The sequence below is a fragment of the Equus przewalskii genome, chromosome 12 (genome assembly GCF_037783145.1).
Source record: "Equus przewalskii isolate Varuska chromosome 12, EquPr2, whole genome shotgun sequence".
NCBI lineage: Eukaryota > Metazoa > Chordata > Mammalia > Perissodactyla > Equidae > Equus > Equus przewalskii.
In genome coordinates, this window is record NC_091842.1 from 23,239,097 (window position 1) to 23,383,275 (window position 144,179).

Below are 144,179 nucleotides of genomic sequence, written 5' to 3' on the forward strand. Positions count from 1 at the left end.
ATGCAGATGAAGGAGATGCTGCAAGGATGGAAGGAGCCTGGGGTACCAGCCCCGGACTCCTTTCAGCAGGACAGCTCAGTGACAGAGCAGCCACAGCAACGCAGTTCTCTGTTGTTGAAGCCACTGCTCTTCGGGGGTCTCTAGCCCAGCTGGTGAACAACACCTTCAACATGCGGTCCTCCAGCTGAAGCATCTGCATCACCTGGGGCACACCCCAGACCTCGGGAATCCGACTCTGCATTTTCATAAAATCCCCAGGCGAATCTACGCACATTAAAGTTTGAGAAGAACTGCTCTGATACATTTAATGAAGGATGTCTCAGTTGTTTGCTGTTTTCTATTAGAGTGAGGTGGTAGTGAATATTGTGGTCAATGCACTCTCGTGGACCAGAATCTCGGATCCTAGACATGGGATTGCTGTCCATGGAAGATGGACAGTTACTAAAGTTTTTGATGGTGGTTTGTTTGGCTGTTTCGATTTTGTTATTTTAAGATTTAAGTAGGATCCTCCAGGAAAGCCTGCTAATGTCTCTCCTAGGTAACCTTGCTTCTCAAAGCCTCTTCCAGGAAAAGGGAATCACCGTGCGCCCTCTGGTGGCTGCTTTCTCCACTTACAGGCAAGTGGGTCCAGGGTTAAAAGACCTTTGCAGCCCTAAGCCCTCCAACGGCTAGTAAACTAGGGCTACGCAGTTATGCTCTCACCAGGGCTGGCTGGGTGGCTTCAAGGCCACTCTCCCCCGGAACCACTGCAACAGGGTTGTTTGCAAGAGTACTTTAACACTATAATGCAAGATTGACCAAAGGGAGACTTTAAAAAATATGGTGATAGGGGCCGGCCCGGTGGCCCAGCGGTTAAGCGCGCACTTTCCGCTTCTCGGTGGCCCAGGGTTCACCAGTTTGGATCCCGGGTGTGGACATGGCACTGCTTGGCAAAAGCCATGCTGTGGTAGGCGTCCTACATATAAACTGGAGGAAGATGGGCATGGATGTTAGCTCAGGGCCAGTCTTCCTTGGCAAAAAGAGGAGGATTGGCAGCAGATGTTAGCTCAGGGCTAATCTTCCTCAAAAATAAATAAATAAAACAAAACAAAACAAAAATGTCCAATGGATGAGTCTTGATATATGCAGGCACCTATGAAACCATCACCACAAGAAAATATTCATCATCCCTGGTTTCCTAACACCCCGCCCCCATCCACAGACAACCACTGATCTCTTTTCTGACCCTATAGACTAGTTTGCATCTTCTAGAATTTTTTAGCAATGGCATTATATAGTATGCACTCTTTTTTTGTCTGGCTTTTTTTGCTTGGCATAGTTATTTTGAGATTCACCCATGTCACGGTGTTTATCAGTAGTTTCGTTGTGGGGATACCACAATTTGTTGATCTGTTCATCTGTTGACAGGTATTTGAGTTGTTTTCAGTTTGGGGCGACTGTCAATAGAGAATAAAGTGCTTTCTAGTGTTCACCGAACAGCACAAGTCTTTGAGTAGACATAGCCCTTCCTTTCTCTCGGGTAAACACCTAGGTGGGAAATGGTTCAGTCACGCGGTCAGTGTATAGTTAACTATTTAAGAAACTGCCCAACTGTTTTCCCAAGTGGTTGCACCATTTTACATTCCCGCCAGCAGGATACGAGAGCTCCCCTTGCTCAACGGGGTTCTCTGACCTTCTTCCCAAGGCCACCACTCTGAAGTCAGGCAGATGTGGGTTTGGACCCCCTGACTCCACTGCTCACCAGCCGTGTGACTTTGGACCAGGCACTTAAACTCCAGTGGGGTCTGGAGCAATTCTCCGTAATCAAACCCATTGGTATTTCTGCCATGAGACATAGAACTTTTCAAGCTATAAATAAGACCTGGAGATAAACTTCAAGTCAGTTTTGCACCAAATGAGTTTGCCACAAACTTATCAAAAACCCTTTGGTTTTCAGAGCTTTGTGGGCTTTCGAATTGCAAAGAACTCAGGTGGACTCAGATTGTGTCCCTGTCTCACAGCTGAGGAAGCGGACTCTGAACCACTGAATATCCTTTATGACACCCCCCAGCCACGCGTTCCTTCAGTACTTCGTTCCTGTCAGCCTGGCACGAGCCACACACTCTTCCAGGTACTGGGGAGCTGAGAGTGAGAGAAACAGTCACCACCTTCTCTCAGGAAGCTAATGTCCTCACCCAAAAGCTGTACGCGAATGAATGTTCATAGTAGCGTTATTTATAATAGCCAAAGAGTGGAAAGAACCCAAATGTCCATCAGCTGACGAATGGATAAACAAAATGTGGTCTATCCATCCGATGGAATATTATTTAGCAATAAAAAGGAATGAAGTATCAACACACGCTACAACATGGATGACCGTTGAAAACATTATGCTAAGTGAAACTTATGCTAAGCCAGACACAGACGGCCACATATTGTAAGATATAGACGGTTTATATGAAATGTCCAGAATAGGCAAATCTATCGAGACAGAAAGTAGATTAGTGGTTTCCCGGGGCTGGGAGATTGGAGAGGAAATGGATAGCGACTGCTAATGGGTACAGAATGATGAAAATATTCTAAACTTGACTCTGGTGATGAATGCACAACTCTGAGTATGCTAAAAGCCACTGGCTTATACACTTTAAATGGATGAACTGTATGACATGTGAATTATATCTCAAGAAAGCTGTTATGAAAAAAAAAGAAACAAATGCTCTTGGGGGCAGACCTATAAAGACAAAAATGCAACTGATTTTTTCCAGAAGTCCCAACCTGCTGGAGGTGTACCCTTGAAACAGCTCTAGCTTTCCTATCACTGTTCCTAACTACTCTACGTCCAGGAACCCAGCAGTGGTTCCTGCCCAGCTGCCACACGCTCAGCCACTTTCTGTTAAGAGAACGATCTCACTCTGGGATCCAGGATTCTGTATTAGTCAGGGTTCTCTAGAAAAACGGAAACAATGGGATGTGTATATATATAAAGAGATTTATTTCAAGGAGTTGGGTCGTGCAATTATAGAGGCTGGTAAGTCCAAACCCTGCAGGGTAGTCCAGCAGGCTGAAGACCCAAGGAGAGCTGATGGTACGTTCAAGTTTGGAGGCCATCTGCTGCAGAATTCCACTTGTTCTGGAGAGGTCAGCCTTTTTGTTCTAGTCAAGCCTTCAACTGATTGGATGAAGCCCACCCACATTATGGAGGACAACCTGCTTTACTCAAAGTCTACTGATTTAAATGTTAATCTCATGCCAAAAGACCCTCACAGAAACATCTAGAACAATATTTGACCATAGCCCAGCTGAGCTAACATATAAAATCAAGCATCCCAGATTCCATCTTGTTTATTTTGAAACTCCACTTTCAATCTGGATCGAAAACTTTTTGCCTACCACGACCCCCCAATCTGGTTTTCAGAAACCCTGTTCCATGCCTCTTCCCACCTGGCTCCTCCAGCGAGGTCACAACCCTCTTCCCTGTGCGTGCTCCCTGGTCTGGCTGGTTCTCTCCTGGGGCCCGCAGGGCATCTGCTGCACAGCCCCCTCTGGCTCAATCTCTTTCCCTGCCACCCCCTCCCCCCAACAGCCTAGCCAGCTGCCATCCTAAGTGAGCAAGATGGAGCAGACTCAGCTCCATCTTCAGGTTCCCTGATGCTCCTGAAACTCCATCTGCTGAAGCTCAAGGACAGAAGCACGGGCCGTCCCTTGCATCTCCTGGCCCGGCCTCCCGTCTCCCTTGCAATTCTCTTTCCCCGCTTGCTCAGGGTGCAGAGGGACAGGTCACTGCAGACCAAGACATCCAGCTCCCTTTCTTAAGGGTGCTTCTCTTGGTGGGGTGACCTGGTGGTCCAGCGGTTAAGTCCGCACGTTCCTCTTTGGCAACCCGGGTTCTCTGATCTGGGTTTTGATAGGAAAAAATATTGAAATAGAAAGCGAAATAAAACAGTGACTCTAGGAAATGTAAACGAATGGCAGAGGGCATGGGGTCTGGTACCACACCAGGGGTGGCTTCTCAGCAAGGGGGAGAAGAAGCCCCATGGGCAGCCTGGGGTCCCTGCTGAGTGCTGGGGTCTGAGGCTTGGCCCAGCACACTCACCACAGCCAGGGGCTCCTAGGAGGGCCTTAGGGGTCACTTATTGAGTTGACACATTTTTTTACTTTTTGTTAATTTATTATTTATCCCTTTGCCAATATTCAACTAAGCAGGCATTCATAAAACAGTATATAGTAAAAAAATTCTCTAAATCAGCCAAAGAATCTGTTTTACCTCAGTTACTTTCCAGAAGCCCAGAAATCAGGAGACCTTGCTGTTATCCAATAGCAGTTTTTAAAATATCCGCTGTATCAAAAATAGTGTCCAACGATCACTACTTAGTAAGAGCTTAGTTTACATTTTTTAACAGAAATTTTGCTTGGGCTAATTGTAGGTTCACATGCAGTTATAAGAAACAATACAGGGCATGGCCCCATGGCCCAATGGTTAAGTTCGTGTACTCTGCTTTGGCAGCCCAGGGTTTCGCCAGTTAGGAACCTGGGCGTGGACCTAGCACCGCTCACCAAGCCACGCCAGGGTGGTGTCCCACACAGCAGAACTAGAGGACTTTCAACTAGAACACACAGCTAGGGACTGGGGGGCTCTGGGGAGAAGAAGAAGAAGAAGAAAAAAGGAAATAATACAGAGAGATCGCATGTACTCTTGACCCGTTTCCCAGTAGTAATGTCTCACGACATCATAGCACAACATCCCAGCCAGGATATTACATTCGTTCAACCCAGTGATCTGACTTGTGTGTGTGCACTTAGTTCTACGTGACTTTATCACATGTGTGGGTTTGCATGTCCACTACCGCAGTGGAGACACCGAACAGTTACTTCACCGACATAGTCCTTCGTGGAACCTACCAGGATGGAGGGCCCACTGTGTGCTAGGTACTCTGAGGTGCTGGGGAGATCACCGTGAATAAGACTCACCTGGGTTTGGCTCTCTTGGCGTTTATGCTCTAATGACGGATGAAAAGCAGGAAGACAAAGGGATGTCAGATTGTAACACATGCTATAAAAAAATAAAGGTTTTTGGGGCCAGGCCCGTGGCCGAGTGGTTAAGTTCGCGCACTCTGCTTCGGGCAGCCAAGGGTTTCACCAGATCAAATCCTGGGTGTGGACACAGCACTGCTCGTCAAGCCATGCTGAGGTAGTGTCCCACATGCCACAACCAGAAGGACCCACAACTAAAAATACACAACTATGTACTGGGGGGCTTTGGGAGGAAAAGGAAAAACAAAAATCTTAAAAAAAATAAAGGTTTTAAAACATGCTGGTGCCTATTAAATTAGACTTTCTGTGGTAGGGCCTGAGTATGGGAATTTTTTTTTTGGAAGATTAGCCCTGAGTTAACTATTGCCAATCCTCCGTTTTTTTTTTTTGCTGAGGAAGACAGGCCCTGAGCTAACATCCATACCCATCTTCCTCCACTTTATATGTGGGATGCCTACCACAGCATGGCTTTTGCCAAGCGGTGCCATGTCCGCACCTGGGATCCAAACCAGCAAACCCAGGGCCACCGAGAAGCGGAACATGGACACTTAATCACTGTGCCACCGGGCCGGCCCCTGGGAACTTTTTTTAAAAATTGAGATATAATTGATATATAACATTATATTCATTTCAGGTGTACAACATGTTGACACAAATAACCAATAACCAATCTACAGTAAAGAAGAGAAGGGAATTTTATTCGAGCCAAGCTGAGGACTAGCCCGGGAGGGCAGCCTTCACAAAGGAAGAAAGTGCTCCAGAGAAATGTGGCTTTCAGCAGTTATATACCATTTCAGAACAAAGAACATACATCATGCATGACACGGGTACATTCTTTCAAGGTTTCCAGGAGGTATTTTGTTACAGACTAGCACATGCACAGAGGGTCAGCATGACCCTGGAGTCATGGGAAGGGAAATTTACCTGTCAAAGGAGTATGGGAATTGGCGTCAGAGAGAGAGGGAGGCATTCCTCCCTCACGTCAGAGGCCTTTCTTGACTGTCGGGTGATGATTAGGTGCATTGAGGGTGAGGGTTGAAGCCGGGGTACATGTGTGTCTGACAGGCCACAGGTCAGGCTTCTCTGGTTCACATAAAGTTCAGGCCAGGGGCTGGCCCCGTGGCCGAGTGGTTAAGTTCGCGCGCTCCGCTGCAGGCGGCCCAGTGTTTCGTTGGTTCGAATCCTGGGCGCGGACATGGCACTGCTCATCAAACCACGCTGAGGCAGGGTCCCACATGCCACAACTAGAAGGACCCACAACGAAGAATATACAACTATGTACCAGGGGAGCTTTGGGGAGAAAAAGGAAAAAATAAAATCTTTAAAAAAAAAAAAAACTTCAGGCCAAATCAGGTTTCAATCAAAATGGCTTCCCCATACGCCTCAATACAGAAAATAATTTCTCATATCAAACGTACTGATTCAGTGTTTGTACATATTGTGAAATGGTCACCACAATAATTCTAGTTAACATCGTCAGCATATATAGTTCCAAAAATTTTTTTTCTGGTGATGAGACCTTTTAAGATCCACTCTCAGCAACTTGCAAACTTTATTAACGAGTCCCATGCTGTATGTGATGTCCCCAGGACTTACACATTTTCTAACTGGAACTTTGTACCTTTTGAGCGCGGGGACTTTCTTAAAGCTCCCAGGTGATGCTAGCGGGCAGCCGGGACCGAGAAGCAGGGCCTTGGAGCACGCTCCCTGCCTCCCTCTCTGGCTGGTCTCCTGTACTGTCCCTCTGGCTCGCCCTGTCCCAGACACCCCGAGGCCCTCTCAGCCTGTGGGAATGCTTTTCTCCAAGCTTGGCTGCGGCTTCACCCCACTTAGGGGTCTGCTCAAACGCTCCCTCCTCAGAAAGGAGTATGGGTCTTGTTCCAATTGCTCAGGGTCGTCTGGGGGGGTAGTCAGTTGTCATCACACTTCTCTGTGGAGACAGCAGCAGCTGTCAGAGGGCAGCTTCCCATGAATGCCAGCCAAGGCCTTAGGGCAGGAGCGAGCGGGACACATTTGGGAGGTGACCTCGACCCCTGCGCACACCGCGGGTCTCCCAGAGGGCAGATTTCTAAAGTGCAGGTCCTGTACCCCCGGGGGTGGGGGTGACCTGACAGGGCTTCTTCAGGTAGAGGAGGTAACAGTGAATTACAAATGGATAAAGCTTTCCCCTTGCCGTCTGCCTGGCCATGTCGGCGGGATGTCCCCACAGTGGAGTGCCTTTAAGCCCTCTCCAGCACTCTCGGACCCCTCCCTGGAACTTGGACAGAGAAGTCTCCACCCAGAGTTGAAAACACCCTTTGGTTTGTTTTGTGTTTCTTTTACAGCTCCCCCCCTTTTTTTTTTTAAAGAATTTCTTTTACTTTTGAGGAAGATCAGCCCTGAGCCAAGTGCTGCCAATCCTTCTCTTCTTGCTGAGGAAGACTGGCCCTGAGCTCACATCCGTGCCCATCTTCTTCTACTTTATATGTGGGACGCCTACCACAGCGTGGCTTGCCAAGGGGTGCCATGTCCGCACTTGGGATCCAAACCTGTGAACCCCAGGCCGCCAAAGCAGAACGTGCGAACTTAACCACTGAGCCACTGGGCTGGCCCCATACAGCTCCCTTTTATTTACAGCAAACAGTACTGATTTTCTGTCCATGGTGATGACATCACTAACCTTTGTCCAGAAATTCATTTAATAAGTTGATTTTAAAAACCACGGAATCAATGAAAACTAGGCGGTTCCAGGATATGGTAATATTGTAATGGAAGTCCATGAATTGGATTCAGGCCTGCAGGCTGCTTAGGCCTGCTGATATTTTTCAGTTTGTCCCCTTCTGGAAGTTTGCTGGACTGTGGACACAAGTTAGCTCACTGCCTGAAGCTGAGTCCTCCTCTACCGGTAGACTGCGGGGCTTCCCTACCCAGTGGGTCAACAGCCAGCCAGGACAGGGGCATCTTGGTCCCTGAGGGCTTAGACAGGGCCCACAGACTCAGGGCTGGGTCGGCGAATGGGTCACTCTTCTTGTCCCTTCACTGGAGCTGTCTCTGCCACTCAAGTCACCCAGAGCGGTGGCTCTCCAGCCCTGCTTCTTCAAGTGGGGGACGCGGGCCTTATCACGGCTCATCTTTCTGAAGCATCAGACTTTTGAAAAACAACCTCACTGGCTACTTAAAACACTATTTTTAGATGAAAACAGGTATGATGGGGGCAGAATGCAACATTCATATGCAATTTTAACCTAAAATGCAGAGGTTAAAACTCTGCCTCCAGATCCCAGGGGGATCCGCAGCCTCCATCCCCTGCTTAACTTTGGGGGCGTGTTGGCAGAGAATTTGAGAAACACTGCAGTTTCCTGTTCTAGGGCCAGGCTGGGGTGCTGTGAAAGTTAAGTGAGAAAGCACGTACAAAGCACTTGGCACATAGAGAAGCCTTAACATACTCTTACTCCCTCTTCCCTATGACCTTGCAAATGCCTGCTCAGAGGAAGTGCCACGAGGCCTGGTCTTTCTGAGGGGCTCTCAAGGTTCATTTGAATTCCGATTCTGGCTCCTGTTCAGAGACCCCGCCACTCACTTCTGAAATCAAAGGATCGTCAGGAAGAGATCTTAAACTTTGAAGAGGGAAACTAGTGAAGTCCCAAAGCACAGAAATGATCTTAGCTAATTATTACGCCAGCTTGCTCAATGCAACCTCAATTTGTTGTTCCTGCCTTGATCCAAATACACCCCCTCTTACCTCAACCTCTATCTTCACAATATTTAGCCTGAATTTGACCCCACCTGTCAAGAACTTTACCTCAACCTTCCCTGGTTCATCCACCCTCATAATTTAAGAGTGGCACTACCGCTATCTTCAGTCCTCAAATGTCAACAGGTAACAGCTGTTATTCCTTCCAGTAGGTGTCTGATCTCATGAATCACAAAGATGAGCAAGAGTTTATTCATCAGCTGGTGGCCTGGTACAGTAGCTTGAGATACTGATTGGAGAGGGGATCACATTTTTGTAGCATCAGCAATGAGGGAAGGTGCCTACTCTCGATGGAAAGAGAGAGCACAGGGAAGCTGGCCTCAGTGATACCATGTCGAGTCACTGAGGGTTAGGCAGTGCTGGACCGGCCCGCTGGGAGGAGAGCAGAGCCAGAGCAGCAGGGCAGACCTCAGAAGTCCAGAGCCCAGAAGACACAGGGAGCAGGAGCCGTGTGGCACTGTGAGCAGCATTTGGAAATGCATGACTGGACATGTTAAAACATTTAGACCGACTCTTGCAGGCTGTCAGTGACTCGAGGCCATTAAGCCAGAGAAATGGCGCCAAGAGACTAATGGCCTGGACTAGGGCACGGACGGTTGACAGAGATCAAGGAAAACTTAGGAGTAACACAGTCATTTTGGGAAGAGAGCCGTGTTATTCAAGGACTAGGCAAAAATCAAAACCACTTTTTAATTTTTTAGATCAAACACTTTATTTCCACATAACAAGCGCAAAAAACTCCCAAACACTTTAACAATACAATTAACGCAGTTACGAAGTCAATTATATACTACTCAAAGCCCCAAAAGGTCAATCAGCTTAACGTTGCAAACATTTCCAGACATGGTTTTTCAAAGCTACCTTTGGTTTTTGGAAAAACCAGTATGGAAGTCAATATACATTGAATGCATTGAACAACATTTGCTTATATTAAGGTGTCCGACAACATCAGCTTACACCTGGCAAGTTGGAGCATGATTTGAAGTCATACACTGAAAGACATACACAGGTTTTGCCCCAGAGCTCCTGCAGTGAGGAGTCAGGGCCATGAAGGGGGAAGAAAAAGGCCAGTCCAGGTTGTGGCATTTCTCATTTTGTAACAGAGGTATGAGAGTTTAACACGAGAACACTGTCAAGTCATTAAGCTTCATGTTCCAAATGGTCTCTTGCTGAGGCTTGAGATGGGCACAAATGGTGGGGAAGATGAAGTCACAGAAGAGTTTTGAGCAACAAGATCCCAAAGATGCTCAAAGAGGGTAGGAAGGAGCAAGCTACAGTTTCCCATTGTTCTCACATTATCTCAGGGTGAAATTGTGGATAAGTTCAGATAAAATGTTCAAATATTTGCTTAGATTTCTAATCAGTTGCTCTATGAGAACCCTCATACATAGCAACTTTGAAAGTTTCATCATAAAAAAGAGCGTACAAATAAATTCACAAAAAAGAGACAATTAATGTTGAGCAGCCAAAAAGTCATGGTTTATTATATCTGAAGAAATTTCATAATTCAAACACAACCAAACTGTACATTTTACAATCACATTCTATTTGTAAACAGTTAAAAGCCACTGACTTCTTTTGCATCTTAGGACACAAACAGTTAGAATCAAGGCAATGAAATGATGGCAAATTCTGTATTGTTAAAATTTTTTACCCTTGTTTAGTCTCTCTTCTTTGACTAAGCAAGCATTATAATACCATTTGTGGGCAAAAAAAGGGGGGAGGAGAGAAAGAAATTTTAAAAATGGTGTAACTCGTTAGTTTGCAACAACATTTAAAATTTTCTTTATACAACGAACAATTCTGTAAGCCCAATACCTTGGTTACAGTATGCATAGTTACTGATTTCGGCTTTAAGGTACAACAGTTAAACATTAACACAGTCACAAGAGAGCAGAAACATATAGAGCCACTTGATGGGATTACAAAAAATTATTACCTACTGATTATTAGCAAACCATCATCACTCACTAATAAAAAGACAGCATCTGAAAGCAGAATGTCAAACTCCAGCTTTAAGCGTTTTTTTGTTTTTTCTTTTTTTTGGCAGAGAAAATTTTTTAACAGAGCAATACGTAGTATCAGTGCTAAAAGTTGGGGTTTTTCTTTTTTCCTATAAGAAACTACAAGGAGTTTTTTTACTGGGGAACTGGTTTTCCTGAGAACCATGCTCTTTGATTTAGGACAGGAATAGAAAAACAAAAGAACATGGCCAAATGCTGCTCCTTTTTCCCAGAGATAGAAAGCATCTTTTAAATCATCCTCCATTTTTTTTTTTGTCTTTTAAATTTTTTTTAAATGATGGAAGAGTAAACATTTCTTTTTCTCAAAAAACAAACAAAAAAATCTGTAAACAAGAAGGTTCAACGTGGGAACCTTCAAACAAAATGGAAAGCCTGTTCAAAGTGCAGGGCCCGTCCTGGTGGCAGGGGGGCTGCAAGTCACAGCTGTGGCCACAGTTTCTCAAACTGCAGAGCGAAAATTCTTTAGTTTTATAACATGAAAAAACTGGTGCAATACTTTCATTTATAGTCCTAAGTCAGTATCATAACTTGATCTTTTAATCGCCACGATACCACAATAAGGTAGGCAAACATCAAGGCATAGTAGAGAGCGCACACCTTTTAAGAACATCCTTGAGTAAACATTTACACTGGAACAGCTGCCCCCCCATATTGCCGATTAGACGGAGAGAACATCATTCAGTGCAAAGTTAAAAGCTCATACATTATCAGCCCAAAAAAACGGTTTTGCAAAAAAAAAAAAAAAAAAAAGAAGAGACTAAAGGGGGGAGGGAAGGATAAGAGGGAGGAAAAAAAGGAACCCAAAGGCTAAACATGATGAATATACACAAGTGAGCTCATTCTATATGGTTTAGCATGTATGGCGCTACTTGGGAGTGTAAATCGATAGATACCTTTTCACATTATAATATTGGCCTGCATGATTCAAGTATTCAAACTGATATGTTTCAGGGAAAACAAAGTGGAAAATGTGCAGAGAATAGCTGTTCCCACAGGTGGCCCCTGGCTGCAGGCGGCGAGCCCAACTTAGTGCTCCTATCTTTTGCATCTTGAGGTCACAGTTCGTGAGTCGACGTCTACACTGTTACATGGACTCTCCACCCCCACCCAGGTGGTCAACAGAAAGAAAAGCATTAATGGGGGATGGGCTGCTGATTCCCCGGGGGTCGCTGCTGCTTGGGGGGCCCCACAGGCTTGCGGAATAATGTGGGGTCCCCCAGAGTGAAGTGCCGTGAAGGTCTCCACAGTTAGTTCCCGACAGCCCAGCACCATTCCAGTGATTGAGATCGGTCCGGCTGGAGAACGGGTGGGAACAGTCGAGAGCGCCCAGCCGGCTCTGGCTGGACCCGAGAGACTGCCAGCCAGGAGAAGGGGTCAGAGACTGACTTTGTGCAAAGAAACGACTGATCTCCTCTTCACTGGCAAACTCAGCAAGAATAGTAGTGTTCCCCAATACACACCTAGAGAGAGAGACAAGTAGGCACAGTGGAGACTCAGGAGATCTGAATTCAGGGTTTTTTTGTTTTTTAAAGATCGGCACCTGAGCTAACATCTGTTGCCAATCTTCTTTTTTTTTCTTCTTCTTCTCCCCAAAGCTCCCCAGTACACAGTTGTATATTCTAGTTGTGAGTGCCTCTGGTTGTGCTATGTGGGACGCCACCTCAGTATGACCTGATGGGCGGTGCCACGTCCACGCCCAGGATCTGAACCAGTGAAACCTGGGGCCAGCGAAGCGGAGTGTGCAAACTTAACCATTCGGCCACGGAGGTGGGCCCCTGAAGGGTTTTACTGATTCAAAACTGAGGGTGAAACTTAGAGAATCTCTGCTAAAAAAGCAATGAAGTGGGGAGAGGGCGAGGGGAGAACACACGAGGCACCCAGCATGCCCTCCCTTCAATGAGCAGTACCCCAGGCAGCAGAGGGTGGGGCACGGCGCCCAGGGCTCTCGAGGGCCAGAGCGAAGCTCCCCTGGGAATGCAGCTGTGGTGGCAAGATCATGTCTTTTTGCCTCCTACAGGCAGTTCAAGGGACTTTCTAGGGCCCTACTGACCAGGGATGATGCTTCCCCTTAGACTGTCAACCTGGGAACCCAAGATAGAGTGAGGCTGCCGCTGGCCTGGAGATGGTGCACAGCGTCATCAGCTGTCCTCACACACAAGGGAACCCCAAATGAGGGAACCCCAAACTCTTACAATTGTGAGGGCTTTTCCCAGGTGTCACACAGAACGGCCAACTTACATGTGCAGAGACTTTTGTGCCTTCACTACCTCTTCTTTTGAACTGTAACGGACCAAAGCATTTCCATGTGGGAGGTTCAGGTGGAATGTTATCAGTGGGCCATGCTGCATGCACAGAGTACGCAGAGTTGAGCCATCAATCTAGGAAACAGAGTGTGAGGAACCACCAATTAGATGCACTGTCTCGAGGACCACCCAGGGAGGTTGTCCCAACTGGGACTCTGGTCCATTCTCTCTCACCCACAGTTCTTACTCCTGGTGTCACTCTTCACTGGGACTCACTGCTGTGATGGGGTACAGCGCCCCCCTCCCCACCTCCACTGGTCCCAGAGCCATACCTCTGTGGCCTCTAGACTCCTGGACATTCCCCAGATCCCCAATTCCTTAGTTAGCCAGTGCCCCTGCTGTGGCTTCATGTCTTCTCTCTTCCCTGCCCTGAGGACAGGATTCATCAAGGCACTGCTCCCTGGGGGAGGAGGGGGGTGGGCTCTTAACATCCAGCCTCCAGAGGATGGAGTGGTCCAGGGACTAAGAAAATGTCCTAATCTAAAAGGGCAGACTGGGGTTTCTCAAAGTGCAACACAAGGATGACCTGCATCAAATCCACGAGAATGCCCTTATAAAAATGCAGATCCCTGATCCAGCCCAGATCACTAAATCAGTCCTTGGGGTGAAACCTGGGATCTGTATTTTTGGTCTGTATTTTCATGTACATTTCACAGTGTGAAAACCACTGAATCAGACCACAGCCTGCCTGAGCCATCTAAAGACTGTCCTCTGCCCAGCCTTGACATCTGCTTAGTACCACTTGGTAGGCCTGGGTAGCACCATCTTAAACTTAACACTGGAAACCTTTGCTCCCATGCTACCTGGCACATCCACACAAAACAGAATACCTGGTGTTCTTACCTGAGGTGTAAGGTTTTTTAGAACAAGCCAATTTGTTATTCTCCCTGAGCTGCTCTCACCCCAGCTGGAACCTAATAAGGAATGAGAAAGACAAGTCAGTTTCCAAGACTGTGGCCTGAATGACTGTTCAGGACAAACACATCCCAGTCAAATTACAGGTATTCAGGGGGATCATCTGGGCTCTTGGCGTCCTTCCCTGCCTTCTTACTTGTCTGCACTTCTACCTGGGGTACTTTCTCCCTAGGCCCAGGCGGCTCCCAGCTCATCACATGGCAGGCTAGTGAGCCAAAAAAGGCCATACCCCTTTGGGATCTTTTCATTTATAAAGCCAAAACTATCTCAAAATGGTACCCTTTGGGGAAAGGCCTGTCTGTGATTATCTCAGGCATCAATGACCTTGCATGCATGTCCCACAGGGTGTGAAGCTCTAAGGGGATTTAAGAGCTTGCAATCATCCAGACATTCCTCATTTTTATCTGGGGTACCACAGCAGCTCCCTAATTGGCCTTCCTGCTCTGCCCCACAGCATCTGCTCTCTCCCAGCGGCAGAGCTTTAAAACACGATCAAGTCACTACCGTATCTACAACTATTTAAAGGTGTCTCACAAACACTTCAGTGTGGCTTAGGAAGATGGCTCCATGACACAGCTAGCTCATGCCTACTCATTTCTCCCTGACCCCTGGCCCCGATCCCTGCCCACCGATCTCTAATAACTCCACAGGGAAGCTTTGTGCTTTCCCAGGTCTCTGAGCCCTGGCATATGCTGTTCCCTCTGTTTTGCTTGGCTTACTCTTACAGGCTTCCTGATCCCACTTAACTCCACCAACCCTCCTTGGGGTGGGGGCTCCTAGGCCACTTTTATTATCTCCCTTCACTGTGTACTACCGGTCACTTAGCTGGCTCCCAGAAGATGTTTGTGGTCTGAAAGAACCACTTGCACATGACGCCAATTACATAAATTTGCATTTAGTAGCTTGGAACAGTGTTCTTTTCGTGTAATTAAAACTTTCCTCTAAAGGAAACACTATAAAATTTATTTCAGTCAATCTCCTATCTAAAGACTAGAAATTACTAATGAGGTTTTACTATCATTTTCAGCCTGAAGATGAGAAAGTTTGGTATGGTTTTGGGGCCAAGGAGAATGAAGGAGACGACCACATTTACTGTTAGAACTGGCAGACAATTCTGAGTTAAATTTGTGGCTCTGTGTGTGTGTGTGTGTGTGTGTGTGTGTGTGTGTGTGTTGGGGGGAGGTGGGCGGGGACACGATGCCAGTACAAATCCAGGGCTAGTCACTTACAGAAGGAGAGAGGCAGGGAAGCCACTCGTCCCAGTTCTCCAGGGACAGTCTGGTTTATGCCCATGGGCCCTGTATGATTAATGAGCAGCATCCCCTTTCACTCTCAAATGTCCCGCTTAACATCACATTTTACAATGAGCCTGAGCACAGCCCCAGCTTTCCCCCAGACACGCTCCATTCTTCAAGGCCTAGATGGGCTGCTCCCACCTTCCCCAGCCTCATCAAATAATAGCTTCTGTTCCATGTGACATGGTGTTATTCTGCATGCCTGCCACGAGCAGGAAGTTAGCACACATTTTAGGATGAGCTTTTGATAAACTTTTGAAAGAAAGGAGAGCCCCATTCCATTAACTTTAGAACTGACTGTTATGTGTCTTTGGGCAAACGTTCTTAAGTAAACTGGGCAAAACTTGAAATAAAATTTAAGACTCTCAAACACACGGAAATTACAGATGCCAATGCACTAGGAAGTGTACGTTTCTTTAGGTTAGAATCCTCTTTTACAGAGAGGAATGTGACAGTCACCATTTAGGTCTCTATTAAACTAGACTGTTGGTACCAGTCAGTGTTCAGCAAATACAGCACATGAAACCATCCTGTGCTCTTCATCTTACCTGGGGTATACCTGGTGTCAGAATTTCCCCATCCTCCACCTACACGAAGGGGAGAATTATCCCACGTAGACAAGGGTGGCTTCTGACCAGTCAGTCCCGGAGGTGGGCGGGACGGAGCAGTGATGTTTTTAGGTGGCAAAGGGACCTTCCACAGCTCATGAGCCAGAGAGGTGTTTGTAACTGAACCAGGAGACCATGTCAATTTGGAATCACTATTTCTGGCTACTCAAAGGAAGAAAACAAAGTGGGGGGAGACAGAGTGCTTTCAGAAAAGAGAAAATTTAAGGAGTTAACACCCATTCTCCCACTAAAAGCAAATCAAACAAAAAGAAACTCCATTAAAAACCCCCAAATCAAACTAAACTGCCAAATAAAAACAAAAAGCCAAAAGGAAACTGCTCTTTGTTGCCTCAAAATGCTCAGATCATTTGTGTTATTAATAGTTTTAAGACCTATGAAATTCTTATTCCAGTGTACAAAACTACACTTAAAAAAAAAAAAAAAAAGATTTCATTTTTTTCCTTTTTCTCCCCAAAGCCCCCCAGTACATAGTTGTATATTCTTCGCTGCGGGTCTTTCCAGTTGTGGCATGTGGGACGCTGCCTCAGCGTGGTTTGATGAGCAGTGCCATGTCCGCGCCCAGGATTCGAACCAACGAAACACTGGGCCGCCTGCAGCGGAGAGCGCACACTTAACCACTCAGCCACGCGGCCAGCCCCTCAAAACTACACTTTAATTGAAATCAAAACAAAAAAACCCCCACTGCTTTGAATTGCTCTAAAACAGCAACTGGGAACTCCTTATCTTAATAACCATAACTGAGTCACTCGCAATTGTCACATAGGCCATTAAAGAGATTCTAGAACTATACTGTTTACTCATAGAAAAAAGGACTACAAAAGCAGCCCCCACTCAGGGGGTCATCACAGCAGACATTCACTCTGCGTGCCTCTCTGTGCTGAGCGCTGGGCTGCTGACACTTGGCATATGCCATCCCTAACCCTGACACACATTCTACTGAGGATAGAGAGGTTAAGCAACTTGCCTATGGGTCCAGTGCACAGCCAGGAACCTAGGCCTGTCTAGCTTTCAAAAACAAAAAAGAAGAAAGTGAGCAAGCTCATTCCCTGACGTGCGCTGCCTCACAGCGACAGGGCTGTGCAGGGATCAGGCACAAAGGAAAGCACGTCAAAATAACGCTAAAAACATAAGGGGGCAGACGGGGATGGAAAATTTTATAATTTCTGTCACTGTCAACTATTCTTCTACTTGATTCATAAAGCGCATGTCCTTTAATCAGCGCGACTTGAAGTGTGGTCGAAGACTGGTCACAACAGTTAATTACTGGCCCGTGACAGAATGCATACAGAAATTCAGAGGAGCGTTTGTAAACGTTGACAGCAACTTGACATCGCCATAACTCCCAAGTGTGTAATCATTTTCCTAGCAATTCCAAGTTCAGGTTTACTGTATTTTACAAAAGTATGAGTTTACAAAGGATTGGAAATTTTAAAAGTAACATATCCTTCACTGCAGATAGTTTAAATTAAATGTAATTAAATTACATTTAATTACAAAGCTGAGATGGCTCTCAGATGACAGTGAGAACTATTCTGTGAAAGCTCATTACTTTAGTAAATGATTGCTAGATACAGTATATTATAAAAAGGGACAAACTGGTGTTAAAAATATTTTCCCAGGCTTAGAAATATATTCTCCTACCTCTATGAAAATATGACTTCAGATAAAAGGAAGAGGGACTGAAAAGCCCAGCCCAGCCCCAGGTGATGACCTCCCCCCCACCCCCCCAGACCCTGTCCCCCCAAGGCCCACCTGAAGTGCTTTGTGCTGTACTGCTGAGGGGAACGTTGTAGTTGGAGGCACGAATGGATGACCAGGCACTAGTTGAAGGCAGCGTGGTGTTCAAGGATGAGGATGACCCTATGTGGGGGGAAGAGCCCAATGAGTCATCCCCAGAGCAAGGGACATGGTGTTTGAGAAAAAGCAAAAGCATCCCGTGAAACTGCAACAGTAGCCACTGAAAGGAAACAGGTAGGCTCAGGGTCACAGATGGTACCCAAGATCTCATCTGCCTTCTCGCCTTCAAAACAGCAGGCTGAGAGCTTGCTCACTGTTTTTACTGTGGCTCAGATGAAGTATTTCCCTCCCAGCCCTGTCTGTGAGAATACATTCTAACAATGGCACAGGATAAGGAGATACATCCCCAAGACAACACCTGGCTTTACTTCCCAGTATGGGGTTCCAAAAGGAGGGATAATTCTTATGCTCCCAACTCCTATCTCTGAACTCCAGTGACTTCTTATCAGGCAGTTCACCAAGGCACCCTGGCACTGACACTGCCAGTTAACCAGGCCTTCATCTTTCTCCACCATGCCCCATCTTCATTCTCCAAAACCTAGCCTTTCTCCCCATTTAAAAAAAATCCCCTTGACCACTATTCTAATTTAGTTCTAGACTCAACCATGATCTGGAACACTCCAACAGCTCCTAACTGGTCTCCCACTCCAATCCATTCTGCTTACCGTCAGATTACCCCACCTTAAACGATGATTCTCCCACCCAAAACCTTCAAAGGTTTATTTCTTTTAATATCAAATCTAAACTCCTCTCCTGACTTTCAGAATCTTCTAGAAACAAGCAGCAGCCCTTGTTTCTGCAAGCTGCCAGACTCTCTCACTAACTCCCAGGCGTGCGGGCTCGGGCTTGGCTCTGGCCCCTTCCTCCCGGGAAAGTAGTGCCTTCACTTCTACATGGCTGTCCGTTAAACTCAGTTACTTCAGAACAATGAGGATTCTCTTCTCACCACTGTGATATGGCAAACATCTGTTCACAAATTACATATTTAATGTAAAATGCTGACTGTTTGCCATTTTATTATAAACTGTTTAAAGGGGTAGATGGGAGGATATACATTACAGAAATAGAGAAAATATTTTCATTCACCTTTCTCCTAGTGTATACATGCAATACTTGTAAATGCCTGGTGTGAAAAATAATCATGTGGTAGGTAGTATAATGATTTTATTTGATAACCCATTATAAAGTGCATCAGGACTGCAGAGACCCTTAAATTGGTCTTATTTTCACTCTGGGAGACAAAGCCAAATTGCTTCTCCAGATGAAAGCCCTTTAACATCCAGTGTGTATAAACAAATAATATAAAATCTTTTACAAGAAACATCCATTTCTTAAACAGCCACTATTGAAATGAGTTATAAAGTACACAGCAACCTTGAGTTGCTAATACAATTACTGGAAAGCAAATGTTTGTGTTAACTTACTAAGTTAATATACGTGTTTACCATATCAAGCGATAAATCCTCATATTAAAAATGGCTAAAGAGCCACCTATAGGAAAATTGAGAATTAAAGTGTTTTCATTGCCATGATGCCCTTGGATGTCAGGTGCTGTGATGTGCCAGAGTGACTTTTGCTGTTCAGAGTTTCACGTCCACTTTGAGCCATTCTTAAACCATGCTGTCCACCATCATTCAGAAATTCTGACTTGTACCGCCTACATACCACTGTTCCTGTCCCTGAGGTGGTCAACTTCCCGTACAGTATTAATTGAAAGATTGTTTATGACACTGCCAGGAGTGACGTAAGGGTCAGTTTCAGGGTCAATGTTTGGATAACCTTTCCATGGTTCACCAGGGCGAAATTCTGGAAATAAAAATTCAGAATTAGTTCAGACTCAATTATTTAAAAACCCATTATTAAACATCCAAAACTTTTATTCCTAAAGTCTATGTAATTCTCAAATATTTTCCAATTAACACTAGCACCCTAAGAGGCTGATTCAGCAATACAATTATTATAAGCTGTTATTTATGAATAACTTGCAAGTTTTTGCAGCCGAAACCATTTCCCTGGATTTATATATTTTTAAACAGTGATATTTTAAAGTGCTTTAATTACAAATCACAAAGCAAGTCCAACAGGACAAGGCAGGCCACAGGTGCCTTTCCAGTGACTCCTCAGCATAAATAAAATACTGTCGAGTTAGTCCCCTGACACGACTTAAGAAAAAAAAAGGACTCAAGATCTTTATATAATTCTGCATGCCGCCAGTGGGACTAATCCCACCTTCACTGCTTGGAGCACAAAGGCACTGGTAACAGGCCAGACGCATTCATCTGCATAAGACTTGATGTTCAACTTTTCATCTGTCATTTTTGCATTCTTTCTTATCGTTAGCACAGTTCAGTCCAATCAGGCAGAATTAATACATATAGAGGTCACAAAATCTTAACAGAAACAAACCCTCATGAAAGAAGCTGTTGCCATTTTACCTGGTGGCCAATTAACACTGCTAGAGCCGTTAGGCGATTTGGCACGTGGCCAGCCGTCTCCTATTGAACCCGGAGGGCTGGCTGGAGAAGTACTGCTATTCATGAAGTCATAGGGAACAAACGGGGGCTCTTCCAGCCTGAAACCACTTGAAATAGCACCTACAAAGAGAAAAAGGAGAGTGAAATGGGAGCGAAATATACTACTCAACTTATTTCTTGTAGTTTCTCAAATATAACAAAAAAATTCCTACTAGATCTGTGGGTTTCAAACTGTATTCTACAGATTAGGTGAAAATGCAAGGAGAAAAGACAACTCTGTGCTCTCCTTCAGACTTCAATTACTTTTAACTCTCATATATTGAGATATGAAAATGATCACAGTGGATTTTATTTCAAGAAGGATATAAGGAACATAACCATCAATAAGTGATCAGAATATGAGTACAAAACCATTTCCAAGTCATTAAAACACTTGTATTTTGGCCTAAAGTGAGAACAAGCACAGTGAACTCTACAGGGGAGGTTCATGGTTGGGGGTGGGGGGGAGTGAGGAGCACTGGAAGGAAGAAACAACTGCAGTAAAGAAAAAACTGTGGTAAAGGACATCGTGAGCGGCAAAGAGGTATACCTGAGACTCCAGGAAATGGCTATGCCCACAACACACATGTAATGAAAACAAATTAATATCCTTTTCTATCAGGATACTTATATTTCTACCCTATACTATGCCCCCTTGTGATTATACAGCATTGGTAAAGATATTTGTTAACAAAATGAGTATGAAATTCCATAAAACTACAACTTACTCTCACTTAGCAACGTTGTTTTCTGGTATTATTCTCCATACCTATCTTTGAATGCGTCTTAAACTGACCAATGCTTTACACAATAGGCAAAACACATCATTCTCCTATCAGAACAGTGCCAGCTGCTGTGCTAAACGCTGGACATAGAAAGGTGAGGATGAATGGGGTTCTTGCCCTCAGTGATAGTATATTCTAATAAAAAGCCAAGTAAACGGACAGAGAATGGAAGGAGAGTGTGTGTGGCAAGGAGCAGGCAGGGCTGTCAAATAAAGGGTTGGGGGAGGGAATTTGAGGCAGTGGGTGCAGCCTGAACAAACACCTGAGGAGAAAGACAGATTCGCACATTTGAGGAACCAAAAGACCATTCTGTCTGAAAAATAGGAAGTGGAAGAGTGAATAACATGAGGGAGTGAGGGAATTCAAAGGCCCTCAGGTGGGGTGTGCACTCTGGCTGCCCCAGGCCCTACCCCTCCAGATTGGTCTACACCCTGCCTGTTCCCTGAAGTCATCAGAATTTGCAACACCCTCATGTGAGGCTTTTGTAGGACACAGAAAGGAGTTCTTTATGTTGAAGGGTTTTAAGAAGAGAAGTGATACAACCTGATGTGTTTTGAGACCACTTTTGCTGCAGTGTGGAAAACGGAAGGCAGGCAGGGATGGAAGCAGGGAGATGACCAGGAGGCTGTTAAGATGGTGAGACACAGGGATGCATAAACTACATATTAGGAAGTAGAATGGGCACTGTTTGGATGGACTGGATGTGGAGGTTGGAGAAAGGAAAAAAATCAAGAATATCTCTTGGACCCAAATATCTACCCAGTGATAAATGGATAAACAAAATGTGGTTATTATACAGCATGACTATAAAGAGGAATGAAATACTTATGCATGCTACAACACAGATGAACCTTGAAAACATATGTTAAGCCAAAAACGCCAGTCACAAAGGCCCAGATATTACATGCTTCCACTTATATGAAATGTCAAATATAGACAAATTTATAGAAAACAGAAAGATTAGGTTTTTTTTTTTTAAGATTTTATTTTTCCTTTTTCTCCCCAAAGCCCCCCGGTTCACAGTTGTATATTTTTAGTTGTGGGTCCTTCTAGTTATGGCACGTGGGACATCGCCTCAGCATGGCTCAATGAGCGGTGCCATGTCCGTGCCCAGCATCTGAACTGGTGAAACCCTGGGCTGCAGAAGCAGAGCGTGAATTTAACCGCTGAGCCATGGGGCCGGCCCTGGAAGATTAGTTTTTACTTATGGTTGGGAGAGAAAGGAAAATGGAGGAGTGACACCTCAGGGGTTCTCCTAGGGTAAGGCAAATGTTCCAAATTGACTGTGGTGACGGATACATAACTATGAGAATATACTAAAAGCCACTGAATTGTGTACTTTAAAGGAGGAATTGTACTATATGTAAATTATCTTAATGAACTTAAAAAAAAAGAATTTCTCAAGTTTCTAGCTTCACTAACTTCCTAGAAGGAGGTACAATTTACTGGAATGAGGAGCAAGAGTGAAGAAAGGAAAATCAAGTGTCTTGTCCTCTCATGTTGAGTTTCAAATAGATGCAAAGAAAAGCCCTTGTTCATGGATTCAAGGCTGCTCTAGCTACGAGCTTCTGGTAACGCAAAGTGGAGCCCAAACGTCGCTTCAGTCTCCTTCATTCCGTGACAAACGTTCCCCTGGCTGCAGGAAACATTCAAGTTTCTCTCAGCTACTGAGAGACAGCAGAGCTGAAGCCCAAAAGGACCTCCGCTCAGCAGCGGGCACTAACCTATCCTGGACTGGATTTGGTCATCCCACCAATCCCATTTCCCCTCTTCTCTGGCTTCCTCATCTAGTGACTTTTATCTGAGTGACCTACGTATTTTTTTTTTTTTTGGAGGAAGACTGCCCCTGAGCTAACATCCATGCCCATCTTCCTCTACTCTATACGTGGGACGCCTACCACAGCATGGCTTTTGCCAAGCGGTGCCAGGACCCAAACCGGCGAACCCCGGGCGGCCAAGAAGTGGAACGTGTGAACTTAACTGCTGCGCCACTGGGCCGGCCCCTGAACTGCATATCTTCTCTGCAAGCTGAATTTAAACCACTTGGGAATGAAGTGGGATATAAATAAAGTAGTAGTTGCAGGTGATACAGTTAAGTAAGCAGAGTTGCCAAATTTCAAGTGATTAAATCCTATGTAAGAAGCTGAAGTGATAAAAGCATTCCCTTTTTTTTTTAGTAAGAAACAATTATTAAAAAGAAAAATAGATGACATAAAAGGCAGCTACGGTCCAATCATATTCTATTAATCACATCAAAAAAATGAAATGTAAAATTTATGCAGCAGATTTAGTCCAAGCAAACTAAGCTGGATTTACACTGGAGAAACGGTGCCGTCTTAGAGGTAGGGCATCTCAGGAGATAACTATGACGGCAGTAACAATAATGAAGGCTGAGAACTAACGACCACTTACATGTCTAACCCTGTTCTGGTGCTTAAGTGCTTCAGAGGTATTGTCTTATTCATCCTCAAAAGATCGTAAGAAGTACTATTATTATTCCCATTTAGCTGATGAGGGAGCCGAAGTTCAGAAAGGTTGGGTTACTTGCCAGTAGCCAATAAGTAGCAGAGCTAATCAGCAGCAGAACTAGGTTTCAAATCCAGGGTCCATATTTATTTTGCCACCGCCTCAACTCCCATTCCCGCTCTTAAGAAAAATTCCAAATGAAATATACCCTTGAGTGGCAAATTCAACTTAGAATTCAGGTCTGTATGATTTATGGTCCAACGTTCCTTCTATTACATGACAATTTCACCTTCAATTTCTGATCATCAGTTCAATGAGTACAAACTAGCAAACTGACTTTTAAGCCAAGTTTAGTCACATAAAGTTTTAAGATAAAATCCAAAAGAAAGGAAAGAAATGAATGTCATAAAAATGTGCTTCTAATACTAATCAGAGGAACACAGATTGGATGTTGCTGAAGTTAGAAAACAGTGTCTCTTCTGGCTTCTCCCTCTCCATTATCCTAAAATCAGTAAGTCCTGTCAATTCTGCTTCCTACATAGCTCTTTTTTTTTCCTTTTTGCAATTGCAAAGATTTCTGAATTATTTTGTTTGGGTCCCTTGTATACAGCATGGAGTTGGATTTTGCTTTATGATTCAATCATAATTTCTTTTATTTTAACAAATTAGTTTGGCCCATTTATATTTATCAAATTGAAATATATTTGGTCTTAGTTCTCTCATATTATTTTACGTGATGCCTTCTATTTCTTTATAGATTCTTTAAAAACTCTCTGAAAATGTGGAAGGCTTATATTTTTGTTTTAGTGGGTGTCTTTATAATTTATATTATACATTTACTCTTCATTTCTTTTTTTTTTTTTGAGGAAGATTAGCCCTGAGCTAACTATTGCCAATCCTCCTCTTTTTGCTGAGGAAGACTGGCCCTGAGCTAACATCCGTGCTCATCTTCCTCTACTTTATATGTGGGACGCCTGCCACAGCATGGCTTGATGAGCAGTGCCATGTCCACACCCGGGATCCGAACCAGCAAACCCTGGGCCACCGAAGCAGAACGTGCGCACTTAACTGCTGCACCACCAGGCTGGCCCCTACTCTTCATTTCTTTACAAAATTTTTTTATTGAGATATAATTGACATTAGTTTTAACTGTACAACGTAATGATTCTGTATTTGAACATACTGTGAAACGATCACACAGCTCTTGAATAATGACTACACTAGGTCAAGCTACTGTCATCTCTTGTTTGGCTAAGCTTTGGGTTAGGCAGAGAAGGTTCCCAACTGATCCCTCTGTCCACCTCTACTCCCCAGTTCTCCACACTGCAGCCAGAAAATGCAACCTGATCATGTCACTTCCCAGCTTAAAACCGTTCTCCTTCACGGAGGGAGTAACATTCAAACTCTTCAACAGTTTCTAAGTCTCTTAAAATTCTAGCCTCCGCCCACCTCTCATGGTTTTCCCTCCCTTCCCCTCTGCCTGGCTAACTCCTGTTTATCTTTCATATCTCAGCTTAAGAGACCACAGGGCCTCTTGGAAGCCTTTCCCAACTGCCTTCAACCTCAAGACGAAAATAAACATCCTTCTGTCTATGTGCCCCTCCCCAGAACACTGTAATTTTCTCTGGGAGGTGAGGGCTAGAAAGGGATTTTATAAACTAGCTTGAAGTCACAGAATCTTAGGACCATAAACTACCAGAGACATCCCAGTCCAACCCTTCCTCGATGCACAATTTCCTAGTCAAGTGTCCTCGCCTCCACTCCACTCTACTTCCCTCAACAAATCTGGTTTTTCTCACTCTAGAAGGTGAGCAGTAAAGGGTTCGCACAGCAGGCCCAGACTGCACACTGCAAAGAGCTTCAGGACTGGCACTTGATTGGTTCATGGGCCCCTCTAAGCCCAGAGAATAACCTACCAGATAAGAAGAGCTTTGCATACCCTGGGCCACTCCATACCACATAGTTTATAAGAAAAATATGATTTATGGTGAATACTTGCTTTTGTTTGTGAGGGGCCTTGGTCATGTTATATTTGTCTGACCTCTGAGAAGTCTGCAGGGGGTTGGAGACTGAGTAGCTAAGATCAGACATGCAGGTGGCTCCATGCCTATATGACTGATCCCTGATAAAAAACCTTGGACACCAAGGCTTTAGTGAGCTTCTCTGTTTGGCAATACTTTGTACATGATTTCACACATCACTGCTGGGAGAATCAAGTCTGTGGGACTCCAGTGGAATAGGACAGCAGGAAGCTTCTCCTGGACTCTGCCCTATGCGCCTTTTTCCTTTGCTGATTTTAACCTGTATTCTTCTGCTGTAATAAACCATACGCATGAGTATTACAGCTTTTTTGAGTTCTTTGAGATCTTCTAGCAGACCCGCAAACTTGAGCATGGTCTTGGGGACCCGTGACACAGAAGGTCTCCTGGATTTTCTCCTTCTTCTCTGTTCTACAACTGACTTACTGGTTCTCTAAGCTTCACTAAAAATGGAGGTAACAATAGAGCCCACCTAAGACTGTGCTGCAAACTGCCAGTGCCAGCCACGGCCTTCCCCACAGGCCTCTCTCCTCCCCTGGCTCAGCCTATCTCTGACGTGATCCTGAATATTGCTATCAGATCACTCTCCCTCAAAAAATTCTCTCTACACTACTCTACTACTACGGAACAGCAGCTACTATTTTCTACAAGAGGGAAACGCAAATGCCAACGGGGCCAATCCCGTTTCATAAACAAGTGAAGCAGGTGGGCTATAGGAAAAGTCCCATGGTCCTTCCTCAGACAGAAAGATGACAGCAGGGAAATATTTCTTGGGTTACAGAGCAGAGGAAAACATTTATCCACCAATGAGGGGAGGACATAGGTATGAGGGAATTGTGAAGAAAAACAAAACATAAAAACACTCCTGAGTAAGCACAAAGATAAATGGCAAATGATGCTACCATCCAGCAGAGGGACACCGAGAGTGGCAGTGGGCCAGCGCACACATGGGCAGCAGCCACTCAGTTTTGGGTGGTTACTGCTTTGGAGCTCAGTGCTGCCAGATCTTCACATTTCTAAAGAGATGCCAGAAATCTGAATTTTGACATGAAACTTCCTGAATGTTTAAACAGAAGTTGGCTCAAAAAAGTTATTTTCAAAATAGTGAGAATTTAACAAAACATAATACGTGAGCTGGAATTTTCAGGATCTCTCCTGAACACAGTCAGATGGCAATTTATTTTATTTTATTTTAATTTTCTTATTTATTTATTTTTTTTAAAGATTGGCACCTTGGCTAACAACTGCTGTCAATCTGTTTTTTTTTTCTGCTTTATCTCCCCGTACATAGTTGTATATCTTAGTTGCAGGTCCTTCTAGTTGTGGGATGTGGGACGCCACCTCAACGTGGCCTGATGAGCAGTGCCATGTCTGCACCCAGGATCCGAACCCTGGGCCACCGCAGCGGAGCTTGCGAACTTAACCACTTGGCCACGGAGCCAGCCCATATTTTATTTTTTATAAGGGAAAAAGAAGAAACTACACCAAAATATTAACAATGGAAACAGGATGATTAACATTTTCCTAATTTTTAATATAAGGAAAAGGGGGAAAAAAGCAAACAAAAAGAATACGCCTGGGGCTGGCCCTGTGGCGGAGTGGTTAAGTTTGCAAGTTTCACTTCAGCGGCCCAGGGTTTCGCCAGTTCATATCCTGGGCGCAGACACGGCACGACTCATGAAGTCATGCTAAGGCAGCGTCCCATGTGCCACAACTAGAAGGACCCACAACTAAATATACACAACTATGTACTGGGAGGCTTTGGGAGAAAAAGGAAAAATAAAATCATTAAAAAAAAAAAAAAGAATATGTCTGAGAAGAAGATTCTAAGTCTCCAATGCTAGAGAGAGAGAGATACTAAGAGAAGGAAAAGAGACACCAAGCAAAAAGTAGTAGTTCTGGGAGAAAACAATACTATAAACAATTGGAGGGTTATGATGATAAGAAAAAGCACTTTCTTTAAACAGATTAAAAGGCTTAAAAATAAAGTCAGCATTTTAAGACTTGAAATTTAAAGGGCTCTCATATACAGATATAAAACTAACCTGCCTTTCTTTTGAGAGATGAAGACTAAAACCATGACCAGACCAAGGTATATTTTTGAAATCACTTTCACAAGGAAGAAAAAAATACAACGAAGAAATAATAAAAGCAAACAAACAGAAGAAACCTCATCAAACATTCTTGATTTTTTTGTGGAATAAAATAAAAGCCGGGAGAGGGGCCAGCCCAGTGGCGCAGCAGTTAAGTGCGCATGTTCCGCTTCGGCAGCCTGGGGTTCACAGGTTCGAATCTCGGGTGCGGACATGGCACCACTTCACAAGCCATGCTGTGGTAGGCGTCCCACATATAAAGTAGAGGAGGACGGGCACGGATGTTAGCTCAGGGCCAGTCTTCCTCAGAAAAAGAGGAGGATTGACAGCAGTTAGCTCAGGGCTAATCTTCTTCAAAAAATAAAAATAAATAAATAAGTAAATAAATTTAAAAAAATAAAAGCTGGGAGATATCAAATAACATCCATGAAAGGAAGACTACCGGTCTTGGGTTGATTAAGATTAGTCACACCGCCTGCTAATGTAAAGAAAATGAGAACATTTTAGGGATGGGGAAGCAGACGAAAATTAAGTAATTCGTATTACTAATAGAAAAATAATTAAAAAAAAAAGAGAGGGGCCAGGCTGGTGGCGCTGCGGTTTAAGTTTGCGTGCTTTGCTTTGGCAGCCCGGGGTTCACCAGCTCAGATTCAAGGCACGGACCTAGCACCGCTTATCACGTCATGCTATGGTAGGCGTCCCACACATAAAAGAGAGGAAGATGGGCACAGACGTTAGCTCAGGGCCAACCTTCCTCAGTAAAAAGAGGAGGATTAGCAGCAGATGTTAGCTCACGGCTTATCTTCCTCAAAAATAAAATAAAAATTTTACAAACAGAGAAAGAATGACAAAGGCTCAAGACGTCAAATTAAGGAAATAAGCGGGAATCTAGACTGAAGTACAGAAAAAGCATCGACCTTATTATTCTGAAGAGAATGTTACTAGAATATGTGCATTAGATTGCTATAGATACAGAAATAAAATATTTGTTGTTTAAGCTAATTACTAAAAAACTTAAAAATCCACTGTTCACATTCCAGATTTATGTAGAAGAAAACAGTCTGGGGGCCAGCCTGGTGGCATAGTGGTTAAGTTTGTGCACTCTGCTTCGGTGCCCTGGGGTTCGCAGGTTCATATCCCAGGTATGGACCTACATACAGCTCATCAATTCACGCTGTGGTGGAATCCCACATACAAAACAGGGAGACTGGCACAGATGTTAGCTCAGTGACAATCTTCCTCAAGCAAAAAGAGGAAGGTTGGCAACAGATGTTAGGGCCAATCTTCCTCACTAAAAAAAAACCCCAAACCAAAAAAAGAAAACAGTTTATGCAATAAAATGCACAGTGAAAAAAATGATAAAAACCAGATGTTAAGTTTAAAAAAACAGAAGATAAATACAAATACAAAATTAAAAACAAAAAATAAAACACAAAATTACTTTCATTAATTGAATAAAAAACAAACTTATGATAATAGGCTGCTTATAAGAAGACCCCACCCCCACCCCCACCGCCTGCATTTTAGTTGCCAAGCAATGAGATAAGAGCTTAATAGCTATCTCATTTAACTCTCTCAAAAAATCTACGATTTTGGGGCCGGCCCCGTGGCCAAGTGGTTAAGTTTGTGTGCTCTACTTCAGTGGCCCGGGGTTTCGCCAGTTCATATCCTGGGCGCAGACATGGCACTGCTCATCGAGCCATGCTGAGGCGGCGTCCCACATGCCACAACTAGAAGGACCCACAACTAAAAATGCATAACTACATACTGGGAGGATTTGGGAGAAAAAAGGAAAAATAAAATCTTTAAAAAACAAACAAGCAAGCAAAACCGAATTCTATGATTTCTATTTTCCAAATGTAAACACTATAGCTAAAAGACTTTAAGAACTGAGACTGAATCTCAAGTACATTTGACTTTAAAACCTATGCTGCATGATGACACCCCACTTATATAGCGCACACTGGATACCAACCAGTATGCCCTATGTAAGTATACTGAGCACTTGAGATTATATGTTACACCCACAACAGCAGTGAAAGGCAGGGAATATTTCACTTTTACAGAGAAACTGAGGCACAGATATGGAAAACAGACTTGGAAAAATTTATTTTAACTGAGAAGACAGAAAACCTGTACGTAGAAACATTTTTGTGGGTCTCCACAGTCTATCCCTCCAGTCATTCTTTTCCAGTTTGCGTCACTACTAGTGGCTCCAGGATTCCGTCCTTGTTCTTTTCTCTCTATGCTCTGTCCCTCTGGGCAATCTGATTCACGTCCATGACCTCAACATTCTGATGAACACCAAATCTTACTCTAGCCCAGAATTCTTCTTCTGAGTGCTAGGACTCTATTTCTAATTTCTTACTGGGTTCCTCCACATTGAGCTATCCCCAAAACACCACACTCAAGAAGTCAAAATCAATTCATTGTCTGTCCCACCAAGCCTGCTTTGATTCCTGCATTTACTCTCAACCATTAATCGCATTATCACCCACTCACTCTTTCATCTAGCCAAGTGTTTCCCGAGGGCTTCAACGCGCTCAATGGGGCTACAAAGTAAGCAAAGTGTGGGCACTCTCCTCCAGGAGTTTATGTCCTGTGATGGAGACAGGCCTAAATGGATACTTACACAAGACACAGATCCATAAAGACATGCTAGGGGAACATAAAGCCTGGAGGAAACTCCTTGGAAACGACTTTTGAGCCAAGTGTTAAAGATCAAGGGGTTAGATCGAAGGGGGCTAGAGGTACAGGAGATTATAGCCAACTGTATACTTGCAGAATTAGTTAAGTTAGTTACCAAGCCCTTTTGGCCTTAATTCTAACACTCTCTTCAGTGCACTCCCTCTCATGTCCATTGCCCTCTTTCGCTCACTTAGACCACTTTAAGTCCTACATGCCTCTAGATAGCTGCCGTTTTTATGTTTAAAATGATTTACAGCATAAAAGTTATCTATGATTTGCTCCATACCTACTATTCCAGTTTCACCTTCCTCCTTTCTCTCATTTGCACCTTCACCTCAAGACACGCCCACACAAGAGAACTCACCAGGCTGTCCTGTCTTTTAACTTTTCGCATGCTATACTCTCATTCTTTCTCTAGTTGTTGGTAACCTTGAAGACTCAGTTCAGATGACTCTCTATAAAGTGTTTCCAGACCTACCACATCCAGTTCGCTATTCCTGACTCAATCCTCCCATGGATTTCACATTATTATATTATTTGTACTATTATACATATTAACTTTTATAGTACCTACCACAGTGTTCTAAAGCTGTTTACATGCTTATTTTTGCTACCAAACAAGGAGCACCTTCAGGGCAAGTATTTTTACTTGTTTACATACACTCAATTGTGTACACGTGTGTGTGTGTGTATGTATATATATATATATATATATATATATATATATATATATATATATGTATTGCAGGTGGCCTGGTACAGTGGTTGGAAAGCAGAAGATATCCCACTAACATTTTCTAGATGAATGGATAATATTAAATAAGATGAAGATGATACTTCTAAAATAAAAATTAATTGATGAGAAGATAATAATATTGAATCTTAGGATTTATGGATAGCAATAAAGAAAATGTGTCAACATACAAGAAACTGACAGAAATCAAATTATTATGGAAGTTTTTAACACCCTACATAGATTAAACTAAGTAAATGTTAAGTAGAACGTTAGAACAATAAAATCAATTGCAAAAACCTAAATGACCATCAAAAGGGGAATAATTAAAAAATTAAGTGTATAATGTGATCTCTATTTTGTACAATAGCATAATAAAATAAGTTAATTTTGTTTTTTTGTTTTAACTAAGATTTAATAACTAATAAAGCATTTTTTAATAATGAGGAAAGGTTCTATGAGAATTTGGCTTTGAAAATACACATTTAAAATAAAAGCCTAAATTGAGTATTCTACAGATTTTTAAAAAATGGCAAAATGTAAGAATGTATTTTATACCATGTTTGCTGGAGTTTTGATCCAAAGATGTGTTTGCAGAAATGCTGTCCACTGTAGTCCACTTCCTTAGTCTTGACTGTGGCTCTTTAATACTGTTCATATCCATATTTACATTCAAGTTTGAGTTCAAGCCTAAAAATAAAATACTAATTTTAAAAAACACTTCATAAAACATACCACGTTTTCCTTCTGGTACTACAACTTCAATTTTCTAGGTTTTAAATATGTAATTAACATTTTCAATCCTGCCCAATGTCCCTTAATAAATATCACCCTGCAGATGTGGCATAGCCAAATGATTACAGACAAAGGCAAGGCAGGCAGAACAAACATTCTGGGCTCCTGTCCAACGTCATGCAGAAGCAAGGTTGGCAGAAAAAGCCAGGACTAGGTTAGCAGAGAGAGCAATACGCAGAAATCTCAAATAGCTATTCTAACACTCAATAAATAATACAACTTTTTCAAACCATAAAACTGGTAATACTATAATTGCATTAACTGTAGAAAAATATTTCTCCATATAATTTTGGTTATTTTTAAATTCCCTGGAAAAATAAGAAAATTTTAAGAAAGCCAGATATTCAAGTTTATCTCTAATAAACTACATCTCTCTAGCTATTTCCTAAGACTACCATGCATGAAGAATCACATATAATCACTTTCAGTTACTATCCTTTGCTTGTAAACAACAATTTTTAACTGGCTGACCAGCCAAAGCATATTGTCATTTAAAAGTAAAAATGTCCTGCTCTAATTATACTTAAACGTGAGACTTCAATATCCCAAGGCACAATTTCCTTGAATTTTGCCCATGGCACACATCAGACTTAGATATTCTCTTTGAAGACGGATGGAAATTTCTATCTTAGATACTACAGTAAAAAAAATTGACCATTAAGCCAATGTTTCTTAAAGTGTGATCCAGGACAACCATCAACATCAGAATCATGTGAGATACTTGTTAAAAATGAGGACTTTTCAGCGGGAACCAGAACTTTAACACACATCCTGGTGGTTCTTATTCTAAAGTTTCAAAACAAATGGTTCTAAATACTTGGGTCTGATGAGAGTCCATGTGATATTAGGTCAGTCAAACTTAAAAACTTTAATAATATGAAATCTCTAATATCATCCCTATTTTTGGAGTGAGCAGTTAAATTTGTTGCTCTCTGGACTCATCAATTAGACCCAAGAGTTGGCAATTTTTTTCTGTAACTATTCAGATAGTAAATATCTTGGGCTCTGTGAGCCATACGGTCTCAGTGTCTCTATGCAACTCTACTGCTATGGCACAAAAGCAGCCACAGAAAATATATTAACAAAAGAGCACGTCTGTGTTCCAATAAAACTTTATTTATAAAGTTAGGCAGCCGGCCAAATCTGGCCAATAGGCTGTAGTTTGCCAATGTATGATTTAGACACCCATACTGGTGTTTGCATGGGTCAAGCAGACTTTCTTAATCAGGAAAAAGTATCTCTTGCTATAAAGCCAGCCCGGATAGGAAACCCCATATTTAAAAATTTATCTCCTCACTGGCCCAATTTATATGTCCAGTATGTAGTCAAACAATGTGAGTCACTTCCCTTCACTGGTGAGACCAAAACCTCTCAATGTACTTGGGTATTCTTTTACCACTATACTCTATACTGCTGTCTTTGGGATCAGCTGGTCACCACCAAAAGGCTTCTATGCTATCTATCCACAGTTGTAACTGATAAAGGAACTGCTTCTGGGAATGTAAAGAGATTGCTAACAATCCCAGGAACTCAAAGTGCAATCTATATCATAGCTGAGAGCCCATGGCAATACCAGGGAGAGCCAAACCATGTATCAGTGCAGCCACAGAGAGAAGCAGGGGCAGGGGCAACAGCAGGCCCCATCCCTGCCTGCAGCCCACAACATGCTAGGTAACTAACCACCTTCAACACAGTTGGGCTAGCAACCAACAAAGCTGGTTTACAAGAAACCATTGTAAAGAAAAAGAGAAAAAGGAAAAGCAAAATGAACAGGGTGTGAACAACCAAGGATCAAAATATAATCAAAGGCACAAGAAGAACAGGGACCTAAGGAAGGAGAAAACACAGAAGCCTGACATTTCTGGAGGGAATAAAAGCCTGGAGACATAATGAAAAAGGGGAAGGGGGAAAGTTATTGCAAATGTGATAAGGGCAATCCTTTCTCTCACTCCCATTGTCTACATTTATACCACTAATCATTTACAAATATTTAGACAAATTAAAATTTCAGGTTCTGAAAACTACAAATGTGAGTATTCACAGTTGTTTCCCCAAAGCAGCACTGCTCAAAATTTCTCTGGTGCACTGTTTCTAGTAATTATTTCAGTCCTCTTCCCTTAATATCCTACAATTAAGATATCCAGTTCTTAAAAAAGAAGTATCTTTATTCTAACCCTCTTTCTTTTTTTCTTTTTCTCCCCAAAGCCCCCCAGTACCTAGCTGTGTATTCTAGTTGTAGGTCCTTTTGGTTCTGTTATGTGGGATGCCACCTCAGCATGGCCTGATAATGGTGCTAGGTCCACGCCCAGGATCTGAACTGGCAAAACCCCAGGCTGCCGAAGCGGAGTGCACGAACTCAACCACTCGGCCACTAACCCGCTTTAAATGAATGCAGAATTTTTGATGGTGTGATTTTCTTGAATGAAGAGAGGCCTTTACTGAACCATGAAGATAGTCTAATTAAACCTAGAAGAGGTATGGCAACTCTCATAGAGGAAACAGCTGAAGTACCAGCATGGCTCTCATGAGGGAATAGACTGTAAAGGTAAGAGAGAAGGATGTAAGCTTGTGATTACCGAGCATTAGCTGAATGTTTTGGCCAAGGAGAAACCCACCTATAGGGAAGTTGCTGAAAGCATTTATTGGTGATGGCCCTTTTTGCAGCTCGGGTGTAGTGTGGGGCATGACGTTTTCGAGGAAAGACTTCATGGCTGGCTGATGGAGTGACTGCTGCTGAGATGGCGGAGTCTGTTGCTTCACCAACAGGTTTGGATCAAGTTGACGGGATTGTTGCATCATTTGCTGCTGCACACTAAGAGGTCGACCCTTCAAACAACAAAATGGGAAGAATTGTGGAGAAAAAGTCTTTACAGACATATTCCTTTTCATTTCTGAATTCACTTCCTTCTCAGCAGGAAGGTAAACAATCACTGAATATCAGTTAACATGACTTCTGGGCAAACAGAAGACGTAATAAACAATGTTTCATTATATTTTAAATAAAAGCATTTCAAATCTCGTTACAATGAAATTGATATATAAGTTGAGTTTAAGCGTAGCAGGGGACGGATCTGATCTACCTGCTGGTCTTGCTGCTGCCGGTTCCCAGAAGGCACGCTTCTCTGACTCTGCGCCGCCCTTTGCTGCTGCGCTAACAATCGCTAGAAGGAAACATTGCAAAAAGGTCTTCAGTATCACATCATCAGAGAGTAGCATGCTTGAGAGTGACTGTGGCAGATGGACCTACAAGAGCATGACTTCACTGACTCAATGCCATGTCCTGACTCATCTAGTATAATCTCTTCCTTGAACTCTCTGGCCTTCGGCCATTCTGTTGAATTCAGCCTTTTGTTCAATCTAAATTTCCACTTCATCAGGGAAATTTTTCCTGATCATCCTACCCCCCTACCACCCTAGACTTGGCTGGGCTTGCACACATAGCACCTTGCCCTTTGAGTTCACTGTCTGTCTTCACTGATGGACTGTAAGCTCCCTAAGGGCCATGACCATGCCTGTTTTGTCTACTGTAACACTTCCTGCACAGAGTCTAGTGTTTAGCACACACTAGACATTCAAATGTATACTGAGTAGGGCTCTTATCCTACTTACCTGTAACTGGGAGATCTGAGAAAGCTGGTTTAGTTGGGATAGCTGGTTCAGCATGGCTACCTGTTGAGGGCCAAAGAGCGGATTCAGGCCACCGTTGTTTGGTGCATACTTCAGCAATGAAACTGGAACCTTAGGATCACAATGGAAGGTTAATAATGTTTATAAAATAACTCAAACTACTAAATGTACTGTGTATTTCAAATTATCAATTAAACTGTGGACTATTATTTTGGGGGGGAATCATGTTCTTTCTTTGCTTTACTAATTTATTGTTCACATATACTTTCATGGGTTAAGTAAAAGGTGACAGAGATGAATCTTAAATCAGCCAATTTACTTTGCTTTTGTCCTCCTCCTCTCAAGATGTTTTATGGTAGATAACGGTAAATTTTAGATTTAAATTATCTTTGACTCATTTTCTCCACCCTACCTACAGCCTTTTGTAATAATAGCTAATTCAGAATTAGCTGCATCTCAAAGATGCCAATGAATATTACGATGATCAACAAGTCTTCTCATCCAAATATAAAATTATTCAAGGTTCTTTTCCAGGTAAACAGAAGAGAATATAGTCGGAGTTTATTTACCTGAGGGGAGAGTAATGGAGGAGGCACTTGAGCACGGAGATTAGGCTGAGATGAACTAAGAGGTTGTGCTGGAGGCTGCTGCATGCCCCGGGGTTGTGCTGCTGTGTTTCCAACACCAAACATACTGGGATTGCCATTCTACAAAAAGCAAACAACAACAGAATAACAGTGGGATCCTTTAGGGACAAACATTTCATTACTACTCTGTAATACTGACTTAAATACAGTAACTACACATAAGAGAGATTTTATTACTTATACAAATCATTCAACAGAGAGCCTAAAATACACACGCAGACTTACCTGTCTAACAGAATTCAAGTTTTGCATACCCAGCCCTGCTATGGAGCCAAGGGCCTGGTTAGGTAGTGCACTATTTGAAGGGGGAAGCTTCATGCTTTGACTGGACATAAACTGCATGTTTTGGGATTCATCTGCTACAATGCCATCCTGATTGGACAGACAGAAAGATGTGCAACACCAGCCAAGCAAACAAGTGGAAGGGAGAAATCATTGCAGGAACAGAAGAGAGGTCACATGACATTCCAGCATCAACAGGAAACAGGCAGAAAACAGAAGAGATCAGATTAGTGTTAATTCTAGAGCACATAAAAAGAACCAAACATATTTCATGGGATTAAGAAGAAAATATACATACAATTCCTATGCTAAATCGAGACATGGGACAATGAACTACGAATTCAGTAATAGGATTTGGCACTGGATTATAACACTTTATATTAAATGTTCTAAAATATTAACGAGAAAATTATGCTACTAAGTGTATTGGTTTATTAGCCACAGGGGTAAAACAAACAAACACAGACACCTACCTTATCAAAATAAGGACTGCGCTCCATGGAAGACTCTTTGGAAATCTGAGGCCGAGAACCAGGACCTTTCCCGACTGTTCGATTGTAATCACCAATATTTAGGCTATGTTTATCTATCTCCATTCGTTTGTCTTGCAATATTCCTAATAAATTCAGGAGACCATGTTACCAAGTAGGAAGATAATTAACCTAGTTGGTTTCAGATAAATTTACAGCAGAAAGCGAAATACTCACTTCCCAAACTGAAATGACTTCTGCCTTGACAAGGACATGTGAAAAATGCACTTGCATTTAATAAATCTTGCGTTCCTCACAAGTAAAGTTGGGTTTAGCAGATACTGTTATTTTATTGAACCAATTAAATTGAAAATAGGCTAGCAGACAAAAGGTAAGACATCTTTGGTCATCTCTAATCCATTTAATTTTACAATAAAAACATGGTTTCCAGTAACAACAAAAACAGCACCACAACAAACTACCACCACTGTCTAATAGATGCTTACCATGTGCCAAGCACTGTTCTAAATGTGTGTTCTAATTTAATGCTTGTAATTCTACTATTATCAATTCCATTTAGCAGCTGGGGAAACTGGAGAGCAGACAGGCTAACATTTTCCCCTCTCTCACGTCTTGCTCTATCCATTACTCTCCTCATTCTGACTTCTCTGCAAAAAATATGACCTCCTTTCATGGAAACGCCCTATCCTGCAGAATCTTCTTTGCTTGAAACAGTCAGCCCCCAAGCTGCCATCCTACTTCAACAAATCTTTCAAAAGAGGACAATGCTCTCTGTTCCCATATCTTTACCATATGCCCACCTGGCTTTTCTCCTCTCTCCACACCTGAGCCCACTTCTTTCTCTTTCTTCAATGTTGGGATATACGAAGACTTACTCAGTACACTCAAGGTGTCTGTCTTTTGACTCTCTCTCTAAAAACTTATTTCCCTTAGACTTATTCGCTACCAAGGTATCAAGAGTCATTGCCATTGAAGTGACTCAAATACAAACGTCTAGTTTACTTTCACTTCTGAGCAAAGTCCCACATCTTTAATTGCCTGCAAAGCATAGCCACTTGAGTGCCCCACTGTCACTTCTAACAGGTGAAACCAAGCACAGGGTCTTTCCCTCTAGATCTTCCTTCATGGGACTTGAAAGTGGCATCTTTATTCTCGCAGTCACAAATCCCTGAAACCTTGGTTTTCAATTTGAAAAAATACCTTTTTTCCCCAGCTCCTTGTTCCTCATTCTCCACATTTTCTCAAATATCTTTGCAATTTCTGTCATTGTTTGAGATGTCTGCTGCTGCTGCCACCACCATAACACTCACATTCACTACCCCCATACCAGGCAAATAGAAAGGAAAAATTTTTAAGGAAAGGATTCTTAAAAGAGGTACCATTTTAAAATGCTGTTGGTTTCTTGAAGTACTTTTGCAGCTATGGGTCAGATATCTGGATAATCCACCTTTTAGTACTTGTAAGAGCTCTCTTTTGAATGTCAATAATCCTTTGCAACTTCTCTTCTGTTCTTTCTCCCTGTTAATGGCACCATTATTCACTGATGCACCCAATCCCGCTATCTTGAACTCTTTTCCTCACTCTCCACATCTAATCCTATAACCAAATCCAGCCAACTCTTCTTCCTAAGTCTCTCTCCAAGCCGTTTTTTCTTGATAATCCACATTATTTATGCCTCTCCAAAAAATATCTTTTAAAAGAGTAGCATGTTACATCTTCTCCACAAACCATTCCTCCAAAACTGCAACCCTTTATAAATGGTCTGAGTGCCAAATGCTGCAGCCTCTCTTAGCCTATCGATCCTCTAAGAAGGTCCTGGCCTAAAGTTACCAATGACTCATCCTAACACCCAGTGTCAAATCCACTCCCTGACAACCATGCTCCTTGCTTCAAATCTCTTTTCTTACTTGGCTTCTGAAAAATTATTCTACTCTAACTTGTCCCACTTCTCCTCAAGATCTTTCCTTAAATGTCATTGTTCCCCCGGGATTTTGTCTTTGGTCCTTTACGACTCTGTGGTCAATGTATTTTTGAGCCTTTACTACCTTCAGTGTCTAATTAGTTACACTTATATCCAATCCTCTCTCTTCTGAGCTCCACACCCAGATTTTCTACTGCTTACTGGACATCACTACATGGTTGTCACAGCAACTTTAAATTCAATATCTTGTCTATCAAACCTGTTACTCCTATTCTATTTCCCATCTCAAATAATGGCCAGTTACTGATTTATTCTCTCTCACATCCAAATTCACCCTTTTTGACTGCTCTGTGAAAACATCTGGGCTATACATTTTTTTCCTTGCCCCGCTGGCACTAGGCTTTGTCAGTAGAGGGTGCTGGAGAGACACTGAAGGAGGACATTGCTTCCTGGTCTAATATGCACACGTGGCTTTGGCAGTGCTCAGTTTCTCCAGTGCCCTACCCTCGAAGTACAGGGTGGTCAGCAACACTCAGTAGCCAGCTTCTCCCAGCATTCCCACATACCTCCAAACAGATTTGTAGCAGAGTGTCTGGTGGTATCTTTCTCTATGAACAGCTTTTCCCAGCACCCTACAGGGTAGATTTCCAGCAAGTTCCACAAGCACAGTATCACAGCAACTTCTCTGCCATTCAGTGAGCCATGGAGGAGGCAGAGCCTTGTCCTCACAGGAATAGACACATATTCTGGATACAGATTTGTTTTTCCTGCCTGTAAAGCTTCTGCCATCCATGGTCTCACAGAAGCTTTATCCACTGTCATGGCACTCCTCACAGCATTCGTCTGAAGAAGGAACTCAATTGATAGCAAAGGAAGTATAGGAATGGGCTCATGCCCATGGGATTAATTGGTTTTACCACATACACCATCACCCAAAAGCAGCCAGCCAAACTGATAGGTAGAACTGGTTACTGAAGACTCAGTTACTCAGTTACAAATTAAGTTGGGAGACAACATCCAAAAAGGATGAGCTTCTGTCTTACAGGACACAGTAAGTATCTCCCACATTACCAGAATACAGAGGTCTGGGGATCAAAAGGTCAAAGTAGGAGTAGCTTCTCTCACTATTACACCTAATAAGCCACTTGGAGAATTCTTGCTTCCTGTTCCTGCAACTCTGCACGTTTAGAGATCTTAGTCCTCAAAAGAGAAAATGCTTCCACCAGGAGACACAATAGCTCTGATGAATTAGAAGATGAAAACTGCCAGGTGGACATTTTCCACTTCTTATGCCACTCAACCAACAGGCAAAAACAGGGCTCGTCCACTAGCTGGAGAGACTGGTTCTGATTACCAAGGGGTAATTGGTTTCCCGATACAAAATGAAGGCAGTGAGGACTTTGGAAACCAGAGGATTCTCTGGGGACCTCAGAGTAGGTCCATGCCCAGTAGTAAAGGCTAATAAAAAACTACAGCAACCAAAAAAGGCAGGGTGACTGAGGGCTCAAACCCTTCAAGAATGAAAGTTTGGGTCACTCTCCCAGCAAAAGAACCCAGAGGAGCTTAGGTGCTGGCTGAGAGTGGGGCACATATGTATGGGTAGTGAAAGAAGGAAGCCACAGATACCAACGATAGCTTGTGACTAATTACAGAAATGAGGCCAGTGGTAATTTTGCAAGTTTTCTTTTGCTTGTTACACGTATGTGTTTATTTGTACAAACCAACCACTTTCTTCTTTCTCATTTTTATTTTATTCACAAGCTGTTGAAAGTTAACTTTACAATTTAGTCTATAAGTAATAAAACTGTAACTGGATTTTAGGGGAAATAATATAGCAGTGATAAATACGATGACTCAGGACAGCGCACCTCCTCATTCTGGTGAGAGGGCAAAAGCTTCCCCACTTGTAAGGAAGAAAGCTGTATCTTGTCAAACAGAAAGATAAAAGAGTTGTTTTGCCATTGAAGTGGAATTGAAATGTGTGTAGAAGGGTACATATGGAAGCTGAGTAGTCAAAGGGGCAGGGTGAACCGCACCAATTACTGACTTACTATCTCTCAGCTCCAAATCCACCCTTGACTGCTCTGTAAAAAAACGGATCTGGACCTTTCACATATTCTTTTCCTTTGCCAGCTGACTGAAGCTTTGTCAGCAGAGGGTGCAGGAGAGACACTATGAGAAGGCTGCGATTCCTGGTTCCAGTGTGCTCTCTCCTGCAGCAGAGGCAGCTTTTCCAGCAGCAGGCTCCTGCAGTGCTCACCTCACCCTGGTGATCAGCCCCTCTGACAGTTTTGTAGCAGAGTGCCTCCAGTGAGGCGCCTCCCCTAGAAGGTGGATTTCCTGCAATTCCATGGGGTGGCACCCCAGTGACTTCTCTGCTTCGCAGCGAGCAGAGGCCATGCCCAAGAGGCTGGATCTCAGCCCTGGAGTCACACTGGGTGGGACAGGGGGACTCTTCCTCCGGCATGAGTCTCAGTCCTGAGATTAGTGTCTTCTCCCTATACTTGTATTCATATATTCTTTAGAGTTTTCTTTAGCTCTTACTAGCCAATCCCTCACTACTCTAATAATTCTTTATATTTATATTAAACTTTCCTTGTTCAAATTACTGTGTAACAGTTTCTCTCTCCTGCCTGGACTCAGACTAATAGAATAATACCACCACCTACTAAAGTGTCCAGGCAAGAAAGCTGGAATCATCTTTATCACACCCACCCCCTTATCTTCCATAACAAACTAGTTCAAACTGGTTATCAACTTTCGTTGATTCTAAATTTCTGTATCGGCTCTGAATTAGATTCTTCCCACCTACTGTCTTAGTTTAGAGCTTTGAAAATTCTTATGGGCTACTGCAACAAATCTCTAACTGGTTTTGCTGTTTAGTAACTTTTTGTCTGTCCTCTGCTGCCAATGTTTCTGTCCTAAAATATCTTCAATCTATAGCCATAATTTTTCTAAAACATAAATCCAAATCATGACATTCTCCTGCTTAAAATCCTTTAATCTCATACTTTCACAATGAAGTTCAAAACCCCAGCTCCTCAACGATTTAGCACCTACCTAGTTTTGTTGTTTTTGTTTTTTGGGTGTTTTTTGCTTTATCTCCCCAAACCCCCCTAGTACATAGTTGCACCTCCTAGTTGTGGGTCCTCCTAGTTGTGGCATGTGGGATGCCACCTCAGCATGGCCTGATGAGCAGTGCCATGTCCGTGCCCAGGATCCGAACCAGCAAAACCCCAGGCTGCTGAAGCGGAGCGCACAAACTCAACCACTAGGCCACAGGGCCGGCCCCAGCACCTACCTAGTTTTCTAACATCTTTGCCTAGGTGAAGTTTTTACCATCACCGCAACCAATTTATATTTCTTCTTCCATTACATGGGACTACTTGACATTTCTCCAATATGGTTTAAGATGGCTCTGTCGTATATCAGGGCCTTTTGTATATACTGGTTCCCTAAATTAAGAAGACTGTAATACCAAGCCCGGATAACACATTCTTGTTAGGACTAGATTTGAGGTAATCACAGACTAATATCACCACTGCCTTAGATTTGCACAGTGATTTGCATTGCAAGGGCATATCAACCCAGATAATTGCCACATTCTAGTATATGCTGGAGAGCACAGGAATACTGCAACAGGAACCCACGGCTCCCCTCTCCTGGACATGTCAGTGCTCCTTTAGTAGGATCATGTCACAGATATGTTTGGCCTTCAATGACGAATATGAACTCAAACCGATTTAATTTCTTACCTCCAGAAAGGTCCATCTTATTGCTCTGTACATTTTCTTCTGGTGAGTCTCTCTGAGGTAAGAAAAAGCAGCATGTTAGCAGACCTTAATTAATAAAAATAAATTAAAAATGAAGAATTTTACTTTATTTCATTTGTGAAATTAAGGTGGATCATGAAACTTGATTTTTCACTGCCTTATATAATAAAAAAACTATATGAGATAAATGGTTTTTGTTGTTGTTTTTTGCTTTTTTGTTTTGCTGAGAAACACTGGCCCTGAGCTAACATCTGTGCCCATCTTCCTCTACTTTATATATGGGATGCCACCACAGAAAGGCTTGATGAGCAGTGTGCAGGTCCGTGCCCAAGATCCAAACCTGTGAACCCTAGTCCGCTGAAGAGCACGAGAACTTAACTGCTACACCACTGGGCTGGCCCCATGATCAATGTTTTTAGCTAAAACTATAAAAATATAAAAGGCTTCACAGCCAATTTTACTCTAACCTCAGCATATTCATAAGAACTCAAAGATAAAGAATAATTTGTTAAGAAAACAAAAAATTGAAATTAGGATAAATTTACAGACCACCATTAAAAGGAGAAGGGGCTGCTAGGAAAACGCACTTACCGAAAAACTGATATTTGAAAACTGTTTAACAAACGGATTTATCCATGCTTCTTCTTGTTTGTTTCCACCTTTCATCATTCCCTTTGTAAAATAAAAGAGCAGAAAGATGCCATGGCCATCTCTATTTATCTGGGCATAGTGATGGATTAATAAAACTTCAAGACAATTCCCAACTCTCATTTTTAGCCAATAATTTCCCCTCCAACCAATTCTTATCAGAGTTGCTAACAATTAAAAATCAACTTATTTGATTTTCAACTTCCTTTGCTCCAGTCCTCTGGTATAGCTGTAATGTACAGAGAAATCTCTAAAGGCAAGCAGTCAGAAGGAAAAGATAGACGCAAAGGGCCTCAATGACCCACAAAAAGAAAAAAGGTCCTCTGAATAATAGAAAACTGTTCATCAGACAGTTTCCAATTTACAAAGGGACTGTGTTCTAAAAGATTGATTATAATTTGGATTTACAGAATTCTCACACCAAACCAAAGTAAAAATAGTTATTAGGTTCTCAGGCTAGTCCAAAGAAACCAATTTAACCCAAAATTTAATTACACTATGTGAAAAACACGTATGTTTCCATATGAAAAAGTATCTTAAAATTTTAATCTGTGTTGCCAAGAACACAATATCCCCAGCAGCAGCTGAAGCTGGGATTCCGCCAACTTGGTGTTGGCTTTCTGTGGCTGGCTGGGGTATGGGCAGTACAGAAACTACTTTGAGACCTAAGTGGAGCGAATGACTGGTCCATGACTGGCGGTCTGGGAGATGGGAAGGCTGGAAGCCACAGAGACCAAGGTTTCCCACTAATGTAAAGATCACAGGACCATTCTCATTCTGCTGCCTTCATTTCCCTTTCCCATTGCTACTAACTGTTCCTTCTGACTGTGGAAGAGAACACAGCTTCATAATTCCCCCTCTAAATGCAGGTCTCTGAAGCAAGCACCTAACCCTTTCCAAGGTATCTGAAGTCGTCTTTGATTCCTTTTCCTCTTTCATCCCCATCCCCAAGCCTAACTGGCTGCCAAGGCCTTCTATCTCTTCCTTTCCAAAATGTCTCTCAAATCAGTCCCTTTCACTATATATCCATTCTTGCTTCCCACTTCAGGCCCTCCCTTCCAGTCTGAAGGAATGCAGAAACTTCCTAACTGAGATCTCTAACTCTGGTCTCTCCTCTGTTCCAGTTTATGTTTCATACTACCTTTGGTTAGCTTTCTTTGAAGAATCAATTTAAAAAACAAAACTGATGTTGCCTTCTATTCAATTTCACTGGCTCCATATTTTACACAGAATAAAGCTCAAATTCTTTGGCATGGTACTGAAAACACTTTACAATCTGCTCTTAATCTGACTACAGAGCCAGATCTCGTCACCTCTGTCCACAAATTCTATATCTTAGCTATGTCAGTTACTATTTTCCTTAACACATCCCACCCCCAGGCATCTTTCACATTCAAGCTGATACTCCTTAGAGCTCTCCTAATGCCCCAAACGACTAGACTCTGAAGATGTAACTTATATCTTAGTGTTTTTTTGAACCCCCAGCACCAAGCACAGTACCTGGCACACAGCAGAAGCTAAATAAATGTTTGCAGTTGCTTTCTAAAAGATTTTTACTAGTAGAAACAAAGGAGAAAGAGTAAAAAGGCTACACACCCTTTCCCTCCTCCTTTTTTTGCCACTCAGACCCTGTAAGGAAAGACAAAGTCACAAAACAGCATGGTCCAGTGGGAAGAACACAGGGTTTGGAATTGGAAGGCCTAAACTTAAGTCCTTACTCTGTCACTTACTAGTTATGCAACTTTGGGCAAGTCACCACCTTTTCCAGTCTCAAATTCCTCATCAGTATTCTACCTCAGAGGATTATGAGGATCAAATGGTTCATGTAAAATATGGGAAAGCACTTCATAAGCTACATGGCGAGGCAATAGGCAAATGAAAAAATTTAAAAATGAAAATGGCAGGTCCCAGACTTAGAATCCCAGGAGTAAAAGGGAGGGACCCCAGCAGTCAGCTAATTGAACTAAGGTCCCCAAAAAGTAATCGTTCCCAAATAGGGTGGGGAGGGTGTATTAGCATCACCTGGGGGACTAGGCACTGATTTTGAAAATGGTCCTCAGGAGACTCAGACACCAGCATCCAACACCACCTCTGAAGAACCAGTGCTCTAAATCAGTGGTTCTCAAACCTGGCTCTGCACCAGAAACATTTGGGAAGCTTGTTTAAGACAATAAATGCGGTCCAATTTCCAAACTACAGTAGGTCTGGGGTACGGGAAGCTATACTTTTAACAATGCCATATGATTCTGATGTAGAGCCAGGTTTGGAAATATTTGCCCACATATAAAAGCAAAACTAATTTGGCTCATTCCTAGGGATTTTTGTCACAGGACCTTTTGGGATGGGGAAGGGACAAGGATGAGGGATGAATAAGGAAGACAGTGACTGGGTGAACGGGAGGTTGGGGACTCGAGGTAAGAGATGGAATGGGAGATGAATTGGCAGTGGGATGGAAAGAGTCCAACATGGAGATTTGCCCTTCTCTTCATCCTCACCACTGCAGGCACCACTCTGGGGTGAGGGGTTGTCCCAGGTAGCACTGGTGGAGGGGGAGGAGGAGAGAAATCCCAAGCTGTAGCAGTGGGGAGAAAGGAAGTTCCTGTGGTCTTATGTTTTTCTAGGTGGCTGCCCACACAAGAGGCTATACCTAAGTTGGGGACTCCCTGGACTGTACTGATTGTCATAAATGGGCAGGCAGAACGTTAATTTTCTGTGGGTAAACTACCTTTGGAATTTAAAGTTTCAAGGGCTTTGCCCTTGAAATGTTTACCTTCGATGACATTTTCTTTGTATATGGTGGCCAATTTAAAGATGAGTTAAGCTCTTGAGATGAATTACTATTCCACATTCCAATTTCTACATCCTCTTCCTCTTCCCAGCCAGTGGGGCGATTTCCAGGCAATGGCATATCATCACCACACCAGCCATCTTGCATAGATTTTGGCCCTGATTGTGGATTTGTGATACAAAGAAAAACATACTTCAATAAAACCATTCTTTCTGGAGGATGAGCACACATCAAGGTGACATAGGTGGGGAGAAAGCACCTAAAAAATTTTTATTTCTTTTCCCAAATTTGCAGGGCAGGAATGTACGCCATATACTGAGTTAAAGGCTCCATTAAACAAGAATTTATTTATTTTATTTTTTATTTTTTTTTAAGATTTTTAATTTTTTTTCCTTTTTCTCCCCAAAGCCCCCCGGTACATAGTTGTATATTTTTCGTTGTGGGTCCTTCTAGTCGTGGCATGTGGGACGCTGCCTCAGCGTGGTCTGACGAGCAGTGCCATGTCCGCGCCCAGGATTCGAACCGACGAAACACTGGGCTGCCTGCAGCGGAGCGCGCGAACTTAACCACTTGGCCACGGGGCCAGCCCCAAACAAGAATTTATTTTTATTAAAAATCTGAATAAAACATCTATGCCTCTACAAATAAGAGCACTGGACAATGGTGGCATTCTTGTCTGTACTCACTGAATCTGCATGGTGAAGCAGAGGACAAAGAAGATGGATGACATTTAAAAGAATTCATTTTGATACATATTTTCAAGGAGAGTGGCCAAAAATTATTGCATACCATAAGCAGAAAGTATTTTATCTCTACACTTGGTCTTTGTAGATGGGATACTCTATAGGAATTCCAATCTATGGGATAGTGATAATGTTCATCTGAATATCAGGGGTCCTTCCTGAACTTTGCTCATTTTCTATACAACATTCTGGGAATCATCTGGAACCTTAGAAAGACAGTTTGGATATGTGTCCCCATGACTATTATATTCATTCTCTCATGTTGGACAGAATGAAAGTTGCTTGACTATTTCCAGATAATCTAATTTGGCAAAATATAATTTAGACTTGGTGAAGTATATGCAAATCATTAATACTTACAGTTCTAAGAAAAATGAGGACAGGAAAATTCAGAAAGATAAAAGAGCAAACCATGTATGTTCTAAATCGAAAGAGCCAAACAGTAAATATCATCTAGTACGATGATACATGGATACACTATCAATGATATAAAGATTATTCAATTACTTATAGTCAATGGGAGATCACCACTGCTACAAAATAGCTACCAGAGATTATCAATAACTTACCAGATTTGCTTAATGCTTGTGGACCAACAGAGCTGGAGCCCCATGTGGATGTGCTGGATGCTGCAGCAATGGGTTCCCCCCAGCTGGGACCACTGTCTATGGGTTTACCCCATGCTGAAGTACCATTATCCACAGTTGTGGCTGGAGTAGAAGGCTCCCCCCAGGGCTCACCCCAGCCTTTAGGAAAGTGTGGGAAAAGAAGTCATCAGCACACGGAAGGGAGGTAAGTGGAATAAGACTCAATAGGGAACAAAAGATGAGGAACTTCACATTTATGTATTAAATAATGACGCTGTGATGGGCCAAAAAGATGACATCTGTTTTATGTAAAGAAGACAAACCATTTCTCATTATTTAACTATTTAACTATACGGTGTGAATATTTTTTTCACCTCTTCTTTCTTTTCTTCCTTTGTTAGTAACCCTTGGGGATTTCTACTTCTTCCTTTGTTGTTGTTGCTTTTTTTTAAAGATTGGCACCTGAGCTTACGACTGTCGCCAATCTTTTTTTTTTTTCTTCTTCTTCTCCCTCAAAGCCCCCCAATACACAGTTGTATATTCTAGTTGTGAGTGTCTCTGGTTGTGTTATGTGGGACACTGCCTCAGCATGGCTTGATAAGCAGTGCCATGTCTGCACCCAGGATCTGAAGCAGCAAAACCCTGGGCAGTTGAAGTGGAGTGTGCAAACTTAACCACTTGGCCACGCTCCCCCCCACCCCCCTTCATAACTGCCCTCTGGGTGTAGAGCAGATTCTTTTGGATAACCTTAATTATGGTAAAGTCATCTTCCTTTGAAGATGAATTTAATTCCTAAAAAAACCAAGTCATTCTGAGCCAAACCTAGTGATTTAAAGCAGGTGATCAAGCTGGGTAATAGTGTATGTATAAAATTTTTATCAGAAGTGCAACCTTTTAATATCACTGTTCTGGAAAAACAATGAATTACAAGACTAAGAATAGTTAGGCATCCTATTTTTATACATGCTGGGCAAAATCTCTTAAAAATTTTGAAGTATTAGATTGTCCAAAGCAAAGGAAATCAAAGCCAGAAACATTGTTTAAAAGAACCAAAACAGCCTTCCCCTTAGATATATACCTGTTTCTTCTAAGAATTAAACCTAAATTAATACAACAAACTATACTCGGGAAGAAAACTAGGTGCTAAAAGGTTAGTTCATGAAAACACTCCTATCTCTATGTCCAGTGGGGTTACTGGTCAATAGAACCCCCATTAACAAAGACAATGCATTCCAATGACACTTAATGAAAATGTCATTGTCAAGATAATTTGCAGAGATAGGAATTAGTTCCTTGTTATAAGAGGAAAGTGGAACATATTAGAAAGATATTGTCAAATGTTTTAAGCACATACATGCTGTATCTAAAAGATTTGGATTTCATGCCTTAAATCCCTTCTAAGGCCAAACATAGTACCTACTATTTAGAGAGTATTATACTTACATACTTCTTTTATCTATGGGGGGTATTTTAGTCACAATAATAAAACCAAAAAGTAATGGCTGGACTCAGAAGAACTGAGAAGAGTGTACAGCATTCCCACTTGACACCACTTTTCCAACTCTGCTTTCTGTAGCATTCCTAATAGAGAATGGAGCATGTAGGATTCACAACCAACATTGCCAAAGGCAGAGCTCTGTTCCCTGATGGTAAACACCTTCACTATAATTTTCTTCCCTATAAGCTTCTCCTGATTAGAACAAAAAAGGCCTTTGTGCACATATCCAAACCCCTCGTTAAACAGTAACAGTAAACTGAAAGAAGGCTTATAATACTGTGAAGTATTTTGTAACACCATCAGACTCCATAAAATAAAAACTTACCAGTGCCACTGCTTGCCTCTTTGTTTGAGACGGCACTTGCAGATGGCAGCAACTGAAGTACCTGTGCTTGCTGGTCTGAACGGCTGCTGCCATTTGGGACATTTTTGTTCCACATGTTCACATTTTTGTAGTTGTATTTGCTTGGATCTCCCCAAGCTGAAGTTCCATCATCAATCTCCATTTTGCGACGTATGGATTCTGGGGATGGCTCCTCCCAGCCTGTGGGTTCTTCTTCTTTTGCTGGGGCTGGTATAGGTCCTCCAAGCCAGCCTGTACCAGGAGGTTTGCCTGTAGCTGGTGGGATTCCCCAAGATCCGACAATGTCCTGTTGCTTATTCCAGTCTGGAGAACTGACTGGCTTTGACGAATCTCCCCAACCTAGAGACTGATTAGACTTTGGAGCATCTCCCCATCCCTGGGAAGGATTAGGTTTAGAAGATTCATCCCATCCTGATGAATTATTTGGATTTATGTTATTTCCCCAAGTGAAAGAACTAGTTTTACCAAGTTCGTTCCAACCAGAAACGGACCTGTCACTGTCACTACCTCCTGAGCTAGATTTCTTATTAGCTTCACCCCAATGGTTACTCCTTGAAGTTTCTCCCCAGTTATCACTGGCAGAAACGGACCACCCTTGGTTTGATTTTTGTCCATCACCCCATCCCTGTTTGTTCTTTTGCGAATCATTCCATGCAGACTTCTCTTCTTTGCAATTCCCCCACTGATTGCTCTTGACCATTCCTGTAGCAGCAGAATCATCTTCCCATCCCCCCTGGCAGTTTGAGCCTTTGGAATCTCCCCACCTCAGAGTAGGTTTGGGATCTCCCCACCCCGACACAGATGAGGTATCAGTACTATTAGGGCTAGTCTTATCTATACACGCCCCTGAGTTAAAAGTCTGTGTTGCAGAGCTTCCCCAGGCCTCTGTCCCATTATCAGTCTTTCTTTCCCCTCTAGGTGATGTTTCAGTATCCCAGGCAGTATTCTGCTTAATAGGAGTCTGTCCCCAACCAGAGTTGGATAGGACACGTGGATCTAAGTCAGTTCTGTTAACAATGCTTTGGAGTAATGTGTGCTGATCAATTTTTCTTCTATCCCTACTCTGATTTTCCCCAGTTACTTTTTCCTCGAGGCGTCCAGTGCTTTCCGTACTACCTTCACTCTCCACTGTACCTCCTGTTTTGGCCCACACGCTGTTTTGCTCATTTGTCTGAGATGTGGCAGAACCCTGATCCTCTTCCTCAGTAGATTTCCATCCATTTGTAAACTTCTTACCATTGCCATTTGCACTGTCATTGGAATGCTGATTGCTAGGCAGTTTGTTCCACTCCACGCTAGGTATATTAGTGCCAGTGTTTTGTGCAGGAGCTCCCCATCCTCTTCGGCTTCCTCCAGAATTGGCACCATTTCCACTTCCCCATGATGCACTCTGAGAATTTGCTGCCCCAGACTCCCACACACCTCCTCCTTTATTTGTGTTAACTTGAAAGTTAGTGCCCATAGGCCCATTTACGCCAGGCTGCATTAGAGTTGCATTCACAGTGTCACCATTAGCTTGGCCATTAGGGCTTGCACATTTGTCTCCAGAGAAATTAGAACCATAGGCACCCCATGTAGTACCGTAAGAGCCTCCACTTTTTGACTCTCCATTGCTAAGGTGAGAAAGGGAAGTGCCATTTATAACTGATGGAGCCTGTATCTGAGGATGATTCATTGTGCTCACACGCCAGGCCCCTGTATTACTAGGCAGTTCATTATTCTGTACTGAACCGGAGTTTGGTAAACTAGAGGTCATAAAGTTAGTAGTGTTATTTGGTCCAGTCATTTCAGTGGTAATATTTTGAGGTTGACCACTGAATGAAACCTTCTGTGTACCACTTACTTCAGATTCACAAGTTTCCTGAAGGCTTCCCCAGGTACCATGGGTAGAAGAACTACCCACTTTAGAGTTAATACTCTGATTGTTAGGCATCTGGCCTATGGTACTGCACTGAATATTGATGCCAGAACTACCACTCCCTACAGGCCCTTTGAGGGCAAGTCCGTTGTTCTCTAATACTGGCCAGGCACCATGGTTGCTAGCTGAATTCAAAGTGCTTGGATTTAACCCTCCATTTGATGAAGAACTTACAGTGCCCCAAGCATTCATTCTATTGTTGCTACTTTCTGATTTGCTTTCAGGAGCATCCACAGAGACCTGACATGTGCTTATTATGGCTCCATGGGAAAAACCCCATGGCCCAGTACTACTTCCATGGCCCACATTATTGCTGCTGCTACCAACCACAAATTTGTTTTGGGAACCAAGTCCAGTGCTATTCCGAAGGCCATCTTTTTCACCACCTGTGCTCCCTGAAGCCATGATAGTGATGTTTCTCTCTGATTCAGAACTGGAGACAGAATCAGCATCCATACATTCTGAAGCCAACTCTGGATCACTGCCAGGGACTGAAGGCCATGCTTCTTTTTCAGGGGAGTCGTTCACAACAGCATTCTTACAGTTTGTGCTAGAGTCACTTGTAGAAGACACAGGTCCCTGCTGCGAATTTTCATAATGGGATGCTGAAGTATTGTGGTTTATATCTAGAATAAAGAGAAGTACAAAGACTTATTAAACGTTTGAAAAAACAACTATTATAAATGTACATGGCTCCTAACATTAACAAGATGTAATATTTGGCAGCATGGTCACAAGGGCATTGGTTATATCCTAGCCACGAACTTTCCACATCCAGTAATTAATTCCATACAGGCAGGGAATTCTGCTGCTTTGTTCACTGATGTTATCCTAAGAGCCTAGAGCAGTACCTGGAACATAAGAGCCCCTCAATAATTATTTGCTGAATGAATGAACTGCTAACTTACCAGCAAGAAAAAGAATTATGGGGTCAGGAAGGACTGGGTGGTAGTAACGTATTACGATAATGGAACAACACAGGCTTAGAGGCCTGACACAGGAAAGAAGGGGCTGGGATGTAGATGGATAAGAACAAGTGAACAGCCCAAACTTGATGAAATGTATTAGAAATATATTAAGAATCCTTTTCTTTCTTAGAGAAGAATCTTCCCTTTCTTAGAATAGCTTTTTCACACAACTGTTTTGGGTATTGTAACAAGTTTATAAAAATTACAAAGCCCTTTCCATTTTATTTCTATTTCATTAGTGTCCATATTCAACCTGAAATATTTTTTTTAGTTCTACTCTCCTTCAAAAAAATTTCTTAATTTACCTTCACAGCCACGTTATTAGAAGAACACAGAAAAATGATTAATTGATATAGTGAAGATCACAGCATTATTGAGGACCATTAATGATCAGTCATATAGTCCTATCATCTTAGATTTACTGCCACTATGTATAATCATTCAGTTACTTTACTGTTGGTAGGGCAGGCAGTTCTAGTGCTTCTGATACTTCCCCAGGTTCATTACTCTCATTCAGTTTAAGGATCTGGTAGTTGGAAATTCCTCAGAGATATTAACCTGCATAAGATGTTTGCATTTAGACCATCTTTAGAGAGTAGCTTATATTATAGTTTTCTACTGGAGTAGGAATCAGAATCATATGTAGTGCTTTTATATAATACACATGGCTCAAGTCATGTCCCAGACCTAGGAACCAACCACCAGGGGCTGTAGGCCTAGAAAATAAATGTAATGCACTATCAGGGTAATGCTAATATGGAAAATCAGGTTCATCTTGCATCATTTTCTCACAAGGCACAACTGTTAAGCAGCAAAAGATGATGGACTAGAAAGACAAGCAGGAAAAAGGACTAGAGGGAGACCCCAAATGTATATATAATGCACCATACATACATTTTAAAGTTCCATAAGTGACTCTGATTTCCACTCCCTGTTTAAGAATCGTTTATTTCAGCTGCCAAATAAAATTTGTCATCTTTCAGTGCCCATGAGGAGGATTTTTCTTATGAAATAAGGATACCCAAAAGTCAGTGGGTCTCACTGGGTAAAAAAAAAATCAATACACTAGTGCCGGCACCGCCAGCAACATCATTCAGCACTATGGATCACATATGCACTTTATCAATGAATCCTTGAAATGACCCTAGAGCATAGGTATTACCTTCACTTTGCAGATGAGGAAATCAAGGCTCAGAGGTTAACTTGTAGAAAATCAAGTGAGAAAGATAAGATTCACCAGAAGGTAATAAAGTACAGTGGCTAAGAAGATGGCTAGAACTCTAGAAACACCTAGACTCAAGTCTGGATTCTACGCAAGTTGTATGACCAAATCTGCAAAATGGGGGTACAAAGAGTACTTCTTTACCTGGTTAGTTAGTTAACCCTACTGCCATACATAAAGTATGTAGCTCAGTGCCAGCTTCAAATAAGTGTTCCATGAAGGGCAGTTTAGTGTAGTAATCAAGAACACAGACTCTGGAGCCAGACTGCTTGGGTTTAAAAGCTGCTCTGCCATTTACTAGCTACGTAACACAGGCAAGACCCTTGACTTTTCTGTACCTTAGTTTCCTCATCTGTAAAGTGGGAACAATAATAGTACTTATACAGTTGTGAAGATTAACTGATTAATAATCAAAAGTGCTTTGAACCATATCTGCTCCAAATTAGGTGCATATTAAATGAGACTCATGATCATCACTAATTAATGTGTATTAATGATTATCATTATTTTTCAAAACTCCTGTCTCCAAAGCACATTTTTCATTCCACCTTGTCTCTCTCATGAAGAACAAAGTTAGAAATCATGTAACAACTTGCTTACGTTAAATCTTCACTTAAATATCTCAAACAGAATGTTAACTCCTGGATTATACTTCCACAGGCACCTCCTCCCAAAGGAAAAAAAAAATAACCCTGCTTCTTTACTAGTTTTCCTCATTTCAGTAAGTTTCCTAAAACCTAAGATTTATCCTTGATTCCTTCCTGTGCACAGCAAATCCAAAACATCACCAAGTCCCAAATCCACCCACTTTTCTTCAAATCTAAAATGATCAAGCCATCATCATTTTCTTCTCATGGTCTAAAGAAAAGTATTTCTGTTGCCATTATTTGCTTTTTCATATGTCCCTGTGTATGTGTGCATGTGTTGCCACTTCCACACAGCAGGAATAAAAAAATAAGTTTGGTAATGTAAGACAAAACTACCCAACTTGAAAATAAAGGAATGGACCTGGAATTTAAATCAGAGGCAATCCCATAATGACAGGAAAAAGATAGGAGAATACTTGACACCAATACTACTACTTCACCTTGTGCTGGAAGTACTAATTGATGAAATATGACCCCAAAATGAGGTAAAGGTAGTGGAAAAGAAACAAAAAAGGTTAACATGTGAAAAGTAATAGTTTTACTATACACGAGCAATAATCAATGAGAAAATGCGATGGAAAAAAGATCCTAATTGTAAGTCACAAAAACTTTATAGAACAGAAAGTAACTTGGAAGAAAGCTAACAAAAATACTAAATGCCATATGAGATTAAATTTTGTTGCAGGCCATAGAAGACAACTTGATTAAGTATAGAAACTTGTTCCTAGAGACAAAGATGTAACAAAATGTTCTTCCTAAGCTTAATTCAATTATAAGAAATTGCTAACAAGAGTCTTCATGTAAACAAATGTGAGAATAAAAAAATCTCAAAAAGAAGAATCATGGGAGTAGGGAAGGGGGGATCTGCAATATCATGTAACAGTTCAACAGCATTGCACTACCAGAGTATATAAGCACTTCAATTGAACAGAAAAAGTAACCCAGAAACAGACCCAAGTATATGTCAAAGGTTAGCATTTTAAATCAGTAGGAAAAAAAGAATATTCGTTACTTTAAGAAGATTTTTTTAAATGAGACAATATATAAAAAGTAATTCTAAATGATTAAAGCGTTAAAAGTAAGATATGAAATTATGAAGTTATCTGTGAATGAGAATTTCTTACACAGCCGTTGCTCAGTATCCCCCATAGATACCAAAATCCAAGGACACTCGAGTCCTTTACAGAACATGGCGCAGTATTTGCATACAGCCTATGCACATCCTCCCGTACACTTTAAATCATCTCCAGATTACTTATAACACCTAATACAATGTAAATGCTATGTAAATAGTTGTTATACTGTGTTGTTTAGAGAATAACGACAAGAAGAAAAGTCTGTACACGTTCAGTAAAGATGCAATCATTTTAGGCCTTTCGATCCGTGGTTGGCTGAATCTGCAGATATGAAAGCAGCGGGTGTGGAGGGCTGATTGCATAAAGACAAAGAAAGAAACCATGAAAGAAACGACAGAGATTTGACTGCTACAAAAAACAGTGAAGCTTTTTTATGTCAGAATACATTAAAAGCAAAACAAAATAGCAAAAATCAGAAAACATTTTGGAAACCAATTCTATCACTTTTAATGTTAGTGAAAACTTCTCTCAGAATCAGGTCATGACCTGGTTTAAAGGTGGTCTAAATCTGTCTTTTGCTATATCTTCCTATGTGTCTTAGGAAAGTAAGGAGAGATACCATCAGTAATTATTAGCTAAAATTCTGTTTTTAATCTGGAACCTACTTGATACTTTCAAAAAAAACTAAATTAAAAGGCTATTTTGAAAATTACGCTTACCATGGGGAGATCACAAGGACCTTTTTGGTTACGAGAAACGTCGTGGCTTAGGTAGAAAAAAATCTAAGTGTGTGTGTGTCGGGGGTGGGGGACACACACTAGTCTAATTAATGGTGTAAAAAGAACAGGACTCCTCAGCAATCACAACTTAAGTGTTTCACAAAGTCAGAGATTAATTCAGAATTGGAAGAAATCAAATAATATATTTTCCCTAGAGAAAAGGAAGCTAAACTCATAGTTACAAATGATCTGGAGGATAAAAATATAGAAACATTATTAAGTAGAGGATGATCATCAAGCTGTTCCAGGAAATAGTAAGAAACAGTAAGGCTGTATAACTCTGCTGGTGGGAGGGAAGAGGGCAATTGAGTTTTACTGAGTATAACGAAAAATACAAATTTTTATACATTGCACTGCTGTAGGCAAACTAAGCTTTGGAAGATTGCACTTTACTGAGAAACATTTGAAATCTAAAATATCATCAGCATCCTACTCTCAAACAAAATTATCTTAGGAGAAGTGAGGGAAGCTCTAGCACCATACCTCAAAATGAATGTAACCGTGCATTACACAGCACATATTCAAGACGATCAAAGAGGACACGTGAGAGTACAGCAGACTGGGGATAATTCAGGTGATTTATACAGAAATAGCATAATTTATTCAGGAAGAATTTAGACCCAGATAAATTCATAGATTTTTCTTATTAAATATACAGCATGTAACATACAAAATAGTTAAATATGTGCTTTCTGCCTTAGAGACTTTCAATCTCACCAGAAGGGAAAGACCTTCTGAAGTAAATAGTACTTAGCTTCTATAGTGTTTCCGGGAAGTATGAAATGGTATCATTGGGAATATGAGACAATCCAAGGTGCACAATTTCAAATGGCACTTAAGTGAGAAAGTTTAAAATGTTTCTTTCAGTTATTCTAGCCTCTAGTCCAGGGGTTGGCAAACTTTTTCTGTAAAGGTCCACTTAGTAAATATTTTAGGTCTTCCCAGCCAAGATGGTCTCTGAGGCAAGCACTCAACTCTGCTACTGTAGCCTGAAAGCAGCCATAGAGTTTATGTAAATAAATAGGCATGGCAGTCGTCCAATAAAAACTGACTCAAATAGGCTGCAAGCCAACCTCTGTTCTAGATTAAAGAAGACAAGAGCAATATCACAACCAAATGCAATGCATGGATCATGACTGGTTTCTGGCTTGAGAGATGGGGTGAGGGTGATGGGAGAGACATTCTCAGGGCTGTTGCTCTAGACCAGATGGTGAGTGCCTGACTCGGGTCAATGGTGGCAGCAGAGCAGAAGAGAGGAAAGCTGAGAGTTATTTTGGAGTTAAAATCATCAGGACATAGTAAACCAGGAGCATGTGAGACATGAAGAAGGAAGAAGCAAACATGATTTAGAGGTTTCTAGATGGGTGATTGGATGAATGAGGGTTCCAACCTTTTGAGTAATGGAATCTAAAAGGAGAAACATACATGGCAAGATAATGAGTTCAATTTTGGACATATTGTGTTTGAGGGTCCCAACATCAGCTGAAGACATCCAGAAGAGATGAACCTAAAACTGGGGAGAGATTTGAGACAAAGCCATGGGAGGGAATAAAATCTGAAAACTGGTCAAAGAGAAATGAGTTTTAAGGAGGACGGAGTGATCAACAGTAAAAAAAAAAAAAAAAGAAAAGAAAAGAAAAAAGTAGGTATCTATGAAGATAAAAATAGGAAAGTCTGGATTTGACATTCAGAAGATCAGTGACCTTAGTAAAGCTATTTTAGTCAAGTGAGCAGGAGCCAGGTTACAGTGGACTGAAGTAATGTATTAGAGACTGCAAGTATAGATGACTCCTTTAAGAACTCTGAGCGTGGAGAGAGGAGAGAAATTCTCTAACAGCTTCAAGAGAATGGGGTTTTAAAGGAATTTTTTTAAAGGATGATAGAGACTCGAGGGGAAGGTCCAAGTTGAGAGCAAGAAGTGGAAGTTACAGGACAGCGAGGAAATAAACCACACTGAAAAGACAGTCAAGAGCACAGGTGGATGGACAGTATTTTAATCTTTAAATATCTCCAGAAACTTTAATATTAACAATTCTTGTTAAAACAGTGCCAATTCTTAGTCATTCACCATTACAGCTCAAATATCTCTGACCTTTTAAAAAGAAAAGGCTAAAAAGGAAAGGTCATAAAGAATAATATAAAAAATACCCACATATCCCTCATATTAAGAAACAAACTATTAATATAGTAGAAAATTCCTGTGGTAACCCCTTCTCTGATTACATCTCCTTCCTTCCTCAATGGGTAACCAAGTGGCAACCACTCAAAATGCTATCTTTGCATTCATCTCTAAGCAGTATACAATGTTTTGCATGCTTTGCATTTTATATAAATGCTATCATACTGTAAACAAACAAAAAGACATTCTTACGACAACCAGGGGAAACGTGTACATGAAGTACCTATCAGAGGATATTGCTGAATATACCCCCCTTTTGCTTAGAGGTGATCATGGTATCACATTGTATAGGAGACTATCCTTATTCTCAGGACATTACCTGTGGAAATATTAAGGTGAAGTGTGATGAACATTTGTGCACACATATGCATACGTATGTATAAACAATGTGAGATAAGGGAAGGAGGGAGGGAGGGAGGTGTGCGTGTGAAGTCAAGATGAGAAAATACAAACAAGTGTTGGATTTGAGTCAGGGTACATGGGTGTTTGCTGTTCTATCCGTTGAACTTTTCTGTATGTGACATGTCAACTGGATGATAAAAAGTGGATGCAACACTGTGGCTCTTAAGAATAATATTGCTGCCAGCCCTGGTAAGCATTAGTCTCCCTAAATCCTTTATTACATGGCCTGTGAACCCCCTAAATTCAAGGGTTATTTGGGCAGTAGCAGGGCCTGATACCTTAGGGCTCTAAGAGATCAACTGTAAAAGGGAGGTCTTAGAGTGCCAACTGAAGTCATCATCAGTAAGTGTCTGAGACACAACCACAAACTGGCAGTTCAGCCTGCAGAGTTGTCAGGTTTGACCAGCACAGGGTTCTAAAAAACTTAAATGAGAACATAAAGGTATTTAGGCAGGGTACAAAACTCAAAACATTTCCCACGATTCCCATCATTCCTTTTCACCTTTTACCTCACTTACCTGCCAGCCTATGAAGATATTTGGTTTGTGATCTCTGATACATAAAATACCTAATCTCATCTAGGTTCCATCCCTACTCCCTCATTGCACTGAATAAAGGAGAAATGCATTATATGAGGACAAGGGAGGCATATCCAGCACTCCTCATTGTTACCATGAAAACTTTAAGTAAATTCCTATGTATTAATTTAAATGTCAAAACTACTCCCTTAGTTATCTGTTTAGGAAACAAAAAAGCCAAATGCAAAAACAAAGAGATAAAAAGATTATGTTCCCACAGTTCTGAACTACATGTAGTTCACAGCATAAAACTTTCATGTTTCTGGGCTGTTACTCATGCTGTTTATACTGTCCAGTACACTGCTTTTCATTGATCACTGGGCTAATCTCTAATCTGCAAAACGAAGGTGATACTATCTAACCTGTACAAGAAGGACTGAATTCGTTAATACAGTATATAGGTCACAGTAAGCACTTCCATAAGGGCTAGTCGTTATATCATTATTATGGTTGTTAACCCTTCAGGAGCTGGGACTGATCTGTCTAAGAAGTCTTTCCTGAATCACGGACACCCAGTGGTTGACTACATGGCTAAAGTTTCTATAATCATTCCTAGTAGCACCTACAAAGATATTTTAATGTAATCATGTGACACATGCTGGTAAGTAGGGATTCACAAACGTTTAAAAAAAGACAAAACCACAAATCTCCTTCTTCTGCAGAATGCTTCGCCTTCATCATTTGCATTCTCTAGTTGCTTGGGGATTTAATTCCAGACCTGAGTCAGATCCTGCCCACTCCTGACTTCCATCTTGACCTCTACATTAATGCAGTCTACCCTCAAGAAGCCCTTTCAAAAACAGATGGGATATTTTTCCCGCCTCAGCCTTTTCTGAACACTTCTTTCTATGCCCACATCTTAGGTCTTTTTCTTATCTGAATGTACACCTTTAACACTTTTAGGTCTTTTTGACCTACAACCATTTTTGGTTTTCTTACACTCCTATTGTTTCCATTTCAAAAGAGCTTTGTTCTTTCATTTCCCAAACTGAAAAAGCATATTCAACACATATTATTTTCTAAATTTACTATCCTACCTCCCTATTTTGTTGCTTATCATACCACCCGTGCTTAGCCTACAGAAGGTACTCAAGCATTTGCTGCATAACCTCTCCTAAGGTTTTAATCACATTGTTTTATAATGCTGATGACTCATACATCTGCTTCCAATCTGACTTCCCAGAGGAACTTCAAACAAAATGATTAATTGCTTGACACTATATGTAATATGTCTAAACCAGATTCTCCTTGCTGAAAAGTGCAGGTCCTTCTGTAAAAGTTTCGGGGAAGATAATTCATTCAGTACCTAAATATTAGGCACTAAGCTACTTTAACACATCAGCAACCTTATAGCTTGGGTATTACTGTCCACACTTCACAGATTAGGAAAGACGGTCAGAGGAGTTAAGTAATTTGGCCAGGCTCACACAGGTAGTAAGTAGCTGGGGAGTACGGAGGGAAGTATTAACTCAGGATAATAAGTTAAGTTTGTATCCTTTCCAACAATAATGTGCTGCTCTAATTACCTATGGTAGAAAACTCTATTTGTGTCCTCTTCCTCCTTACCTATCTCATCCAGTATGTTGCCAAAGCACAGCATGATTGTTACAAGCATAGCTTGGGAGCCAGACATATCTTGATGTGAGTCCAGGCTCTGCTACTCATTGGCTGTGAAATACCATAATATATTATAATGTACAGAGTAGCTCCTGGTATATATAAGACAGCACAGAGGTAGAAAGTGAATTAACTCTACCTAGGACTGTTAGGAAAGGCTGCTTGGACAAGACTCAGACGCACGGTGCCATTAAGTAATCTGCTCAAGGTCATACATGCTGGTATATGGTGGAGTTAGGATTTAAAATCCAGGTCCATTTGGCTCTAGAAATTTTGTTCAATACCAGAATGCTAGTGTTTTCATGTATGGGAGGCTTGATTCTCCTCAATTCTCTATCTGGCTTACGGTAAAAGCTTCAAAATAGTTCAATAAATGAAGGGACAAACCACAAACCACCAGAACCTATCAGAACATGTCAAAACAAACTAGGCTCTGAGAAAACTGTAATCACATACTAGATTTATTTTCTGCCTCACAACCATTACTGAATTGAGAAAAGCCATTCTCAGGCAATAAGTGAACACATGTGCTCTGTTTGAATACAATTTTCATGAGTGGCAATCTTCTTATGACACATGTAACTGAGTGTTCTTGGGCAAGTTATTTAATGTCTTGGTGCCTCAGTTTCCTCTACTGAAAAGTGGAGATAAGAACAACTTATATCTCACAGGTTGTTGAGGATTAAATGCAACACTAGGTACAACTGCTTAGCATATAACTTGAGGCTGGGAGAGTGCTCAATTTTAGCTATATTCTTATGATCAATTTTCGCTATAAAGCTGCTTATTAAAATGGGTAGAACTTGGAGGGTGATTAATCATTTGGTCAAAGTAGGACGGGCAATTAACTACAGGAAACATTTTAAGATTCCTCATTCATAACTGCCTGTACAGAATTCTTATTTTGCAACCCAGATACTGATGAATACAAATACATCACCAAAAAGCCATGAACTTATAAACTTGCTACACTATTAACGATGATAGTTGGAGTCTTGTAAGAAATGCCTTCTCTCACCTGACTGGTTTTTGCTGTTCTGCACCTCTCCGTTATTTTGTGGCTGTTGATTTGTTAAAGCACTGCTTTCTGACTGGCTGCTTAATACTTTAACAGCAGATCCCAGGTTTGCTGCTATGACAGGAAAATGCTGACCCCTCTTTAGAAGCTGTTTATGTTCCTGGTGGCGAAATCGTGGTGGTACTTCACGAGGATACCGAGGCAAGGCCTGTGGTGGCTGTTGCTGCTGCTGCTGCTGTGGCTGCTGCTGTTGTTGCTGTTGCTGCTGCTGCTGCTGCTGATTGTTGGCTGTGGCTCGCTTGGCATTATTATTAGTGCTGGTTGCTGTGGAAGTGCCGTTATTAGAGTTGGCAGGCTGAGGCTGGCTTACACTGGGCTTTATCTGTTCTGGCACTAATCCCAACAAAAGAAAAGGGGTGGAAAAGATTAGCCAGTAAAGTGTACCTCCATAGTAAGCCATCTAAATAAAAAGGCACTAAAAAAAAAACAATCCTAAAGGAACAGAAGCATTAAGCGTGTGGGGATAGCCTCATTCACGGGCTCAAGTTTTCTTAGGAGAAATCCCTACTACCAAGAGTCAAATTTTACTTTTGCTAACTACCTACCTAATAAGAACATGGAGACCACTGGCATTCCCTGGCCTGGATGACAGCTCATGCTCACCATCTCTTTCCCATATTATTCTCTGATAGGAGAACAAGCATTGATTATACAACTATGGAACTCACAAGGACTAAAAGAACATATGTGGCAAATCAAGTTTTGGTAGTCCCTAAAAGCATTCTTAAGTCCCTGGTAACTGCTCTTAATCTGCCTCATTTGTAATGTGTTTGGTCCCAATTTTTCATCTTTGAAAGACAACACACGAACAAGGATAGAAAACAACCCGCCAATTTCCTTTCAAAAAAGGCAAAGTTAACAACGTTTTTTGTCGTTAAAATGTGAAGTCTGATTCAAATAAGACAAACTCAGAACAGAGAAGTAAAAACAAAGATAACAGAATAAAATCTACGAGACTGGGGCTAGCCCCGTGGCCAAGTGGTTAAGTTCGCGCGCTCCGCTGCAGGCGGCCCAGTGTTTCGCTGGTTCGAATCCTGGGTGCGGACATGGCACTGCTCATCAAACCACGCTGAGGCAGCGTCCCACATGCCACAACTAGAGGGACCCACAACGAAGAATATACAACTATGTACTGGGGCGCTTTGGGGAGAAAAAGGAAAAAATAAAATATTTAAAAAAAAAAAATCTACGAGACTAACCAAAATTGGAGAGATAACTCGGATACCCTGTCTTAAGCAAGTCTGAGAAACAGCCATTTGTCTACTGTATGAACAATCAGAAACTACAGTGAATTTCTGAACTCCTAAAAGAGATTAAATAAGCAAATAAACTGATGGAAAGCCTTAAACAGGGTAGATACACCCAATCTCTGAAACTACAGAGAGGCAGCACAGTATACGGAACTTACAGTGCCAGATGGACCCAGGTTTCAACTCCAGCTCTGCCTTAACGAAGCTTTGTGTCTTTAGGCAAACTGCATAAATCTTGCCAAGCCAGTGGTCTCCTCTGTAAAATGGGGCTAACACCCCTACCTTGCAGAGCTAGCCTAAGATTACATATATTGTCTATAGATCATCAAACACAAGGCTAAATAAATAGCGGCCATTTTTTAATGATTGGCACTATTCCACCTTACACTTTTGTAGCAGTTTAATATGTCTGTGGGATTTTGATGCATCTTCAGAGATGCCACTGTCAGATAAGTAAAGTGAAACATCTCCATGTGACCAGTAAGGACATTTAGACAAAACTCTGCTCAAGGACTAAGAGCACCAGGCCTGAAATTAAAACAGCCGCACCACTCACCAGCTGGGTTATCTGTGTCCTTCCCCTCGTTTATACAGCACAGTCTTGGTCTAGGACCCAGCATGATGTAAACACTCAGAAAACAAAAGCTATCACTCCGGCCCAAATAAAAGAAGTATTTATCAAATGCCTACAACATATACAATGCTGGGATAAAATGTTGGTCACCTGTGCTGTTTCCAGTAGTCACTCAAATTTCCTTAGACACCTTCAGCTCTAGAACCTGCCCCTGTCACTTAACAATATATATAGCCTCACCATCATCTTCCTTCTCTCAACAACTTGTGAATTTAGTCTATATCACCAATACTAATACTTTTAAACATATGACCTTGGCCTCTTACTTTTTTAAATGTGACTTTGATTTTTCTAAAGTAATACAAGCAAATTGTAGTTCAGGAGAAATTACACTGAAAAATTACAAACATTCTAATTATTGTTTGGAATCCTTTCCAACCTTCTTGAAGGCAACTGAAAAGCCTCTTATTAATACTTTGGGCCACGTGCTTTTAGGTCTAATTACTTTATGTATGAAATTTTGTCTCTCAGATGATTTAATGCGCCCAGAATGCAGCAATAATATATATTCCTTTGTCAAGAGGAAAATAAAGCATTAGAATATTCTAAAGTACCCCTGAAAACAAAAAAGTATATGTAACTATGAAATCATAAGGAACAAAAAAAACTCTAACTCAGCATTTACATGCTTAGGACTGGGCTCAGCATGGTATTTGGCAACTGAACATAACCTTAAAGTGGTACAGTCACCCACTGCTGTCATACAGGCTTGTTTGCCATGCCACTTTATTGCTACAAAGAAAAGATTATGACAACAATTTAATATCCAAACAAGATGTTATTTACGTGAGATAGCAACAGGAAAATGTTCTTTAATATATTCAAGGAGTTAGAAGATAACCTAGAAGCAAAAACTGTGAATGACCTACACGAAAACATGCGCAAGAACTCTAACACTTCATCAAAAATGGCTAGGAACTGAGAAGCAGTATTTATGTCTGTCACTCAGCAACCCCAACCCTACTTCAAATTCAAAGAATTGCTGTAAGGTGTCATGGGGAAAATAAGGCTGAGATAAGTACTCATTTCTGGGGCCAGAAAACTTCACCTAAACCAGTAAAATCATTAAGACAAGGTAATTATTGATTACAAAACTAGAGTAAATAACCTGAAGTAAAATCTCAGATGTAAACATGGGATGTGGTAGTAAAGAGTAAAAGAGAAGCTAACAGAATGAGTAGGTGAAGGGGTAAGAGTGGGGTTGCTGGGTAACAGAATAAATACTGAACGATTTGGCTACTGTGTATGTGTAATTAAAATTTAGGTTAATTATGTAGTAAATACCCAAACCATTGAAAGGATAAAAAAATTAAAACAAGAAAACTTGATCCATTTAACAGATACAGAAAATGCAAAAAGAATTATTTCAAAATTGTGGTTAATATGCAATATAAAATAACATGCCAAGAATAAGCCCTAAAATATCTATAATCACAATAAATATGAATGGATTAAATTCACTTGTTAATAAAGGCTCTTAAACTGGGTTAAGAAAAGAAAAACAAACTTAAGGAATACATTTTGCAAAAATCACTCCTGAAACAAAACAATGAAGAAAAATTGGGGGAAAAGAGCACAGATATACCACCATGAAATGCTAAGAAAATTTAAATGAAAGCAATGTTAATACCAGATTTAAAAGTTCAAGGAGAAAAGCATTATAAATAATTATAAATAATTAAGATATTTCATATTGATAAAAGAAACCAACTAAAAAGATATAAACAGCTAAAAACCTTTATACACCAAACTCATAGTATCAAAACATGTAAACCAAATAGAGACAGAAAAACTGGAAGGAAAAAAAAGCAGTACCATATACCTTGAAAATAGATAATATAACATCTTTTTTGACAAGTTCCCATGAAACAGTCATAAAAAAAAAAAGTACACACACACACACAACACAAAAGAAAACATGAATAAATTCCAAAAGGTAGAAATAATATAGATGATATTTCTGGATTACAATGTAATCACACTTGAAACAACAAAACTAGCAAATAAAACTGCCTTACATAAAATTTGAGTTGAAGAGGAAATAACTACCAAAACTGCAGGTTTGTCAAGAAAATAACAGTGAAAACAATACATATGTTTTAAAATATGGCTAAACAAGTGCTCAAAGAAACATTCACAGTCTTGATGATTTTCAACAAACAAGAAAGAATATAAAGCATCCAACTCAAGTTAAAAAAAATAAGGAGAAGGAATTAGTAAGATAAAAGTAGAAATCAATGACGTTAAAAGTGAACCAATAAATCCAAGGCATAGTTTAATGAAAAAAACTACTAGTTAACCTAATTTTAAAAAATGAAAATGGAAAAAAACAAGAGATGACTTTCTGAAATTAAGATATTTCTTTAGACTCAACTCCATCAATAATGTGAAAAGCTGGAGGAGGGAACGATTTAACATTGACCCCCAAAGAGGCAGGGAATATAAATACATTAATCAGCTTAGGAGAAATTTATGAAATCACTCATCAGGATCAGATAGTTTCATTCATCAATACTACCATAGCTGTTTTTTTTTTAACTAGCATACTTTTAAGAAACAAATATCTCTAAGTCTAATGTTATTTAAATTGTCGTAAAGCACAGCCTAAGATGGAAGACCAATATAATTCTGTTACCAATAAATCAGGACAAAATTTTAGTAACACCAAACAATGGGGGGAAAAAAGAAGAAACATAAATAGTACTGGGAATTAAAAAAAACTTAACTTCAAATGTAGAGATTCTGAAAGACAAGAAAATATTATGTATAATTTATACCAATAAATCAGAAAACGCAGATGAAGTGAACAATGTCCTATAACATGAGATGGCAAACCACTTCCGTAATGGGCCAGATAGTAAACATTTTAGGCTTTGCAGGCCATAGTCTCTGTTGCAACTATTCAACTCTGCCACTGCAGCACAAAAAACAGCCACAGACAACAACTAAGTGAATGGATGTGACTGTGTTCCAACCAAACTTCACATATGAAAATAGGCAGTTGGCCAGAGTTGGCCTGCAGGCTGTAGTTTTCCAGCCTCTTCTCTGCAAAATATACTTTACCAAATTGAGCTCATGGAGGAGAAGATCCTATAGCATAATAGCAGAAGACACTGAAAAGGTCCTCCAAGATTTACCTCTCTGAAAAGCACTGGGCCCAGATGACTTTATAAGGAGTGTGTATACAAAATCCTCAAGAAATATATAATACCAATCTTATATAAAGTGTTCCAGGAAAAAGAAGTACAGATTCAAAAGACTGGCTGAATTCTAATCTTGGCTCTCTAACTTACTACCTGTATGACCGTGGGCAAGGTACTTAAACCACTCTGTACCTCTGTTTCCTCATCTGTAAAACAGGAGTAAGTATTAAGACCTACAAGTGCAGGGTTGGTGTGAGGCTTTAACAAGATAATGAATGTAAAGAACTAAGCATAGTATCTAGCACAGGATTAGTCCTCAATAAATGTTAGCGATGATTATTACCATCTCGCTAATAAAAGGAGGAATAAAGACGACCCCAGGTTTCTGGCCTGGAGTCTAGGCAGATGGTGGTACCATTCACCAAGATACAAAACAGAAGACAAAAATTAAGTTTGGGAAGTATGAGAGAGAATGAGTTTAGTTTTTGATGTTGGGTTTGTTGTTACTGTAGGGCAGCAATTCTCCAACTTTTTTGGTTTCAAGACCCCTTTACACTTTCAAAAATTACTGAGAACATTAAAGATCTTTTGTTTACATGGGTTACATCTATAGATATTTACCATATGAGAAATTTAAACACAGAAAATTTTAAAGTATTTATTAATTCATTTAAAAAATAAATCCTTCACATATTAAAATAAATATATGTATTTTTGAAAAATAACTCTTTTCCAAAACAAAAAGTTAGTGAGAAGCATGCATTGCTTTACATTTTTGCAGATCTCTTTAATATCTGGCTTGACAGAAGGCAGGTGGATTCTCACATCTGCTTCTGCATCCAATTTGCTGTGCTATTCACATTATGGAGCCTCCAGAAAACCCCACTATATACTCCTGAGAGAACAAGAGTGAACAGGACAAATAAAGTCTTCTTATTACTATGAAAATAGTTTTGACCCTGTGGCTCTGATGAAAGTTTCAAGCAGCCTCTCAGCGGTTCTGAGACAAACTTTGAAAACCATTGCTATAGGATATCCATGTGGAGAATGCAACTGACAATACAGTTCTGGAGTTCAGTAAAAGTTTGAACTAAAAATACGGATTTAGGATTCAGCATACAGGTGGAAAAAGAAGTCATGAGAGCTGTGGAATGGGAAGATCTACAGAATAGGTTTAAGTAGCAGACAGCAGAAGAGAAACAAAGGCAAGAATAAGTCAAACCGGCCAGAAGGGTAGGAGAGGAGAAGTCACTTATTTTAGTAAACAGCCTTACTCTCTATTTAGTTACTCAAGCAGGAATATCTTCCTCAATTCTCCCTATCCCTTTAGATCTAGTCAGTCAACAGGTCTAACTGATTATCCCCTTGAGATAATTCAAACGTACCCTTTTATCTCCAATGCCACTGCTGAGATTTAGGCCCCCATCAATTTACTCTTGCAAAAACTTCCTAATTGCCTCCTTGGCTTAAGTCTTGTGCCCTTCGTCATTTTCTCCCTCCCCAAGTCTACCATCTCTCTGCCTCAAGGTATCTAGATCATTAAAGTGCTTCAGAATTAATCTTAAATACCTAGCATGGCCCCTATCTCCCACTTCTCCAGATTCATATCCTACTACGTCCACATACATTTCCTTCTCTTCCACACCAAATATATGCAATTCTCCAAAAGGTATCATACTCTTTCATGATACTTCTTTTGCCTAAAATGCCTTGATATCTTTCTTACAAATCTTTCTGTCCATCTTTCCTAGGAAACAACTAACCCTCTCCCCCTTCCACATTCAGCTAATCTTAGAAGCATTTGATGACACCAACTTCCCCTCCACTCGCACAGAACTCTCATGCACTCCTCACACAGTATGTGTTCTTTAAGTGGTTTCTTATTTATCCTTCCCTTTGTCACTGGCATGGCCGGCACCAAGAACAGTAAATGCTCGAGAACTACTCGTTGAATGAACAACTTAAGAATTGTTAGCATACATGAGATGATTGAATCCAAAGAACAATACAGAATGATATTGAGGATGAAACATTGTGGAATACCGACATTCAAGAGGTGGGATAATCAAGAAGTGGTAAAGAAGAGGGAGAAAGAATGATCAAGAAAAGTAGAAAGAGTAAGGATGATGATGGTACCTGGTTTGTAAGCCGCTGAATTACTCAGTGGTTACAAATATCTGCTCTACAAAAAAATCTTAAGCCAGCATCCAGAGAACAAGACAGGTTTAGTCAATATGATCATTAATGTGGAAAGATACCCTAATTGGCCGTAACACTATATTGTTTCTAATTTCAGAAACATATTTTGAAGGAGTTTCATTCAGCTAGTATAAAATATACCTACCAACTATAAATTTTATTTTTACTTTTTTTTGTGATACTATGACCCAGCTTGTCTTTTGCAGTTTAAAGGAGATAAGCAAAATCTGAAGTGGCCCAGAAATAAACAAATTTTTTAATTTTTAAGAATGGAAAATAACTCATTCAAAGAATTTAAACCAACCATTTTCCTAAATTATGCTCCAAATCAAGGCTTCTCACTTTGTGAAAGAATGAAATATAACAATTAAATAACTAACTTTTGCTAATTTTTGCGTTTTCTGATATTTCTTATGTAAAACCATCCTATTATTCTGTAAACCTAAAATGTTCTAAAAAATTGCCTATTAATCGAAAAAAAAAGTACCATAGCAACTGTCTGACATTCAAGTAAAAAACCAATAGATAGTTTAATATCCAAAGTTCTAAATACACCAAGTTCTAAATTTGTAATAACAAATTTTATTTATTTTTATTAATAATTAAAATTATTTAAAATTAATACATCTTTAAATCTTTAAAATAACTTTTTAAAATGTCATTTTAATAAATTTATTTCAGGAAACAGTAAATAAATAAACTTCTTTTTGGCTATCTACAAGCTTAATAGAAACAACAGTTTAAATATGAACCAGCCATCCACCACCATGGATTACTACCAAACTCCCCCCAAACATCAATTACCATGCCTTAATACCTCAAGCCCTTCCTTTATTCTTATCCTTTCAAAGCCTACAATTTAAGCTTTGCATAACAGTTTTCATAGTGGCTGCATTATAAATCTTCTAAAAATACTGGCATAAATAATAAGCATAGTATACAAAAAGTCATTTTAAGACATGATTTCACTTTAACAGAACTAAGTGTTAAACTGATCTCCACAAAATAAAAACCACATATAGAATTGTATTTGAATTCTTAAAAGGACTGAAATAGTTAAAATTACCAGCTAAAAAGATTACTTAATAAGCATCTATAGAATATAGAGTGCTTTTTAAAGACTTCTTTCAGCAAGATTTAAATTCACCTAGAATGACGATTTCTAATCTTAACATGTATCATTACATAGGAAAAACCAAACCATCAAATTAAGCTCTTTGAAGACAAGATGGCATGTACCAATGAAACCGTCTCAGTTAGAAAATGTTATTCTCACATAAAAGCAACAATACAGGATTCTCCTAAGAATTCATCTTTTATTTTTTTTTAAGAAAAATTTTCCTACCTCGAGAAGGTATGAAAATGAGATTAGGCATAATCAATAGGATAAAAATGTACTAAAGCAATTCAGTAACAAGCCAGGAAGCTGTGTTTTCAAAAATTAAAAGGTAAAATTTCTACCTATCAAATAATTAGGTTTAACTCTAAATGCTTGATGCTTAAAAAAATCCTTACAATAGTTAAAATAATCTTTCAAAATAAGTGTCATCTAAAAAAAATAATGTCATCTATAGATAAACGTTCTTTAAAATCTTTATTAAAGGGAATTATTTTATGCTCTTAAGAGTTACTGTTTACCAGGCAAAATCACATATAAGATTTATCTTTCTTCTCTACTGTTAATGTTTCTAACATGTAATTATAATCTCTTTAAACCTGAATTCTCAAATCAATTATTCTAGCTGCTGTGCTAAAATAACAAGGTAGCTTTCAATAATACTCAGTTTAAAGAATCTGCCTCATGATCAGAGGAAGAGCAAACAAGTATGGATGAAATCAATTCTTCCCACTTTCCTGATGAAGAGCAGCAGCATTATCACATTGGGACACAGATTTTCAAAAGGCACAAACCTGATGAAAACTTCAAAGTAGATTACAAAATTCTCTACATCGAGAAATTCCAAAGAAAGGTGTTTCTAACTTCTGTTGCTTTTCCCACTCCACAGCTTTCAGTGGAAAATGGAGGAAAGGCACAGTGTCATCTTACTGCTATTGCCAAGTTCCCCTGTATCTGAGGCCCAATAACTTAAATTCCATCTCCCTATATTTTATGAGGACCAGGAGGGGAAAGAAGAAGCCGGCTGGTTGAACAATGCAAAGAGCTGTTCTATTCAATTAAAATGAGCTTATAAATCAAATTTATTTAAAACATGGTGAAACGTACTACGATAAAAATCGTCTTCTTAATCATTAATAAGCATACTGGATGATTTATAATATACTTCCTCTGTATAATATACATTCCCTGTCCTGTGCTAACTTGAGTGAGTTCTGGAATGCTGAAGAGCACGGGGGGGGGGGGGGGGGAAGTCTGGCCTTTAAGTTGATACACACAGATGCAGTGCTAGAATTGTGGTTGTGGATAAATGGTTGCAATTTTAAGTGCCACTAGTAAACCTGGAAAATATCTAAATGCTTACCAATCCATCAACTTCTGCTAATCCTTAGCAAGTAGGTTGAACTAAATGGCTATTTATGAAAACTTAAAAGAATAAGACTTAAAAACTAACATGAAACACAATAAACCGCATTTATATTTTATATAGGTAAAAGCAAATCTTAGTATTTCTGTTAAAAAGATCTTAAGATACCAAACAGCAAGATATCATAAACAATCAGTTCAAAACTAGATATCGAAGTTAAAATAAATATTAAATTGAATTTAGTTTTAATTCCCTTCACAAATCCTAGAGAAATGGGAAGCATACTTTCTCCTGGGTCTTAAGGAGGCACCTGACTACTCCCTCAAGGAACTCTATCTTCTTACCCAAATCCCTCCCACCTTAAATGACCAACACAGAGAGAAATGTAACTGCTTTGTCTCGATACAATCCTCTAGGTTTAGGGCACTGAATAAGTTATTTCCCTGAGCTGCTTCAACTAAATTCAGGATGAAACCACCCTACTGAGAAATTCTGCTCTTCAGCAAAATACCTGGGCAAGGGATATCCTTTCTAAAGTACAGCTCTTCTTCAAGAGCTGGAGGATACCCACATAATATTCACAATATGGTTATTTCCAAGATCTGCCCATTAAAACTTGTCCAAATATGTGAAATTCAGAAAAGTGGGATGACGAAAGATACATTTTTCAGGCAGAGGCACACACTTCAAAAGAAAAACAAGTCAGGAGCTGGCCCTGTGGCGTAGTGGTTAAGTTCAGCGTGCTCAATTTGGTGGCCTGGGTTCGGATCCCAGGTGCGGATCTATACCACTCATCAGCCATGCTGTGGCGGCCACCCACATACAAAATAGAGAAAGTCTGGCACAACTGTTAGCTCAGGGCTAATCTTTCTCAAGCTGGGGGAGGGGTGGGGGCAGTTGGCAACAGACGTTAGGACAGGGAGAAACTTCCTGAGCAAAAAAAAAAAAAAAAAAGTGAGATTGCCCTTAAGTCTCTTTCATAACTTACAATTCTAGAAGTGATCCCCAAATTTGTTTAATTAGAACTCCTATGGGGCACTTGTTAAAAAAAAAAAAAAAAGATTTTTTAGCCTTACAGATTTACTAAATCAGAACCTGTATTTTGCATTTTTAAAAACAAGTACTGCATGTGGTTCTCATGTGTGAGTAAATTTGGAAAACTTCTAGTAGATACAGTAGCAACATCTAGAGAGCTTTGGACTTCCATCTGTGACTCAAAAAAAAAGATAACATAGCCATGTGTCACTTTAACAATGGGGATACATTCTGAGCAATGTGTCGTTCGGCGATTCTGTCATTGTGCAAACATCAGAGTGTACTTACAAACCTAGATGGTTATATAGCCTACTATACATCTAGACTAGGTGGTACTGATTCTAAGGGGCCACTGTCGTATACACAGCAACTGAAACATCGTATGTGGCACATGACTGTGCCTAACAATTCAATTAGAACTTAGTAACAAGAACAGCAAAAAAAGTCCCAAACACACTGAAATGTAAAAAAAAAAAAAAATTTGAGGGTACCAAAAGTTATACAATAAAGAAATTGCCATAAATCTCTGAAAGTACAAATTATTTAAGAAATGAATGATGGTCAGTTGATTTTCTTAAATTCCAAAAAAGTCCCAAATACATAAAGTTCAAATAAATTAAAACAGTAATACTATAAAATGCTAATGTTTTTTAAAGCTTTTAGAAAACATATGCGAAAATTTTTCAAAACCTGGATAAATGGCAAGTTTTCTCAACATAAAAGTGAATCAAGAAATCAACAAGTAAAAAATTGTTTAAGTTTCACCAAGTAAAATTATGAAGTATATATTATTTTTTCAAGAGCGTGTGCATGCGTGTGTGTGTCCGTGCCTGTGTTTATTCCAAATTAAAAGGCAAACTGGAAAATCTCTGTCCTCTGGAACAAGTTAAAGGGACCCATTCTCTCCCCTCCCACTCCAATTTTCCCTAACCAAGCGAAAACCGGTACTGTTTGGTTGAAGGCTGCTAACCTAACATAGGAAAGCATTCAACAGTCACTACAGTTTAGGACCAGAGTTCAAGCTAAGAATATAAATGTTATTTAATTTTGCTTTCCTTCTTCTGAATATATATTTGCCATCTTCTGTGTGCATGTCCCCTATGGGGTGTGGTACTGGGCAAAATTTAGATATTTCTGCCTGGTATCTTATCCTCAGAATGACTTCAAACATACGATGTAGTCTATAATGTTGGAAATATTTGCATCAAAAACATTAGATGGAATGCTAATGAGCTTACTATATAAAGAACTCATGTAAATTGATAACAAAACCTCTAAGCCCAAGAGACAAATGGGTAATCCATAAGAGGAAAAAAGTACAAGTAATTAAACATATGATATTCCGTTTTGCCAATAAATAAATATAAATCAAAGCAATAAAATATCAATTTTGGCCTGCCAAATTTATAAAGATGCTATATCCCTTTGTCAGGTTGCAGGACATATTCTTCACACCATGGCAAAGACACTGCACTGTGATTCACCCATGCTGGGCTGGGTTCTCCTTTAATGAGAGGAAAAAGCAAATCATCGTCTGGGTGAGGAGGAACTCTGAAACGACTGGGGAAACTGCTAGTATGTTGTTTCAAGGGGCTGAAATGTTGCTAAGATACTGCACAACCATAGTGGTGGAAACTAAAATTTACCAAGTATCAGCTGGATGCCAGGCAATATTTCTGATATCTCTTTATCCTCATCATGATTCTATAAATCTGAAACATTATTTCCATTTTACAGATGAGGCAGCTAAGGCTCAGAAGAAGGCTGCTCCTGATGAAACATCTAGTAAAAAGCAGGGCTGAAATTCAAAACCAAATCTTACCTCTAAACCAACTTTCCTTCTAGTAAAAATTATCATCTTACTTATAAGAATAAAATTAAACTCTCCAAAAATAAGGGAATGATTAATTATAGCTTAGTCACTTTGAAAGCTGCAAATCAAAAATTTCTAACTAGTATCTATAATAATAACATATCTATTACATACTCAGCATTTACTACCCTCCAGGTCCCATGATTTATGTTCCAAATCATTTCATTCCCACAACATTAAGCACCCTGGATTATCTCCTTTCAACAGAGTCAAACCGAGGCTTAGAGGTTAAGGAACTTGCCCAAGGTCACAGAAGTGAGAACTACAAAGGCAATGTTCAAATCCAAGTCTATCTGACTCAGAAGCCTGGACTTCTAACCACTGTGCTGTGTTTGTGCTAAAATTCCAGGGTTATCTTTAGTAGATGACTCACTGCTTTTTTGCTTCTGGCCAAACGCTGCCTTTAAGCAGCTTTATCAGGCACATTTTCGCTAAGGCTACAGCACTGAAAGGGAGCTCTCAGTACGCAATCTGAGGCACAGCTACTACTTTTATTAGAACTAAAAGAATATAAAAGTGCAAATTATGATATATACTGTGTTTTCTCCTAATCTGGAGTTTTCTCTTACCTGGTTATAATTGATAAAGCTATTCTGACTAATCCACCCTGTTTCTACTCCAAACTTAAATCAGAAGATCCCTGATTTTTCTTTCTTTCTCTTTTTTGAGGAATATTAGCCCCAAGATAACATCTGTGCCCATCTTCCTCCATTTTCGATGTGGGATGCCTGCCAAAGCATGGCTTGATAAGTGGTGCGCAGGTCCATGCCTGGGACCCGAACCGGAGAACCCTGAGCCACCGAAGGAGAGCGCAGGATCCCAATCACTACGCCACTGGGCCGGCCCCTGATTTGTTTTCTTTGAAACTGAAGACCTAGTTGTTGCCAAGGTAGAATCTCAGGGCTCAGGATGCTCCCACAAGCCTCCAACAACTATGGGCTCCTTAGTCCCTGAATCTAGTTTTCAACAATAGTTTACTTTGCTAACTGCACTAATCTCTGCTTTTCTCCTATTTCCTGTCTATTTTCTCCTACTCTAGTTTCATCACAGACATCTCAAGTTACAAAAGCTTTCATTTCTACTTATTTTAATAATTTATTAGTATTTATAAGCAAGCACATCTACATTTGCTAGAAATAAGATGGTTCTTAAAGCAAAAAGGGGTCTTTAGCATTCTTCATAACATAAATCTAGATTAACATGTATAAATCTATATAAACCATTTTCTTTTCTCAACAGGAGGAAAAGAAAAATGGTGACTTTGATATACCTAAAAGTAATAATTTGAATATTTCCCATGCAATGAGAAGGCTATTTTCCCCTCTTTTGTTAGTGCAGGGCTACGAATCTTATTTGTTACACGGCTCAAAAACATCTTCCACAGGAAGAAACACATTCATCAGAGTAAATTCTAAACCAGTAAGAACCTCTGCTTCTCCTTCAACCCACGTGTGGACACATGTGCCCTTCAGCACACATTTGCCTTCAAAACCTCTTAAAGCAAAACTACTATCACGGCACATTTGGAATCAAACCTAGTCTTCCCAATCTTACTTAACATCTGCCTATAACACAAAAGCCATGTTTCTACTACATGTACTGTGGAGAAAAACACTGAACTGAGCCCCAGTTCCAATAGCAGAACTTTCCAATCTGTGTGACAAAAATAGGTTAGAGGTTTGCTGAGGGGAAGAGCACCTCAGTCTGGGTGACCAGACTCTGGGACTGTCATCTTCAGCTGTGAGAAATACCATTAATAGAGATAATAGAACATATCATTTTCTACATGTCTCATTATGTGAAAAACGTTAGGGAATGTGTTCGAGTCACAATCTAGCTGGCATCAGTTTTCCCCTCTGAAAATCTATGCAGTACAGCACTCCTTTGTTAAACCACCAAAGTTACTGAATTTCATTATCATAGGAGGCTTTGTGATTGAGAAACTTAAGACCTTATGGAGAAAATGGAGTGGTACACTGAGATCACAGGTAAATATATTTACCTTTACTAAACTAAAACAAAGATGAGAATGGAAGTGCAGTGGAGACAACGACTTGGGGTTTGTTTTTTCCATGCACAAGAGGGACCACAACAGTGCATGAAAACAGGGTTGGCGCACAATAAATATTTCATGAATGTTAAATGAAGAAAACAATGGCACTTTACGGATTCTAAGTTTCACATAATAGATTACTGCACAATTATTTTTCACGTATCTTTGTTTCCCAAGATGATCTCATGAGATCATGAAACATGGCTGATATTGGCACTGATTTTTAAGAGAAAAACTAAGTAAAGAAGTGATTTACTAATGACAGGGGGACAAATTAAACACTTTTCTTCCTTTGACTCAAACTGAGCCATCTCAGCAGTATTCCAAGTGTTAAATTGTGTACTGTAACTTTATCCTATTTATCGGTCAATAAGCACACTGGAAAGGGACTTCACCAGGGCCCAAGCCCTTCAGAAGGTGCCTTCTCCACCCTTTTGAAGAATGCACAAACGGAGGCTATGTGGGTTTTTCATCAAAAATCTCTTTACACCTCCCTTAAAGAGTTGAAGCAAGACATTTCAAATTTAATTAGCAGTCAGGTTTGGCTCCATAAAAGGATCAGTTTTCATTGCATAGAGGTCTGAAGCATAGAGAAAGTTTTTAGAATCAGCTTCTTGCTTGGTCGTCAAAACACCTATTCTTTTTCATCAACACTAAAAGGTGTAATAACCAATTTAAGAGCTTTCTCCAATACTCCTGAAAAGCCAACCAACACACCGCAAAGTTGTCAAATCCTCCCTGATTCACAAAATTATGCTGGTGACACAATTTTTCACTTATTTCTTTGTGCTCAATCAAAAGGGAAAACTATAAAATCTGTTAAAAGATATTTCAGAAACATTTTTAAAAGATGTATTGTTTTAGTTCACTCATTGATTATTATTAAAGCATGGGCAATGGTATAAGGCTTTCTATTTTGTCTTCCATGTAACTACAGGGCTATTTTCAAAGAAAAAGGACCAGTAGAGCCCAGTAAAGTTAGTAGTCAAATCCTGGCTCAAGCATTCATCAGCTACATAACCAATAAGCAAGTGACTTAACTTTTCTGAGCCTCAGTTTAACCCGTAAATGGTGGTAATACTATCTACCTTTCATAGGGCTGCTAAAGTGACTAGATGCAGACTTATATTATGCTAGTACACACTGACAGAGCCCTACTCCCACATTAATTTTTAAATATCCACTGCATGAGGTCTCAGAGTTCCCAACCTGCCACCCTAGCCCCTCCCCTGGGTCCCACACATTTCCCAAAATTCAATAGCTGAAGGGTTACTCTTAGCACATTAAGCTTTTAGGACCCTGCTCCAGTACGTGTTCTGAATTTGCTGGTGCCCATTAGTTACTGGTGATTAAATGTTTACAATACTTTCCTTGATTAAGTGAAGTAAACATAAAGCACAGTGCACGGCACATAGTAAGTGCTCAAAGTTAGCTATCATATGTCTCTAAGATGATCTGACATGAGGCTGACTTAATAGCTCTTAAATATTTTGATCACTCCCAAGATCAATGGATTTAAGCAATGAAATGTGTTTGATTAAAAAAACAAATAGTAGGGGCCAGCCCAGTGGCATAGCGGTTAAGTTCGCACGCTCCGCTTTGGTGGCCTGGGGTTCATGGGTTTGGATCCTAACCATGGACCTACACACGCTGTGGTAGAGTCCCACATACAAAACAGAGGAGGACTGGCACAGATGTTAGCTCAGTGACAATCTTCCTCAAGCAAAAAGAGGAAGACTGGCAAGAGATGTTAGCTCAGGGCCATTCTTCCTCATCCAAAATAAAAACACACACACAAAAACAACCAAAAAACCCCAAATACTAAGGCTAGAATTGAATAAGAATAATGGTTTCCAATTGCAACAGGAACAAAAATGTGTTTTAATTGTTCATTCAATTTTCTTTTTCTTTTTAAAATCAATGCCAGCCTAATTTTTTTTCTTTTAAAGATTGGCACCTGAGCTAACAACTGTTGCCAATCTTTTTCTTTTTTTTTCTTCTCCTTCTTCTCCTCCCCAAAGCCCCACAGTACAGAGTTGTATATTCTAGTTGTAGGTCCTTCTGGTTGTGCTATGTGGGACGCTGCCTCAGCATGGCTTGATGAGCGGTGCCATGTCTGTGCCGCGGATCCAAACTGGCAAAACCCTGGGCCACCGAAGCAGAGCTCACGAACTTAACCTCTTGGCCATGGGGCCGGTCCCTGATTCAATTTTCATAGGTTTTTAAAAGAGAACAGCAGTAATAAAGTATGCTTCCCTGTGTGATCACCAGAAAACAAAAAAAAATCTCTGTTCATTCTTCTCTACTCCTGCTTCCATCCCCAGGCTCCCCTCACCTCCTTTTGGAGCTGTGGGGTTTGTTATTCTCTGAAATATAGCTTGCTTATGAAATCACCTGAAGAAAAGCACTGGCATGGTAAGACAGATACTAGCTGTCAAAAATTAACAGTGCTTATTCTTTTGCAAGGAACATACAATCAGCATGCCTCCAAAACAAGCTAGTGCCAGAGCTGAAAACCTCTTTTTAAAAGATGACCTTTATTCTTAATCAAGTTCCCACGGACATTCTGAAGAGGAGACATTAACTCTTCCCTGCCCTTACATTACACAGGCCATAGGGCATCTTCAAATTTATCCATCTATTCCTATACCTCACCATAAATTTTTCAGCACTTCACTGCCCTACTGTCTCAAGGAGACACTCACAATATACATATTTTTAAAAGTCATTTCAAATATTTAAACATTCAAATGTTCATGCTCCTTACGTTTTTCAAAGTTCAAGTCAGAAGGTAAGAATAAAACTTCCAAGAATTTCATTATGTCACTCAAGCTCTTTAAGGCAAAATTCTATAGGGTGTGCTACAGGCTAAATAGTGACGCTCAGTCTGAGCACTAAAATCTTGATTCTTAACAGTCAAGAAGGCTCTACCGTGATGTAGTCCAATAAAATTAAAAATTCAATTCTTTAGTCCCATTAGCCACATTTCAAGTACTCGATAGCCACATGTGACTAAACTTGGGCTTTATAAAGACTCTGTAATACAAAAAGACAAAAAATGACATTGACTGAAAAAACTGCAATTCTGGATTAAGTGTATTCTCCTGATTTTTAAATGTTGGCAATGAATTAAAAATTTAAAGGATAATAATAAAAACACTGTGTGGAGACCAGAGGAAATTGGGGAGACGTGACAACTAAATGCATTGTGTATCTTGCGCTGGATCCTAGAACAGAAAGAAGTTACTGGAAGAAATGGTGAAATCTAAACAAAGTCTGGAGTTTAGTTTCTTAGTTCTGACAAATGTACCACAGAACTATAAGATGTTAATAATGGGGAAACTGGGCAAGGTGTATATGGGAAACTCTCTGTGCTATCTTTTCAACTTTTCTGTAAATCATAAGTTATTCCAAAATAAAAAGTTTAGTGAAAAACAACAACTGAGTAGGCCAAACCCACCCTACAACCTTCCAGTTTATAATCTCTAATCACTGTGAACCCAAAACCATAAACACCATAGATATTATAAACAGCATGAAAACAAACCATATATTTTCATGAATCAGAATAAGCATGACCAATTATGAAGGGAGCTACCATTACAAGAAAGATGAAGTGAGTAAAACAGATGGTAAAACAACATAACGCATTTTGAAGAGAGTTTCATATATTCAGCCTAACATTCTCAGAATTGTTGAGAATCTAAAAACAAGATTCAAATATGTTCATATCTTATATATGGATGTAAAGAATGATTTACATTTGGAAAGGACATAAACACTAGGTACTCAAAGACGGTACTGGAGAAACAAATATCCAAGAGCCAGTCAAAAATCTAAGATAGAATACAATCAAGTGCCCCAAATTTAAGATAAATCATGACATCCTAAGAAATTGAAAAGGGAGGGATCAATGGCAGTTGGAACAATCCATTAGAAGATGAGCTCTGAGAGGTTTAGAAATGCTGAAGGCGTTGGTTGCAGGAGAAATTGGATAAAAAAGAAACAGAAACAGGAATGAACATGAAAGAGATAATGATCTGAAAAGGAGTGATGGGAAACAGGTTGGTCAGATCATGGGAGGTCAGACTAAAGAGGGCCTTGGAAGCCAAGCAGAAGAGTTTGGTCTTGAAGCAGAGCAACAAAGGACAACTTAACATTCCTATATAGGCAAGTGGTATGACAAAAGCAGATGTTTAGGAAAGTTAATGTGGCAATGTTCCTCCCTACATCATTCCACATCCCCGTAACTTTCTTAGACCTCCAGGTTGAAAGCCACAATATCACCTTTAATTCCTCTTCTGATCTTATGGGTTGCCAAGCCTGTCAATTATACCTTACTCATGTATCATCCATCTCCGATCTCTACTGCCAAGACCTCAGTTCAAATCCTTACTACCCTCTCTTTTCTTTCTCTTCCCTCTCTGGTCCTGCTTCTATTGGTGCGACTAGACACTACTGACAAAGAAATGTTCCTAAAGCACAGCTTATGACCATGAACTCGAAATGCAAAAACCTTTGCTTGCTCTCCACTTTAACCAGCATGAAGCCCTCTGGTTCCCCCTACCTCCAGGCCTATATTCTGTCACTTCCCCCCAACACCCCTATGCTCATTCTCTGAATGGTCCCTCTTCTTGTCCACCCGCCTCCTCTGTCCAGAGTGCCTTTCTTCTCTTAGCTCCATCTTTCAGCCAACACTTTCCATGTACAGTGATTGACAGCTTTTAAAAAAGAACGAAAAAAAAACCAAACCATTCACTCCTCTGCTTAAACTCTTCAGTGGCTAACTGCCTCTAAAACAAAAGTCCAAGCTCCTTGGTACATATAGCATAGGTCCTCTTTGACCTGACCACTACCTGTTTCTTCAGAAAAACCCTTCAACTCTGCTGACCAATCACTGGGTATTCAGTGTTCTGGGAATACCACCACCGCATATAGCATCACATCATCTCTTGTCTCTGCGCTTTCAATCATGCTTATCCCTCTGCCATCCCATTCTTTCTTTGGCTGTTTCATCTTTTAAGATTCATAATCTCAAGGAGGTCTTCCTTAACCCCCTGGGTTAAGCTAATTATCGCTCCTCTGTGCTCCAAAGGAGCAATTTTCACTCTAACCAATCACATTATACTATACTGTGTTTGGGTGTGACCTTCTATTGCCACTCCTTCTCCAGTAAAGATAAGGTACAACTGTACTTATTCACTCTTACACCATTGCACCTAATAAACATTACCTTAACCAATGCTGACCTTAAATAAAAATAGGTAGTACTGACTGCATATATCAATCAAATGCAGGGACCATACTTTTGATATAGCTAAAAGTTAAAATTCAGAATCATTAGGCCTAACAAGTTCAGCCTCTGAGAGCCGTACACCTTCATTATCAGGTAGTCAACTCCTGGAAGGGTGAAGAATTCCTGAGTTGGAATCTGAGAGGGATTAGGTTCCTGTTTCCTTAACACCTTGAAATCTTTTGTTTGGTAAGTACTGGGAGCTGTTCAACCTGGCACAAGGACCATAAGGTCAGCAATCTACTATTTTCAGTGATAATATAGAGTGGAGTCACTGTCTGCTTCCAGGAAGGAGCAGGGGACAATAATATACAGAGAACAAGAAATAAAGCAAGGGATGGGGTAAAAGTCCTAGAGGGAGCCACAGACAAGAAGGCTTTTAGATGGAAGACTGAAGGAAAGGTGCATGTGCTCAAAGACTCAAATCAAGGGAGTATGTTAGGAGGTGTTGTTCATCCTAAGAGACAGTTCTAAGGTAGTTCTTGAGACAGTCTATTTTAAAAGTGGTAATATATGCCATGATAAACCATAAACCCCAAAGAATGACTCCAAGGTCATGTCACTGAAGAAGTCTGTCCCCATCCCTCTGTTCCTTTCATGCTCTTCTATTTCTCATCCTGGAGGCGAATAAAAATGCATTTCAACAACCTTGGTTTAATGAAAAAAAGAATAAAAAATAGCTTTAAACAACGTACCTTTGATTTTTTGTTCAGTGGCCTAAAATAAAAACAAACAAACAAAAAACAATGTAAATATGAAACTGAAAGAAATGGATTGTTATGATAAAATGCTCATATATTACTACTATATAAGATACATACACTTTTATTAAATAAGGAATTTGCCAATTAGATGAACCGGATAGGAAAAGATATGCAAAGAAAGCATGCTTTTCCCAGAGATGTGCCCCATTGTCCGTGATAAAAAATTTTTGAAATGTTTCTTTAGACACAAAGCAGAGAAGACATCATAGTATGACAGTATGCAATTTAAAAATGGAACTGCACTTTTCTCATCATTTAGTTTTAAAATGATTTTTATATAATTGTCACCTTTACATTTAATGGATCTAATGAGTTTTGCATGTGCTTAAATGTCTTCAAAAATTATTTCAAATGATAAAACATGAACTAAGTTTTCTAGAAGAAAAGCTGCATACAACCACTTTGGCCTAATTAGTAATAAATTTAACTCCTGGAGGTTAGGCTGTTATTACAGTTAAACATATTTAACTTTTAAGTATTTTTGAGTGGGAAAAATTTTCAAACATATTTGTTGCTTCTGACACATCTGACAGTTCATTAAAATTACTCTGTTCAGAAGCTAAACTGACATGAGCCCTGCTTTGGCATGCCTGCCTCTACTTCCACTGTCTCTGACACAACAGGGAAAGGGGCTTGAGGACAGTAGGGCTGCCACAAACTTCAAGGGCCTCAAAAAGAAAGAAGTGATTATAGACAGAGACCACAAGCAAAAATCAACTTTTTGATCAGGACCAATTGTATGGGAGTCCAAAAGATAAACGATACAAGGATAGGCAGGGAGGTAAGTAAAGACTGAATAATTAGTAACTGAGTAACCAGGACTTGTTTCTAAACGAAGATAAAGCTTTTCTTAACTGCTATGGGGCATGGTAATTCATTTTGCTTAGTAATATTAAATTATTGTTACCAAGAATACCATTTTTTGAATTATATCATTATAGAACGATATGGTAAAGAACTATACGGCAGTTACTCTAATATTGAAGCCACAGCAAACATTAATCTTTCCCCAGAGAGCCAGAAAGTCAGTCAAGGCAATGAAGTGCTTTGCCAAGTTTTAGAGCACTAGTGATATGTTAAGTAATGGAGGCCCATCTTCTACTTTATATGGATCAAAATTTTCAAAAAATTGATCTAAGGACAACAACAAAAGACCAGTCAACTAACTTGAACATTTAATTTATTTCTGGAGAAACTGTTTTTAAAATCTGATAGTAAAAAAAAACAGTCTTACTAGAAAGAACTTGGTATGTGAATACTTTGAAGTATTAGAAATATCATGTCAAATAATAAGATACATAATTTCCTGAAGTCAAAACATCAGCCAAAAAATCTGCATGCTGAAAATCTTTTTTTTTTTTTTTTAACTTTCCTGGTCTCTTCCGCAGTTTACTTCCAAAGGAAACTAAGTTCCTGTACACAGAAACCATGAACACATTACTGAACCCAAAGATACACAGTGTTGCTCTTTCAGGCCTCACAACATAAAGAAGTTACTCTGCAACTCCTTTGGAAAAACAACTCCATGCTGCTTCAGAATAACGGTCACCCTCATTTAGTATTGTGTCATCTACAGAGAATGGCACGAAGGAGACACCTGAAGGTGCCTGTCCATCAGAAGACTGACTAACAGAGTGGAGGAATGTAAGTAACAGAAGCCAAGAGCTCCTAACTGCTCCTCCTAGGAAATGAAACTGGTAAGAGTTCCATTTCATTAAAGCAGGTTTTTGTGGTTGGTCCAGGGACCCAGTATATTACTCAAACTATTAAAAAGAGAATTTTCCAAGTTGGGTCAGCGATTTTAAGAGTATTTGTCTGCACTGTTCAAAATGGTTGCCACCATCCACATGCGGCTACTGACAGCAGGAATAGTCAGAATTGCTATGTATAAAATACATACCAGATTTCTACTATTTAGTATTAAAAAAAGGGTAAAATATCTCATTAATAATATTTTATACTGATTACATGTTAAAATAGCAATATTTTGGATATATTGGGTTACATAAAATATATTAAAATTAACTTCAATTGTTTCTTTCTTTTTTACTCTTGAACGACCTTGTCATTTAAACCCTCTGGGTCTCAGTTTCCTAATTCCTCAAACAGAGAAAAAAAAAACTGTACTGCTTACCTTTCAGGGCTATTATGAGGCTCAAGTAAAGTATAAAAAGATCTTTTCTGGAAAAACTATACAAACTATTCAAATGTGAGGTATCATCGCAGATCATCTTGTACAACAGAATCAAAGGATTCTGGCAAATCTAGAAGCAAAATGATTGCCATTTTGAATATTTTTTTTCTTTAAAACAAACAAACTTGAGCCGTGATTCCATAAACAATTATCACAACTGCCTCAACTCGTTAATGAAGGCATCAGACAAGTGGCAGGCACATAGCATGCTGGGTCCTTTGCTTCTGTCAGGCTCTGCACCACTTCTCCCAACAACTCAATCCCCAAGCATACCTCAGTGGTTAAGAGCTCAGAGTCTGAAGCCAGATTGTCTGGCTTTGAATGCTGGCTCCACCACTTACACTGGGTGACCTTGGTCAAAATTAACTTCTCTAAAGCGTGGTTTCCTAATCTACAAGGCAGGAACAAAACCACCTAGCTCAGAGGTGCTGTGAGCTTAAAAAGATTTAACTCATATAAAGAACTTGGCTGGGGGTGGGGGGGGGATGGGTGGCGCGGGAAGCTTAGGACAGTGCCTAGCACACAGAACGCATTCAACAGATATTTGCTGCGGCTGCTATCATCAGCTCCACTTGCCCATGCTTTGGCTCAGTCCTTTCACACTTGGAGATGATCTGACTCAAACTCACTCCCAGTTCCCAAGTCTTGCTTTTTTCTTTTTTTCTAATCATCTACAACGTCTTGACAGTTCCAGGTATCAGAAACTAACATTAGGAATAAAGAATTAATAGTTCAATTCACCTATTTTAAATGAGCTAAGTTAGTTGTCAGAGAGCTTTTCTATGATTCCTTATCTTAGCAAGCAGCACCCAGTCTAGAACTTAGGTCTGCTTAATAAAACGAGTTAAAAAAAAAAAAAGAAAAGAAAAAAAAAAGGAGAAGAGAATAGTAAGCCGAAATTAGTGGCAGGACTGTAAGGGAGCACCTAAATGCCCTAGATGCCATGCAACATTCCAGGCCTGGTTACAATGCCACCTAGGTTACTGAGAAAATTTGCTACTCTGACTGCTAAATACAATCCCCAGTCTCAGAACAAAATGGTCTTTGCAGACATGATAAGTAAATACAAAAACTTCCAAAAAGGGGAATGAAGTTGGACGTTTTCTACAACCTAAGTGTCATTTAAACTCGAACTGAATACATTTAAATCCACAAAGCCTATAAAAATCCCTTCAGCTCTTAACACAGTAACAAAAATACCTAGGAACATTGACTTTAAAACATTCTCAGCACCGTAAGAGCCCAATTTGTATTGTTGCTTCCCTCCAGCCCTCAACCATTATATGCTTTCTAGGAACTACAATTACATGCTCAAAGTAAAGGTTATACTAAATTATACCTCTATAATTAACCTATTTCTCAACCTCCTTTTCCCTCCTCACTACGTTTCTCTCAAGATTCCTTCTAACAATTTCTTCTAAAAACAGAACCTGGAGCTAAAGCCATGGTAATGACTAACTGCTACAATTGCTGCCCTTTTTTAAGTACAGAAACGGCATTCCCGGGATACATCACATTATCTCCTAAGCCCTAGAATCGGAGGAGAAGTAAACAGCTATGATACTTAGATGTGAGATAGAAGGCTTTTCACACACAAAAAATTACAAACAAAGCCATCCAGTCATTGAGCTCTATTATTAATTAGAGATGTATTAAGGCTGAAATATAAGAAAAATCACATAATTTTTGCGTAAAATTTCTCTAAAGAGGAATTTAAATATATAAATTTATATTTAAATAACAAACTAAGGCAAACTATCATGGTAAAAATATTGTAGTGAGAGACTTGTTGGTGTCTAATTGTTTACATAAGGAGTTGTGTTCTCTAATTGTTTATTTAACATAGAAAATAGGGGCTGGCCCGGTGGTGCAGTGGTTAAGTTTGCACATTCCGCATCTCAGCTGCCTGGGGTTCGCCAGTTCGGATCCCAGGTGTGGACATGGCACTGCTTGGCACACCACGCTGTGGTAGGCGTCCCACATATAAAGTAGAGGATGGGCATGGATGTCAGGGCCAGGCTTCCTCAGCAAAAAGAGGAGGATTGGCAGTAGTTAGCTCAGGGCTAATCTTCCTCAAAAAAAAAAGAGAGGAAAAAAAATAAAATAGAACATAACCTGTGGTCTGAATTTAAATTTCTTTAAAGGACTACAGTGGCTATTAGGGACTGTTAAATATGTTTCTGTATTCATGCCATAAAGACCTATTAAATGCCTTATAAAAATTACCATAATATATTATTTTCAGCTTTAAAGTTCACCTTTAGATTGTGAAAAATAAAGCAAAAGTATAAGATAATGTTCTGCATCAAAAGGATAAAAGCCATGGCACCAAGTTTTGGAAAAGCACCAGCTGGGGGAATGAGAAGATTTCAATTCTATTCCTAGTTCTCTCACCCTGATATAACCATGGTTAGCCACGTAACTCATTTTAATGCTTGAGTTCCTTATACTGAAAATGAATGGATTAGAACAAACAGCATCTGAAGTCTTTTTCAGAAATACACATAGGTTTTTTAAGTGTACAGAGATTACATAAACAGGCAGGTTTTTTTACTGTAGTGAGTTTACGTTCCAATGTTTATATAAATAGGTCTGCCGCCCTGGCTCATGTAGATACCTGTCACCTACCTGGATACACCTGCTGGCTCCAACACAGACAGAAGACAAGCTTGAGGAAACTTGTCTTCAAACTCCTGTGACTCACAATCTTTCATACGGGATACAAGTGTGCCAACTCGGAGTTTTGTTTTGTTTTTTAATAGCTATTTGGTAACAGCCTATAGAAATACCAGCTGTCCTCATTTCACCAATAGCGTATTCAAATTCAGTTGTAAGCTAGTTATTTAGAATCTGAAGAACAGTCTTATTTACAGTGGCAGTCTAGCTCACTACACTTAAGGTTTATTAGCAGTATTACATTTTCCTTTATAGTGTTCAGTGGCTACTATGAGACAGACAGGAATACTCTATCAATGCTGAAGATCTAGCAGAAGGAGAAAAAACTCCCTGTATCTCTAAGCCTCTGATGACGGTTCTAGGACATGGTTAGGGTGAGAGATTGGAACAATGGGGTGAGACAGGGATAGAGAGGGAAAGAATATGAAAAGGTGTCACTTCAGATTTGGTGAGAAGCCAAATGGCACAAAAATCATCATTCGTGTATTAAAGACACTGACTTGGTGACTTGGAGATTTGGTTATGAAAAAATATAAAGATGAACTTTAACAATTAGAGCCATTATTTGTATATGTTACAATTTAAAAATTATACCCACACTACATATTTTAAAAACACAATATTTAAAGAAATCAGTCCAGTGAACCCCCTTTCTTAGAATTTCCTCAGTAAATAGGGTCAATTCCAAATAAACATGCTTTATTATTTAATTCCTTAGGCCTCTTCTCTAGCCATTTCACATACATCCTGACTTACCAGCTAAATCTTAAATTCCTTAGAAGTAGGGATCAGCAGGGCTTAATCCAACACTCAGATGCTAGCCAACTACCGATTCTATGTAAAGTACACTTTTACTTCTTCCTCCACAAATCTCTTAAGTTTCTTAGGAGCTCTTTTCATTAAGTAAATGGCCTTCACACCATAGAAGTCTGATAAGCCTTCCCTCAACCTTAGACTTACTGAGGACACAACTGTTTCCTAACAAATCCTGAGCAAAGACTGATTAGATGCAAAGACCGTCTTATACCAACAGGCCTCTGAAAGAGTCAATGCCAAAGCTAGAAACTTATTCCAAACCCTAACTATGACAATTACCAATGCATCTCTTCCGAGTCACTCCTGAGAGCAACCAAAGGCCTACGAGTAGGGTCACCCATTATCTCATCACTTAATCCTCCAGCGCGCCTAACTCTACACCTCCACAGTTCATGCTGATGATACCCTAAGCTCAGCATATCCAGAACTGAACTATATCTCTTTTCCCCTTTCTGTGTATTCTCTAACTTGGTTTGCTCCCAAGACATAGTCAGTCACTCAATCTGGAACCTAAGAGTCAATCTAGGTTATTCTTCCTTCATATCCTTTCAAATTGTGTGGATTCTTTTAATAGGCCCACGACTAGTATTTCAGTCTCTAGTTTCTATCCCTTCTGACCCAATTCCACAATTTGCCGAGGTAAACATTCTACAATACAACCTTTTGTGTCACTCTACTAAAGTCTTCAGTGTTTTCCCCAACATCCAATGACCAAAACCCCAAGAAGAGCTAACAGCTACCATCAACCTCTCCAATCTCATCCCCTGACATTTCTACCCTTGGCTTTCCCCCTGCCCCATCAAAACCCACATTTGAACACAAACAGGCTATGGACACTTCTGAGTTTACTCTGCTTGGAATCCTTTTCTCTGTTTCTTATTCACTTGGCAAATTTCTATTCTAAGAAAAGTTCCCTGTACCTCTGCCCCATTTTAGGCTGAGTTAAGCACTTCTCTTTGTGCTTCAACAGTTCCCTACCTACCACAGTTTTGTCTCCTGCGTTTTTCTCTATTAAATAACGTATTTCTCTATTAAATAATGTAAAGAGAAGTATGTTGCTGTAGTCTATATCCAGTTCCTAGCACAGTGTCTGGCACAAAAGAGGTATATATTAAAAATTAATCATAATTTTTCACTAGAATACAGAAATGAGAAATGGAACAGTAATTTCACTGGGTCTTTTAGAACATTTTTAAAGTTCTGGAAACCTTGATACAGTAGGAGATGAGTGCCAGGTTAGTTATCTGTCACCAATCTTTCTAATTTGTAAAAATCTTTACATAATATTTTATTTTTCCACAATTAGTATTGCTTTGGTTACAGTTTCTGACAACGTACTGACTAGAGGTATTTTGCAGCAAATAGTGTCTTCGGGTTATTTTAAAACACCCTAACATAAACTGCAAATTTTGAAAATCAGCCCAGGTACCGAATGAAAAGTGAAAAGAAAACTGACACTTTATTTCCTATTATGTGTATTATTGTGTTATGTATTACATTATCTCATTTAATTCAATTCTCACTTTACAAACATAAGGAAACTAAGGCCCAGAGAGGCTAAATAAAGTTTAAGGCCACATTGTTCTGTACGCTATGTGGGAGACCCAGATTTTAAATCCTGTCTATGCAGCTACAAATTCCATGCTCTTCTCACTTATAAAACAATGCATCATGAAAACCTAGCAACAGCTAATTGAAAGATAAAGCCTATATAAAGCACTTACCTTTGAAAAAACTAGTGGCAAGATTAAATAACTATGCAATAAATCGTACACACTTGGCAAGTTACTATATATGCATATTCAAAGACATTAGATATTAAAATGAATCTCCACTGAAGTTAAAACATTAAATCAAATGCTTTAAAAAATCCAATAAGAGTAATTTTGTTTTTAAATCTGTTTAAATTGCTTAATATAAATAGTTTATACATATACTACCTTCTTTTGAGCAGCTTCCTTCTTTTTCTTGTCGTCTTTTTTCTTTTTCTTTTCTTCCATCAACTGTTCTTCTTCTTGCACTAAATCCCTGAACCACACAGTTGCAATTAACTTTCCCAAAATGTATTAAGAAATAAAAATAATGTTGCATACAGATTCATTTTCACTCTTATTAGAAGACATGATAAATTATTCTTTTATTATTTATTGAAATAAAACACAACTTGCAAACTAAATCTAACTATAGAGCCACTATACAGTACTTTTCTTTAGTAACACACAAGTGGTAGAGCTTTTATCTCAATGTCATATCAAAGAAAGCAACCTAAAATTAGCAAATTTTACATTGGGAAACAAGTTACTCCTTCCAATTCTAGAATGTAAACAATATCATGTAAGCCAGAGTTACCTTGATTCTGGCCCCAATTATCAATTAGCAGCGAATGGCAACGCCTGGAACCACCCCACAGTCCTCTCCTACCCAGGCATCTATGGGACCTTTGGGCTTTCTTGCTCTAAAAAGCTTTATAACTAATTTTAGAACACAAGTTATTCATAAATACATGATGTATTTCAGCATTACAATAACTTCATATCCTATAAACATTCCAAACTATTCTATCAAGACTTGGGAATCAATAAAACTCATTATATAAGCATGTTTCAATTCTTAAAATCACAAATGCTCAAAGTTGTCTACAGAACCTCTGGCTCAGGATTTCAAAATGATAAACCAGACAAATGTGTTTGCCTCTTCCTTTCCACTCTACCTTACTGAAATGATAGGAAAAAGGGTAACAAATCTATTCAGAGCTGCTGAATAAACAAGAGCAAAAAAAAAAGCTACAATGCAAGAATAAACACAAGAGAAGCCCTGAATGGATGGATGTGCCATCCTCTGGTGGAGGTCTAGAGAGGCACCAAGTTCAGAGCTGGGAAAGCAGAAACAGGCATAGAGCAAAGGAATGCCTAAGGAATAGAAAGACCACAACTACTCAGTTCCTCCCACTCACTTTCCATCCCCATGCCTACATGGCCACAGGTAGCAGCTGCATTTGAATCCAGCCTAAAACCGAAGAAACACTCTCTAAAGAAACTAAACCATTGGCAGGAGTGCGGTAGAGCTTCCACAATGGGTTTGGTGCCCAGGTCAAAAAGCCTTTCTTATTGGAAACTACTGCCAGTCCCATCCAACACACCCTAAAGTAAAGCCTGCCAATCAACACCCTTCATACATACAGAACTCAGCCTCAGCTCTCCTGTTCTCGTTAGGAGCCTAGTGGGTAATGAAATCTATACAAAATTAGAGGAAACTCACTCCAGTTACTATGTTAATCTCCTTAGAGTCTAGAAGCTAAACCTTCATTCATAGTATCAACAACCAAACAAAAATCATCACATACTTGAAGAAAATCAACACACAAGGTACCTAACTCTGCCCTGAGGAAGCTTTCCAGAGGGGATATCAGACAGACAAGAGGAGATTCAAGGGACATGAACTAGACATCAGGAGAACTGCAAATAATTTATCAAGGCTGGAAGGCATATGCTAGTGGCGATGCAGTGGAAGATAAAATGAGAAAGATAGGAAAATACACAAGAAATTGAAAGGTGTGTTGTAAGTGTACTACAATGAGATTATACAAAATTTTCGGCTTTACAGATGGAAGATAGTGGAGATGCAGAGAGACAGTGAAAACATGAGTGACATTATGTATGATAGATGACAGTTTAGTAAGGTTAAGTATATGGCTGATAAAATCAGTTAGAAGTTGGAAGAAGAGTATGATAACTGTTGTTATATTTTGTCATTTTGTTGCAAGTAGAACTGTCACGTGGCTAACAGAGTAGCAAAACAGATTCGCGCCAACTGTAACCATGACTCATTCTCTTTCCCATTCTGTGTGAGGGAGGTGATGAGAGTGGGCAAGCTCACTCACACAATAATCCTGAAAAAGTGAACAATCAAGAAAGCTACAGCATATGCGAGGAAGAGAACAATTAGTAAACAAAGGCAATTAAGTTATATCATTGCCATGTTACCTATCAAAAGTTGATTACTAGATCTAAATGCTTAACCTTCTTTGGCCTCAGTTTCTTCATTAAAGCTGGGGATAAATTACCGTATACATCTACTTCATAACACTTTTATAATGACTAAATGAGGAGTGCCTAACAGTGCCTCTAGGAAGCGCTCAAATGCCTAGTCACGAACCCCTCTCCCCAGTTCTCAGTGGCACCCAGAAGACTGCATTTACTTTTGTCAAGATATTATTGGCACTTTTTATGCAGAAACATTAGGAATCTTCAACATTTGTTCTTCATGTTCCCTTGTGAATTACATATGTGGCCTTTTCTAATCTTGTTCTATGTCACTATAATTTTACTCTACGGGATGTTCCCTTACCATTTACCTGGAATTTTTCCCCCTTCTCAAATTTCGTTTTGGAGGCTTTTTGATGAGATTAGCAACTGTTTTCCTGGACAAAAATGGTCTCTTCAGTACTTAAAAGATGTACCACATTTCCTCTCAAGGAAATATTTGCTACAATATCAGCCGATACTGAAAGCTTAGAGAAAAAAAGTTCTATTCTTCAACACTGTCATCACAGCCAACTAATCAAACTTTTACCACATCTCTTCCTTCAGAAAGCCAACTGGAAAAAAAATATATAAATAAACCACCTGTGCCAAAGACTTTGGCTTTCAGGATTTAAATGCTAATAGAAATTTATTTAAGACATCTGACTCTATCATTTACCACATCTATCAAAAGGACTAAGGACTGATGGACCTGATAGGTCTAAGAGGGCCATCATATTTGATACATACTCCACAAACACAACATTCATCCCTTGAAGGTGAGTAGTAAGGTACCTCAAATCTGCAAGTTCTGGACCTAGGAATGAGAACAACCTCCAAGTGATTAAAATGTTAATGACTATGCTGGGCACTTTTACGTATATTCCCATTTAATTATCACTTTTAAAAAAACAATAGGTAAAGTGTCCCTTTTATAGACAAAAAAATTGAAGTTCAGAAAGGTTAAGTGACTTGTCCAAGGTCATATAGCTTAACCCAGGGTGGAGTTAAGATTCAAATCCAGGTTCTCCAAGTCATGGCCTTTCCTTTCCCCAGACCAGGATACTTCCCAAAATAAAGTACTAGCTCTTTTCAGGAGCCACAGAGAATCCTTCTCCTTTAGATAGTTTAAGTAATAGATCTTCTTACTTAAAGCATATCTTTTCCCCAGACTGTGTGTCTCCACAATCCTTTTCTTACTTCCTTCTACCTTCCACCAGAACACTTATAACAGAATGTACTTCAGAAAACACCAAGTATTAGAGTTCCAAGAAAGTATGTAACGAGGAGGAAGAACAGCAAGAGAATCAAAAACAAAGAGAGAACAGCCAGTGGTTTTAACAAGAGGGGACTAGGCAGTGGTAATCTTTAAGAGAGTAACTTCACTATTTTTTATTTTGTGAACATTTGTGGGAAGGTGATGTAGGAGAAACAACTAGACCACAACTAGTGAACAGCTGTAAGGTCCCACATTTGAGGAGTTCAATAGTTTAAAAGAGAGAGAGAGAGAGAAATAGGAAGACAGCTAGAAAGTTATCAGAAATGAGCAAAATGTCCTTTAAAAAAAACCCATCATGAAAAATGCAAGGGGCATGACAGAGTACATAGTATGCTATCATTTGCATAAAAAGCATGAGATAGGATATGCATCATACTTGCCTGTACGTGTATAAAATGACTCTGAAAGAATACCTAACAAACTAATAGTGATTGTGGGGGAGGGGGCAGGAGGAACTAGGTAGATGGGGGATGAGAGGAAGAGAGATCTCTCTCTACAAACCTTTTTATATATTTTAATTTCTGAACCACATGAAAGATAAGTATTCAAAAAATTAAATATTAAAAAATTTCAAGTATTAATATTAAATGAGTAAATTTTAATATTTAAAAAGTAAACGGCTGTTCTCTGTTGCTAGTTTGCTAGGAGATTCAGTCATGAGTGTGTACTAGATGTTAGATTTCTTTTCTGTATTGTTGAAATGGTTATAAGATTTTTGTCTTTTGATTAGATATGATTAATTGTATCAATAGATTTTCTAGTATTAAACCACACTTGCATTTGCTAGTATAAACCCCACTCAATATATTATTTTTTTAATAAATTGCTTTTTTTCCTAATAAAGCCAACTTAAAACTATAATGCATACCATTTCTTTTTTACTAATTTTATTGGCAAAAATTTTGAAGAGTAATAATATCCAGTGCTGGAGGGAGTGAAAGTTAAGAGGTTTTGTCTTATATTGCTGGTGGAAAACCACTATAACCTTTTGGAAAGTACTGTGGTAACAGTTTTAACAATTCAAGTTTATACATATCCTAACCAGTCACCCCAATTCTTCAGAATCTATCTTACAGTAATAAAGCATTAGTACACAAGGTCATATGCACATGAAAGCTCACTGCAAGGTTCACAGGGCTGAAAAGCAAAAAAACTGAATGTCCATCAATAAAGAAGTGGCTATATATTCATAACATAGCATATTATATTAAAAAGGAGTTGATCTGTTTATTGATTTCAAGGAATGTCCCTAAGATATTGTTAAATGAAAAAAGCAAGTTGCAGAAATGTGAACGTTATCCCGTATGTTTTTTTTTTTAAGATTGGCACCTGAGCTAACAACTGGTGCCAGTCTTTTCTTTTTTCCCTGCTTTTTCTCCCCAAATCCCCCCAGTACATAGTTGTATATTTTAGTTGTGGGTCCTTCTAGTTGTGGCATGTGGGACGCCACCTCAGCATGGCCTAATGAGCAGTACCATGTCGGTACCCAGGATCCGAACCAGTGAAAGCATGCAAACTTAACCACTCAGCCACAGGGCCGGCCCCACATATTTTTTCTTAAGTTGTCTATTTGTCTAACTTTATACAAATTTAGAGAAAGACATGAAGAAATACCTTCCTGAACTAGGAACATCAGAATAACATCACAACTGAACCAAGTATTTAGGGAAATTAAGTTTTTTAAAAAGTACAACTCTATTTAAAATGTTATGGTTTATCATGCGTTATTTCTGTAAATTAGCACAGTCATGTACCGCATAATGACGTTACAGTCAACGAGGGATGGCATATATGACAATAGTCCCATAAGATTAGTACCATCCAGAGCCTAGGTGTGCAGGAGGCCACACAATCTAGGTTCGTGTAAGTGCACTCTATGGTGTTTGCACAATGACAAAATCGCCTAACAACACACTTCTCAGGACATCATTAAGCAACATGTGACCGTACAAAAAAACGTTTTTTAAAACACCACAATGTCTAAAATGTGCTCTCACTACTCCAGGCCCCATCCCATCCCCCAAAAAAAGGTAAAGAGAAAAATGAAACAAGATTGACAAAATGTTGTCAATTGCTGTAACTGAGTAATGGGTGCGCGCAGGTTTCTTATTCTATTTTTGTGTATGTTTGAAGTTTTCTATAATGAAAGACAAAAAAAATCACAAGCCTTCACACCAATAATTAAAGGCAACAAGGAGAAAGATTAGAGACAGAGGAAGAAGTAGATGTGTGTGAGAAACAAGAGTCTTGGGAGCAGGAAGAGAATGGGTAAGGCAAACGTCCATAATGGCAGCAGGATACACCTGGGATCTAGAATGTCCTTCCTGGTCCTGCTCTTCCTGATGCTTAACGGTCAGTTTTTCTACATTTCCAACATGAGTATCATTAAAAGTAATCATTTCCAAAGGGTACTCCTGTAAACTGCTGTTGGAAGTATGGAAAGCCCTCTGGTGAACAATCTAGTAGTATTTATTAATACTAAAATTTTAAATGTCACTATGTTATGACCCATCACTTCCAATCTAACCCTCTAGAAAAGGAATTGTACAAAAACAGACACTGCAAAATAACAGCCTAAAAACCAATCAATAGGGAAAAGTTAAACCAGAATGTATCCCTACCATGGAAGACCACACAGTAGTTTTAAAAAAGGAGGGAGGTTGCAGATTTCCATGGTGTGCAGAAAACAGTTAACCCAGCAGGTCTGAGACTGTGATCATCAAAGCACAATAAGTTTGGTCCTTGGCTGATGTCAAGGAATTTGGATTTCAGGAAGGTTCCCACCATTCCCTAACTGATAAGGATAAACTGCACAAACAACACAGTTTATGCTGAAAACCTGCTTTCCTTCTGGGAGTGTGGAATTTTGGTATATGTTAGGCAGAGGGTATCTACATAACCAGCCCCTAAGAGAAACCTTGGGCACTGAATTTCTAATGAACTATCCTGGTAGACATTTTACACAGTGTCATAATTTGATGCTAGAGAAATTAAGCATGTCCTGTGTGACATCACAGGGAGAGAACTCCTGGAAGCTTGCACCTAGTTTCCTCCAAATTTTGTCCCACGTGCCTTTTCACTTTGCCAAGTTTGCTTTGTATACTTTCACTGCAATAAAGCACAGCCGTTAGTACGACTATAAGCCATGAGTGAGTCTTCCTGGTGAATCATCAAGCCTGAGACTTCTCTTGGGGATCCCAGACAAGCATGACTTTGCATAGAAAGATTTCTAGAACACACTGCTGAGTCAAAAAAAAAAAAAAAGGTCAGGATCCAGAACAGTATGTCATTTGCCAGAAAAACCAAAAGAAAATCCCATTAAAGAGTACACATTTTCCACAGTACAGAAGGGAAGCAGAGGAGAGCAGACCCTCAAGGTACCTGGAAGAGCTGACTTTGCATCAAAATAATTTAATAATAACCTACACAATGTCTAATCAATAAATCAGTAAGAATTACTTAGGGATTCCGATAAGCCAGGAAGCCTGCTGTGCACTGGGAGAACCCAAGTAGAAAACATGATTTTAAACCACAATTTTGTAGGAACAACCACCAAATACACCTGAAAGAAAGAAAAAAGCAATCATTTGGTAGAGGCTGTAAACAAGTTTAGGAAAATAAGCTGTGCATGAGAGCTGTTATGGCTATGGAAGGCTTAGGGTTGGTGGAGCGGTAAAGACTGACTTGGGTCTTGAAGAAGACGGAGGGTTTCTACACACAGAGAGGCGGCCCTTTTCAGGTAAGGGAGCACAGAAGGGCAAGGACACCAGCAAAGCACGGAGAGTTGTTGGCACAGCAATTTCAGTGAGTTGTATTGATGGGGATAGTGAGGATAGAAAAGCGGGGATAAGTGTTGGGGAAAAGTAAGAAATATACTGGCTGAATAGGGTGAGAACACTGTTGCAGCCATCCAAGTAAATGTGTACTGTCCAGAACCATGATATTGGCAGTGAAAATGAAAAGCAAAAAATAAATCCAGGATAATCATTAGAAATTGGAATAGCTGACAACATTAATAAAAATGACAAAACAGAGAGATGTTAATGACAACTCCAGATTTTAGAAGGCAAAAATTTTAAAATGGAGGCTCTGCTGTCAGAAATGATCATAATAGGACAAGGGGTTAGATGTTCCTATCACGCTTTAGGAAAGAAAATAGGGGGCAACTTTGCAGAGGGCCCACTAGCCCATCAGTCACCAACTTACCATAAGCCAGCTCATCTTCAACAGAAGTCAGTTGTATGTTACAAGCTAGTTATGAAAATACATTTCACACCTTCTGCCAAAAAATGTTTTTCCACCTACTTTTTCCCTTACACTTTATTCTATTTTCTCCCAGCCTTCTGCTTCCTCTTTTTCTATCTGTTTGCCGACTCCTCTTTTTTTCCTCCTCCCTGTCCTCCTACACCTAGATTAATCACCAAAGCCAGTCTAGCACTACATAATAGAAAGTCACTGGTAACCCTCAAAATTGTAATTTCAGCAAATAGTAGAGATGAAAACCTAATTACAGCAAAAATAGGTAAGAGCGGAGTCGGGGGTTTGGATCAGTTTTTCAAAAACTTTGGCAATGATATGAAGAGGAAAAAAATGAAGTTTTTTGGATTATTTTAAAATAAGAAAGACTAGTACATATTTGCAGCTAGAAAGGGGGATAAAGAACAAACATATCAGAGAAGATAATAATAGATGGTGTAACAGACAGAGGCTAGCTCACACTTAAAGGCAGTCTATATCTGCAAATAGTGTTGTAGTTAAATAAAACTGACACATCCATAACATGGAATCCTCTCCAGCTGTAAAACAGATAAAGAAGGTCTCCATGTTCTGGTATCAAAGGATCTCGAAGGTGTATAGTTAATCGGGAAAGAAACTAAGGTTCAGTATACTATCTTTTGTGTTAAAAGCGGGGAGGGGCCGGCCCCATGGCCTAGTGGTTGGGTTCGCGCACTCTGCTTCAGCGGCCCAGGGTTTTGCCAGTTTGGATCCTGGATGCGGACCTAGCACCACTCATCAAACCATGCTGAGGCGGTGTCCCACACAGCACAAGCAGAGGCACTTACAACTAGAATATACAACTATGTACGGGGGGCTTCGGGGAAGAGAAGAATAAGAAAAAAACCCCACAAAGATTGGCAACAGATGTTAGCTCAAGTGGCAATCTCTTAAAAAAAGGGGGAGAGATAAGACTATATATCCCCACGTGCTTGTATTTGCATAAATAAATTCTGGAAGTACACACCCACAAATAAAAGCACCTATTTGTGACAAGACTATGAGGAGAAAAGAAGAGTCAGGGTGGCAGCAACAGTGTGTATTTCTAGACAGTATTTCATTTTGAATCATAAAGCATAGGCAAAAAGCTTAACTTTAGAGACACAGACGGTAGTGAAGAGTCAGCATCTTCCTCTTAAGAATGGGAAATAGGAAAATAGGATATAAAGAGGTAGCAGTGAAGATCCAGATACACAGTGTGGATCTCTTCAAAAAGTAGGAGGTTGAGCTTGAAGGGGGCTTCCAGTGGCCCTATAATCTGAGCAATACAATAATGCTAGTAAAGGATTATAACTCACTGAAAAAAGTAAGAATCCGTGAGTCTCTACTGATATTAATAAATGAATGGATGAATGCATAGGGTAAAGGGACAGATCTTACAGGAGAATGTCAACTAATGTAGAAAGAATGACAAACTTAGAAAATCACTATTTGGCAATTCATTGATTCAGGCAAGAATCTTGATGAGAAACAAGTTACTTACATAGTCTCAAAGTTCTCCCAACAATATAATTATCAATCATGAAGGGAAAAATACTAACTGTACAGTGACAAACTCTGACATAGACCACCTTAACCCAGTAGTTGAAGTTACTGCCACCAGGAATGGGGTAGACGGGCATCATGCACCTCTGCTGTGACACACTAATCACATGCAACATCGGTCTACCAACAATCCATACCCGAATCTAATCAAGAGGAAACATCAAATACAGACTGAGGGACATTCTACCAAGTAACTGGCCTGTACTCTTTAAAAAATATCAAGGTCTTCAAACACTAAGGCTGAGAAACTGTCCCAGAATGCAGGTGACCAAACAAACATGAAAACTAAATGCAACCTGTGTTCCTGGATTGAATCTCTGACCAGAAAATTTTTTTTATTTGCTTTAAAAGACATTATTGAGACAATTGGCAAAATGTGACTAAGGTCTACAGACTCACTATTAGGATGGCACCAATACTACTTTCCCAATTTTGATAATGGTACTGTAGTTACTAAGAAAATGTCTTTGATTTTAGGTAATAAATATTTCTTTTTAAGGGTTAAAGGGACATATATCTCCAAGTTAATCTCAAATGGTTCAGAAAAAAACAGTATGTTTATAAAAAGAGAGAAGAATAAAGCAAATGTCGTGAAATGTTAACATTTGAAGAATATTCAAGAATTCTTTGTTCTATTCTTGCAAAATTTCTCTAAGTCTGAAATTATCTTAAAATAAAAAGCTCCTATTGAGGACAGTTGGTGAGATTAGAAATTTGAGAGAACACACACCCCACTAGAATGAAAGAAGCACTCTATAATTTACAAAGTACTCTGAGATAGCATCCATTTTGAAGCCACAACCTCGAAACAGAGAACTGACGTTATTCCCATTTGACATTTAAAGAAACCAAGGATCAGAAAGTCTAAGTGACTTGTATGGTCTGACCCCAAATTCCATTTGCTAAACTACCCTCCTAAATTCGACTCCTCTTTTGAGGCTTAATTACTAGTTCCTTCATGATTCTTTCCAACACATACAAAACCTCACCCTTGACCTCTAATTAAACAATCCTCATTTTCTAACTATTTCAGATGTTAAACTCACTTTTCCAAATAGGACTAATTACTGCTCTGGGGACAAAAACCAGTTCTACTACTATGTATTCTCCAGCACTGGGCACTCCAATTAAATGCCAATCCCTGCTTCCTTGCCTCTACTAACACACTAACCCCATCATCACCACCAAACATGCACTCTCTTCACTCTTACTTCTACCCACATTCTACTTTTTTAAGGACCAGTGGAAATCTATTCTAACAACCATTTCCTGGCAGCACAGCATACAGCTAAGGGCTCTGACTCCAATGCCAAGGAGAAATGGGCTTTAATCTCAACTCCACTACCTACTTGTGCAAGCAACTTGTTTAATTCTCTAAAGTCTCCAACTCCTCGTTTACAAAGAGGTCTCCCTCAAATTGTACCTCCCTCAAAGGGCTGTTGTGAAGATCAAATTAGGTAATGCAGAGGAAGTGCTTAACAGATGCACATACTGAGTGTATACTAAATGGTAGCTCCAAGAGACTAGGTACAAAACAGTGCACTGGGCTAAGGTTAAGGTTGCCACAAAGAAGGGAGAGCACGCAGTAGAAAATGGAATCGACATATTTCTTAGAAGGAATATCATCAAGAAGACAAGAGATAAGTGCTGGCGAGGACAGGCGGAAAGGGAATCTGTGTGTGCTGTTGGTGGGACTGTAAATTGGTTCACCTACTATGCAAAACAGAATGGAGGTTCCTCAAAAAATTAAAAATACAACTACCAATGATCTAGCAATCCCACTTCTGGGTATATATCTAAAGGAAATGAAAACAGAGTATCAAAAACTCATACCTGCACTCCCATGTTTATTACAGCATTCTTCACAATAGCCAAAATATAGAAATAACCTAAGTGTCCATCAATAGATGAAGATGTGTTTTCTTATATCTATATACACACACAGGGATATTACTCAGCTATGAGAAAGAAAGAAATTCTGCCATTTGTGATAACATGAACAGACTTTGAGGGCACTATGCTAAGTGAAATAAGTCAGAGAGAAACACAAATACTGTGTGATATCATTTATATGCAGACCCTAAAAAAGCTGAACTTGTAGAAACGGAGAGTAGAATGGTGATTACCAGGGGCTGGAGGGTGGTGGAATTGGGGAGATGTTGTTAAAGGGTACCAACTTGCAACTAGAAGAGGAATAAGTTCTGCAGATCTAATGCAAACAATAGTGATTATAGTCAACAATACTACATTATATACTTCAAAGTTGCAAACAGACTAGATCTTAAATGCTCTCCACAAAAAAGAAATAATTATGTGACACAATAGAGGTGTTACCTAATGCTTCAGTGGTAATCATACTGCAATATATAAATGTATCAAATCAGCATGTTGTATACCTTAAACTTTCACAAAGTTAGATGTCAATTATATCTCAACAAAAATTAAACACACCACACAAGGGCAGCACACTAACTGCTGAGGGGTGGGGAGGGAACTGATTTTACTTGTCAATCATACCTTAACAAAGCTGGAAAAAAATTAAAAAGAAAAAATGAAAATGGAACTGAATATACAAAAATAATTATTATAGCACAATGCAGAATGAAGTAGATGCCAAACCAACAGCTAAAGAACCTAAATTCCAGATTCCAAACCAGACCAAATCAGGTACCATGTACCAAAAGAAGGCAAAGACACAAGAGAAAACTACAGATCAATAACCCTTGTGAATACAGACACAAAAATCCACAAACAAAAGACTAATAAATCAAATCTAGGAACATATAAAAAGGACTATACACCATGTCCAAGTGGGATTTATCCAAGGAATGCAAGGTTGGTTTAACACACGAAAATCAATCAATGTAATACAACATATTAATAGAACAAAGGACAAAAGCTACATGATGATCTCAACAGACACAGAAAAAGCATTTGACAAAATCCAACACTCTTTCATGACAAGACGAAAACACTCAAACTAGGAATAGAAGGAAATGTCCTTAATCTGATAAAGGCCATCTACAAAAAGCCCACAGTTCACATCATACTAAATGGTTAAGACTGAATGCTTTTCGGGGCTGGCCCCGTGGCCAAGTGGTTAAGTTTGCGTGCTCCGCTGCAGGCGGCCCAGTGTTTCGTTGGTTGGAATCCTGGGCGCGGACATGACACTGCTCATCAAACCACACTGAGGCAGCGTCCCACATCCCACAACTAGAAGGACCCACAACGAAGACTATACAACTATGTACCAGGGGGCTTTGGGGAGAAAAAGGAAAAAATAAAATCTTAAAAAAAAAAAAAGACAATGCTTTTCCTCTAAGATTAGAAAGAAGACAACGTCTGCTCTTGCCCCTTCTATTCAACATTGTACTATAGGTTCTAGTCAGAAAAATTAGGAAGGAAAAATAAATAAAAGGCACCAAGACTGGAAAGGAAGTTATAAAACTATCTCTATTCACAGACATGATCTTATACATAAAATGTCCTGAGGAAGACACATACACACAAAGACTATTAGAAATAATAAACGAGTTTAGCACAGCTGAAGGATACAGGATCAACATACAAAAATCAACTGGCTGATATGCTACAACATGGATGAACCTCGAGGATACTGTATCAAGTGAAATAAGCCAGTCACAAAAGGACAAATACTCTATGATTCCACTTAGCTGGGGTACATAAGGACAAAGTAGGATGGTGGCTGCCAGGGCTTGAAAGGAGAATGGAGAGTCATTGTCTAATAGGTACAGAGTTTCAGTTTTGCAAGATGAAAAAAGTTGCAGAGATGGATGGTGGTGATAGTGGCACAAACTGTGAAAGTGCTTAATAATCACTGAAATGTATACTCAAAAATGGTTAAGATGGTAAACTGGACATATAAACTTAAAACTTTTATGCTTCAAGGGACAACATCAAGAAAGTGATAAAACCCAATGTTACTGTAATTAAAAAAAATTAAAAATTAAAAAAGAAAATAGAAAGTGAAAAGGCAACCCACAGAATGGGAGAAAATATTTGTAAACCATGTGTCTAATAAAGGACTTCTATCTAGAATACATAAAGAATTCTTCCAACTCAACAATAAAAAAAATAACCAAATTTTTTAAATGGGCACAGGATTTGAAAAAAGATATCACCAAATCAGATACACAAATGGCCAATAAGCACATAAAGATGCTCAACATCATTAGTCACTAGGGAAATGCAAATCAAAACCACAATGAGATACCACTTCCTACCCACTAAGATAACTACAATAAAAAAGAACAGTAACAAGTGTTGGTGAGGATGTGGAGAAAACAGAACACTCATACATTGCTGGTGGGAATGTAAAATGGTGCAGCTGCTTTGGAAACAGTCTGGCAGTTGCTCAAAAAGTTAAGGAGTATTACCATATGCCCCAGCAATTACACTCCAAGGTATATACCCAAGAGAAGTGAAAACCTATGCCCACACAAACACTTGTACACAAATGCTCATAACATCATTATTCATAATAGGCCCAAAGTGAAAACAAACCTAATGCCCATCAACTGATAACTGAATGAACAAAATGTGGTATAGCTATACAATGGAATATTTTTCACCCATAAAAAAAAAACAAGTATGGATATATGCTACAACATGGATGAACCTTGAAAACATGCTAAGTGAAAAAAGCAAGACACAAAAGGCCACACATTGCATGATTCCATTTATATGAAATGTCAAGAATAGGCAAATCCACAGAGACAGTCCAGATTAGTGGTTGCCAGGGGCTGTGGGGAGGGGTGAATGGGAAGTGATTGTTAATAGATATGGGTTTTTTTTTTTGAGGTGGGGGGATAAAAATGTTCTGGAATCAGATAGTTATGATGATTGCACAACTCTGTGAAGGTACTAAAAACCACCAAATTGTCTACTTTTAAAAGGGTGAATTTTATGGTATGTGAATTTTATCTCAATAAAGCCGTTTTTAAAAAATTGAAGGAACCTTCAGAGAAGAAGCTGAGGATAGGGCAAGAGGTAGAGGGGATAAAACTAAAGAGATAAGCTGAGCACAGACAAGTCTTTGCGCTTAAATTTCAGTCACTGGGGAGCCAGCAAACGGTTCTAAGAAATAGTGAGTGGCAGGCTCAGAACTGTTACTTGAGGATGATTAACCTGCAGCAGTATAAAGAATGCACATTTATGTCCCTTTCTATCTTTACATGGTAAGATTCTCACTTATATGCCTCATGTTGCCTAGGGATTCACAAGTAGAATATTAAGTAAAACATATTCCTCTGACATCCTTTGTATAGGCAGTTATCCAACAGCTGTAATGCTTAAAGATATATTTAAAATCAGTGCATACTTCAGCACCACACAGCACTATTTCCTTGTGTTTCAGGGGGATTCTTCAAAAGAATAAGAGAAAGAAGGGACCGAAGTCACCAAAACAGAGATGTCAAAATTATAAAAGCATTCAGTGTCACTGCAGCAAGCTGCACGACAAATGCTAGCTGACTCAAAACCACCAGGAAGAACAGCGAAACAAGCGACTCGGCTTAATCTTGTTTGTTATTATACAAAATCCAATCAATTGCTGTTTGCAGAAAATATCTTCTAAGGTTCAAAGTATAAAATTCCTTAACCAGGTTTCAATCTGTTTTGAACATTCCACTTGAAACGGAAGTCAGCTGAGTCATCATCACATAACATACTACTGCTGAAAATTCAAAATGCTTTTCCCTAGTTACAAGAGTAGAAAGGCTGGGATTTCTGCTTCATAGCCAACTCACACACACAACATGCAAATGATTTTAAAAATAAGACCACCTTCATAGGAAATTTAAACTATATTTCTTTTCAGAGTTTTTTTTTTTTAAGAGAAAACTATGCCACAGTCAATGTTACTTTCTCTCTTTTGAATCTTGAAATCTCCTTTTTATTGATATTATTTCACTCCTCTGACATCCTCCCTATAACACAGTTTCTTAATCTTTGAAATCTGATCAATGCTAAGGACCATCTTTCTTAAAGCACACAATGCAATTTTTCAAACTACTTCATACCATCTATGGTCACTCTGTGGAATCCAGGATGAGAACTCCTGTTTTGGTGGCACAATGCCACTCTAACTTCAATGGGGCATTCTTTTTAAAAACATGTATCACAAGCCCAGGATATATGTTTCATTTTCTTAGCAGGGTTACCAGTTTATCACTGATGAAAGCTGAAAACAAGCAACTTTTATGTCTAACAATAAATCTTCAAAAAAGCTGCGATCATTACAATTGATCAATTTAAACATGAAGACCTGTAATTAGAAGACCTAGCAACCCTTTAAAATTTTATCTTAGTTTAAACTAATTGTTTGGCATATCCTAAAATGAAAGAAACATTAGTTAGTGTAAAGGCAAAAGTACTGGGTAAACTTCCTGTTAATTTGCTTAAAAATGGTGGGGGAGGGAGCCTGATGTGATGCCCTCAGAACAAACACATCACTTCTGTGATGTTCCTGCCAAAAAGGTTTAACCTGAATCTAATCATACAGAAATGATCAGACAAATCCAAATTGAAGCCTGCAGAAACTAGTCAGGACTATTCCAAAATGTCAACGTCACGAAAGGAGAAGAAAAGGATAAGGTACTGTTCCTGATGTAATGAAATTACAGGCAAGAAAACTAAACCCTGGATTAAGGAATTGAGGGATAAGAACATCTGAAAAGATATTATTGAAACAGTTTGAATATGGATCGAATAGCATTGTAACAAAGTTAAAGTTCCCCGGCGTGATAAGTTAACTGTTGTTATGGAGAATGCCTTTGTTCTTGGGAGATACAGGTTGTCTTCTTTAGGGGTGAAGTGGCATGATAAAAGAAATGTGGCAAAACACTAATCGGTAAACCCAGAGAGAGATACAGGTATTCTATGCACTATTCTTTCTACTTTGCTGATGGTTAGAATGATTTTTTAAAAATTTTAAATGGGAGGATATTTTCTTGATTTTGAGCGAGAGACTTCTCATAAGTGAGTCTGAGAAGAATACATACGGCACACGTCTGTTTTAACCTCTCCAGACTCGGCCAATACTTTTGAGGTTGTCATAAAACAGATCCGTAAAGGACTTTATACTTGCAGACGTACTTCAGATGCCAGAATTCACAAGAGATTACAGACTGATATTCAGATTTTTTAATCATGTTTATATTTAAGTTTACCACAGAGGGTTGTTACACACTTTAAAATTAAGCTTACAGTTTGTGATGCATTTATTTTATCAATTAATTTACCACACAGCTGCCAAATTAGGCTAGAAAGAAACTTACCGGTATGAATTTGCTGGCCTACAAACCACATCACAGGAAAGCAACAGAGAAGCTTAACAAAATCACAAGATCACTTTTTCTTTCAGATAAAGGTTGATGAACGGCAAGAGCCGGTCCACCTTATCTGAGAGAACTAATTCCCTGGTTTACTCCTGTTGTCCCTCGTCTTTTCTCATTTAATAGCATTTGCCCCAGGCACAAGTGTCTCAGACAAAGCTGTCCCAGTTTAGATGCTACACTGTATGGTACTGCATCATCTTTAACAACTTTTATTGTATAATGGCATTTAATAATTGAGTTTGGGAGAAAAAAGAATCAGCATAACATGAAGCATGTAACTTCTGCTTTAGACAATATACCCTACATTACAGTAAATTCATTACTGGAGTAGGCACAAAATATGGTTAAGACCATTGTTCTTCATTTTCAGACCGGGGAAGTCAAAGTTATCTTTTTTCTATAGTGCAGTATAAAATAAAATACTCCATAGTTGGAAGAACCCTATAGTTAGAATCAAAAGGCCTGTCTGAATCCCAACTCTGTCACTTGTTAGAAGATACAACCTTGACTAAGTTACTGGATCTGTCTCAACCACAGTTTTCTCATTTGTAAAATGAATGGGGCAGACTACTGGCTGGTCTCTATTTAACATTATGGTCCAGCTCTAAATACTCAATGATTCTATAGCTTTGGCCTCCGAAATATTTTTTAAAATTAGATCAGTTGTGTTAGAAGAGATTTTTTACAACTGGAAAATGTAACATCATCTTCTCTACACAAACTCCTATTTCTGTTCTGACCTGTTCATAGGGTAGGTCAATCTGCCGTTCACCCAAGACCCCTGTGTATCTGGACTCCTCTCACAACTAATCCCAGATTAGTTAGCTGCCAAATCCCAGATTCCACTTCCTCAGTATCTTCTACTGTCACCCTTTTCTGCCCCCACTTTAATTCAGGTCATGCCTAGATCACTAGTTGTTACTATTCTATCATATCACTACCCAACCCAAAACATCCAAGAGCTCCCCACTATCTAAAGATCTAGGCAAAAAGTCCTCAACCTGATATTCAGGAATCTCTACAGCTGTCCCCACCCTTATATGCCAATCCAACAGAACTACTCACTGTTATTTACAAATTCCCTATACTTTCTGGATTTTGCGCCTTTATTTCTGCTGCTGTTCTTACACTACTCTCTTCTCTGCCTTTCAACACTGACTCCATTCTTTAAAGTTCAGTTCAATCGGTGATCACTCCCATGTAGACATTATAGTTCCCTCTTTTGCATGCCCAGGACACTGACATCAAGTAGCAATTTTAATGGCCAATAGTGAACTAAGAAAGATAGTTTACCTAGGGTGGTAAACTAATTTATCCCTTGTGCCAATTTTGTTTAAATGGCACTGGCTACCTGGCACACCGTCTTGAGGAGGATTTGCAGCTTAGCAGAGGAAAAGGAGAATCGCAATACATCTCTGACATTCAGAGATAGAGTTTCCAAACTGAGGGTCCACACAATGGGGTGTGAACTCCCATTAAAAGATGGTAAATTTAACATTTAAAGATTTCACGTTAAAAATCCAAATCTTTGGTTATCATCAGGAAATAGAAAGATTTAAAACAGTGGTTCTCAAGTGGGGGTGATTTTTGCCCTCCACGGGACATAGGGCATATCTGAAGATATTTTTGACTGTCAGAACTCAGTGGAGAGTCCTCAGACACTGCTGAGCATCCCACAATGCACAGACTTCACAATAATAAATTATCTAAACTGCAATGTCAACAGTGCCCAGGTTGAGAAACTCTAATCTAGAAAAATTGCACGTATCTGTGAGTTCAGCCTCCCCAAAGAGATTTTCAAATTTTTCAAGGTAAAGAACCATGCCTCTAGTAAGAGACAATACAATATAGTCCAAAGCTTGACAGCTCCTCCAATTAATTACCAGTGGTGTGGACTCCTAAAAGTTACCTAACCTCTTTGTGCCTCAAATTCTTCATCTGTAAAACACGGATAATAATAATACCCACCTCAGAGTGTTCCAGGGACCAGATGAGTCCACGTAAAGTCTTCAGAAAAGAGCGTCAGGCAGATAGTAAACATTCAATAAATTTACCTGCTTCCGTTCTTCCCCTCCCTAGTGCCTAGTTTTGCATTTGGAACATGAAAGATGCTCAAGAAATGTTTACTAAATGAATACAGAATACTGCCTTGACTTCCTGGGGAGAGCACAAACGTGTAAAGTCAGACAGGCTCTTCTTATCTGGGAAAAAGGAAGCATGGAGCTAGAGAGAGTTGAAATGAAGCATTTGCCCATCTAATCACATCTCTCCCTCCTCAGAACACTTTTAACCTTTAGGAAATGTTCCCCTCTTACGGTTCTTAGCACACACTGCCTCGTAACCTCCTTGACAAGTATTTTTCTTTTTCGTTCCTTCTGATCAACTGAAGATCCTCAAGTATATGAAGGGGAGGGTATCTTCTTTTGACCCCTACATCATTTACCCTGTGTTATTTATTTAATACTTCTTAGTCTGCCTACTAGATTTCCGAGGCCTTTATGTGACTTCCTTTTATATAACCCAAGGGCCTACAGACTTAGCAACTGGCTGGCCCAAACCTCTCGTTTTATAGATTAGGCACAGAGAGGCTAAGTGATTTGCCAAGTCAAGGTCATATTGTAAGTGGCAGAGCCAGGGTTCAAACTCTGATACAGAAACCTCAAGCTCTATCCAACTGTAATAGCATATAAAAATTATACCTGTGGTAGAGACAATTTTTAATCAAGTCTCAGAATACCTCCATAGGAATTATACTGATATAGTTACCTGACAAAGCAAAAATAGAAGAAATAGACCCAAACTCCAAGCTCCTTGCGGCTAATGAAATTACACCTTAAAAACTCAACCTGTTTTCTTTAATGGTTTCATATCTTAACAAATCTTTAATAGGTTCTGACAACAAAACTTAGTTAAATGTCCAACGAACAGTTATTTAGTCAGTGATGTCAAGCTTAATTTCCTTTAAATAATGCCGTAATTACTCTAACAAAAAAATCTCTTATTTGGTAAGCCAATAACGCCCATCCTTCACTAACTGAATAGATTCTTTAATGATCACTTTAACAGATTAATAGCTATAAAACTCAAAAGACCAGCAATTTGGAATGATTCTATGTGGTGAAAAATATTCACATGATTTGATTTGTGAGTGTTAATAACCTCAACATAAACCTAAAAACAGTCACGAAGCACGAATTACATTAAGAACTGAGACAGGAGAAATTTCATTTTATTCTATCCTAGTGAAAGCTGCTCACTGATTAAATTAATCCAGAAGTTTCTCAGAGTGTCCCAGTATGATGCAAAAAAAAAAAAAGGCGAATAAGAAAGGAAAAGACTGTAAGACAACATGAATGTGAAAAAGAGTTAAGTACAGTGCAATGCCCTGATGCTTAAGCAATTACAGCTCAATAACGCTGAACATTTCCATAAAGGCATCGTTTAAAAAACAAAAAAAACTCCCTTTGTGGAGAAGATTTAAGTTACCAGTGCAAAAGCACTTAGGCCCCAAAGGAACGATAACCACTTACTGGGAACAGATTTTAATTATTTTACCAGCTGATAAAAAGAACACACACCGAACGTAGACACAAATGCAGTTTCAAAAGAAAACAAAACGCAGTTTATGCTTGGTGAAGTTCAAGGGCAAAACTGTTTCCAGTGCAACAGAACCCGGCCGACTACAATGTGTTGGAAAAAATGCGAACACATAGTATCTTTTTATAAAGGCAACAATTTGAGTTACAAAGTAATAACGGGGAAGCCAAAACAGTTTGACAGCCCGCCATAAGGGCGGCCTCAATCATGAGTCACACAATGCCTGCAACCATTTACAATAGTAATTAATACACAAGTCCCCTAATTAAATTCTAAAAGGCTGAGAATGCTTTAACTAAGTTTACAAGAATTGCTTTTCGCTGTTTTTTGCCCCCAAAGAAAGGAACACATGCGTAATTACGCATCTCCCCGCAATCGCTCCATGCAATATTCCCTCTGGCCTCTTCTGCCGAATGCCTGTCCCCTGCGTGCGAGAGAAAATGACACCGGGGAACTTCTAAACCCAGAAAGGGCGAACCAGAGTGGAAAGACACGATTCACGGGGCGACAGACGAAGAGCTCGCCCATCTTACCTGCTAAGATTCCTTTCTACGTCTTTGGTAGCTTTAGCTTCCAATTCTCTGGAACAAGAAAAAGAGAGAGAGAGAGATGCGCGTGAAACGGAGCTGCTGCGGCAGAGGCTCGCGCCGGGGCCGGATGGGGGAGGGGCGGCAGGGGAGCCCGGGGGGGCTCGCAAAGCTGCGGGGCTGCAGCCCGGACTGCGGGCGGCCCGCGCGGCCCCCGGCCCGGCCCCCGCGGCGCAGCGCGGCCCCTCCGGGCCTCCCGCCGGCCTCCGCAGCGGCGCCGCCCGCGCCCCCCGCCCAGGCCCGAGGTCTCCGGGACGCCTGGCGCCGCCGCCGCCGTCCGCGGTCGCGGGCCCTGCGGCAGCGCCCGAGGCTCCGCCCGCCCGGAGGGAGGACCCCCGCCCCGCTCACCTCATGTGTGTAAAGTGCACGAGCAAGTGGGGCGCGGCGAGTGAGGCTCGCGAGCCTCAAGCCCTCCGCAGCGCCGCGGGGAGAGGCCCGAGCCGCTGCACCAGCGCCATTTTCTACACCGACCCGCTGCCGCCGCTGCCGCCGCCGCCGCCACCGCCGCCGCAGGCCCCAGACCGGAAGTGAATGCCCCGCTCGGCAACCTCTTCCGGGGGCGCCGCGGCCGGTGGCCTCAAGATGGAGGCCCTAGCAACTGGACCTGCAGATGGGGCAGGCCCTTGGCAACCGCCGGGGCGCGGCGCGCGACCCCCAGCCGGACCCCCCTGTTGGGGGGTCACAGCTTCCGAGGCGCCCCGCAGAGCGGCTGGGGGGCCAGCCGAGCCTCGAGCCCAGCCTTTCTCGCCGCGGCCGGCTCTGATCTGACTCGAGTCCCTCCCGTCCTCCTTCTTTGCTGCGACACAAGTTTCCTTCCCTGCCAGCCGGCCCCTCCCCCACTGAAACACGCCAGAAAAAAAGAAAGAAAGAAAGAAAGAAAAATCCGTGAACCGCAAATACTATCCCTGCCGCAGCATGATGAGCCCGCGTGGTTTTTGAAATTCATCACTTCTAATTATTTTTGACCTTGGGCCAGTTATTTAACCCCTCTGCTTCTGTGTTTCCTCCTCAGGTAAAGAACGCGTACCTGAGGCGAGCCGTGAGGTTGAAAAGCGATTTTTAGCTACCGAATTTTGCAGACCATTTGACTCGGCAATTCCACTTGCCCAAATTTCCATTCAGAAAATAAATAACCCGGGATATCTACAAATTTTTCACCACCAAGATATTAAGTCCCAGCATTGATGATGGTGAAAAATTGTAAACGGCTAAAATGTCCAACATTAGGAGGTGGCTGAACTCCTGGCATGCGTTAGGGAACTGTAAAAATGATGTGGAGGAAGAGTGACGGAATGGGGAAAATGGTTACAATAGAATAGGTGAAAAAGCACATTCCAAAGTAGCTCACATGGTGAGAAACATGTAGACACAGTAAGATACAAACGTGTAAAGTTAAAAAATACCTACATGTAGATACATACATATCTACAGGTAGATACAGCAATATACATACATGTAGATACAATCAGATACATATACTCCTGTGTAATATTTGCATATTCTTTCTATCCTCTCACAACGCTTTTTTTTTCTTAAAGATAATTCCTCCTCTGCTTAAAATTCATTTCTTCTCAGAAATCTCACTCTGCATCATCCCATTTTCCTTTTTCTAAATGGTCCTTCCACTGGCTTGAAAACATGCCCAAGTGTCTCCCATTAAAAAGACACAAAATCTTGACTGCCCAGTCCCTGTCCTCTGAGAGATGTGTAATAAGTAAATTAATGAATGAATGAATGGATGGATGCACAGCAAGTCCTAAAGCCTATGCTCCAAAATGTTAATTGATCACGTTATGAGGTTTTTAATTTTCTTCTCTTAATGCATCTGGCTTTTGGGGGGGGGGGTTTGGTTTCATTTTTGTACAATGAGCATGTCAAAAAAAAAAGGGGTTTTAAGTTAAGTTTACAAAATGTAAAATGTAGGGGCATCCGTAAATGCTAGTGACTTTCTGTTTCCTGCCATCATCCCTAAGGTCGATTCATCCATACATGTATTTGGTTTGGTTTTCTTTTATTGTTCTTTCTACTTAAAATGTTAAAAATTGTGTTATAGTATCTCTTTAGGAGTTAAAAAATACTGACATGTATGTATAGCAGAATATATTTTCATAGCAGGTTTATGAATAATTTTCCACAACAGCATAAGGCAATAAAAACAGTAGTATTTATCAACATTTACACAGGTAAGATTAGTTGATTCTATTTATTAGACTTTTGTAAGTTTGAATAACTCAACGGTTCTCAATTGGGGAGATTTTGCACACATCCACACCCCAAAGGACATTTAGCAATGTCTGGTTTTTGGTTGTCACAACTGGATGCTACTGATATCTAGTGGGTAGAGGCCAGGGATTCTGCTAAGCATCCTACAATGCACAAGACAGTCTCCTACAACACAAGAGTATTTGAACCATGGGGCTGGCCTGGTAGCGCAGTGGTTAAGTGCACACTTTCTGCTTTGGCGGCCCGCGGTTCACAGGTTCGGATCCCGGGTGCGGACATGGCACTGCTCGGCAAGCCATGCTGTGGTAGGCGTCCCACATATAAAGTAGAGGAAGATGGGCACGGATGTTAGCTCAGGGCCAGTCTTCCTCAGAAAAAAGAGGAGGATTGGCAGCAGATGTTAGCTCAGGGCTAATCTTCCTCAAAAAAAAAAAAAAAAGAAGAAGAGTGAACCAAAACGCCAACAGCACAAGATTGAGAAACTCTGGAACTAATTCCCAGCCCCAAGGAAGCTGAGAAGATATGATTTCTTGAAGTTCTTTCCAGAGTGGTTTGACATGTCCCATATGACCCCTCCACGGCTGCGTTATGAAGTCATACTAATCACTTTTTAAATTCTCTCTTACTTAAACTTGGTGCATAGGGGTAGGTCAAAGAAGAATGACAATATAAGCTCAGCACTGACTCCTTCTCAGGAACCTACTAAGGGATCTTCTCTTCTTGTCATTCTTTCTCTTTTTCAGTAATTAGTCTCTCTTTATATCGAACATATCCCATCACCATACAAACATATTCTAGTAATTTCCACTAAAAAAATGCAAACAAAACAAAACCAACTTTGTTGATGCTTCATTCCTCTCCAGCTTCATTGTTTTGTTCTCCTTCACAGCAAACCTTCTTGAAGAAGTGTTCTACTCCAGCTGCTTTCAGCTGCTCACCTCCTTTCCCACCCCACTCTGAGCTGACATCTCCCACCCCTCCCCCAAAATCACTCTTATCAAGGTCACGAACGACCTTGAAGCCATGAACTCAGTGGTAACATTTCTATTCTGATCTTGATTTATTTCTTAGCTGTATTTGCCACAACTGACTGCTCCCACCTTCTCAGGAAGGTCTAGTTTTCCTGGCTGTCTTAGTGGCACATTCTCCTGAATTTCTTTTTACCCCTCTAGCCATTCCTATTTTTGTTTCCTTTGCCAGCATCTCTTGCTTTATAATAATTAAATGTTGGAGATCCCCAAGGCTCTGTTCCAGACTTTACCTGTCTCATCTCCACTTTCTTCTCAGGATGGGTGATCTCATCCATTCTCCTGTGTTTAAATACTGTTTAACTGGAGATGACTCTCACATTCCTATCTTTAGCCCATATCTCACCTGTGTACCCCAGAATGCCAAAACGATAATTTGCCCTTGCAGCAAATATTTATTGAGAACCTACTGTGTGCTAGGAACTGTACTAGGGCCCAGTTTTTTGGCACTCATGAGGAACTTCTCTGATGGATTAAGTCTAATGTGGCAGACAGATTTTTTTAAGCAAACGATGAACTGTGTAAGTACAAACTATGACAAGTGCACAGAAGGAAAGAACTGTTGCTCTAAGAAAGTGTGAAAACAAAGGAGTATGACATAGATTATATGGTCGAAGAAGGTTTTTTTGAAAATGTAAAGCTTCACTTGAGAGCTGAAGGATGGGGGCAGCCAACTCAGGACCCAGGGAACAGCAGGGGAAGGGTTTTGGGCTGGAGGTTTAAATTTGTGCGTCCTCATTGTCAATGAAAACAGGCTTCATATTATATTTGGCTTTACATCCAGTGGAGCCGCCATTTTTATTTTGCTTGTCTAGTCACTTAGGAACAAACCAGAAACAAGGTCCTCTGTAGAGTAATGGGTTTCATTCACTCAGCTCATTTGTGTAAGCAAAGCCATTTCCTACAACAAGCATATTCCCTAGATTAAGTGAATATTAGAATATTTCGCATGCCTCATGGTTGAAGTTTACAGTTCAAGAATTTGTATATAACGTTAAATGCCTTTCCTACAATAACTTTTTATGGAATAGCTTGCAAAGAATCTCTAACTATCTCAGGAAGCTTCTTGCTTCTTACTGAGCATAATAAGAAACAGATGCTGCACAAATTTAAGCCTAAATGAGACCTTTTCTCCACTTGTCTTTCTTCCTTGGGTTCTTTGTTCCTTTGGTTTCTGATTTTACCAGAACATAAATGTTCTCCAACCCTCTCTTCTTTATCTTACTGAGAAGGGTGAATGACTCGTCTAATACTTGGAAAATTATATACATCAAAGAAAAGCATATTTTTCTCCCAAGTCTCTACCAAATGCCATCTTGAGATGTATATGTATTTTTGTAGGCAAAGCTGATGCAAAATATTTTTAAATTTAGAAAATTTTCCACAATAATGTATAAATGGAAATTGAACACATAAACATGAGTGCGATTTCCTGGAGAGAGTATATTTATTTTATCTAACTAAAATTTATTTGATACTTGTGTGCCAGTAATAAACTGTTCTAAGTGCTTTACAAATGTTAACTAATTATTATTGTTGTCCTCACACAGCCCTATGAAGGAGGGATGTTATACTCGTTTTACAGATGACAATAATTAACTTGCCCAAGGTCACCTAAATAGTAACTGGTAAAACCAAGCCATTCGGCTCCAGAGCCCAGATCACTAACCACTACATTGCAGATCTGCTTTTCTCAACCATATTAGCCCCTGCAGCCCCTTTTGATGAGAAATATTTTGTAACACTACCCCTCATTATCCCAACATGATAATCATAGAAAATATAGAATCATAGAAAATATAATCTACCTCACACATGACTTAAAAACAATTGTAATGACTTATCTCTGATATAAAGGAGAAAGAAAAGAAAAGTAAGTATAATAAAGTGCCTTTCACTATGTAAATGTTCGGGAATGTCTACACTGGAAAACAGTAAAGTAGGCAGATGCTGACGCCTATGTGCAGAATCACTCCTACAAATGCAGAATGGCGCAGCAGTGTGGAACTGATTACTCACACACCAAGAACGATCGTGATGTTGGAGACGTAATTTACCTGGAATAGAGAACAACTCTCGGTCAAGTTCCGAACAACTAGAAAACAATTCTCCCTCAATTTATATGGTAATTGCGTTACGGGAAATTCAGGGTATATTAAAACTGAAAAAGTAAGGTGTTAGGTCCTCAGATAATTATAAACATGCCTTTTGCCTATGTGAATTTCGAGCGAGCGGGGCAATTCTCCATTTCGTGGGACCATTGCTGTCCGGCATCCATGGCATCTATCCACTGAATCGTCATAGCAAACCCCCCACCTTTTTGTGACAACCGAATGCATTTCAGTGGTTTCCCCAACCCTCTGTGGGGAGTGGAGGTAAAGTATTACTTTGTTGAGAACCATTGCTATGGAGAGAGAAAAGAGCAGAGGAAGGAGTCCTAAGGAAGTCTGATACTCCAGTGAAGAATCTAGAAAGGTAGGATTAAGTGTAGCATAATGGGGCCACAGGATGCCACACAAACTGACAGGTCAAAATTTAGCCTCCTTATTCCTTCTCTGTCCATCTCTCCCCACCACACGCAAACCTGCCCCCAAAGGGCCAGTTTTCCCCAGGTCAGTATACCAATACCAGTCACTAAGCTTCCCCGCCCAGAAACCTAAGGGTCAGTTTTGATTCCGTCCTCTCCCTCATCGGTGCATCAATAAGTTATTTTGTTTCCGATCTGAACTTCACTCCCATTCTTTCCTTCCTCTGCTTCTCCACTGCCACCCCCAGTACACCCTGAAAACTCCACAGATTCTTTTCTTCTTCTTTTTTTCTGGTTGTGGCATAGTTTACATACAATGAAGAACACACATTTGAAGTGAAAAATTCAATGAGTTTTGACAAATAAATACACCCATGGAACACTGCCGCAATCAATTTTTGGAACACTTCCATGACCCCCAGGAAATTCCCTTTGGCCACTTTCCATCACTCATCTGCTCCCTGCGCCCGCCCCCAACACCAGGAAACCACTTTTCTGATTTCTATCACTGTAAATTAGTACTATCTGTTCTAGAACCTCATATAAATGAAGTCATCCCATACATATCCTTTTGTGTCTGGCTTCTGTTGCTGAACATAACATCCGTGAGAGTCCTTCACGTTGTTGCATGTCTCAGAAGTTCATTCCTTTTTATTATTGAGAAGTATTCCATTGAATGAATGTACCACAGTTTGTTTACCATCCTCCTGTTCACTGACATTTGGGTTGATTCCAGTTTGGGGCTATTATGGATAAAGCTGCTATGAACATTCTTGTACAAGTCTTTTTGTGGACAGTAGACATATGTTTTTATTTCTCTTGGATAAATAGCTAGGAATATTTATATTACTGAGTCACAGGATAAGTGTATACATAACTATATAAGAAGCTATAAAATGCTTCTAAAATGGTGACACCAGGCTCCATTTGCTATCCCAGGAAGAGTTCTGCTTGCTCCACATCCTTGCTGGCATTGTACACATTCACTCTTCGCCTCTTGAAACCATTCTCCATAGAGCAGCCTCAGTGATTTTTCTGAAAATGAAAACTTACTCAGCTTACTCTCCAGCTTAAAATAATTCAAAGGCTTTCCGGGGCTCTTGATTCAAAGCCTAATATCTTTAACATGGTCTTCAGTGTCTCCCCAATGTTATCTCCACTCACTCCCCTCGCTCACAGGCTCCAAACAATAGCAGGGCTCTTTCATTTTCTAAGACCTTCACTCAGACTGCTCCCCACCATCCTTCAGCTCTCAACCCCTGTGTAACTTCCTTAGGAAAGACTCTTCTGACCACCACCTGCCTTGACGCCATTAGGTCTCCCAGTTACATATTCTAAAGGTATCCTCTACTTCGTCTTCATAGCATGATTACATTTGTGATGCAGTATTTCTGTCATTGTTTGTTTAGTCTTTGATTCTCCCGAGTCTTTGTAAGCTCCAGCAGCGCAAGGACCATATCTGTCTTATTCTCCTGTATCTGCAGCATCTAGCACAATGCCTAGTAAAAATTAGGCCCTTAATAATACCTATTAAGTGAAGGAGTGATTTTTCCATGCTTTGCTCACCTCCCTCTATCCAAATATCCACAATGCCACCACAATTATCTTTCTAACAAGTAAATCTGATCAGGTCTTGCAGCTGCTTAAAATTTTTGAATGGATCTCTGTATTCTATAGAACGCTACTGAAACCCTTGCCTAGTATGAAAGGCTGTTCGAGAACTCTTACTACCTGATCTGCCCCATTTCTTAGAATTTCTATTTTGTGTTCCAGTGCTATTGAATTGTTGCTATCTTCTCTTGTTTTTCAATGCCTATACGACTTGCACATGTTATTTCCTCTGAGGGGAACCCCTTTCCTATTATGTCTACCTAACAAACTCCCACTTCAAAGCCAAGTTCAAATGTTACCTCCTTTGGCAAGCCTTCCCTGAGATTCTCTGTAACTAATAATCATGTGAACGGTACCCAAGTACCAATACTAACTTAAACTTCAGTGACTCTTGTCCCCTCCCATTCAGGTGGAAATTCAGCCCTCTAGAAAGAACCTCTTGAACATTTAGGGCTGGAATCTCACATGTTCTCGTGAGATAACTCATTTTATCCAGGCACTGCTGGCATGTAAGGCCCCTGAGAGTGAGGACGCGTCTGTTGTGTTCAGTGTTGTACCCCAGTGTCTAGATCTGTGCCCAGGAGGAATTAAACATTAAATTACTATTTTTTGAATGATGAAGAACGAATACTGTTTTTCTTCCAAGCAGTTCCATAGCATGTGTCAAGGTGCATGGTTGTTTTCCCAGTCACTAGCTTGTTACCATCTTGACTACCAGCAAGAACTAGATTATCCTAGACGTCCGTTTTGTTTCTTAGATTTGCTTCGTTTTGCTTTATCTTACAGATGCAAACAACATTCTTTCCATGATGCTCTTGTTTCCCACCAGACCCCTTCACTGTTTTGTTGAGGATAAAGTGAGTACTTCTGCCTCTTACTAGGGCAACATTTATTGCTAAAATAATCTGTTGTTTCCCTGCTTTTTTCTCTGAATGGAACAAGTGATAATGGCATCCTGCCTCTCCTTTAGGGCCAACTTCCTTTGCTCTCAGTCCATTAATTTTGGTGGAGAAATGCTGCGTTAAACATTTTTATATTTAAAAATTTTTATACCCACTGACCAAATTTAGGACAATTTAAACATTAAAATAAATAATGGTAGAAGGGATTATAACCCAGTCACTAAAGTAGGAAACTGTATGTCTGTATAGACAAATGTATATCATTCATCCTTTAAACATTAGATGAGGAACAAGGACTTCCACTTCTAACCAAGACGGGGCAACCAAAACTATATTCACCAGCACTCTTGAACAACTAAAAATACAGACAAAATGTATGAAACAACAGTTTTCAAGATATTGAACATCAAGTAATAAAAGACAGTGAACCCTGAGAGATGGGAAACAAATGAAGGGAACCCTATGATTGCCCTAGATTTCTGATTGGGAGAGTTTCCAGGCAACGATACAGTGGAAGTGGAAAGGGGAACCCAAGCAGAGCGAATTCTCTGAGTTGAGACAATGTAGTTGACAGTCTGGAGAGGTCAAAGTGGCTAGAGTTCACAGGTCAGACTACCAGAGAGGAGAGAACTGCACGGATGGAGAGCTCCAGAGATCCACAGAGAGTCATGGTTGGGTCTTCAGCTGAGAACTGAACTGTACATGCATGTCATAAAACTACTCAAGATTGGGAAAGAACCACCCGAAAGGATTGGAAGAAACAATATCAGGGCTCCCAGAGAGCTTGGAATAGTACCTGTTCCCAACAGCCAGAGTAAACAACCTGGGGCATCAGATGGAATACCCAGCAGGGTTTTGCATCCATAGTGGGACAAAGTTAGCCCCAAACAAGCATTGCTCTTGTACTACCCAATAAAGTTTAAAAGAAATCCCTAAAAGTTTCAAACTGTTTTCGGGTAACTTAACTATATCCCAGAACAAAACTTAACAACATTTATGTGACACAAAAATATTCAACACCCAACAAGCTAAAATTCATAATGTCTGGCATCTAACAGAAATACAAAAAAGTAGGAAAATATGATTAAAATGAAGAGAAAAATTAGTCAATTGAAATTGACTCAGAAATGACACAGATGCTGAAATTAGGAGGAAACGCCATAAAAATAGTTATTAAAACTGTTTTCCAGGGGCCGGCCTGGTGGTGCAGTGGTTAAGTGCACATGTTCCGCTTTGGCAGCCTGGGGTTCACAGGTTCGGATCCTGGGTCCAGACATGGCACCGCTTGGGAAGCCATGCTGTGGTAGGCGTCTCACATATAAAGTGGAGGAAGGTGGACATGGATGTTAGCTCAGGGATAATCTCTCAAAAAAAGAACACAAAACTTTAGGGATGTCCCCATGGCCGAGTGGTTAAGTTCGCGTGCTCCACTTCAGCGGCCCAGGGTTTCGCTGGTTCAGATCCTGGGTGTGGACATGGCACCACTCATCAGGCCATGCTGAGGTGGCATTCCACATGCATCAAGTAGAAGGACACACAACTAAAATACACAACTATATACCGGGGGGCTTTGGGAAGAAAAAGGAAAAATAAAATCTTAAAAAAACCCTACAAAAAACCCACTATTTTCCAGGGGCTGGCCCCATGGCATAGTAGTTAAGTTTGGTGTGCTCCACTTCGCAGGTTCGGATGCTGAGCAGTGACCTACACCACTCATCAGTCATGCTGTGGCAGTGACCCTCATACAAAATAGAGGAAGATTGGCCACAGATGCTAGCCCAGGGCAAATCTTCCTCACCAACAAACAAACAAAGAAAAACTGTATTCCGTATGTTCTAAAGGTTAAGTAGAGAACTGGAAAATATTTTTTGTTCTTGTTTTTTGTGTTTATTTGGCGAGAAAGTTTGGCCCTGAGCTAATATCTGTTTCCAATCTTCCTCTTTTTGCTTGAAGAAGACTGTTGCTGTGATAACATCTGTGCCAATCTTCCTCTATTTTGTATATAGGACACTGCCACAGCATGGCTTGATGAGCGGTGTGTAGGTCTGTGCCTGGGATCCAAACCTGTGAACCTCAGGCTGCTGAAGCAGAGCACGCAAACTTAACCACTACACCACTGGTCTGGCCCCCAAAATAATTTTTTTAAAAACCTAATTAAAACTTCTGTAGATAAAAACTACAACATAAGAGAAGAAAAATATGCTGAATGGGATTAACATCAGATTAGACATTGCAAAAAAAAAGATTAGAGAATTTGAAGATGTAACAGAAGCTACCTAAAATGAAACAAATAGGAAAAAAAGACTAAAAATTAAACAAACATCGCTAGTGAGTTGAAGAACAATTTAAAAGGCCTAATATATGTGTTATTGGAGTCCTTGGTGGAGAGGATGGGAGAATAGAAGAAATATTTGAAGAAATGATAAAAATTTTTCCAAATTTGAGAAAAACTGTGCTGCAGGGGTACCTACACAAGTAAATCATAGACAATATGAAAAACACTTTTCTTATTGTTTAAATGTCTTTAAAAGATAATTGTTTAAAATAAACATGATAAAACGTATTGTGGGGTTTACAACATATGTAGAAATAAAATATAAGACAACAATAGCACAAAATCTGGGGCAGCAAAAATGGAGGTACTGTTGTGACAACTATTTACCAACATATATACTATTGCTTAAAGGTAGACCATGATAAGTTAAGAATGTATATATGTGTAAACCCTGCAGCAACCACTAAAATAACATAATAAAGACTTATCACTAATAAGCCAAGAAAGGGGTAAAATGATGTAAGGATCCACTTGTTCTGTTGCACGTGGCTATCCAGTTTTCCCAGCACCATTTGTTGAAAGACTATCCTCTAACCACTGAATGGTCTTGGCATTCTACAAAGGGGTAAAATGGAATCATAAAAATCACTCAACTAAAAATATGCAGGAAAAAAAGGAAAATGGAAAAAAAGAACAAATAGAAAACAAATAGCCAAAATGCAAATTTAAAATCTACCAAGTCACGTCATATGTAAGTAGTCTAAACATCCCAATTCAAAGGCTGAGATAGTCAGACTGGATAAAAAAGGATTCGACTGCATGCTGCCTACAAGAAACCTCCTTTAAATAGTAAGACATAAATAGGCTAAAAGTAAAAGGATGCAAAAAATAAACTAAGCTAATACTAATCAAAAGAAAGGTGAAGAGATTATATTAATATCAGACAGTTAATTTTAGAGTAAAGAATATTATCAGGGCAAGAGTGTCATTTTATAATGATCATGGGTCAACTCATTAAGAGGGCATTACAATCCTAAGTTTATGCAGCTTCAGAAGGGCTCGAAGAGTGGCCAGCCCCATGGCCTAGTGATTAAGTTCACACGCTCTGCTTTGGTGGCCCAGGCTTTTGCCAGTTCGAATCCCGAGCGCGGACTGGCACCATTCACCAGGCTATGCTGAGGCGGCATGTGGCATGCCACAACTAGAAGGACCCACAACTAAAAAATACACAACTATGTACTGGAGGGCTTTGGAGAGAAAAAGGAAAAAAATAAAATCTTAAAAAAAAAAAAGAAGGGCTAGAAGAGCTTCAAAATACAGCAAAAGATGATGGAACTGCAAGGAGAAATGGACAAATCTACAATTTTAGCCAAAGATCTCAATAATTGATAGAACAAGTAGACAGAAAATCAGTAAGGATATGAACAATATTATCAACCAACTTGACTTAATTGACATATATAGAACACTCCACACAATAACAGTAGAATATACATTCTTTTCAATTGCATGCGGAACACTTACCAAGATAAACAATTTTCTGAGTCATAAAAGAGCCTCAATAAATTAAAAAGAATTCTAATCATACGCAATATATCCTCATACTCAGTAGAATAAAATGGGAAATAAATAGCAGAAAGAGATCTGGGAAAGCCCAGATATTTGGAAATACAACACACTTCTAAATAATCCAAGGGTCAAAGGAGAAATCAAAAAGGAAATTAAAGTATATGAATAACAGAAAACAAAAACATAACATACCAAAATTTGTAGAATGTAGTTAGTGCACTATTTACAGAGGTATTTATAGCACACTAAATGTTTATATTAAACAAACGTCTTAGGGGCTGTCCCCATGGCCAAGTGGTTAAGTTCGCGCGCTCCGCTGCAGGCAGCCCAGTGTTTCGTTGGTTCGAATCCTGGGCGCAGACAGGGCACTGCTCATCAAACCACGCTGAGGCAGCGTCCCATATGCCACAACTAGAAGGACCCACAACAAAGAATATACAACTATGTACTGGGGGGCTTTGGGGAGAAAAAGGAAAAAATGAAATCTTTAAAAACAAACAAACAAACAAACGTCTTAAATCAATGACCTCAGTTTCTACTTTAAGACACTAGAAAAATAAGAGCAAATGAAACCCAAAATAAAGAGAAGAAAGGAAATAATAAAGATCAGAGTAGAAATAAGTGAAACAGAAAACAAAAAATAATAGAGAAAAGGCAATAAAGCCAAACACTAGTTTTTGAGAAGATCAATGAAATTCATAAACTTCTAGCTAGGAAAAAAGATGAAAAACACAAAGTAGTAATGTCAGAAATGAGTGAAGTGATATGTTATCACTACAAATTCTATAGATACTAAAATGGCAGTAAGAGTATACTGTGAACCAGGTTATGCCAAATAATTCAGCAACTTAGGTAAAATGGACAAATTCCTTGAAAGACACAAACTACAAACTCACTCAAAAAGAAATAGATGACCTGAATAGTCTTACGTCTATTTGAAAATTTGACTTTGTAGTTAAAAACCTTCCCATGAGGAAACTCTAGGTCCAGATGGCTTCATTTATTCTACCAAATATTTAAAAAATTAATAATACAAACTCTTCCAGAAAACTAAAGAGGAGGGACTATTTTCCAATTCCTTGCATAAGGCCAGCATTACTTCGGTACCATAGACCAAGGCATCGCAAGAAAAGAAAACTACAATATCTCTAATGAACACAAACGCACAAAATGTAAAATTTTTGCAAAACAAATCCAACCATATATAAAAAGAACAATATTCCACAACCAGATGGTGATATTCCAGAAATGCAATCAATGTAATTCATCATATTAACAAACTAAAAAGAAAAACCATGTGATCATCACAATAGATGTGGAGAAAGCTTTGACAAAATCCAATATCCATTCCTGATTTAACAAAGAAACTGGGAATAGAGCGGAACTTCCTCAACATGATAAAAGGCATCTACTAAAATTCTACAACATGATACTTAGTGATGAAATAGTGAATATTTTCCCTCTAATATCAGGAACAAGACAACGATGTCTGCTCGTACCTCTTCTACTCAACGTTGTTCTGGAGGTTCTAGCCAACGCACGAGAGTGGCATGGAAGAAGTACAACTGTGTTAACAGACGGCATGATCATCTATGCAGGAAATTCCGTGGAATCTATGAAAAACTACTAGATTTAGTAAGTGACTTTAGCAAGGTTGTAGGATGCACAAGCAACATACGAAAATCAGTTGCACTTCTATACGACAGCAATGATCAATTGGAAATTGGAATTAAAAATTACAACCATTTTCAATGGCATCAAAAAGTGTGAAAGACTTAAGGATAAGTCTGAAAAAATGTGTAAAACCTGTACACAAAACTACAAAACATTGCTGAGAGAAATTCAAGAATACAAATGTATGGATACATAATGTTTATGGATTGGAAAACTCACTAGTGTTAAGATGTCAATTCTCCCCAGATTGATGTATAGCCGATGTGATGAGAATCAAAATTTAAGCAGACTTGTTTTGTTTGGTAAAATTGACAGATTGATTCTAAATCTCATATAGAACTGCAGAGAACATAGAATAGCCAAAACAACCTTGAAAAAACCCAAAATGGGAGGATGTAGACAAGCTGACTTCAAGCCGTGATAAAGCTGCAGTAATGAAGACAGTGTGGTCTTGGCATCAAGATAGACAAATAAATCAATGTAACAGAACAGAGAGCCCAGAAATAAACCTATACACATATGGTCAATTTATTTTCAGCAAAAGATGCAAAGACAGTTCAGTGGAGAAAAGATAGTCTTGTCAATAAATTTTGCTGGATATCCATATGCAAGAAATAGTACCTTGGGGCCGGCCCGTGGCCGAGGGGTTAAGTTCACGCGCTCTGCTTGGCGGCCTGGGGTTTTGCCGTTCGGATCCTGGGTGCAGACATGGCACCACTCATCAGGCCACGCTGAGGCGGCGTCCCCTGTGCCACAACTAGAAGGATACACAACTAAAAATATACAACTATGTACCAGGGAGCTTAGGGGAAAAGGAAAAATAAAATCTTTTAAAAAGAAAAAGGAAATAGTACCTCAACCCATATTTCACATGATATACCAATATTAAATCAAAGTGGATCACATACCTAAATATGAAAACAAAAACGATAAAACTTCTAAAAGAAAATAGAAGAAATCTTTGTGGCCTTGGGTCAGGCAATGACTTCGAGTCGCCAAAAACACGATCCATAAAACACCAAAATTAAGAAGTACAGCTTTTCAAAAGACACTGTTCAGAGAATGAAAAAGCAAGGCATAAACCAGGAGAAAATATTTGCAAATCACAAATCTGATAAAGAATTTGCATCTAGAATACATAAAGGAGCCACGAAACTCAATAATAAGAAAACAACCTATCTTTTAAATGGGCCAAAGATTTGAACAGACACTTCTGCAAATAAGATAGACACATTCTCAACATCTTTAGTAATTAGAGAAATGTAAATTAAAACCACAATAAAATACCACTACACACCTATAAGAATGCCCCAAATTAAAAATACTCATCATACTCTTGTTGGGGAGGAGGGGAAGCATCTGTAGCCCTCGTACACTGCTGAGGGAAACATAAAATTATACAATTACTTTGGAAAACCATTTTGGTAGTTTCTTAAAAAGGTAAGAGCACACTCACCATATGACCTAGCCATTACATTCCTAGATCCCTACCCAAGAGATCTTAAAGCATTTGTCCATACAAAGACTTGTGCATGAATGTTCACAGAAGCTTCATTTGTAATACCCCAAAACTAGAAACAACCCAATTGTCCATCAACAAAAGAATGGATAAATAAATTGGTGTATACCCATATAATGGAATATTCTTCAGCATTTAAAGGGAATGAACTATTGGTATACACAACATAGATGAAATTCAAAGTAATTACACTGATAGAAAGAACTCAGACCAAAAACAAATACAAACTGTATGATTCAACTTACAAAATTCTAGAAGACAACTTATTCTATAGTAATAGAAAGTAGATCAGTGCTTGCGTGGGGATGGGGAAGATTCAGGGAAAGGTGAGAGGGAAAGATTACAAAAAGGCAGGAGAAAACTTTTGGGGGTGATGGATATCTTTATTATCTTGACTGTGGTGATGGTTTCACAGCTGTATACAGACGTCAAAACTTATCAAATTATACACTTTAATATGTGAGACAATAAAGCTGTTTCCAAAAAAAATCTTGGCAAGGATGAAGGATGTTTATGTAATTTCAAAACACCCCCACAAGACACTTATAAATTAAAAGGGAAAAAGAGTAACTTTACATTAAGGAAGGCTGACAGACACCACCTTAATCGAGTGACTGAAGTGATCATCTTCAGGAACAGCACGCTTCAAAATCTCACACTGCCTGGTAGGATGCAGTGAGAGTGCAGCACTACTCCTGTGCTGTTCCTGTCAAAGATGCATAACTTGAACCTGATCGTAAGGAAATCTCAGACCAGCTAAATTGTGGGACATTAATGCTTCAAAATAACTGGGCTGTAATTTGTTTTGTTGAGGAAGATTGGCCCTGAGCTAACATCTGTGCCAATCTTTCCCTATTTTGTATGTGGGACGCCACCACAGCATGGCTTGATGAGCAGTGTGTAGGTCCACACCCAGGATCCAAACCAGTGAACCCCAGCTGCCGAAGCAGAGTGCACAGACTTAACCACCACACCACTGGCCCAGACCCATGGGCTATAGTTTTTTTAAGTGTCAAGGTTACGAAAGTTAAGAAAGGCTGAGGAACTGCTCCTGGTTGAAGGAGACTGGGAGATAAAACAATTGAAAGCAATGCTTGATTCTGACCTGGATCTTTTGCTAAAAAGACATTATCAAGATAATTATGGACCTGACAGGGGTCTGAGGATTAGATGAGTTCAGTGTCAATTTCTTGACTTAACGACTGTATTGAGGTTATGTAGGAGAGTTTCCTCGCTTGTAGGAAATAGACACTAATTTATTCCAGGGTGATGTGGCATGTATTTGGGTCTATTTTCAGATTGTGTCAGCAATTCACTCTCAAATAGTTCAGGAAAATAAAAGTTCTTTTTTCCATACTTTCAATTTTTGTTAGTTTGTGATTGTTAAAAAAAATCATTCTTTTATACCTTTGTTCATATTTTTGAGATATTTGTGGCATAGATTTATAGAAGTGGACTAGCTGGGTCAAGGATATGAATGTTTTAAAGATTGGCACCTGAGCTAACATCTGTTGCCAATCTTTTTTTTTTTCCTTTCTCACCAAAGCCCTCCAGTACATAGTTGTATATTTCAGTTGTGGGTCCTTCTGGTTGTGGCATGTGGGATGCCGCCTCAGCATGGCCTGATGAGCGGTGCCACATCTGTGCCCAGGATCCGAACTGGTGAAACCCCAGGCCGGCAAAGCAGAGTGCTTGAACTTAACCTTGGCCACAGGGCTGGCCCCTGAACATTTTAAAATGTGATAAATATTACCAAGTTGCCTGTCAAAGAGATTGTGCCAAGTCATACCTTCACCAGAAATTTATGAAAGTGTCTATTTCCTCCTACTTGTTTTGGGCTCTATTAAACATTTTTATCTTTGCCAATCTGTTATCTCATTTTAATTTGTATTTCTTTAGTCACTAGTGAGGTTGTGAAACTTTTCATGTGTTTATAAGCTATTTCTATTTCTTTTTTGTGAACTTCATCTTCATATTCTCTGTCCAATTTTAAAGCTATTCATATTTCCTTTTTATTTCTAAGAGCTCTTTGTATATTGAGGACATTTTTTTGTCTGTAACCTGCATTGCAAAACACTTTTTTTCTAGCTTGCTACCTACCTTTTAACTTAGTTTGTGCTATTTTTATCCTATGAAATTGTTTTAAATTTTATGTAATTAATTTTTCCTTTTTAGTGTCTGAGTTTTGTGTCTTACTTGGAAAGACTTTCTCCAACTCGAAATTATGTATGTGTGTGTTTATGTCCATGTTTTCGGGGTTTTTTTCTTGTTTCATTTGTTTACATTTAAATTGTTTATCCATCGGGAATTTATTCGGTGTAAAGAATCAGATAGGCATCCAGCTTTAACTTATGTTTTTCGAAATGGCTAGACAATTACCCCAATGCCGACTACTGTACTGCGTAAATTTATTTTTTCCTCCCTGGTTTGAAAAACAGCTTTACCATATATTAGCTTCTCAGATGAATTTGGGTCTGTTTCTAGATTCTAATCCGTTTCAATAATCTGCCTTTCTCTTCATGCACCAGTACCAAACTTTTTTCATAAATGCAGCTTTATAATATGCTTCAATGCATACTAGGGTTAATCCTTCTTTATTACCTTCTTTTTTTGGAATTTTCCTGGCTAGCCTCATTTGTTTATTTTTCCATTTGAACTTTAGACTCAGTGAGTCTACTTCCAAAATAATCTCATAATGTGTTTTTTACTGATCTAAAATTAAACATAAAGGTTAATTTAGAGAAAATTTGCATCTTTACATCATTAAATCTTCTTCTTAATGAATAGGATATGTATTTTCATTTGTTTCTTCTTTCATTTTCCTTCAGTTTTTCTTGTTGCTGATGTTGTAATAGTGGGTTTTGGCACTCTTTTAAGTACAGTATTTTCTTCCATTTTTTTCTAGCTTTTTTCCTGAAACATAGAAATGCTGCTGATTTTGGATATTAATCTTATAACCAACTACCTTTCTGACTTAATTCATCATTTATAAGAGATTTTCTAATAGTACTCTTGGATTGTCTAGATATGCAATTATATTACCTGCAAATAGTCATCAGATTGTCTCCACTTCAGAACTCTTAAACTTCTTCTTTTTTAATCTTGGTACACCTAAAATAATGTTAAATAATAGCAGCACTATATTTCTCCTATCTTGTTCCAGACTATGATGGAAAATGCTTCTAGTGTTCAACCTTAAACAGGATGCATTTTTAAACTTAAACATGTTTTTTATCATGTCAATAATGGATGTGGAATTTTACTAAATATCCTGTTAGTCTCTAAGAAGAGTAGCATAGTTATTCTCCTTTAGCCAGTATTAAGAGTTCCTCTAAGATCAGTAGAGAGACCGTATAACGTAGAGTTTGAAAGGCCAGGCTGGCTCGTTTAAATTCCAGATCTCCCACTTACTATACGTGTGACCTTGGCAAGTTTCTTAGAAAGCCTCTCTGTGTCTTTGATGCCTCCTTTATAAAACAGTCGACAATAGCACCTAAGGCATAGGGTTGTTGCAAGATTTAAATGAATACACATATACAAGGTCCTTTGACCAGTGCCTGGTCCATAGTAAATGCTCTGTAAGTATCAATCATTAGCGTTGCATTCTTGGAATAACCCCAACTGTAGTATTGAGCTTTTTTGTTTGTTTAAATAAACTTATTCATTTATTTATAGAAGTATAAGATGCAGCCAGAAAAGTGCAAAGCCGGAAGAACTATCAGGAAAGTGAATACACATACGCGACTCCACCCCAGGAGCTCTCCACGTCCACCTCCCAGTTGGCGCCCTACGCCCCTCCCCACAGGGAACCACCAACTTTGTTGGTAACGGGTTGCAGTGCATTATGGTTTACTGATGCTCCTGGATTCTGGTTTGTGTATCAATGTCACGGTGGCTTTATGGAAAAATTTGAAAGACTTTCTTCTCTATATATTAGGTTGAACCATCCCAAACTGCCAATATTCAACTGTTTTGAAACTACAAAAATAGCAATTGCATTAGAGAAAGTTGAAATAAATGGAAGTACATTCACAAGACAATTGTTAAGGTGGCAACACTTCTCAAAAGGATCGAGAGATTTAACACAATCTGTATTGGAATTCCAGCTATATTCTTTATGGAAATTGACAAGTCAATCCTAAAATTTATATGGAAATGTAAGGGACCCAGAATAGACAAAACCATCTAGAAAAGAACAAAGCTGGAGGACTCACATTTTTTGATTTCGAAAGTTACTACAAAACACAGTAATTAAACAGTTTGATACTGACATAAGGATAGACAGATAGATCAATAGAACAAAACTGATAATCCAGAAATAAACTCTTACATTTATGATGGATTGATTTTTCAACAAGGACGTTAAACAATTCAATGGGGGAAAGAGCAGTCTTTTCAACACAGGGTGCTGGAACAACAGGATATTCAAATGTAAAAGAATGAAGTTTGATCCCTATCTCATGCCATGTACAAACACTAACTCAAGATGGATCACAGACCTAAATGTAAGAGGAAAAACTGTAGAATTCTCCACGAAAACGTAGGAGCAAGTCTTTATGATCTTGGATTTGGCAATGGTTTCTTAGATATGCCACCAAAAGCATAAGCAATAACAATAAAATAGATAAATTAAACAGAAAATTGGACTTCATCAAAATTAGAAACTTTGGTGCCTCAAAGGACACTACCAAGAAAATGAAAAGATATTGTATACAATGGGAGAAAATATTTGCAAACCATATATTTAATGAGGGACTTCTATCTAGAAAAAATACATAAGAAACTCTTACAACCCAATAATAAAAAAGACATGTAACTCAAATAAGAAATATGCAAAGGATCCGTATGGACATTTCTCCAAGGAAGATATACAAATGGCCAATAAGCACATGAAAATATGCTGAACATCATTAGTCATCAGGGAGATGCAAATTAAAACCACAATGTGATACCACTTCACATCCACTAGGATTGCTAAAAGCAATAAGACAGATACAAGTGCTGACGAAAATGTGGAGAAATTGGAATCCTCATACACTGTTGGTGGGAACGTAAAGTGGTGCAGCCATTTTGGAAAATAGTCTGGCATTTCCTCAAAAAGTTAAACATAGAATTACCATATAACCCATCAAATCCTCTTCTAAGTATATACCCGAGAGAAATGAAGACATATATCCACACAAAACCTTGCACATAAATGTTTTAGTGGTTCTACACATAGTAGTCAAGAAGTAGAAATAACTCAAACGTCTATGGACTGATGAATGCATAAACAAGCATAGTACATCCATTGAATGGAATATTATTTAGCCATAAAAAGGAATAAAGTACTGATACATGCTGACTGAATCTTGAAAACATTGTACTAAGTGAAAGAAGCCAGTCAGAACAGATCACATATTATATGATTCCATTTAGATGAAATGCCCAGAATAGGCAAATCCATAGACAAATGGAGTAAATTAGTGGTTCCCTAGAGCACGGAGGCAGGATTGGGAGATCGGGGGTGATGGTTAAAGGATATTGGGTTTCTTTTTGGGGTGATGAAAGTGTTCTAAAATTGATTGTGGTCATGGTTATACAAATCTGTGAAAATATTAAAAACCATTGAATTGTACACCTTAAATGTGCGAATTGTAGGGTACGTGCATCATATCTCAATAAAGCTTTTAGCAAAAAAAATATCGCAATTTCATATGCTTCCATCTAATATTCTACAAGATCTTAAACAGCACTGGCAGATTATGCCATGACTTGAAGACCTGATAGAGTTTATGTAGGAAACTGGGAGAAGAGGAAGTGCCAAGATTACCTGCACGGGGATATAAGAAAGGAGGTGATTCGTGGAGGCAGTGGGAGGCTTGTCTGTTTAGGAGAGGAGAGACTTGGGCTTCTGGGATAGGAGGAGGAGAAAGAACCAGCACAGGAGGAGATGTTGAAGAAAAAGCAAAAGGTTGGTGGACGGACTCCAGAGTCGGAGGAAGAAATGGCCTTGGAAGGAGTCTCGTCTCTCTTCCCTGAGCCCAGAGGGAAGGAGGAGAGGATGAGTTCAGATGCTAATTAGCTGATACTGCAGAGAATTTTTTCTTACTGGCCTCAATTTTCTCTGGAGAGAAGGCAAAATCATTTGTGAAAATGAGAGAAGAGAGAGCAGGGCGTGGGTTTGAGGAGAGGGGAAAGTTAGACGAACTTAGGAAGAGGGTGAGAGGGGAGCTCGAGGGGACTCCGGAGCATCGCAGGCCCAGCTGCCAGCAGAGGAACAAATTCTGAAGGGGCAGTGAGCCCCGGCTCCTGAAGCTTCCCCTGCAGTTCCCTGCAGCCTCTTTTGGGAGCCATCTCCTCCTGAGTCATCGCTGCTTCAGGCCAGACAACCCGATTCTTTCAATGTTACTCACACGCTCTGGCTTTGAGCCTTGCACTCTCTGGACAGACTCCTCAGAACTGCCTGCCTTTAGCAACCTTCCTCCCAGAACTGAATGTTCTTCCCCGGTGAGGGCTGATCCGAGTCCACCTCCTTGGTCCTGGGCCCTAGGCTTTCATTAATTCAGCCTGCGATGACCAGATTCCATTTGGCAGCCTCAGGGCATTGGGTCAGTGACAAATAAATCCAAAGAGCAGAGATAAATCTGTCTGATAATGTGTCAGTCCCCTTGTTAGCCACCAGAGAACGTGAGAGGGGAGGAGACCAGCGGTTTGTTAAAGAAGCTAGAAAAGATGTTTAACAGGTTGGCGTGTGGAGAATGGCTAAAGGTGGGGGGGTCAGGGATCGGTGGCAGGGGGAGACACGTATGTGGGACATTCCCCGGGGCCAGCCTCTCACTCGAGCAGGCAGGCCTAACAGGCACAGCCCATCACCTTGAACCTAGTTACTGAGCACAGCAATTAATCGCCTCCATCCTGGAGACCCGCAGCCAACGAGTGGTCAGGAGAGCAGTAAGAAAAAGAGAAGAGTGCGAGGGAACCCTCGGGGACACCTTTTGATCCCGGCTATCACCAGATACTGGGGTTACCGCTGGCCAAAGTCTCTTGGCCCCGGAGGCATAAGGTCCCTGATTCTAGAATGGGCAGGATAAAGTGTGGTAGAAGGAACACAGCTTTTGGCATCAGATCTAGATTTAAAGCCTGTCTTTGCTACTTATTGGATGTGTAACACAACATTTGGCACACTGCTTAGCCTCTTGGAGCCTCAGTTTCCACATCTGTAAAATGGGACTTCATAACATCTATCCCCTCAGGGCTGGCTGTGGAAGAGATGGTATGGGTGGCCCTCCAGCGTGGTGCTTTCTTGCCCATCTCCGGGCCTTTGTATTAGTTATTCCCTCAGCAGCCTCTCTTCCACAACCCGGCTTTGCCTGAAGGTCTCCTGGGCATCCTTCAGGTCTCCTCTGGCTCTTTTCCATCTCCTGCCGGCCTCCCGGGAGTAGGCGTCCCTCTCCTGTGCTCCCACAGCGCTGCCCACTGTGCATATACCTCCTTCACAGGACAAACTACGCCACCTCGGGACTCTACCTGTCCGTCTCCCCTACAGGTCCGTGGAGGCAGGTGAAGTAGCTGCTCCTCATCGTATCCCCAGTTCAAGGCACACACCAGGCACTCAACAAGTGTGTGTCGACGGAATGAAGCGGTGAAGATTACATGAGATAAATGGGGGCCCATGCCTCCCAAACCACACTAGCCGGGAGGAAATCGGAATGTGAAAGCGTACTCGTACACATCCTACTCTCTCTGCAGGTTCTTTGGCTTCCTTAAAATTCTCCCCAAAGACTATGGGGAGACCCCAGGGAAGGGAGCAGAGACTCCAGAAGTAGAATGCGTGGGTTCCTATCCTGGCTCTGCTGCTTGCCAACTCTGTGATTCACCCTATCTGTGCCTTGATTTGTTCATCCATGAAATGAGCCAAAGGGTTGCCATGGAGATTAAATAAGCTACTATTGGCATAGCGCTTGTAACAGTACCTGGAACATAGTGAACACCATATAAGTACTTCATAAATATCTGGAAAAGGTGCCACAGCTTAGTCCTCCTGGCTGCCCTGCCATTTTCCTTCTCTCCCACGCCACTGCCTGTAATGATCTCCCGCTACGGCTGATGCCAAAAATGGTGCCTATCCAATCTTGTAGGGCCAGGCAACCTCTTCGTGTTGGTTAGATTGCATGCAGCCACACTCTTATGATTACTGAAACCATGGTTTCTCACACTGTAATGGATCTATGAATTAACTGAAGATCTTGTAGATTCTGATTTGGAATCTGGGGCAGACCTGAGATTCTGCATTTCTAACAAACTCCCATGTGATGCTGATATTGTAGATCCAGGGATCACCATTTACTTTAATAAGGACCTAAACAACAAGGATTTGTTTTTCTCACACATGTGAGACATAAGCATATAAACAAACATTAAAAACAGGATTTAAAAGAAAGAAATCAAAAGATACCCAGATGTATGTATTTTCTGCCATTGTTTCAGGATTTTAATGTTATCCAAGTCTGTGTCTTTGTGATTCTCATGGCCACAAGATGGCTGCTTCAGCTCCAGCCATCAAGTCCGTGACCAAGGCAGAAAGAAGGAGGATGGGTAAAGGGGAGGGCCAGTTTCGAGTGCGTGTTTTTAATGCAAAAGCAAAAGCCGTCCCACATATCTCCAGCAAAGCTCTGCTTACATCTCATTGGCAAGAATGTCTTCACATGGCTACCAATAGCTTCAAGGAAAGATGAGAAGGTATTTGGGCACAGTCCTGCCCAAAACGAAGTGGGGAAGAATGAGGAGAACGGATATTAGATAAGCAACTGGCAACATCAGCCGGTTGATAAGCATAAGTCTGTACTTGTGCCTAGAGTCAGGTACACACTGCTTCCTGTCACTCTCAGAAGACTATTAGGAAAATGCGTAAAATAGTATCTTCCTGCCTCTACGGCTCAGGTTTGTGTCTAAGTCCGGGGTGGGAGGATAATCTGAGGGCTGGTCTCAGAACCGCCCCTCACCTCTGACCCACTGTCTTTGACTGAACAAGAACCTTTAGCATGCTTTCCCACGAAGCTTCTCAAACTCTCATACACACAGAGAGCAGTGGGATGGCCCCCAATCAGCTCTTCCCCTTCTTGAGACATAGAGTGATTCAGCTTGAGGGAGGTCCTCCACCCTCATCCCACCCCACCCCCACCCTCATTCTTACTCCACCCCCTCATGCTTTGGCGAAAGTGATTAACCCCAGGCTCAAGGGGTGGAGCCTGTGACTGAGGCTGAGCCAATCAGTGTGCTCCAGTCTCACTAGACTACTAGTGATTGGTTCAGGGCCAAATCAGTCGTTAGACTGAAAATTAGAATGATCTTACACTTTGGCACAATGAACTGGTGGCAGGCGACCAATGCCTTTTTTTTTTTTTTTTTTTTGAGCAAGATTAGCCCTGAGCTAACATCTGTTGCCAGTCCTCCTCTTTCTGCTGAGGAAGACTGGCCCTGAGCTAACATCCGTGGCCATTTTCCTCTGTTTTATGTGGGATGCCTGCCACAGCATGGCTTGACAAGCGGTGCTCTGTCCGCACCGGGGATCCAAACCGGTGGACCAGGCCATCAAAGTCGAACATGCGAACTTAAACATTGCACCACCGGCTGCCCCAAGCTACGGATGCTTTTGAATCATGTCATGTCCTTGGGAAATAAGATTCTCTGAGGTACGAGTTCCTATACCCTTATCTGCCCTTTATTCTTGCTCAGTGCTGCATATTGTTAGTGTCTTTAGTACTTTTGGGGCTATGATAGCAAATCCATCAGAGCTAAAGTCAGCAGAGCAGGAGGCCCTCGGAGATCTGCCCTGCTGCCGTGCCCTCCCCCCACCTCCGTAAGGATATTCCCAGCTGACAGGCAGTCAAACCGATGAGCCCAACTCCCTGTAAGGGGCCACTTTCCTTGGGGCCATCTGGGCATGTCAACAGGGGTGTTCTCAGGAAGTAACTTCAGTGGTGGCCTCTCAGGCATTGTGGCACCAGGAGGGTCAGGAGAGCGTGTTTTAGGGGCGAAGAGAGATGTTCATCTTGGCCACCAAACCTCACTAATTAAATCAATCTTCAGAGCTAAAAAGACTCAACATCCAGTGCTTTCGGTTGAAATACTGGAGAAGCAGACTTGCTTTTCCACGCTGTGTCAACAAGGACGGCCACAGCTCCAGAAGCTTCGGGAGGCCCTCTTGAAATCACAAGGAGATGAACTTAACTGAAAACACAGCCAAGTATGAAGAGATGGAATGGAGAAATGGGGAGAGAAAAGAGCCATAACGTTTGTGACTCACATAAACCCTGCTTGGACCATTTCATGTGTTGATGCAACAAATTTCCTTCCTTAGATAAAGCCAGATGGCATTGGCCTTCCGTGACGTGCAGCCGAAAGCACCGTAGCTAATACAAGTAGACATCATAATTTGGGATGGTTGTGTGTGCATGGGCTTCAGCATCAGGCAGACTTGAATTGAGTTCCCTCCTACCACTTGCTAACTGCTTGACCTCCCTTCCAAGAGCCTCAGCTTCAGCGACAAAAGGAAAAAACAGAAACACCCTCACTGTGGGATTATAGAGTCTACTGTGCACAAGGCCCAGGACACTCAGGTGCAAGGGATGTCACAGTACGTTGTGGGTTTTTTCTAAATCAAAGTAAAGCCCTGGGTGCCCCAACAGCTCCCTGGACCTTCTCAGCCGTTAGTGGGCGATGGTCCTGGGAGCTCTGTCAGGTCTTGCCCTTGGAATACTGCACTGAGCACCATTGTCCGAGTCCATGAGTGGGGTTTTAGAGATAGTGGCTTGGCTGCTGTTGTGAAGAGCTCAAACACAGGGGGCCTGGGCTAAGCTGGGAGCCCCAGGCCCCAGGCCAAATCGCTACATGAGGTCATTGCCCTCTGTGGTACTGCCAACTTCCCAGGGTGTTGTAAGAGGTGGGACATGGGTGGGGACATGCCAGTCTCTGGCCCGCTTCCAGTCCTGGGGACCATTCTGTCTCCTTGGCTTTTGTCGCTCCGCCTCCCCTCCTTCGAAGGTACTTGCTCTCCTCCTCTCTTCTTCAGAGATGACCCAAGGTAAATCCCGAGACAAATGATATTTTGAAGAACAAAGCCAGAGATGGGGGTTGTTTTGAGCTTACTTCTGCTGTCCTCCATACCAACCACCCCTTTCAGGGGAGAGGACACAAGATCTGGTTTCCTTCTTGGAGCAAGAGAGGGAAAATCCACCGGGAACAAATTATGAGTTAATAGCTCATAAATTATCTTGCCACCGTATGAGTATATGTTTATTATGATTATTTTTCATGGTACTATTATTATTATTAAACTATTATTTTAAATATACTGCAGTTGGCAATATATTTGCAAGCTTACTCTAGGGTAAATACAGCTTTGGCTCAAATCTGAAACCTCTGGGATTTGTGATAAGTGGCTTAGCGCAGTGTCTGGCACCTACTGGAACCAATGATAAATATTAGTTTTCCTCCATGGGTTTTCACTAAAAATAGTTCCTGGTGAGATTTCTAGAGTTGACTACCTCTTAAATAAAGAGTGAAAATTTCAGAATTACATGTACAATATGACACCATTTATTTTTTTTTAAAAAACCCACATAGACAGTAACAGTATGTGGATTCCATAGAAAGGAAATGTTTAGGAAAACATCTGGAAGGATCCACTCCAAACACATGAAACAGGAGCAGGGAAGGGAAGCCCAAGATTGGGGACTTTAGCCTTACCGGTTACATTTTAATTTTTTTAAAGGAGAATATATTCATATATTGTGTATACAATTAAAATAATTTTCTAATAAGTTAACTTACAATTATAAAAAAAGTGGTTGGGAGAGGAGCCAAGTAGCCCCGAGTAAGGGCGTCCACTGAACAGCCTTTGCTTTGCTTTCTGTCCCTTGGGTCTCTGACACGGGGTTTCCAGAACTGCATGGAGCTTCTTTGCGTGTATGAGTAAGAGACAAGGAGCCCTTCCTCTGAAATCTGGTTGACTCACTGCTCCAAGTACCAAAGATCTTCACCTTTCTGGGTCTGTTCCAGACCTCCAACAAACTCCTGGCAGCCCCTGGAGCTTATAATTTAGGAAGCAAAAGGGGGAGATACATGGGCAATGGAGTGAGAGATAATCAAGAATATTGGTGCAAAGCCTATCTGGGTCGAGGTCAGGCTGAACTGTGTTTACCCTCCAAAGACCTTTGTATTTCCTCTCATCGAGCACATTTGAAAGATTCCATTTATCTGATCAAACATAGCCTTTGTCCTGAAGTCATTTTCTCTTTAGTTGTCTTATCTAATACTACTAATTGTAGCTGCCAAGAAACATGGATTTGGAATTAAGAGGAGTTACCCTGCTAAGTTAGTACCATACAGTCAAAAGGCAAAACAAAGAACTCGGTGTTCAGAACCATCACCGTGGCGCCAACTTGGGTGGCTTACTTTACGTCACTGACTTTTGGTTCCCTTATCTCTAAAATGGAGATTAAATAAAATAGCACTTGTCAACAGATTGGAACAATGCTTTTGGTTTTCACATAGGAGGCACTCACTAAATCTTAGGGTTATTTTATCATAATAGTAATGATCTTTGTGTCAGCCACAGAATACAGAAAGGTGCCATTCCTTGAAGCTTTTTGTTGAGGAGAACCTCTACTTTTCAAGACCATAGATTGGGAACTCCTGACTAGATAATTTCTCTTCCCTGACACTCCCTATTCCTTTTTCCTTTTTAAAATTTTTCTTCATAGCCTCTGTCACCACGTAACCAACTTTATATGTGTACTTATACATTTGGTTTATTGTCTGTCTCACCACTAAAATGTCAGCACTACAAGGAGAGCAGTTTTTCTGTCTTGTTCATGCTGTATCTCCAGCAGCTAGCTCAGTGCTGCCACATAAGAGCTCAAAAAAATATTTGGATGAATGAATGAATATTCCTAAATTTTCTCCAGGCCTGTCATGTGGTCCCACAGTCTCAGAACATTTAGAGTTTGAGGAAGAATCCTTGTCAATGTGTAGATTTTAGCCTCCAGCTGTAGGCGTCTCCTTCCACCATCCATCCTTGGTCCATGTCCGCACCAGACATCTTACAGCCTGGTCCTGCCTCCAGTCTCAGATCCTGTTCACTTCCCTCACTGCCGCCAGAGGGCTCTATTTAAAGCATTGGGTTTGGTCATTGCCACTCTTCTCTGGAAGAACCTATGTTGCCTCTTGATGGGTAGATCCCCATGTTGTGTGTTTATACCAGTTAGGATGTTCCTGGATGTTTTTTTTCTTTTACCAGAAAACGTTCCTCCTTCTGGATTCATCACTGTGGAAATTCACTGAATCTAACAGAGTCCAGACATGGAGTAGACCTCCAGCCAGATTGGACCCTGTGGCTCCTGCTCCATTTGCCTTGGCTTGGTCCCACATAGATTTCGTTCACAGGCTCATAGAGAGAAGGCAGCTTTACTGCTGGTCTCACTTTGTCACTCAACAATGTCCAGAAGAGGAGAGACTGGTGTATCCGGAGTCTTTCTCCTAAGCGTCATGAGCCCTGTCTAACTTCCCTCTGGGCCTCACTGGCCTGAGTCGGGTCATCACCCAATCTTAGACCGATCCTTGTCTCTAGGAAAATGCCGTATTCTGATTGACCTAGGTCTGGATTTCTGAATCAGTCAGTGACATGGAGGATAAAATATCATAACTGGTTTTTATCAGTCAGGCTCCTCCCTTCCCCTCTTCCCTGGAGCTGAGGATCGATCAGAACGGTGGAGAGGAGCGGGAAGGGTGCTGGGGAACAGCACAATCTCCTTCACAATCTATCTCAAAGCATCCTTCACTCTATTCCTTCAATTCTCACAATTCTTATTTTAAATAATCGTGAATAAATGAATGAGTGGGGTTTCACTTGCTGGGGAAGAAAAGAAGGTTGCCCAAGAAAGTTGGAACAACCTAAACAGCCATGGCTTCTTGAGGTTTATTACAACTAGAGCCGAGGGCGGTAGAGCCAGGAAGAATTTCCAGAAATTAGATTGAGTGTCTTAGACAGGGTTCTCCAGAGAAACAGAGCTAATAGGATATTATACAGAAAGAGATTTATTGTAAAGAATTGGCTCACATGACTATGGACTATGGAGAAGTCTAGACCCTGGAGAGCCAATGGTATCATCCCAGCCCAAGTCCAAGTCCAAAGGCAGAAGACCGATGTCCCAGCTTGAAGACAGTCAGGTGGAGAGAGAGAACTCTTTCTTACTCAGCCTTTTATTCTATGCAGGCCTTCAACGGATTAGATATGGCCCACCCACATCAGGTAGAGCAATCTGCTTTACTCAGTCTACTGACTCAAATGTTCATCTCATCCAGAAACACTCTTGCATACACACCCAGAAATAATGTTTAACCAAACATCTGGGCCCCAGTGGCTCAGTCAGGTTGATACGTAAAATTAACCATCACAGTGGATCTTAGTCAAATTATAAAAGATCTTGAATTCCATGATACAGAGGTTGGACTTGTGTTTTAGTCATTCAGCCCTTCCCACATTCATTGATCTCCTACTCCATGGACTGTGCTAGGAGGTGGGGGTAAGATGATAAACAATGCAGATATGACCCCTGACCTCAGGGAAGTACGGGGAGAGATACAGACATTGAATAACTAATTATCTAGATGCTGCTCTTCTGTAAGGCCTCTCCCACTGCTCACACCCCCATTCTCCAGAGAGACCCTTCCTCTCCCTTCTTTGGGATCCCAGGGTCCCTTGAGGTAGTGGTAATAATACAGACAGGTCTAAGAGCAGACATCAGTGCATGCATTCTCTTATTTAAACCTCAAACAGCTCCGTGCGACGGGCGCTAGGATATCCCCATTGAACAGAGAGGTTAAGTAACTTGCCCAAGGACACAGAGCTAGTAAGTGGTAGAGCTGAGACCCAAACCAGTCAGTCCCACTCCGAGTCCTAGACTCCTAAACACCATGCTATATGATGCCCCCGGGGGGGCGGGGGTACCATCATTGGCCCCCTTTCACAGATGAGAAGACTGAGGCTCAGGCTAGGATTTGCCTAAGGCCACGGAGTTTAGGAGCTGAATCTGAGTGCAGGCAGGTAGCAGAGGTTGCGCTTCCCATCACAACTGCACACCACCCGGCAGTGGCCTCTGCCACAGCACCGAGCACGCTGTAGGGTGTTTAGCTATTTACATGCCTGTCTCCATTCTCCAGTAGAGGCTCCTTAAAAGTAAAGACCTGACCTGTCCCTTCTGTTTCTTCAGCGCCAGCACAGTTTTGGCATTTAAGCCAGTATGCAAATGTTTGTTGAATGAATAAAATGACTGCTGAATGAATGAAGGAACAATTGTTAGTGAAGTTCCCAGACCCAGGGTACAGGCCGCGATTAGGAGGGCTTAGGAGTATTCTTAGCAAATTGGGGATGTGTGTGAGCCTCTGTTTCTTCGGCCTCAGGAAGAAACAAAACCCTTGAAACGGAGGAAAGAAAAGGGGGTGTAACAAGGATTCCGGGCTGGATTCCATGACGTCACCCTCAAGTTGGATGTCTGGGCCAGTAAACAAAGGCTCTTGTGACATGGGCCCTGGCTGGGCTGGCCCCTCGGCCGGCCGGCCCGGGGGAGGCAGTTAAAGTGGCCTGCCTCAGCGCTGGCCTCCACCCCAAGCTGTCGCCCAGGCCCTCCGCATTCAGCAGGTATCTCATCCAAGGGAAAACCAGGACAGGAAATCACGTTGCCATGGAGACCAGAGAGGCCCTTCCAGGCACAGGGGAAAATAAACACGTTCTGGTTGGACTTAACCCCCGCGAAGCCAGGGTGGCCTCACCTCCAGGTCTGAGAGGTCCCGGTTTTCACTAGGAATGTCCAGTGGCCTCCCCTCCGGGGGCCCTCAGCACCGAAGGCTGAGCAGCAACTCTAGCCCCTTCAGGGTCCCCGGGGCAGCGTCACCACAGCGCTGAAGGAGGAAGCCATTTTTTGCCCAGAGCTAAGACCTCCTTAGTCTCCTTCACAGCTGGGGGCTTAATGCTGACGAGGACTAACATGTATTTGGTGCTTGCTGGGTGCCAGGCACATTCCTACACACTCTAGATTTATTAACTCATTCAATCCTCATGACGACCCAATGAAGAAGGTGTTGTTATTATTACGCCAATTTTACTGATGAGAAAACTGAGGCACAGAGAGATTAAATGACTCGCCCAGACAGTTGATGGTGGCCCCGGAATTTGAGGCACGTTGAGAGATCTTGGGCAACAGAGCACAGCACGTAAGAACACAGGGCTTTGGAGCCTCCAAAACGAGCTGTGCGACCTTGGGCAAGTTAATTAATCACTCTGAGTCTCAGTTTCCCCATTGGTATGCCCCAAGGTATCCTTCAAGCACCTACCTTGAAGGATCGTTGTGGGGTTAAATTCAATGCACATTTATTGAGCACTTACTGTATGCTAGGCACTATTGTTGGGCCTTGAAAGTACAGTGGGAAAGAAGACAAATGCAGGTCCAGGGTCACACAGCCTGCGGGTGGGCAGGTGGACTCAGGACGGAGGAAAGTGCCCCTCTCGAAGCCCCGAGGCGGGAAGGAGTCGGCTCCTGGAAGCCCTGGAGGAAGGCCAGAGGGGCTGAAGTCCCCAGCAGCACGCAGGCGAGCGCCAGAAGCTGGACCACACAGGGCTCGTGGCAGATTTCTCTCTAATGGGAAGAGGTGGGGCTGCTTCCCAGAGCGACTCTGAGCGAGTACAGAAGAAAGGCAGGTTCCCTGGGCGCCGTTAGGGGGTCCACCCTGCCGGAAAGGGCCTAGCGTCGGGGTTGGCCGATTACAGACCGAGGGCTAAATCTGGTTTGTGCTTGTTTGTATAGCCTGCGAACTAAGAATGGTTTTTAAATTTTTAAAAGAAATTAAAAAAAAAATTATTTTGCGACATGTGAAAATTACATGAAATTCAAATTTCAGTGTCCGTAAATAGAGCGTTATTGGAACACAGCCACACGCGCGTTCACGGGATGCGTGTGGCCGCTTCTGCGCTGCCGTGGCCGAGTTCAGCAGTTGCGACAGAGCTGTGTGGTCCACAACGCAGAAAATACTGAGAAGAAGGTTGTGGAGCCCTGGACAAGACGCCTGTGGCTTCAGGGTGCAGAGTCTGCTTAAGGAGGGATGGCACAGCAGGACCTTGGAAGGGGAGGGAGGCCAGGAAGCAGCCGATCCCTGTGAGTTAGTGTCCACGCCCACGATAACGGGCTGGACTCGCCACACCGTTTAACTCGGGAAGTCCTCCCCACAGTCCTCCCGAAGCAAGTACGATGATTATCCTCTCTCTACACGTGAAGAAACAAGCCAGAGCTGGAGCTGAGGAACTTGCCCAAGGTCACACAGCCAGTCGGCGACAGAGCCAGGACCTGAACTCGGGCAGTTGACTTCCAGAATCAGACTTTCAGCGCGGCGCTCTGCGCCCCCGCCCGGGTGCGCGTCCGCGGCGGTGTCCTGGTGTCGCTGGGATGCCGCTGGGCCCCCAGCTGGGAGTCGCGCCTCTTGCGCTGCGGCTCACCTGAGCTACCCCCTCACGTGTCAGAGAAGCTGCGGGAGAGTCTTTTGCTGCCATCACTGCTCTTCAGATCCGGCCTTCTGTTGGAGAATTTCAATATTTGACAAAGTGTGCTGACTGTTGTCTACTTGCCCTCACATCCAAGCTCCTAGCACTTAAGAGCACAGGGCTTGGGAGCCTCCCAAACTAGCTGTGTGATCTTGGGCAAGTTAATTAATCTCTCTGAGCTTCAGCTTCCCCATTGGGATGTAAGTGCTTACCTTGAAGGAGTGCTGTGAGGGTTAAATTCAATGACACATTTATTGAGCACTTACTGTATGCTGTATGCCCTGTGCCTGGGGAGGCCAACTGCATAGACTATTCAAAGGGCTCCCTTACTCTCTGACTTCCCATTACTTTTGACCCACAGAGAGCCCCAGAAGGTGACTAGGGGGAAAGAGAATGGGGTTGAGGGTATTTATTCTCCAGCTTCCTCCTTACCGGGTCTCTGGGTGCAGGTGCCTGAGGGTCACAGCTCCTGTAAGGTGGCCCTTTCCTCATAGGTTTTTCCATTTCCAGATTACACCAATCTCTCTTCCCATTGGCCCCTTCAGGCCG

At 40.5% G+C, this 144,179-nt stretch overlaps 1 protein-coding gene across 17 annotated transcripts; it reads right to left on the bottom strand.

Moving 5' to 3' along the window:
* Positions 1 to 10,194: 10,194 nt before the first annotated feature.
* Positions 10,195 to 111,544, bottom strand: TNRC6A (trinucleotide repeat containing adaptor 6A). 17 transcript variants are annotated; one of them, XR_011524803.1, is made up of 26 exons: positions 111,076 to 111,544; positions 110,674 to 110,721; positions 90,005 to 90,092; positions 82,310 to 82,331; positions 61,592 to 61,984; positions 49,149 to 51,731; positions 47,308 to 47,484; positions 45,978 to 46,153; positions 44,804 to 44,836; positions 43,151 to 43,231; positions 42,542 to 42,593; positions 36,848 to 36,990; positions 36,318 to 36,464; positions 36,015 to 36,152; positions 35,428 to 35,556; positions 34,899 to 34,979; positions 34,434 to 34,644; positions 31,582 to 31,713; positions 20,142 to 20,300; positions 19,372 to 19,512; positions 17,662 to 17,769; positions 15,829 to 16,050; positions 13,914 to 13,984; positions 13,343 to 13,470; positions 13,006 to 13,145; positions 10,844 to 12,227 (listed from the first exon to the last, which is right to left on the bottom strand). XR_011524803.1 is itself a non-coding variant. In XM_070568277.1 (25 exons), the coding sequence occupies exons 1-25, from the start codon at positions 111,078 to 111,080 to the stop codon at positions 11,852 to 11,854; spliced, it is 5,856 nt and encodes a 1,951-aa protein (XP_070424378.1). In that variant the 5' UTR covers positions 111,081 to 111,544; the 3' UTR covers positions 10,195 to 11,851. The 17 variants fall into 17 exon arrangements, 15 of the variants coding, with proteins under 15 accessions (XP_070424378.1, XP_070424382.1, XP_070424381.1 ...); XM_070568277.1 differs by lacking the exon at positions 13,343 to 13,470 and having other exon boundaries at positions 10,195 to 12,227; XR_011524804.1 differs by lacking the exon at positions 36,318 to 36,464.
* Positions 111,545 to 144,179: the final 32,635 nt, after the last annotated feature.

Excerpts from the sequence above, each read along its gene's own strand:
- TNRC6A (XM_070568277.1), bottom strand. Across the intron at positions 90,093-110,673 it reads GTAGAAAGGAATCTTAGCAG|GGATTTAGTGCAAGAAGAAG; the intron begins GTAAGATGGGCG and ends TGTGTGGTTCAG. Across the intron at positions 17,770-19,371 it reads CCTCAGGGACAGGAACAGTG|GGTCATCCTCATCCTTGAAC; the intron begins GTATGTAGGCGG and ends CCCCCCACATAG.